General features: G+C 49.6%; 3 protein-coding genes across 16 annotated transcripts; 1 reads left to right on the top strand and 2 right to left on the bottom strand.

Annotated features, from left to right (window-relative positions):
- Positions 1-996: 996 nt before the first annotated feature.
- Positions 997-67,493, top strand: YEATS2 (YEATS domain containing 2). 9 transcript variants are annotated; one of them, XM_032975164.2, is made up of 34 exons: positions 997-1,235; positions 3,698-3,808; positions 4,724-4,821; positions 5,437-5,529; positions 8,360-8,617; positions 8,937-9,055; positions 10,251-10,412; positions 11,534-11,645; positions 13,239-13,283; positions 16,727-17,039; positions 19,785-20,054; positions 20,884-21,006; positions 22,690-22,799; positions 24,338-24,451; positions 24,545-24,730; positions 25,517-25,736; positions 27,183-27,329; positions 31,451-31,603; positions 33,208-33,353; positions 35,680-35,841; positions 37,956-38,081; positions 47,693-47,812; positions 48,802-48,916; positions 50,265-50,420; positions 52,658-52,744; positions 54,037-54,166; positions 58,039-58,115; positions 58,821-58,906; positions 62,052-62,271; positions 63,564-63,676; positions 64,170-64,337; positions 64,841-64,915; positions 65,062-65,135; positions 66,056-67,493. In XM_032975164.2, the coding sequence occupies exons 2-34, from the start codon at positions 3,709-3,711 to the stop codon at positions 66,174-66,176; spliced, it is 4,599 nt and encodes a 1,532-aa protein (XP_032831055.2). In that variant the 5' UTR covers positions 997-1,235; positions 3,698-3,708; the 3' UTR covers positions 66,177-67,493. The 9 variants fall into 9 exon arrangements, with proteins under 9 accessions (XP_032831055.2, XP_032831059.2, XP_032831058.2 ...); XM_032975168.2 differs by having other exon boundaries at positions 997-1,303; positions 24,569-24,730; XM_032975167.2 differs by having other exon boundaries at positions 997-1,303; positions 27,189-27,329.
- An 825-nt stretch (positions 67,494-68,318) lies between these two features.
- On the bottom strand, positions 68,319-77,440 carry LOC116954608 (tripartite motif-containing protein 59-like). Its single transcript, XM_032975267.2, has 4 exons — positions 73,633-77,440; positions 72,518-72,667; positions 71,150-71,347; positions 68,319-70,515 (listed from the first exon to the last, which is right to left on the bottom strand). Exons 1-4 carry the CDS (start codon positions 73,747-73,749, stop codon positions 69,514-69,516), a joined length of 1,467 nt encoding a protein of 488 aa, XP_032831158.2. The 5' UTR covers positions 73,750-77,440; the 3' UTR covers positions 68,319-69,513.
- Positions 77,441-90,400: 12,960 nt separating this feature from the next.
- Positions 90,401-114,251, bottom strand: LOC116954466 (uncharacterized). Of its 6 annotated transcripts, XM_032975001.2 has the most exons (7): positions 111,571-114,251; positions 107,155-107,331; positions 102,879-102,969; positions 101,661-102,291; positions 101,139-101,542; positions 99,241-99,566; positions 90,401-98,310 (listed from the first exon to the last, which is right to left on the bottom strand). In XM_032975001.2, exons 5-7 carry the CDS (start codon positions 101,415-101,417, stop codon positions 95,307-95,309), a joined length of 3,609 nt encoding a protein of 1,202 aa, XP_032830892.2. In that variant the 5' UTR covers positions 101,418-101,542; positions 101,661-102,291; positions 102,879-102,969; positions 107,155-107,331; positions 111,571-114,251; the 3' UTR covers positions 90,401-95,306. The 6 variants fall into 6 exon arrangements, with proteins under 6 accessions (XP_032830892.2, XP_032830891.2, XP_032830893.2 ...); XM_032975000.2 differs by lacking the exon at positions 102,879-102,969; XM_032975002.2 differs by lacking the exon at positions 102,879-102,969 and having other exon boundaries at positions 101,665-102,291.
- Between the last annotated feature and the right edge of the window lie 4,758 nt (positions 114,252-119,009).

The following is a 119,009-nucleotide window of genomic DNA, read 5'->3' as shown; positions in this document are numbered from 1 at the left end:
CTTCTCGATAACCTTTGATGTGACTCGGTATTTTGTCTCCAAGCTTTGTTTTAACAGTAAAAGTATTAAAGGTGAAAATCATTTGATAGCGAATTAATTATTGGATAATAATTCACTGATGTATCTGGTGGCCTGGTCTTGATTGGAGTGAGCGCGATGACCGCTAACTTTAGCTCATTCTTGTTATTGCATTTTAAATTTGAACCGTTGTTTAAAAAAATAGTTTAACCCGTGGGCGTCCTCATTTCTGGCTTGCGGGAGGGCTTCCCTCTGCTTGACCTCCCTTAGGGCACATCAAACTCTTGTTCATCTGGAGATCTTCGCAGATAGCTGCTAACATCCTCGCCTCGAGAGTTTTATTATTTCTTTATTTATTAATAGCCTGTTTATGGCCGACACCTGGTTTTTTGTGTGCCTGGCTTACGGGTTTTATTAATTATTTTGTTTCGTTTGTTAAAAAAAAATATGATATATATAATGGCAAATATTATTGTTAATATCAATTTTGGAAAAGGCTCATATACAACATTGTGCAAACAGAAAATCCAGGAAAAAAACATCAAAATATTCCTGAAATAGCACCGTACACCAACGCTGTGCAAAAATCCCAGTGGGAAGCAAGTCAAACAACAACAACAAGCACAAGGCAACTAAGATTAAGGCCATCAGTCTAACTCCGTACTACAATAAACAAAAACATGGCCAAACAAAAAAAACGTTTTCGAAATCACCAAAACAAAGCCATAAATGCAATGATCATAGGGACTGTGACCGAATTTTTTTTTTTACAATAAACTACATAAATAACGTGTGTTGAATAAGTTCTGTTGATCGGAAGGCGCGGGACAATATGAACGCGGATAATCGGAATTATCCTCTTATCTCCCGAATAGTAGTTCTAAGAATCATTCAGACTTATAAACACACAAAAAAATATCTATCTATCTATCTTCCTGTTATCCGCAATTGCATTGGTTGCGTTTCTCAGGCTTCAAACCCTTCAAGCCCCCACGTGGACTTAAAGGGCCGCGGCCGCGTACAAAAGGCAGTCGACGCCTATGCACATTCCGCCCTGCAGACCACTTTGTTACACATTCTTAAATATCCGTTGCTCAAGCTCCTCTGACGACGCGAACAAAAAGGCGAATTGCGCAAGTCGTTGATTCTGTCGCGGGGGGGGGGAGAGCCTGGAGTGGAAGAGAGGCCGGGAAGAGGAGATACGGAGGAGATCGCCGGTGGCTTGGGTGGGGGGGGAGGGGCGGGGTGGGGTGGTGCCTCGCCGGGCCGAGGTGCGCCGCGCCCGGTAGGGAATCTAGGAAAGTGGCGTGGTGCCTTTAATGGTAGGGCCTTGATGTGCGGCATGGAAATTTTTTTTTTGGGGGGGGGCTTTCTTTAATTTGTGGTTGTTTTAGCAGCGTCGCTGCCTTGTGCCATGGCCGTTGTGCAAGCTCGGTGGTGTCGAGGGATATTTAAAATGTTGGCACATGGGGGGGGAGTGTTGGTCGCGTTAGAGGGATGACAGTGGAGTGAGTGGTTGGGCAGGTGAGTGTGTTTTTTTGTGTTGAAATTCACGTGCGGAACGATATTGGGGGCGATTGCTCATGGGTCCAAGCAAAAGGCACCGTTTCATACAGTTGTTTTTGTTACGGTTATTGCTATGTCAGCGTTGTCGGTAGTAGGATCAGCGAGGGTTGGGTTTTGTTCTGCTCGGGAATGGTAATTAAAAATTAAAACTCAAAAGTTGTCACTTTGGTAATTCTCGTCCTGCATGTGGTTGTAATACGTTCAGGAGCTACGTGCCGAATGTTGAGGTCTGCTGGCCCACGAGATGGTCCTTTTGACATTCCTCCGTTGAAGAGGCGGAGACTGCAACGATTTGCAATGCAGTTCCGTTTTGGTTGCGTGGCCACAGTCGCACCGTGGCTTGGCTTTAATATACCTCTTGTGTATCTCGACGAGCCTCTCTATGTACGTATCTCTTTGCGTCTATGGGTTGCGAATATGGTCCATAGTTTGTGTTGCATGGCCACAATGGTACTCCTCCTGTAGGGGGCCACAGTGGCGACATTTAAACCACGTCGCCTGATATACAAGAGGAAGTGGGTTCCATCTCGATCCCGTTGTTTACAGTATTTGGAGTTTGCATGTGCTTCTTACCCGTGGTCGCGTGGATTTATCCGAGGGTCCTCAGGTTTTTGTTTCCTCCATATTTAGAATGAGCATGCGTCTGGAGCATTCGGCCGCTATACATTGCCACATGATGAAGCCAACGTTGTTGTTGAGCTATCATTCGTTTCGATTTAAAGCTTTCGTGACTGCAAGGATTCATCTTCTTTGGTTCTTTCGGTAAAGTCTCGTCCCTTCACCTGATGAAGGCCGCTTGTGTTGTGGCCGAAAGGTCGTGAGAATTTTATCGTGTTATTTTATTTTATCAATTTATTATTTTATTCTCATTCTACGTGACTTTACCGAAAGAACCAAAGAAGACCATCATTCGTTGTCAGGTTTACTTCTAAAAATTAAGAGCTACGTAGCTCAGCGTGCCTTACCTGGTAAAAATTATGAAACAGCTTTTACGGTTTTAGTTTAGTTTCAAACAATTCGGTTTGTCTCGAATTTTCCCATTCATGGAGGAGATGGTGGCTCCATTGGCCTGCTTTAATAGTCTGTGATGCATTCGCACTTCACGTGTTCCCTGCCGCACTGGCATCGTCGATATAGCAGCCGAGAGTTAATTCTAATTCTTTCATTCAAATATTGAACCGGGTTATTCCTTGGGATGGAACTGTTTTGCGAGGGCGGTGTAGGGAATGATTGATTGCACACACATTGAAAATGAGGATGTGTAAAGGAGTCGACTTGGTGGAACGTGTCGTCTTCTTAACGCACCTAGATTACAATGCGGGGCCTGTTTCCTTGATGCATTCTATCACGAAAAGTATCGCACCACTTGAAAATGTGTTCTGCACAAGTAAATACCGGTTGACAGAATGGTCACCAGTGTGCACGATTATAAGAATAGATTTACCGTAAACCAGTGTGTAGAGTAACACGATACAATAAGCACATCCTGAACTCGGTTTTACATCTTGCGCAAGTTTTTCCATTCTGGTGTCTTTTCTCGTCATTCGCAGATTGGCATTTTTCTGAACTGCTGTACTATTTAGCAACTTGGGTAAAATCTTCAAATATTTCCCAGTGAGGTTGTGTTTGCTTGTTTTTATGCTTCGTAATAATTTGAAAACACCGTCATGCAAACAGCACTTGTGTGGATACTGCTGTAAACTCGCCAGTAATGTTGTTTGCTTTGTTCAGTTATATTTGTATCTATTAATGCTAATTCGTCTTTTGGTATGTAAAGGTTCAGCCCTGCCTATACTTGTTCATGACACTGCTGGTAGAATGGGCTCCACTAGATTAGGAGCTCAATAGATCCCCTCAATTGAATATTTGGCCTCATCCTCAACGCTGGCCACATGCCTCTGAAGATATGGGGGAGTACCCACACTTTACCACACCACACATTACCTTCTGATTGGTCAACTGTGGTGTAGCCATTTACACTGCTGGGTAGATACAGTATAGGCCGCATGGATGAAATAAGTGTCTTGTTTAATCTCCTTGTCGGGAGATCAAACCGACTACCTCTGATTTGCAAGTCCATTGTGCTAACCTTTACACACCCCCTTTGCTACAGGAGAAGCTGATATGTCTGGTGTGAAGAGGTCATTTGAGGGGAAGGACCCCGACTATGAAGATGTGTCCACGGTTGTTCAGAATAAACGACAGCGTGTCATGGAGCAGTCGGGTATGATTGCCTCACGTATCCATCGTTCCATCTGCCAAACCCAGGGCTCATTTCAAATGCTGCATGTAAATACGGTGCAGTACAAACTTGCATATCTGACTCGTTGAGAACTGAGGTATAAGCAGATGTGTGAAGAGGTTGGATTTATGATCATCTGTAGGAAATTACAGTTACACCGTGCATATATACTGCACTGGGTGTGGCAGTTAATTGGTCAGGGTGGATATGTGACGGTCATTTATGTAATGTGCTGCACTGCACAATAATCATGCTATCACAAAAGTAATGTAGCTTTAAAGCAGAACCTGTGGAAGTGGTGCGAATGTGATTGGGGCCTTTCTCCAGAAAAAGAGTGCTGACGATGTTGATGACATTGGTACTGGTGAGACGCCTGACTTAAAAATGTATTGCCCACATTTCATCAGCAGACTATCGGCCCAAAACTTATATTTGGCATTGTCTATCATACATTCCACTGAATATGTTCATTGCCTCATTGGCCATGTAGCAGCAGAGTTTATGAATGCACACAAATTGAAAATTAGGAAGTTGTGCAGCATAATGAGTCAACGGAGTTCTTCTGGGTTACTAACCCATACGTTTAATTGTAGTTTTGGTTTTGCCTTGCTGTCAATGTTATGTATGTTGCACCATATGTAGCCAACCATGCCAATCGGAAGTGCGGGTGAAGGACGATGGGGGAAAGACATCGTGGGGCTGTTTTCGAGAAAGACATTTCATATTTCCTCTCGGTGCATTCGTGCATTTCTATAATGTGTTCGCATTACTTATCGCTGTCGACCCAAGTAAACAATTGTATCGTCACGTCCCACTGAGTTTCTGGAAATGTAGTCTTAATTCTGTAATGTGTGCTGGGGCTGTGTGCATGAATGGTCTTGTTCCGTGCCTCTGCAGCACGTGACGCCACTGTCCAGCGCATTGAAGCCATCATCCGCGAACAGTTTGCCCAGGAGGTGAAGAATAAGGAGCATGAGATTGAGATAATAGACTTGGTATGTGAACCTGTGACTGACAACCCATTCGATTTTATGAGCACTGCGTGTCTTTTTAGTGGTTGTGCTGTATTGGATATTTGCCAAGCCAAACCAGGACCAAACCGTGATACGCTGACCTCACAAGGCACCGGAATCTGGCTTATGACCAAACAGGGTCAGGGGCCTATGTTGCATCAGTCATTACACTTTACACTTGAACATTTGATGCTGACGTTACACGTCAATTGCGTGTGACATGAGTGGCACGACTCGCGTTCTTGCAGAAAAAAAGAACCTCGCGCCTCCTCAGCCACCCTGGGCTGGTTCGTTATTGCCCCAACGGCATCTTGGTTTTTTAGTGGGAAAGAAGTAATTGAATGGAATGAATGGACCCCCCCCCCCCCGTAAAGCTTTTGACAGACTTGCGGAAAGTGCTGTTAGCAAGCACCTATTAAGGCCGGCATGGCACATGAAGCGGTGGGTGGCCTGCACCATGCCTGGCAGCCTTAGTGGGAAATAATTAATAGATACCTTTACACACACATATATAAATAGACTTTCAGTTCCACCATAGGCTCAATGTCATTGTGCATTCTCCCACCACATCCTGCTGCCCACCCCGTGCTGATGCAGCGGCTGGCCGAAGCGCGGAGAATGATGGACAAGCTTCGCGCCTGCATCGTGGCGAGCTACTATGCGTCAGCTGCACAGCCCAGAGTTTCAGAGGTCAGAACTGTTAGTTTTTTCTATTATTTTTCTCGGTTCCTCAAAGGCGTTTGACGTTACACAGTTTCAGTTTATTTATTTTGGCATAGCCCTGTGAGCCATTCGGCTCTTGAATCGGGTGCAACCACAACATACAAAAAACAAAAACACGAACAAGAAAAACATCTTAAAGTGACTATGTGACTGTGCAAACAGAAAATCCATGAAAAAAACCAGCAAAATATTCCTGAAAAAAGCACCGTACACCAACGCTGTGTGCAAAAAATCCCAGTGGGATGCAAGTATAACAAGAACAACCACAAGAAAACTTAGATTAAGGCCATCAGTCTAACTCCGTACTACAACAAAACAAACATGTCCAAACCAAAAAAACGTTTTCCAAATCAAAAAATAACGCCATAATTGCAACGTAATAAACTAATTGCAACGTAACAAACTAAACACAAATTACTCCTAAGGTGTGGCTTAGTTACACACCGCGTTCGTTTGTGTGAGCTTTAGCGCGTGCACTCGTAGGCGCCGCATTGGTGACATTTGTAAAGGGAGGGTGATCCATTTACAGGTACGTCACTGATTTTAATTGGCTTTGGCAGGACATATTCCAAGAAGGAGATGATGACTAATGGTCAAGAATAGTGACAGAATAGCGGCCAAGGAGTAGAACGCATCCGGCACATCCATCATGCGGCGATGAAATCAGCTCCTGTGCAGGTGCTAGGTGAATTGTTACATTGCAGAAACCATAAGACATGGCGGTGGCGTGGGAACTCGTTCATTCTGCAGTGGATTAATCATTGATGATGATGATTACTGTCTGTGTGCCCAATGCACATGTCACACTGATTGGTGGCACAGCTGTTAGCGCACTGCGCTACAAACCCGGAGACTCGAGTTCGATTCCCACTCACGACCAACACGAGTGGCGATTATCTAAACCGATCCTGGGCCTCCCCTAGGTCGACTCGGCCTCACATGAGTACCTGGTGCAATATGTAAATGTCGCCACTAGGGAAACAAAAGCGGCCTGACGTGGTTCGGGCCACCCACCCCCTCGTGTGCCATGCTGGCCTTCATAGGTGCTCGCTAACAGCACTTTGCCCCAACAGTCTGTTAAGACTACAGGGGATCTTTGTCTTTCTGCTTCACCTCGAGATGTACCTGTCTTTAGATGCTACAGTGAGGGAAAAAAGTATTTGATCCCCTGCTGATTTTGTACGTTTGCCCACTGACAAAGAAATGATCAGTCTATAATTTTAATGGTAGGTTTATTTGAACAGTGAGAGACAGAATAACAACAAAAAAATCCAGAAAAACGCATGTCAAAAATGTTATAAATTAATTTGCATTTTAATGAGGGAAATAAGTTTTTGACCCCTCTGCAAAAAACGTGACTTAGTACTTGGTGGCAAAAACCTTGTTGGCAATCACAGAGGTCAGACGTTTCTGGTAGTTGGCCACCAGGTTTGCACACATCTCAGGAGGGATTTTGTCCCACTCCTCTTTGCAGATCTTCTCCAAGTCATTAAGGTTTCGAGGCTGACGTTTGGCAACTCGAACCTTCAGCTCCCTCCACAGATTTTCTATCGGATTAAGGTCTGGAGACTGGCTAGGCCACTCCAGGACCTTAATGTGCTTCTTCTTGAGCCACTTCTTTGTTGCCTTGGCCGTGTGTTTTGGATCATTGTCATGCTGGAATACCCATCCACGACCCATTTTCAATGCCCTGGCTGAATGAAGGAGGTTCTCACCCAAGATTTGATGGTACATGGCCCCGTCCATCGTCCCTTTGATGCGGTGAAGTTGTCCTGTCCCCTTAGCAGAAAAACACCCCCAAAGCATAATGTTTCCACCTCCATGTTTGATGGTGGGGATGGTGTTCTTGGGGTCATAGGCAGCATTCCTCCTCCTCCAAACACGGCGAGTTGAGTTGATGCCAAAGAGCTCCGTTTTGGTCTCATCTGACCACAACACTTTCACCCAGTTGTCTTCTGAATCATTCAGATGTTCATTGGCAAACTTCAGACAGGCATGTGTATGTGCTTTCTTGAGCAGGGGGACCTTGCGGGCGCTGCAGGATTTCAGTCCTTCACGGCGTAGTGTGTTACCAATTGTTTTCTTGGTGACTTTGGTCCCAGCTGCCTTGAGATCATTGACAAGATCCTCCCGTGTAGGTCCGGGCTGATTCCTCACCGTTCTCATGATCATTGCAACTCCACGAGGTGAGATGCATGGAGCCCCAGGCCCGAGGGAGATTGACAGTTCTTTTGTGTTTCTTCCATTTGCGAATAATCGTACCAACTGTTGTCATCTTCTCACCAAGCTGCTTGGCAATGGTCTTGTAGCCCATTCCAGCCTTTTGTGTAGGTCTACAATCTTGTCCCTGACATCCTTGGAAAGCTCTTTGGTCTTGGCCATGGTGGAGAGTTTGGAATCTGATTGATTGCTTCTGTGGACAGGTGTCTTTTATACAGGTAACAAGCTGAGATTAGGAGCACTCCCGTTAAGAGTGTGCTCCTAATCTCAGCTCGTTACTTGCATAAAAGACACCTGGGAGCCAGAAATCTTTCTGATTGAGAGGGGGTCAAATACTTATTTCCCTCATTAAAATGCCAATCAATTTATAACATTTTTGACATGCGTTTTTCTGGATTTTTTGTTATTGTTATTCTGTCTCTCACTGTTCAAATAAACCTACCATTAAAATGATGGACTGATCATTTCTTTGTCAGTGGTACAAACGTACAAAATCGGCCGGGGATCAAATGCTTTTTTCCTCACTGTATGCAAGTCCACACTGTAAATTACCGTTGTTGTATTCGGCCCTCTCCAGGGTGGCGAGCGCAAAAAGTCCGTGGAATCGACGGCGTTCAACCACCCGGCCATCCGCAAGTTCATGGACCCTCCCTCCAGGTCGTCCTCGCCTGCCAACCAGAGGTCGGACTGTTCGTCTCAGGGCCAATCGGAGACGGAGTCGATTTTCCAGCCGAGTGACGAGCGCGATGGGTGCCGGGATGAGAGGGAGCGGGCAACAGAAGAGGATCCAGACTTGGCCAGGGAGGAGAGACGCCCCTGCAGGAACACTCCCAAGGTGTCGCTTTGTTACTCGTTTTGAATGTGCTTTGTTTGTTCTTTAGGCTCACGAGGGCACACATCAACTTTGGTCAGTTGTGTAGCAAGAGAGGTCTATGATGACATGACCGAGTGGTAGCGGGAAGCAACCATCTAGCATTGTATTGATTAATGGATATAGATAATCACATGCCTCCCACCACATAAAGTTGCCTGGCTAAAATGACCATTTTACATTTTAATAGCAATGAAAAATAGCATTGAAACCTAACATTCACACCTGCTTTTCACTGTGGTTGCCTTTCGCGTTAAATTCTCGATTGTGTTCGGCTATACAGGACACGTTTGGAGTTCCAAGTGTTGCAGAGGTGGAAAAGAGAAGGACCTACCTCCAATTAGGGGATGATCCATCCCGTCTGTATTTCAAGAAAACGATCGTCGTTGGAAATGTTTCAAAGTAAGTCACTAGTTTTGCGCGTGGTCCCGTTTGCATCGCGCACTTTCAGATGCACTTTTGCCGTCGTCTGGAATGCTCTTTCTTATTAGGAAGTCACTGGAGTAATGCACTTTTTATTTATCTAGATTGAAAAGTAATTTGTTTTTAGTTTGTTGTCCTTTTCCCACACCTCCGATTAGCATGGTTAGCTACGTACGGTGGGAAAAAAGTGCAGCATACATACATATGTAGTAAATGTCACTGTGTGTTGCCGGGCTTGCGAGGCCACGGCAGATAATGTGTTGTCATGATGTGCAGCCCGGTTACTGGGCATAGCACCAGCCCTAGCGGGGCTTGGGTGAGCGCTGGTCAGCACGGAGGCACCACGTACAGTGTGCCGTGCGGGCTCCCGGTGAGGGAGCGAGAGGGGACGTCAGCCAGCCAGGGTTATGTTGGGGCATGATACGCTGGTTGACCTGCCGACACGTGACCGGATGATATTGTAGGGGGGCCACTGGTGCACGGGGGCCGCTGGGCGGTCACGTGGTATAAAGGAGCTCTCGGGAGCCTTCGGGAAAGAGCTCGAGAGAGATCTAGAAGGTGGGTGGGGCGAGGGGCAGAGCCAGCCGCACCCCAGGCCGATATAACGGGGGCCCCGTGAGGGGCTCGGGGTTCTTCGGGTTGCTGGTGAAGAAGATCCACGTCAGGTTGAAGAAGCCTCTAGCCACGCGGTCCGGGACCCAGCTCGTGGTCCGGACCGGGATAGCGAACCGTGTCTAGTTCTGCCGTAGCGTGGTTAGATGGGCGTTCATCACACAAGGTTGCGTTATGTTGGTTGAGTTGGTGAAATAAATAGTGTTGCTCCCAAGACGGCGTCTGTGACTCAGTTGGACTCACTACACATACATTATCCCAGAAAAAAACAAGGCAACAAGTACAACAATGAAGCGATTAGAAATAAGAACAAAAATCGCGAAATACAAATTAGAGCCAAAACAACCACGTAACAGAAGAAATTGAAAACGGTGCACAAACATAAATTTACATTAAATACAATAAAATAATGTTATCGTTATGTCTCCGAGTATTTTACTTTTAAAAACCATTCTGAGGAAACTAAAGTTACAGAAACCTAAAAATGGATTTCGGGTGCGTTCATTGCACTGGCGTGTCAAGAGCTGAAGGATATCTGGCAATTCCACTCTCTCCCGCGCAGGTACATCGCGCCGGAGAAGCGCGAAGAGAACGACCAGTCGACACACAAGTGGATGATTTATGTGCGTGGGTCGCGACGGGAGCCACGCATCGACCACTTCGTCAAGAAGGTCTGGTTCTTCCTGCACCCGAGCTACAAGCCCAACGACCTGGTGGAAGTCAGGTACGAAATGATTAAAAACGGCTCTCTCAATGAAACCTTGCCATCGTGCTTGAAATCAGGCATGGGGAACAGTTCCTTAACGAGGGCTGGCTTCCAAATAGCTTTGGCGGGCCGCACATTGTCACGGATCTCAGTCGCTTGTGTCGTTAACACGAAAGGCTCTTGCAGCGACAGAAGTGGCTGCGTTTGCGCAAGTAGAAACGGTGTTGACGGGTTGAAAATGTTACCCCGCCAATACATGGCGACCGCTGCTCCGATGCTTATAAGTGACGGTTTGAGGCATCGGTAAAGCTCTCACGTAGCTGCAGGCCGTATGAAATCAAGCCTGGTCATCGTCATCATCATCACGCTCCATGGGCAGATAGCCTGTAGGTGTCCACTGCACATTTTGTCATTTGTTTCCAATTTCCTCTGTCTTGTGGTAATATGCTCAAGTAGTGCTGCATCTTTCTGTCACCAATCTCTTATGTCGTCGTCAAGCCGGTCACTGTTAGATCTTCCTCCCTTTCCGGTTCTTTCCATTTTTCCAAACAACACACTTTACATTTTCCTGTTGTCTATCCTACTTATGTGTCCAAATAGTGCCAGTTTCTTCCTCATCACTGCCTACATCATCAGGTCTTCTTCCGTGCGTAGCCTTTTTCTTCTACGTTGGTCATTCTTGGGGACCAGTCTAGATGCTTCTGTAGCAATACATTTTGAATGCCAATATTTTATCTCTTGTCAGTCGTGAAGATTCTTCAACTCTGCTGAAACGATCTTACTTGTTTTGCAACTACACACAGTATTCGGCTACAGAGTACACCAGGGCCATCGTTGACATCCGTGGCACCGGAGCCCATGCTCCCCAGCACGTTTTTTGGCCCTGGAGAGGGCCGTTGGCGTGGCTTGTCTTGTTGCTCTGGAGACCAGGGAGATTGATGATCGCTGTTCGGTCGCCGCGTTGGTGGCATTCATCGTGATTTATCACCTAACAGAGTGGGCCGCATGAAGGCCGCCATCTTCCGCTCCGTTTTGTAACTTTTACGTTGCGTCACTAATCCACGATGTTTCCTCCATCGGGGTTGGTCATCGCCTGTCGCACGTTGCGCGCTTACCGACGCCGAACACTTGCGTTGCAGCGAGCCCCCGTTTCACCTGACGCGACGCGGCTGGGGCGAGTTTCCCGTGCGAGTTCAACTCCACTTCAAGGACCTGCGCAACAAGCGTGTCGACATCATCCACCAGCTGAAGGTACAGCCATGGGACCCGATGGTAAGGCGAGATATTAACTACCTCGCCCGGTATACAGCAGTTCGTGGGTTCGATCCCGACCCTGACGTCTGTATGTTTGGAGTTTGCATCTTCTCCCCCTGGTTGTGTGGATTTTTCTTCGAGTCCTCTGGTTTTTCCCGTCCACATCTAGAAACATGCCTTTTAGAGTGTTTGGCTGCTATAAATGTCCACGTGATAATCCACTTAGTTGAGATATAATTTTGTGGCCAGATCGCTTCTGAAAAATAGCTATGCAGGCAGTCCCCGGGTTACGGAAAGGTTAGGTTCCCGAGAATGATACTTAACCCGAATTTTCAGTATTTCGGAAAATGAACAATTTACCCCCAAAATCAACGATAAAATCCCATAAATAGTTGTGCCTCCTCGACCGTTTGCTCTCGGTACCGTATTGCGCTGTTCATTTTCTGTCGACACCTGCATCGTATCACTGAACATACGCTGTGCACCTTCATATCATTCTTTCATTCATCGAATATCTACTCTCACACTACCCATAATTAAACTGATGGAACATATACTGTATCCAGAAAAAAAAAACAATAATTACGTTACAAACAAAATCCATTTACCTTCATCCTAGTGAAGCTTGGGCTCAGTGAAGGCGGCGTTTTGGCGGAGCAAGGCGTAAGGTGGGGCTTACACCTCGCTCCGTGGTATTCATCCACAGACCTCACCGCGCCGCACTACAGTAAAACCTTGGATTGCGAGTAACTTGGTCTGCGAGTGTTTTGCAAGACGAGCAAAAATGTTAAATAAATATTAATTTGATAAACGAGCAAGGTCTTGCAATACGAGTAGTGTACGTATACGCTTTGTCTGCCGAGTGTCACGTGATCACAACTGATATACGAGTGCTTTGGATTACAAACACGTTTCCGGAACGAATTATGCTCGCAATCCAAGGTTTTACTGTATTTGCGCTTACGTAACAAACGCAAAGTTTCGGCATATTCAAATTATTCACGTGATTTATGGGAGCATTTCCATGAAGTCGGATTTCCGTAAGTTGCGACTTCCGCAATCCGGAGACTTATTGGATAGCTCAGTGGCCCTTAAAATAAAAAGTTTAGCATAAAATAAAAAATAGTTTAGTTAAAACGGTAGGTGATGTAACTTTAAAGATAATGGGTTAAGGTGCAGCCCTGCAACTGCTTGCTCTACACCAATGCTCCCACGAGGCCCTCCACTAGGGGGATCTCTAGAGAGTCTTTCTAGAGTGCATTTTACCAATTCTTACACACTGGCCAAGATGCCTCAAATTTCCTGAAAGAGGTGGAAGTACTCTCATTTTACCCCACCGCACACAACCTTCCAATCGCATAACTGCGAGATACCCATTTGTACCGCTGCGTGGATCGAGGCGGCGATGGGGAATTTAAGAAACGTTCCCATTGTTTTAGCTGCCTCGCCGAGAGATTCAACCGGAGACCTCTGCATTGGCGCTGTTCATCAAACCGCGGCGGCAGATTCCCAACGTTTCTTTACGTGGTTGTTTTATAACAATGGCGCGTTGCTGTGTAATTTACGTGGGTTTGTACATTGCGTTTGCAGTTGGATCGCACCTACACAGGACTGCAGACCCTCGGGGCTGAAACTGTGAGTACATAACGTTCTGTTTGCATCGCTCGTTTGTGGCAGAAGCCACGTTTCCTTTACGTAATTCTCATTGCATGTGTAATGTGAATAAAAGATACAAATTTAATATTATTCTTTTTATAACCCTTTGTCAATTTACTACTTGATGAAGGCCTACACCGTGATGGTCATGGGGGTAATTTGACCATATTCCACCACACTGTTCAGTAAAGGTTGGTGAATGGGTGACCCCGGACCGATTCATATATCGATTCATATCGCTCACCACTGACATTTTGCCATAGCCAGGAATCAAACTCAGGTTGCTGGGCTTCTAGTGTGATGTGTGAACCACTGCACCATGTCCTAAATGCTGCCACTATAACAATAATGCCCCTGCTGGATGAAAGCCTTGCCTAGCCACCGCCAGCTCTGTCCTCTAATTCAGAAATCTACCCAGCACCTGCTCACGTGCTGAATTCATTGCTCCATCGCCACGGTTGAAGTTGTTGTTACCCGCTCCTTGACTGTTACTGTCATTAATCCAACCACAAGCCATCATTCCTCCTAGCCCTGACATGTCCTGCCCAAGCCCACTTACTTTTCTGAATGGTCTCGTGGATTTATGTAATCTCCTAAATATATACGTGTTCCTCTTTCTATCCCTCCATGTAACACCAAGCATGCATTTATCCCCAAAGTTTTGCATCCTTTTCAGTTTTGTCCCACTTTCTTTTTAAATGTCCCATGCTTCTGATCCATTTCACAAAGCAAGTTTGCACGAATTTCGATTTAAAGCTTTCGTGACTGCAATGATTCATCTTCTTTGGTTCTTTCGGTAAAGTCACGTAGAATGAGAATAAAATAATAAATTGATAAAATAAAATAACACAATAATATTCTCACGACGTTTCGGCCACAACACAAGCGGCCTTCATAAGGTGAAGGGAGCGAGACTGTCTCGCTCCCTTCACCTGATGAAGGCCGCTTGTGTTGTGGCCGAAACGTCGTGAGAATATTATTGTGTTATTTTATTTTATCAATTTATTATTTTATTCTCATTCTACGTGACTTTACCGAAAGAACCAAAGAAGACAAGTTTGCACGCTTTTAAAAATAATAAAGAAATGTAATTCCGCGTAAAACACTGGACAGTGGATTGTGTTGCTCTATTTCAGTGGGAGGGCGAGTTGGTTGCATGTCAGAGGAGTGCCGTACTGCATGACACAACACATATCCATATATCCATGACCGTAGATGCTGCAGTCTTGTTATATCCACTTTGCAGCAAAGCTGTATGCCCCCCAACTGCCCTTCACGTGATAATTATTAATGCCTCACAGTGATTAAAATGGCATTTGGTAATCCTAACAATAACAGCGGACACTTAACTCTGACAGGTTTTATATAATGGGTTTGTTTTGTCTGCAGATAAATTTGCCTTGAGAGATGACAGTATTATGTGTGCTTATGCGTGATGTGCAGTGTGTGCTTTGCTAAAAATGTGACCAGACGCATTGAAGGATGGCATGTTGATTTGAAAGAACAAGCCACAGGGCAGTCTTCAGGTATCTACTTGCTGCGATCTTCAAGCAAACCGAATTAAAAACAAGTAGCAAGTCAAGTCATAGCACATCTATTAAAACACACACGGAGTCTCAAGGCATTCTAAGGATTGTCTCGCAAATTTTGATTTAAAGCTTTCGTGACTGCAGGAATTCATATTCTTGGTTCTTTCGGTAAAGTCACCACGTAGAAGGGAAATGATAAAGTAATACAACTAAAACAATAAAATTCTCACGACGTTTCGATTGCAACACAAGCAATCATCATCAGGTGTGAAAACCACAGCAAGAAAATGTTGATTATTTGTTTTTCATATTGTTATTGGGCCAATGGAATTATTTGTCATTTGATAAGGAAGCTGGAGTCCATAGGGGGAAGACCCATGAATGTGATGGGATCCTCATCAGCACTGCTGTTTGCAGGCTACCTCACAGGGGGAAGACCCATGAATGTGATGGGATCCTCATCAGCACTGCTGTTTGCCGGCTACCTCACAGGGGGAAGACTCATGAATGTGATGGGATCCTCATCAGCACTGCTGTTTGCAGGCTACCTCACAGGGGGAAGACCCATGAATGTGATGGGATCCTCATCAGCACTGCTGTTTGCAGGCTACCTCACAGGGGGAAGACCCATGAATGTGATGGGATCCTCATCAGCACTGCTGTTTGCAGGCTACCTCACACAAGCCCAGAACTATATCAACTGGAAAGTCGTAGTGGTCACCTATCCAAGTACAAAACAGACCTTATCGCTTTGAATTTGACTTTGCCATGGTAGATGTCTCTCCATGGAACCTACCATGAATCGTGAAGCACGGAGAGATGCATGCTTGGCTAACATACTCTTAGAGTAATGCATAGATTCGAGAACAATTCAAGTTCAAGACATTGTATTTTCTATATTCTTGGTTCTTTCGGTAAAGTCACGTTGAAGGGAAACAATAAAATAATAAAATATTTATAACAATAAAAAATATTTTTTTATTTAAAGCTTTCGTGACTGCAGTAATTCATATTCTTAGCTCTTTCGGTAAAGTCACGTTGAAGGGAAACAATAAAATATATATAAAACAATAAAAATTCTCACGACGTTTCGACCATAACACAAACACACCTGATGATGACCGTTTGTGTTATGGTCGAAACGTCGTGAGAATATTATTGTTTTATATATATTTTATTATATTATTGTTTCCCTTCAACGTAACTTTACCGAAAGAGCTAAGAATAATAATAATAAAATGATTGTTTCTCTTCAACGTGACTTTACCGAAAGAACCAAGAATATGAATCACTGCAGTCACGAAAGCTTTAAATCAAAATTGTATTTACTGTTAAGAAAAGTAAGTAGGCTTGGGCAAGACATGCAGTACAGTACTAAACTGGGACTGGCATGTGTTCGTTTCTGCTTAGCATTGGGAATCAGTTAACGAGTTCGCAATGCTACACACGTTCAGTTTTTGAGCTTCAGGAGTGGAATAAAAACAAAATCTTAAAATGTTTTAACTCTTTAGGTAGTCTCCCCCAAAACAACCCCATTATATGGAGGACTCAGTATGTCCTTCCGCGTTTTTTCGAGGACACGCTGTGTGTCATACACAGACAAAGAATCGAGGCTATTAAAGTCAGGTCAAGCACGGAAAACCGTGGTATGTCAGACGTCTGGGCAAAAAGAATGGTGACCGGCTGCAGAGGATGGTGATGGAGGAAACATTGGAAGGTGCTCGGGGAAGGCCACTATCTGACTGGATGTCAAACACCGAGCGGGGATGGTCGCTCTCTCGGTTGAAAGATGCAGCGACAGACAGAGAGAGAGAGAGAGACAGACACTGCAAGGCGATATCGGCGAAGGGCGTGGGTTGGCACTGAACCACGCGTGTGGCCTACGGCTAACAGGTGGTGGACGTGGAGTTGGACCGGCGCTCGCTGAGCGACGAGCCCGTTTCTGCGTCGCTGCCCCCGCCCGCGCCGGTGCTGCGGCAGCACCTCACGGCGTGCGTGTCGGCGCTCGCCTCCCCTTTCCCGTCGTCTCCGCCTCCCGCCGCCGCAACCACTGCCGCGGCCGTCGCCGGAACGGGCGGCCGAAGCTTGCCGAGCGGTGGCGCCTTCTCCTCCTCTTCCTCGTCGTCGCTAGACACGACGCCGGCGCTGTCCCCCTCGCCCAGGGCCCAGGCCACTGCCGCCACCGCCACCACCGCCGGCAGCTCGGGTGAGCCGAATTTAAAGGCGAACTTGCCGATTGTATCCCATGACGTGAAGGTAACGTTGCTTTGATGATTCGATATATGGGGGTGGAGTGGCGGTGCAGTGGTTGATACACTGCGCTATGAACTTGCCGACCTGAGTTCGATTCTCAGCAAACAGCAGTGGCAAGTGACAGCTGAACCAGTTTTGAATCCTTCCACTTCACCAACCCGCATTGACCAGCCTGGTAACAACCTCAGTGGCTTACAGGGTGTGGAGAGGCCTTTTCGTGATAACTGACAAAGGGATATGTATAACAATTAGATATTCTCCAATCTGGCCAGATGATTCTTTGGTAATTAGTGCTGTACTCATAATCTGAATAATAAATAGACAAAATAAGTACCACTTATGTAAAAAAAATGTTTAATTTCCTCCACCATTGGAGGTGAGTACCACCCCAATCTCGCTTGAACATTGAGACATTTTTTTACCTTTGAACGGGCTATACACACGATATCACTCGACTGATGTTAGCCTCGGCCGCAAATCAAACTTGGGTCACCGTGCCCATAACGCATTGCGCTAACTGCACACGCGTGATATCGCCCCATGGGTATCTCTGGTAACGAGGCGCCGTGTGTGCCGGGAGCAGAGGCGGCACCACGGGTAGCAGCGGTGACAGTGCTGATCACTCGGTGCCGCCCGCGCCGCACATGGCCAGCTCTAGCGCATCGCTCACGCCGTCCACCCCACCTCACTCGCTCTCCTCCTCCCTCGCGTCCCCGCCCGCCGTCACACCCGGGGCGCCGCCCGCACCCGACACTCCCGAAGCCGCCAGCTCAGGCACGGGGCCCCCACGCACTCACTGTTTCCGGGGCGGGTCATGGCACGCGGCAGGTGTCGGGGGGCGGGGATGCAGCCGTGGCGTGATGATCAGTGCGCTGGACTTGCCGTCCAGAAGCTTCAGCTGTATTCTCCCAGAGCGGCAGTTGAATCAATGGGGCAAGAAATCCCTCCGTTCACCCAGCAGTATTAAAATTAAGTTAAACTGCTATTTGTCAAGGTAAGGCCCACTGAGCTATGTAGCTCTTTTTCAGAAGTGACCTGGCTGTCACAAGTGATAGCTCAACGAAGTGGCTTATCACGTGGACATTTATAGCAGCCAATGCTCTCATATGCATGTTTCTAAATGTGGAGGGAAAACCAGGAGGAGCTGGAGAAAAATGCATGCGACCACGGGGAGAGGTCGACGATTTTCGGAAACCTTTTGGATCAACTATTTACCCCCCCCCCCCCCCCACTTAGGACTTTTGCAAGCCTCTTATAATTTTGTTGATGGACAAATGGACAGACAAACGGCACGCCGGGCTTTCACAATAGCTTAGTATTTGTGTATGTATAGGTGATGTTTTTAAGAGAAGTTTTGAAATAATAATTTTCCCCCGGGCAATGCCGGGTACTTCCCGCTAGTAGGAACTACATGTTAAAGGGTTCATTCGTTCTGATAGCATCGAATGTTAACTTTTTTACACGCTTTTATTTAACTCACTCTGGTGTTGTCGTATCCTCAAATCTTGTAACTAAATTTTAACCCACTTCTCAATGTCGTATCGACTGAAAACTTGGTATACGTATGTTATACTGATAACAATACTATATTATATCATTAAAAATAAAAAATATAAATATTTTTAAACAATATTTTTTATATGCTATATTTTGCCTTGGGTCTAATTGTCCACGCTCAACTAACGTTGGCTGTAAATCACCACGGCCCATTATGTTATGGCAAGCTTCAAGGCCACTTCCTGGAGTCACGTGGAGTTCTGCCATTACTCGTACGGTACATTTCATTAAAGCGTGTTTTTAAAAAAAGTATTTTTAAATGTTATTCTGCCAAAAAAAGTACTTTATAATATTTAAGCAATTGATATTAACGCAAAGTTACTGACAGCATGATAAGCACTTCATATTCAAAGGAACGTGATTAATTAATCACGTGATTAATTAATCACGTTTCATTGATTATAATCAACGCATTAATTAACATTTACTGTACTTAGAACATCCCGTCGTTAACAAGGAAATGGTCGGTAAGCGAACACTTTGGGCTCTATGGAGGACCTCCACTACTATACACTACATTATACACTACACTATACACTACACATTGGGCTCTATGGAGGCCCATCGTTAAGCGACTTATCGTTCACAAGAGTGGTTATTACGAGGTGTTCTACTCTACACCACTATACACTACACTACTACACACCACTACTATACACTACTATACACTACACTACTATACACTACACACTACACTACTATCCACTACAAATTGGGCTCTATGGAGGCCCGTCGTTAAGCGATTAGTCGATAACAGGGGTGGTCGTTAAGAGGGGTTCTATTGTTCCTTATTTCATACGGCCCATGACCGCACGGGGCCTACCACTTGGAAATGGCCTGCAAGTAATATGTATCCATCACTGCAACCATTTTAACCGTACTAATCAGATATTGTCGCTGAGTATTTTTTTTACTTAACAAAGCTGTTCCTAACTTTAGCGCACTGAGCCACTGCTGTCGCTGCAAGGGCCTCTTACAGTGTCAGAAACGCTTTAAGCCGCGCGTCGTCAATGTGTGTGGGTTGCCCACCAAACGGTATATTTGAAAGTCCTATTCAGCCCTGCAGTAAGGAAAATGTTCCTAAAGCCCCGCTTTACATCTTGGCGAAAACCACGCGATGCCGGGTTGCATCCCTGAGCAGGTGCCAAGCTCGTGGAGGTGAAGAAGGAGTGCGTGGACAGGTTCTTGACCGTCTCGGGTGGCGGGTCCCGGGTGGAGGGACCCAACGGCGAGCCGGGCACCGCGAAGGAACCCGCGGGACAGCGTCCCACCTTCAGCCCCCACTGCAACTCGGCCTTTCAGCCCATAACTGCGAGCTGCAAGATCGTGCCGCAGGGAAAGCTGTCGACGCTTGGAGAGTCGCCCGGGCGCTCCTTCCAGCCGCTCACCGTCAGCTGCAAAATCGTTTCAGGTTGTTCGTGCTCGCTCGCTCATTCGCCCGCTCGCACGTGCGTGTGTTTGCGTAGTTTTACCGGTTAGCGCTATGAACCCGGCAAGGACCTGAGTTCGATTCCCGCTCACGACCACCAACACCAGTGACGATTACACTGTGTAACAATTTTTTTTTCGTTCCTGGCTAGCAGGTGTTATTCCCTCATTGCTTATGCCTCAAAAGTACAGAAAATGGATGTTATTCCCCACAAACTTTGCTTTTGTGACCCAAGATAATTATCTTAACCAGTCCTGGGTGTGTCCCCTAGGTCGACGCCACCTCAAATGAGTACCTGGTGCGGTGTGTAGTAAACATCGCCACTTGGGAGACAAAGGCGGCCGGGCGTGGTGCTGGCCACCCACCCCCTCGTGTGCTGTGCCGGCCTTCATAGGTGCTCGCTAACAGCACTTGCCCCAACAGTCTGTTAAGGCTGTATTGGGGACCTTTGTCTTGTCTTGTGTTTACGGGAAGCGGCGCTGCATTACTTGGTGTGTTGTGCTACGAACTCAGCAACTAGAGTTTGATTCCCAGCCATGGCTGACGTCGGTGGCAAATATGTGAAATGGACCTGGGGAGTTAAACTCAGCTTTAACGGAATTACCAAGAGCCAATGTCTATGAATTGGCACTCGGTGGTCAGATGAGGCAGGTGCCGGCCACACTGGCGAGGAAAGCGGAGCTTCTAACAGATGTTTCGGACGGTGTCCACGCAGCCTTAGGCATGAGTCTGTGAAATAAAGAGCTATTCAATATGCTGGGCCGTACCATTAATGTGTTCCTTGCCACTTATCTCACCGCTTCTTCTCCAGGTTCTCCCGTGTCGACTCCGAGTGCGTCCCCGCTGTCTCGCACGTCCTCGCTCTCCCCCGTGTCTGGCAAGCAGAGCCCGGCCGTGCTGTCAGTGGGGACCCCGTACATCATTGGCAGCCCCTGTGCGTCAACCCTACTACCTCCTCCCCAACCCCAACCCCCCCCCCCCCCCCCAAACCTGCCAACACCATCGTTCAATTCCCCTATCCATTGTCATGCACAATGTTTAAGCTACTGGGGAGGAACCTACGGCCTGCCATTTCATATCATATGGGCCGCAGCCACACTAGGCTTGCCACTAGCATGAAACGGCCCGCAAAGCAACATTTATCCGTTCCTGCAAACATGTTAGCTGCACCGAGTACTAGAGGGCAATATTTTCGATCTGACGGAATTGTGCCTCTAATTTTGGCACGCCGAGTCCCCCTGTTGTCTTTCAAGCGGTTAATAACAATGCACGATCAAAGTTAAGTGTCAACTAATGTGTGGCTCGCCCAAGGATATATTGGAAAATCCTATTCGCCTCTCATTAAGGAAATGGTTCCCTGCCCCTGGCTTAAGCCAATCGTGTTATATCCTTGTGTAAGTGTGCAGTCCTACAGTTTAAGCATTTCTACTGAGTTTTATGAGTTTGTGATCTGGAATAGGTGTACAGTCATGCCTCGCTATACGGCCGCTTTGGAATACGTCGAATTTGGTACACGTCGTGTTTTGACGAGAAAAAAATGTCTTGGGATACGACGTCTTGCTTGAGATACGACTTGTTGCTTGTGATACGACTTGCTTGGGATACGTGTTGCTTGGTATACGACGTGTTGCTTGTGATACGACGTCTTGCTCGGGATACAACGTCTTGCTTGTGATACGACTTGTTGCTTGTGATACGACTTGTTGCTTGTGATACGATTTGCTTGGGATACGTCTTGCTTGGTATACGACGTCTTGCTTTGAGATACGTCGTCTTGCTTGGGATACGAGGCGTTTGCTCGAACTTGTATGGGTCGGGATGAGTCACCGCGTCCCCGCGAAGACCCCGTTCACGACTGAGACAAAGCACCGCTCCTCAGTCTGCCTGTACAGTAGATCTCGTTCAGTGCACAACCCCCTTGCTGTAACTCTCCGTGAATTTTCACGTGTTTTAATTTTAATGTATGTATGCATTTAAGTAATAAGTAGCGTCTACATTATGTTATACAACCCCCATGAATGCATAATATGCCATATAAAATATAATTTATTATACTCTGGAACAGATTATTCCCTTACCCTTGATTTCTTATGGGAAACATTCGTTTGGTATTCGTCATTGTCGCTGTAAGTCCTCCTACCTTCTGGAACGAATTAACGACGTATACCGAGGTACCGCTGTACTCGAGCACGCACATGTGTTGTCTGTCTCTGTGACAGTATTTTGTCTTTGTCTTTTTTTTATAATTGAGGAGCAGTGGCGTTGTGGTGAGCACTCAGCGCTCGCAACGAACCCGGCGACCTGAGCTTAATTCCTGCTCCTGGCCAACATCCTTGGCGATTATCTGAATCTGTTTGGGGTCTCCTTTAGGTTGACCCAGCCTTAAAAAAATACAGTACTTGGTGTGATACGAACACATCACTATTGGAAAGACAAAGGCGCGATGCTGGCCACACTCCCCCGTAGCGTGCCGTGCCTGCCTTCCCAGGTGCTCGTCTTTCAGCACTTGCCCCCCAACGGTCCCGTGTCGACTACACTGGCAATCTTTGTCCTTGTTGTCTACTGCCATTCATTTGTGCCGTGTGTGTGCTTTTTTTTTTTGCATTCGTTGGCACAGCTCCGAGCCCAGTGCCAAAGGTGGGCACGGCCGGTGGTGTGGAGGCTCGCTCGCCAGTCTCCAAACTGCACATTCATGGCGGCAGCTTCGTCAGCATGTCCGCCGTCAAGGTACAGCCCGCACAGACATGGCTGCTGCTGGGCGCCTGTGAAAAAGAGCTTTATAGCTCATCGGATTACTCCGATATAAATAAATATTCTGATTCTGTTTAAAGATGCGGTGGTGGCACAACGAATAGCGAATTACGCTTATGATACCCTGCCGATCTGAGTTGGGTTCCAAGCCAGGGCTGACATCGGTGGAAAGTGATCCGATCCTATATCCCACTCCTCCACTTCACCAATGCCTACTTCAACAGGGGTAAGACTTTATTTTCACTTGGAGAATCGGTACAGCTCCGTCGAACACAGCCCAGTTGCACTCCACCTTGGTCGTCTTCTAGCAATCTTGTCCCAGGCTCCCTCTTATATACCCTCCTAAAGGCCCTGACCTCAGTCAGTGTGCCCACGTGGACAGGCCACCTGCTCTTAATTCACTCAAAGTGTGCATTCCCGAATATTCTCCTGTACAGTTTCCCATGCCTACGCGTCCACTGTACTCAACGTGTACCCCAGACATAACTCTGATGTACAGTCCCCTACATAAATATCAGCCCTGGGGAGACGATGGCGGCTGAATGTATTGCCCGCCAAGCGAACTTAGCTTGTGTCATGCCAGGCTGAATGTGAGTGTTTACTGACATCACTTCACACAGTTATAATTGTGTTCTTGGTTCTTTCGGTAAAGTCACGTAGAAGGGAAACAATAAAATATTTTATTGTTCCCCTTCTATTATTTTATTGTTTCCCTTCTACTTGACTTTACCGAAAGAAAAAAACATTTGTATTATTTTATTGTTTCCCTTTTTACCGAAAGAACCAAGAATATCAATCCCTGGAGTCACGAAAGCTTTAAATCAACAGTTATAATTACTACTTATTTACCCAAGAAGCCATACTGTTTTTGAGGAGGGTCCTGCATTGTATGTCTGTACGTATGTTGAACGTCTTTCGCATCTTACGTCGGCAACTGTGCTAATCAGAGGTGTGGTGTGTGGCGGGGGGGGGGGGGGCGGCAGGAATCTAAACACAAAAAGCAGTTTTAAAGAAATGAGTTGTCAGTCTAGATTTTAAAATGCATAGCTCCACAGTGGTTTCCTAATATCGAAAGGACGAGCCTTCCAGATGGCTACAGAAGCGCGTCTGAAAGCGCGCGATGCAGTCACCGTCTTTGTTCGATGGTTAGCCAAATGCCGCTGCGAGGATGCATGGAGTATATCGAGGTGTTTTCGGCCAATTCATGGTTGTGTAAGCATGTGGGAGGAACCCGGAGCACATGGAGGAAACACACGCGTGTCAGGGGGTATCATTATCCCATACAGATGGAACGGATGACACTAGTCCACGCTTGTTGTGCCGCATTCTCCGGGCAAGCCAGATTATGGTACCTCAACACCCAATAGGAAGGAGCTCCGGATCATTTGCCTGATCCACCAACCGTCACCTCCGCGGTGCTGGTTCACCGGAGTGCGTCACCAGTGCCCGGCTGAATACTATTCCGTACGGCTAACCGGGAGGATATTTGGCTTTTTGTGTGCCTGGCGACTTAGGAGGAGGCTCTCTTTGCGACCATGCCACCTCTGGGCCCCATTGGCAGCCAGGCAAAGCTGCAGACCCCCAAGGCTATCCCAGCTACCATGGCTACACAGACCACCCTGCCCAAGGTACATAACGCAACGTCACCACTCTGTGCTCTATCGCATGCTTTGCCAACATTTTGACGTCACCTTACAAGTCCACTAAGAACCGCGGGACAGGTGTTATTGCACAACATCTCCCAGATGGTGATCAAGCAGGAGCCGATGGACGTCCAGCCGTCGCCCTCCGCCGGGCCTTCCCAGCAGCCCCTGCAGCAGTTTGTGACGATGAAAGGAGGCCCTGTGATCACGGTGCCCTCCCAGAAGACAGCCTCGCTCTCCACGACGACGCACACGCCCACCAAGGTGCTCACGTGTTTCTTTTTTGCTGCCCGCACGTCGCGCGATGTTGCCTGCCGTCCCGTTTGCGTCGCAATTCGAACGTGAAATGCAGGACAAGCGCTGTTGCACAAAATTCAACCTGTTGTGTTTTCTTCACGATTCAGGTCATGAGTGTGGAGGGCCAAACTGGACTTTGGAATATATCTCTCATATTTTAAATGCCTTTTGGGAGGGGCCACACATTAACGTGCATCAGAGCGTTATCCGCAATAAGTCTTGTGCATGTTATCCAATACGTTTAGTACAGAGTTGAGTTTCTATTCCCGACTAACCCTGTGGAAAACCAGTCGATTTTATGTGGGTTGCTTCACAGTTGGCGGCAAAACCTAGAGTTAAATAAATAAATAAAATCTCCAACTAAAAATACATGCTTTAAAGAAATGCATGTGCATGATTTTTCTTCCTTGTGTGTTTTTTCCCCTTTCTAAACATTTTTTGTATTTTACCAGGTAAAGCCAAGTGAGCTATGTAGCTCTTTTTCAGCAGTGACCTGGCCACAAATGACAGCTCAACGAAAGTGGCTTTTCACGTGGAAATTTATGGTTAGCAGCCAAATACTCTAAATGTATACTGATTCTAAATGTGGAGGGAAAAACCGGATCAACCGGCGCAAAATCCACATGACCACGGGGAGAACACGCAATCTCCATATATACAGCAGGCGTTGGGGTCTGGATCGGACACACGACGTCCTGCGTACCAGGCGAGGTAGTTAACATCTCGCCCGGGGGTGCTCTCCTTCCACCGCAGGTGCTGGGGATCCAGGCGGGCTGCTCCGTGTCGCCCGCCAAGCAGACCCTGACGCTATCCAGCGGTCAGATCCTGCTCGCAAAGCCGCTACCTCAGACAGCCAAGCTCCTCCCGCAGAAGGCAGCCGCTGCATCGACCTCGGGGCCGGCCGGCCAGAAGGGCATCACCGTGGTTACGACCTCGGCTGGCGGTGTTCAGAAACCCATGTTGATGGGGACAGGTAAGACCCGCCCATCGTCGTGGAGGTTACCATAGTCCATGATGTATGTATGTGGATAATAATAATAATATACATGGCATTAGCGCAAGGCTATCGTGAAGGCGCTATCACAGATGGGTATGGCTTGCTCATAGTTGGCAATATTGCCATGTGGTTGTATACAGTTGCGTAATGATGTAATATCCGGGTAATATTCAGATTATAACAACATCACAGGATCTTTCACGTCCACTGTGAAGCAGACGCTGAAGTATTTTTGGTTTATACACATGCAGTCTTAACCAGGGTGGCCGCTTGTGTTCAACCAAGAACCTCTGCAAATAAGCGGGAAATGCACTGCAGCTCGGCAATGTCCATCGTGCCTTGCAATGAACCTGGAGACCTTACATTGGTTTCCTGTCACGGCTAACATCATTGGCGAGTGGTATCAGAACTGATCCTTTTAGGGAACCAAAAAACATTTGATCCAACAATTTTTAAGTTTTCAACCATACGGAGCAATGTTAAACCATATTGCGGAATCATGATTTTGCAGCCAATATATTGTCATAAATGTATTGTTTACTCTCGATTATCCTTTGGATGGATTGTCCGGATTGCGGGTTAAACGTGCCCATCCACACATTTTGGCCTGCGCGCTGATTTAATCATCCACTGCCCGTCACAGTGATCGACTGGCTGCCCATGTGACCGCAAATATTTCGACATGTAATGGGATCGTTTTAAGAAATAATAAAAACAGGTGACGCTTTTTACATCCTCACCCACATTCTCTATAATTGAACAACAAATATGATTTCTTACCCTATATGTAGACGTTTTTGCGTTTCTCTCCGATGTGCCTTTGGGGGGGTCTACCGCGTGTCATTAAGCGTCATTTTAGACGTTTCTCTCCACATTCTCAGAGCTTCTTCAGAAATTAATCGGAGCCATACTAAACTATTAAACTAAACTTTTATTTTACCAGGTAAGGCCCATGGAGCTGCATACCCTTTTTTAGAAGTGACCTGGCCACTTTGTTGATAGCTCAACAAAGTGGCATGTCATGTGGACCTTTCTAGCAGCCAATAACTCGAAACACGTGTTTCTAAATGCGGAGGGAAAAACCGGAGAACCCGGAAAAAAATCGACGCGACCACGGGGAGAACACGCAAACTCCAAATATTACAGGCGTCAGGGTCAGGATCGAGCGCACGACCTCCTGTATACCAAGCGAGATAGTTAACATCTCACCACCGCTGCAGCCAAATCTACGCAGTCGGGTTTTTTGTTGTTTATCTGGGCAATCTGTTTTTTTTTTCTTTTATCCCGGCCATTTCCTTCACCCCATGACCCGAGATAATCGAGAGCTGATTGCGCATCTATGATTTGTACTTGGAGGGGAACGATTGTAGACGAACCGGGCTTGCACAAACCGCCGCACTAAACGTTTGCCCGGCGCGTCAGCGACAGTGGCGGCTGGCAAGGCGGTCATGGTGAGCAGCGTCGGGGCATCCATCCTCTCCCAGTCTTCGGCGACGACCGGAGGGGTCAAGCATCCCCCAGGAGTGGCCACGGCGTCGTCGGGCACGACCAAACCCACCCAGGGCCAAGGTAAGGAAGGCGTCATTGGGCGGTGCGGCTGCCGATGATGATTATTGTTGACGTATAGAGGAACGGTAACGTTTTACAGTTTGATGTTAAGTTTTTACATCGAGTCGACAGCTTTGGGAGATGCGGAGTACCGTTACAGAATGAGTAACATTGAACAGTTGGTCACGAGGTGTCCAGTTGTTTGAACATGTCCTACTGGACATCCATGAAGAAGAGCTTCGCAGTTCATCGGATTCCTCCAGTCTAAATAAGGATCCGATTCTGAAGTTTTACCCCACGCTCGCACTGCAGTGGCCTGGAGTGCATTTGTGCATATGGTATATACGCAGCGTCCATGTGATATACTCATACGAGTTGGTATTGCGCCACTGCTTCACCCCAGCTATTCTTGAGAAATGTGAGTACATTGATGTTATATCCACTTGCTTTTCCATGGTCTTATGATGATACGGATTTGCTCGAGAAAGCTTTGAAGTCTGAAACCGGAGCTTGTGCCAGAAAGAAAATATGCGACACTTTTAATACAGTTTGTATCTTTGTATATATCATCACTGAAGAACATAGGGAGATGCTAGATTATAGATATGGAGGTTATATCAAATATGGGAAGGAGCATTGTTTTACATTTGGAATAACTGTGCTTAGAAGTAAACAGATTAGAGATGGAGAGGTATTTATATCCGACTTTTTTTCTCTCGTGGCACGTACAGTTGTATTGAGCATCATTGTCTTGCATTCATGAGCATGGTTGGCTATGTACGGTGAGAAAGAAGTTCAACATACATACATGGAAGGGGAGGGGAGGGCTTCCTGAGATTCACTCTGGGACTGCTGGTGAATCCGGACCCTTTATTCGCTATTGTGCTAGATTGTGGCCAATAAATTAAAAATAAACAAACTGGAGTTTGGTTTACCACATAAACATAACATAAAGTAACAGTTCGGCCGCCTATTGGAGTTCAGAACCAATGTTGTTTTCGGTTCATTTGTTTAGGGAGAGACATTCTGGAACAGTTTTCACAGTCTCGTCAGCAGCGTCGAGCTTGTATTAAATAAATGCTACTGGGAAAACAACGGTAAAGATTTGCCCATAGGGTTGAAAGAGGTTAAGGTGCAGCCCTGCAATGGCTTGCTCACACCACTGCTGGCAGAAAGGCCTCCGCCAGAGCAGTCCTTGGAGAGGCCCCTCTCTGAAGTATTGTTGCCAGCCCTTCCACGCTGACGAGACGTCTTGGAAGCGGTGGCGGTACCCGCACTTTACCACGCCACATGTGACCAGCCGATCGAATCAAATGTAAATTTGTATTCTACTTTTACGTGTCGTGGCAGGCGAACGTGTTGGTATTCGCAAATCCACACGGAGCAGCAGTGATCCCAAACCGCATCCCAGCGGAGGTTTCAAATTATACGGAATTTTCCTCTGGCAGAACTGAAATGGGATTGTGGGAAGTGGAAGTGAGCTGCCAATGTTGACCACACGGCCTTATGTGGATGGTTGGTGAACTCTGGTGACCGTGGCACTGATAAACACGCACGTGGCCTTGGGAAGCACAGGGGGGAGAGAGGGGGGCGGGGGCAGCCAGAGTTTACGGTGTTCCTTGGGGTTTTTTTTTCCTCTCTCCCTCGCCAAATAAATAGCACGGGGGCCACGCGAAATCCACCCCACACCCCCCACCCCCCGCGATTTTCGGGTGCCAGGGAGGGGCAGCGCCTCGTTGTAAGCGCCGGCAAATGACGGCGGCGGCAGCGGCTGGCGAGAATGGTGCAGCTGCCAGAGATGGGCAGGGCCTTGCCTTGCTAGGAGTGGCTGTGTCATTTCTCATCAAGGTTTGGGAAAAACAATGGGCAAAAATGGGAAGGGAGTTCAACGCGGGGGGCCCCCCCCACAGCCCTTTGCGATTGAATACACAAGAGGTGTATGTGTGCTCTTGTGTCTGCCAAGGACAAACGGAAACTACGTTTTTATAAACAGTTTCCATTATGCCTCCCTGCCCCAAGAGTTGGGTGTACAGTGTAAAACAACACACGCCACAACCATGCGTGTATCTGTGTTTTTTAGCGCATTAAATATCGCATGCCCCAACATGTGCGGGGTGATGTATTATGCAACTTGACTTTTAACTACATTTTCTATCTGGCTGTAAACGTTTTTGTTTTACCAAAGTAACCCCCCCCCCCTCCCCCCCCCCGTGTTATATTTCCACATGTGCTTTCAATGAAATAAGTAAATACTGTGGGTAAGTAAACTAACCAGAGAGGATACAGTGGTGTTTTATTTGGGAACGAGATGTTGTCTAATGCATTGCTTTGTATCATTGAAGTATTTTTTTTACTTAGAATGTTTTGGTAAAAGACACCAAATCTGTGGGCATTCAGTGGGATATTTTAATGGTTTTGACTGTTAATATTCATAGCAACACATCTATGTCCTCTGATTAGCCCTACAGACTGCTATTGTAAGTGCTGGAAGGGAGTGATTTCTTTCAGAGGAGGATTTCTCCACAACTCTGGCTGTCGCCTAATGAGGCTCATTGTAATTACTGGCAACACGTCACAGTACTCGAATTTACTCTCCAACACACAACCGGTGTGCTTTACCCGTAACGAATTGGCACGTTTTGTTTACGTGACGAACCTTACTAATTGTCTGTGTCGGGTGGTGGTGGGTTTAACGACACAACATGTATATGTCTATGCAATCTAACCCAAAAACCTCTTATGGATAATATTGATCACGAAAGAATATGAAAGCCTACGTGTTAATACTGTTAGGGAGTGACCTACTATGGCTATTCAGTCTTGATGTAATATGGCACAGACAGGGATGGTGAGACCAGTATCATGCAAACCTGACCGCCTTTGTCTCCCCTCTGCTGATGTCTACTGCTCTGCACAAGGAGTCATCATCATCGGCGTGAATCTATCCTTTGTTGGGTGAAGGCCTATAACATTACATTTGTAACACTGGTAATAATGATTACTATGAAACATATTCTTAGCTCTTTCGGTAAAGTCACGTTGAAGGTAAACAATAAAATAATAAAATATTTATAAAACAATAACGGCCGTTGGTTTTCACACCTGATGATGACCGTTTGTGTTATGGTCGAAACGTCGTGAGAATTTGTATTGTTTTATATATATTTTATTATTTTATTGTTTCCCTTCAACGTGACTTTACCGAAAGAGCTAAGAATATGAATTACTGCAGTCACAAAAGCTTTAAATAAAAATTTACTATGAAACATATAATTCAACCATTTAGTACATTTGGTATTTACAACATTGTTATAGAGCCAGGCTCTCACGAAGATGGGTGCTACGTTTCACACAGTCTGCCGTAGTTTCATAGTAGGGGGCTATATTGCTTTGATTCCCAATAATGGCCTCATTTCAAATGACATAGGGGGATCTTTAACTGTCCACTGTGGATCAGAGTGCATTTTATGGTTAATACACCTGCAGTAATAACCAGGGTGGCCTGCCGGATGCAAACTGCGAACCAGATGCAATAAGCGGCAAATGCGCCGCTGCTGGGCCATATCATCGCATCTCGGAATGTACAAAGAGATGGACATAGACTACAACATAATGGCATGATTGATGTGATTTAAGGTTCTTTTCATACAGAGGGGAGACGGTGAGGGCTGGCAGGCTTCTTTCGTTTGGCTGATTTAGATGCAGAGCAACAGCTACAATTTCACATTCACGTGGTCAAGCCAGAAAAGTGCCTCAGGAGTGTTTGTCTGTGATATCTCCTTCGTATATTTGTGGATCGTGCATTGCGTCGTTACACACTGTGTGTGGCCTGTTCTGGGTGACCACAGTTGCACACTGGAGACTTTTACATCTTCCATTTGTTCATCAGCCGAAAGGGCATAGAGGTAAAGGGGGTGAGTTCAGTCCACATGATGCTCACCTCTGATTACCCCCCACCTCCGATTAGCAAGGTTGGCTACGTGCGGGGTGAAAGAAGTTCACACACACATATACACACATAAATGTGCGAATGAAAACGCTTCACAATCGTCGGCGCAGCACGATAAGAACGTCTCGAGCGCTTTAGCGGTAGAACCGGTGCCACGCGCGCGGGCGGTGATGTTGTGTGCGTGCCCGTGCAGTGCTGGCGACCCTGCAGCTCCCCGCCACAAATCTGGCGAACCTGGCATCATTGCCGCCCGGGACCAAGCTGTACCTGAGCACGCACGGCAAGCACGCGTCTGGCCGCGGCAAGCTGCTGCTCATCCCACAGGGAGCAGTGCTGCGCACCAGCGGTAAATGTTACCCCGTCGTGCACAACGGCCTTCGTCGGCGGCCCCATCCGGACGGGCTGGCGCGGCCCGGTCCCTTCCGCGTCCGGCTCGCGGGGGTCTCGATCATCCTCTCGAAAGCAAGCCTGTGTCCGGGCTCGTGAATGTGTCCATCGTGCGCCCACTGGAGCATGGGTGGACATGTCTGCCTTGTGTCATTCTATTATGTTTTACCCCCACAACACCTCCGAGATTTTGCCAAATGAAATCTTCACGGCTGGCTTGGCTTTTCTCTCTCACGTACTGCAACATGACTAAAGGGGGGAGGGGCTGCACTCAGCCAGACCACGTGATCTCCAAGCCACGCCCACTGCCTCTCTGGTGGGCGTGGCCAAACGCACGTATTAACAACCATTTAAATAAACCCGCAGTTTCAGTTTTAACTCGTGTCTGCCCTCAGTCAATTGTCAACCCTTAAGCCGCAGTAAATTATGGTGGAATTCGCGTGGTCTTTGTAGCGCTGGGTGGCCCAGTCGGCCTCACAGGATGTACCCTCATTGCAATGCGGGCACAGGACACTACCTGGGCCTTTGTGCTCTCAGTGTAATTTATTTTGTAATTATGACACCTTACGATTCTTATTTTACCTCCCAATTATGCTTCGGTTGCGACATCGGCATCGTGTCCTGAGACAAAGTAAATTTACCATGCAGAAACTTTTGATTTAAAGCTTTCGTGACTGCAGTAATTCATATTCTTAGCTCTTTCGGTAAAGTCACGTCGAAGGGAAACAATAAAATATATAAAAAACACAATCAATAAATAAATACCACTTGGCAATAAATAAATAAATGCGGACCGCCACTTCTTTCAAATGTTTCTTGCCGTTGCTTTTCACACCTGATGATGACCGTTTGTGTTATGGTCGAAACGTCGTGAGAATTTTTTATTGTTTTATATATATTTTATTATTTCATTGTTTCCCTTCAACGTGACTTTACCGAAAGAGCTGCGAACATGCAGAAACTGTTGCATAAAGCAATGTAAACCCGTGTTGGAGAACGGCCCTGAGAACTTGACATCGCAGAGCTGCTGCTGACATTCTCTCGGTTGCCTCTCATGCAAGCCAGCTGGTGCACAGCCTCACAAAATGCCCCTTCTGTAAACGCGTCCGTCGCACGCCAATTGAACTAAAACAGTTTTAGCAATCGGACCTGAACATTTTTTTCCCGATTTTTAAACAATGAAGACTTCGTCATAACGGCGGGGGTGATGCACATGGAGCCGGTTGTGATGTAAGTCTGACCAAGGCAGTTTGGAGTTGTATGGCCTGGTGGAGTGTTGTACCGTTACAGAACTGCTTTTTGTGTTGAGTTTTTTTGTCTTTCCCCTGCATTTCCGCTTGGCACTGTCGGCTGCGCATGGTGCGAAGGAAATTCCAACACAATAACGCCACTTGATTTCTACGCTACTTTAAACCGCGCCTATAAATCGATCAAAATCAATGGTATTCGTTGAAAAACGAACCATGCGCTTAAACGACCGAGCGCGTTGAGAGGCAGGCCGCCGTTAATGAATGCCGGTGTGCGACCCGTAGTGCGAGCGTTGACGCCGCGTGTCTCGTGCAGCTGGCCAGACACTGCAGGGCTCGGCGGGAGGTGCCGGCAGCGGCGTCACCTCCTCCTCCAGCGCCGTCCTGGGCTCCCTGCAGCAGCACGGGAAGCAGCCGCCCTCCCTGCCCTACACCTCCTACATCCTGAAGCAGACCCCGCAGGTAACCCCGCTCGCACGCTGACGCCACGGCTGCCTGCTGCGGCTGTCCTCAAGCTGCAGCGTGTTTGAAATTGTTCGGCCCGCATCGTGCCGGTTACTGCGAGGTGCCCGATTGCCGAACGAAAACATTATAAGGCCGCGCTCATTGCACACAAAGTGCTTGCCGCAAATGAACGCACAATACCTTGTTGATCTCGTCAAGGACCGTAAACCATCACGTAAACTCCGGTCATCGTCGCAGCGGATTTTGCCTAGTCATCAAACAAAGATGGGCACCATATCCCACACTTCCCCCCATGCTCTTGTGCACCCATCTGGAATGCTCTTCCCACCGATATTAGGAAGCCACTGGAACTATGCACTTTTAAATCATCCATATTCATTTCTTTAGAATTGCTTTTTAGTGTTTAGTTTGTCGTCCTTCCCTGGTACCTCCCGATTAGCACGGTTGGCTACGTACGGTGCGAAAGAAGTTAAACATACGTACTTACGTCTCAATCGAGTCAGCATTTTTTGTTATATTTACAGTCTTAGCCTCCTATTCTTAGTCACGGCTCGGCTCAGGCTTTGGCCCTGGCTCAAGCGAGCTATGGCTCACAGCAACGGTCGTGGCAGCACTGGCAACAGCAGCGAGAGAGCAACTGGGCGTCCCCGACAACCATAAACGGGGGTGACATTTTCCACGCCCCAACGCTCAGATATTTCAGCGGTCATCGGCGGCATTCGGTGATGAAACAGTTGTGACACGTTCGGGTTTTGTATTTCTTCACTTGGATCTTCCTTGAGTTGAATGTATGTTTGTTTTTACGTTTTGCATTTCTATTGTCTGACGGTGTTTTTTTTGTTTAACTGTTTCCCCGTCAAGTGTGTTACAGGAAACCAGCACACCAGATTTGACACGATAAACAAATGACTGCTGTACATACTCCCCCTCATTTCTGGTGACCCCTACTCTGCCATCCGTAGGCATGCTTTCATTACATATTTGGTTTGGTGTACAGATTAACACGAGCTCAAAATAACTTAATGGGCTAAAAAACTGAGCCAAGATACTCGTCTGAATACCAGCCAAGTGCGGTAACACGAATCATGTCGTAACATTTCATCAATTGAAATTGATCTCACGCTCGGCAGTCATGTGTTGTTTTGTACACTGTATGCAAATAAATGCACATTATATGCAAATGTTCGGATTCCACTGCGAATTGTGGGAATGCATCGAGCCGGGGTGGGGGGTGTGGGCGCATTTTCAAATGCGCTTCCTGCGGCCGTCTGGAACGCTCTTCCCCACAATATTAGGAAGCCACTGAGAGCTATGCACTTTTAAATCTAGGAACCCAATTCTTTATGACTGCTATTTGTGTGTTAGTGTGTTGTCCTGTTCCCCACACCTCAAATTAGCAGGGTTCACTACGTACGGTGCGAAAGACATTAAACATACATACATACTATTCGTGTTCCTAGGTTGCACGTGAGGTGACATGACCAAAGCAGAGTTGAAGCGATAAAGACAGATTGCAAGTTCTTATTTCATCGCTTCTACACCTTTTCCATGGGCACATCTGAGCCAAGCCACCACAGGGCCCTCACGGCGTGGGTGTTTTTTATTGGATACTTTCCATGCCGAGCTGTAACCAAACCACAATTTACTGGCCTCACAAGACATTTGAATGAGACTCGGGGGTTGGGCAAGGACAGGGGTGTTGATAATGATACATTTATTGCGTGCGATATAAATTGGTACACTGTGAGTACACGGCATCGTCCGCCTAAATCTACAAAATTGTTCAGAATCGGCATCTTCATTTCGACTGGAGGAATCTAATGAGCTATGAAGCTCTTTTTCACAGATGTCCAGTAGGTAGGACGTCTGTCCACTTCATTGCGTTTGACATCAGTCGGTACCCAATGAGGACACAGCATGACTGCTTTTATTGTCCTTCCCCCGCACCTCCGATTGTCAAAGTTTGGTTATGTGTCCACACGTTCGTTGCATAGTGACATCAGCGGCACGGTTGGGCTTCGGCGAATGCGCCGCTGCTGGGCCATTGTCACCGCATCTCAGGTTGTACAAAGAGGTGGACACAGACTATAAGGTAATAGTATAGTGAATTATATTGGTTCGGGTTTCTGCAGTGGAATAACAAGCTGGAGCCTCCTGGGCCCGTGCCGGGCTGGCTCGGCTCGGGCCCAGGCACGGCTCGGTATTACAGTGGGGGGAAAAAAAAGATTCGCCGATGGGTGTCTTGCGGCAGCCTCTCGACTGGTGTCGTGTTCAACGTGTTGACCTACGTATCGCCCCCCCCCCCGCCCCCTCTCTGCCGTAGGGAACCTTCCTTGTGGGGCAACCGGCATCGTCGTCATCGTCATCGCAGCCATCCCCAGTGAAGGCGGCCGGCTCCCCCGTGCAGCCCCACCCCCCCGGGAGCCCCTCCCCTGGCCCCGCCCGTGTGCCCACTCCAAGCCAGCAGGCGGCTGTCATCACACAGGTACCGCACATTCCTAACGGTATCGCCTGGTATGCGGGAGGCCGTGGCTTCGGTCCCAACCCTTGATGCCTGTATATTTGGAGTTTGCGTGTCTCTCTCTCTCTCTCTCTCCTCATGGTTGCGTGGATTTTTCTCCGGGCCCGCCGGTGTTTCCCTCCACATTTAGAATCGTGTGTATAGAGCATTTGGCTGCAATAAATTTGCGCGTGATAATCCACTTAGCTGGGCTATCATTTGTGGCCAGGTCGCTGCTGAAAATAGCTATAAATGTAGCTCAGTGGACCTTACCTGGAAAATAAAATTAGTTTAAAATTGTATTTTTAGTCAGTAATCTCAACCGTAATTAAAATGATGTATCATCATTTCCACTGTTGGTTTGAAGACCTCCACAAGCCGCCACCAATCCTGCGACGCAAAAATTCACCAAGTACACGAGCAGATTTCATCGCTCCCACCCCTAGGGGGAGGACACGGTCTCAGGCGCGTTCCCTCCCTCGGCTGCCACTCTGTCGAGGCGTAGAGGGTGGGCACCAACAAAATTGGAAGACTGCGCCAGAGAAGACATGGAAATGAATGTAATGGCAGTTGGAAGAATGGCAAAGGCCGAAGGCAATGTAAGCTGCTGATCGTGAACGACGCAGACTCTCCATAGGGTTACGCTAAATAAAGAACGGTATGGAATGTATGCCTGTCATGTGTGCAGTAGCAGTCCACTTCCAGACCAAGTTAGGAAGTAAGCAAAGGGAGATACTTCACTCGTACTTGTATGCCGACGGAGATAACGGGAGACGCACAAACACAGAGGCAGACCCGTACATAGTGCAGACACAAGTGCTGTTGGCGAGCACCTATTGCGGCCGGCATGGCAATCGCGGGTGATGTGACCACCACCACGCACGTGGCTACTTTTGTAATCACAGTGCTTAAACGAAACGTACCACCACTCTCCCAGCACGTGTGGAAATTTCAGTTTGTCTATGTACGTCCGTCACCGTATTATTATTATATGCGCATTCCTCCATTGTCAAAAAAGCTGGACAAATGAGTTATAACTGATTTACAGAAATCCTAATTGCTTGACAAAACTATGGCTCAGTAAATAGCCACTTGGTGATCATACTAATGTGTCCGATGTTTTACGTCTGCATCTGAAAAGTGTCTGTAATGTACGTCGAGAAATGTCGGGAATGGCCATGTATTGGCGCTGTTGCGGGCGCGCTTATTTTCTTTAAAACCCTTAGACAAGGCTGAGTGGTTATGACACATTGTTGGGGAATGGGGTGCGGGAGGAAACCTTCTGCCACGTAATTGATCTGATCTTGAATTTAGCTCGAGGCTCGGGAAGCCTTCTGCTCGGGTCTGGGCTGACTGGCAATGTCAGTGGTCCGAGGACAAAAGTAGTAATAATAATGCCTCAATATTTACCTGGGTATGCCTCACTGAGTCTCGAAGACTCATTTTCAGGAGGGTTCTGCGTGAGATAGATGGCCACTGCAATTAACCCTTTCCTGTTCCGATGACGTACGTGTACATCATCATTTTTTTTCCCGATCCCATTCTGATGACGTACACATATGAATTGTGAGTAAAAGGCCATGCGGGAGAACCTGTGGCACAGTTTGGCGCCGGCTATTGTAAGAGTGCGGTCGTGTTTTTACAGTTTTGTGCGGTGAGTACAATGTCTCTCTAAAAAAAAAAATTACGCTGAACCACTTGTGCTTTCCAAGATTCAGCAGTGAACGGGACCCACCCTGAGACTTACAGACGGCTCGGAACGGGAAAGGATTAAGCTTTAAGTCATGATTAATGAGTGTTTCATATGTGGCAAGAAACAGCATTTAGATTCCTTTCGAAACCAGATTTTCGTCGTTTGATTCTGGCTCGGCAAATAGCCAGTGGATAACCGCCCATACCACGCTGAGGTCCTCGACCTGGCTCAGCTTGGATGTACCAATGTAAAAGGGGTATACATTTCCATCCTTGCGTAGGTCGTGACAGCATGCTCGCCAGCCCGTCTGTGTGTCTAGAGCGCTCCCTTCCGTGTGCCTGTGGTGTCTTGAGTTGCTGGCTCCAGCGGTTGATTGATTGGCGGTGTCTGTGACTGCACGCCACAGATCATGCAGCCCCCGGGAAGCCCGTCGGTGCACCCCACGCCCTCCTCCAGCCCCGCGGGCCCCGAGGCAAGCCCGGCTAGGATCACCACGCCAGCTGCTCTGCCCCAGCATGTCGTGCCTGCCGCTGTGAGCATCTTGCACCTTGGCGTTTTCACCCCGCACCGCCATCTCTCCCTTCCGTGTGTCTCAAAGCGTTGCAGAGTCGACTCTTAGTTATCCATCGGTAGTGGAGAGAGTGGGTGCATTCTCGGGCGATTTGTACGCATGCACGTATGTATGTTGAACGTCGTTCGCACCGTACGTAGCCAACCCCGCTAATCGGAGGCGTGGGAGAAGGACAACAATCTAAACACAAAAAGCAGTTCTAAAAAATAAGTTTTCAATCTAGATTTAAAAGTGCATAGCTTCAGTGGCTTCCTAATATCGGAATGAAGAGCGTTCCAGACGGCCGCAGAAGCGCGTCTGAAAGTGTGCGATGCGGTGACCGTCTTTGTTCGATAGTGAGCCAAAAGTCGCTTCTGCGAGGATGCGTGAGCATGTGTTTGACTTACACCTCGTTTATAGTACAAGTGAGGCTCCTTAAATATTTATACATTATGTTGATTTATGTAAAAGCACCCCTAGTGATGTGGTGTCATGGATCTCAACTTTTTGTGTGTTTTTTTTATTTTTGCACCCAACCTAGCCGTGTATTTTTTAACCTCCAGTGTAAAGCATTTACCTTTGACCAAAAATCGCCCAGAGTGTGCCCCATCTCAACAGATCTCGGAAACCAAGTAGGGCTGAGCCTAGATATATTTTGGATGAGTTACCACTATGCACAGCAGGTTGTTATACATAATAGAGGTTTTTTTGGGTTAGATCGCGTAAATATATAAATGTGTCGTTAGACCCGCTACCACCCAACACAGATTGTAAATGTTGTGTCTTGGCTCTCCAACACACCATTGTGCTGCACTTGTGACGAATTGGCACGTTCTGTTTACGTGACGACCCTTACTAGTTGGCTGTGTTGGGTGGTGGCGGGTTTAACGACACAACATTTAAATATTTACGCGATCTAACCCCAAAAAAAACCTCTTACGTATGATATTGGTCGCGAAAGCCTACGTGTTAAACAGGTTGTTATAGGCTGCGGGGATGAATGGCGGGCAAACCGAGGGAGGTGCAGAAACATTAATTGTTGTTACTCTTATGCTCCCCATTGCCTTCACCAACCCATGCTGAGTAGCGTGGTGAAGCATTATCTAATAAACCCCCACGACGCGCACGGCAGTGGACAGACCAAAGGAGCGCTCCACGTGTACACGTGTGGCTCAGCCGGTAAAATGGTCGCGCTCGTTGCACACAAAAGTGATTGCCGCAAATTTCGATCGAAAGCTTTCGTGACCGCAGGGATTCATATTCTTGGTTCTTTTGTGTGTCTTTGCCGAAAGAAACCAAGAAAATGATTGCCGCACATTGACGACGATACCTGGCGGATCACGCGAGCTCATCCTCGCCGTGGCGGCCTTTGGCTGCTGGCCATCGAACAAAGACGGTGGTCACCGCATCGCGCGCGCTTCCAGATGCGCTTCTGCGGTCATCTGGAACGCTCTTCTTATCCGATATTAGGATGCCACTGGGGCTATGCGCTTGAAGATCTCGATTGAAAAGTAATTTCTTTACAACGGCTTTTTCTCTTTAGTTTGTTGTCCTTCGGCCTCGCCTCCGATTAGCTCTGTTGGCTACGTACGGTGCAAAAGAAGTTCACCGTACATTCGCATGCAAAAGAGCAGCAGTGTTGCCTGCCCTCCTGCCAGTCCCCGTTAAGATGCTTAACTTCCTCTGCGTTGATGAAGGGAGCAGATGGCCCTTCTTTCCTGGCCCCCGTCGGTTGAAGCGATCTCAACCGGGCCACGAGTGGTGTACACAGAGAAAGCACGTTAAAAATGCTTTCCGGCAGATAATATATATTCAGTAAACCTCCCTTTTCCTCCTAAACACGTCCAACCGCAGGGACGCAGCAACACAGTGGGCCCAGGAGCTCTGTGGGGTTGGATTTGCATGGCTAGTCGTTACATCGCAGGAACGCGAGAGGTGGCAATGGGTTTGGGGAAGTCTTCATCCAGCAGTAGATTGATCATGCCTGTTGATGATGAATGAAGACGCTGTGTTTTTGAAATTGTCTTGTACATCACATGTTCATTTGCTTCGTTTTTGTCCAGGCTGTCCTGATTTTAAAGCTCAGATTGTGGGGTTTCATCATGTCAGTGTGTTTATATTAATGTGTCTACGATACGCATAGCGCTGCTGAAATATTCATCCATGTGCTACGACTATTTTTAAGAGGACTCGGTCTACGTTTTGTTTTGGTGGTGTCAGATTTATCACCAGGCAGAGGTGAGTAATTTTGCCGCACAGCAAGCACACGATGAGCCGTCTAATGGAATTCTGATGTTTTGACGTTGCAACGATTTCCAGCCATTATCAAAGAGATTTTCTTTTTGCGTTTACATGCTTATTAAGCGGCATATTTCACAGGCCGAAGCGGATAATTGTAAATCGCAGCCGTCGAATGTCATGTGGACGGCAGTTGGCGTTTCTGAGCGACAATTGCCGGTTTTGGATGTCCACCGCCGCACGAGGGGTACATTCGCGGGATGCTGCCGTGGTATCAGGGCTAGCAGACTGGACTCGTGAACCGAAGGTCACCGGTGTCCCCGGTTCATTCTCACGGCGCGGCACTCGAAACGAGAAACAGCGAAATCCCCCGCCCCAACGCCTCTGTCCCACCCAGCAACGCAAAGGACGTTCACTACAATGAGTTGCTCGGCAGCCGAGTCGCGTAGTGCTGGGGTAAAGTGTGGGGGTACTGCCAACTCTCCGAACGTATCTGACCAGTGTGGACGTGTAGGCTACATAGCCTCTTAGACAGGGGTGGAGCCACAGGGGGAGCTGGGGGGGGGGCCCAGCCCCCCCTTGAAATTTTGGGAAAGTCGGTTATCGGGATAACCGGATATCCGGCTGCTGCAAAATGCTGCAGGCTGCCACCTCGTGCTGCTGCCCTGCAGGCTGCCACCTCGTGTGCTGCCCTGCAGGCTGCCACCTTGTGCTGCCCTGCAGGCTGTCCCCTTGTGCTGCCCTGCAGGCTGCCACCTTGTGCTGCCCTGCAGGCTGCCACCTCGTGTGCTGCCCTGCAGGCTGCCACCTTGTGCTGCTGCCCTGCAGGCTGCCACCTCGTGCTGCCCTGCAGGCTGCCACCTTGTGTGCTGCCCTGCAGGCTGCCACCTTGTGTGCTGCCCTGCAGGCTGCCACCTTGTGCTGCCCTGCAGGCTGCTTGAGCGGCAGCCTTTCGAACTTATCGAACTTATTGGCCACATCAGCGGCTCCGACCTATTAATAAACTCCGCGTTCAAATCCAATCAAATTTGTTTTATACATTTGTGGCGCCCATTGGCAAACATAAACACTGGATATCTCAGAATATTGAAGTCAGCCCCCACAAAGTCAAAATTCTGGCTCCGCCCCTGCTCTTAGAGTGGGGGGGGGGGGGTGGTGGAGGCTCTTCCGCCAGCAGTGGTGTGAGCAAGTAATTGCAAGGCTGCACCAATTATATTTCTAGGTATATTTGCCTCTGCGGCTATCCATAATCAATATCAGTTGCCTGCTAAAATACACTCTAAGGCATTCTGAGTTGGCAAACGCTCGGTAGAAATATATCCGCCTCTGAATCGCACTTTTTCCTGTCCGTTCGCTTGGCGTGCACCACGATGACCTGCAAACACGACAGTCTCACAACATGCCACCCACCGCAAAAAACACGGAACAGTAACCTCCGCGTATCCCTAACGCCACCTGTGAAAAAGAGCTTCATAGCTCGTCGGATTCCTCCAGTCTAAATAAAGAACGTGATTGCTACGATCTTCAAACGTCGCTGTCACGAAGTAGGGCAGCCAAGTTAATGAAGTGAGCCGAGTGCTCACTCTTCCAACTATGCAGCAGCAGCAGCTAATTTAACGTAGAATTTACACTTTTCACGCCCATCGAGTTGGTGTTGGCACAGTCACACGCGCACACCCCCCCCACCCACTAGTGCAGCAGCCTCGCTAATGTGACAGCGTTTTCAGTTTTTCTTTGCAGTGTCAGCTGGAAAGTGGTGGGGGGGGGGGGTGCACAACAGCACTTTTTTACGTAGCTAAGTCTTTTATAAATAGCCCCTGTGTGTGTGTGTGTTTTAAAGCAAAGTCTGGCCCCGCCTGGTCGCTTTGAGTTGGCAACTGGGGTCAGCACAACGCCACCCTGCTACTTCACACACGTGACTGTGGGTGGGGCGGGGGGGTGGTAGCGGGGCTTTCTCCATGTTCGTCAGCGGTGCGAATGCACTGGTGTTTGTGAGCCTTGCAGATACCACGACTGCTGCTGATACTAACTACTACTGCTCACCCCCGGTTGTGCTATCCGTAGTGACGTTTGAATACAAGTTGGGGGTGGCTCTGAATAATTGCACTGGTGTTTGTGAGCCTTGCAGATACCACGACTGCTGCTGATACTAACTACTACTGCTCACCCCCGGTTGTGCTATCCGTAGTGACGTTTGAACACAAGTTGGGGGTGGCTCTGAATAATTGCACTGGTGTTTGTGAGCCTTGCAGATACCACGACTGCTGCTGATACTAACTACTACTGCTCACCCCCGGTTGTGCTATCCGTAGTGACGTTTGAATACAAGTTGGGGGTGGCTCTGAATAATTGCACTGGTGTTTGTGAGCCTTGCAGATACCACGACTGCTGCTGATACTAACTACTACTGCTCACCCCCGGTTGTGCTATCCGTAGTGACGTTTTAATATAAGTTGGGGGGTGGCTCTGAATAATTGCACTGGTGTTTGTGAGCCTTGCAGATACCACGACTGCTGCTGATACTAACTACTACTGCTCACCCCCGGTTGTGCTATCCGTAGTGACGTTTGAATACAAGTTGGGGGTGGCTCTGAATAATTGCACTGGTGTTTGTGAGCCTTGCAGATACCACGACTGCTGCTGATACTAACTACTACTGCTCACCCCCGGTTGTGCTATCCGTAGTGACGTTTTAATACAAGTTGGGGGTGGCTCTGAATAATTGCACTGGTGTTTGTGAGCCTTGCAGATACCACGACTGCTGCTGATACTAACTACTACTGCTCACCCCCGGTTGTGCTATCCGTAGTGACGTTTGAATACAAGTTGGGGGTTGGCTCTGAATAATTGCACTGGTGTTTGTGAGCCTTGCAGATACCACGACTGCTGCTGATACTAACTACTACTGCTCACCCCCGGTTGTGCTATCCGTAGTGACGTTTTAATACAAGTTGGGGGTGGCTCTGAATAATTGCACTGGTGTTTGTGAGCCTTGCAGATACCACGACTGCTGCTGATACTAACTACTACTGCTCACCCCCGGTTGTGCTATCCGTAGTGACGTTTGAATACAAGTTGGGGGTTGGCTCTGAATAATTGCACTGGTGTTTGTGAGCCTTGCAGATACCACGACTGCTGCTGATACTAACTACTACTGCTCACCCCCGTTGTGCTATCCGTAGTGACGTTTGAATACAAGTTGGGGGTGGCTCTGAATAATTGCACTGGTGTTTGTGAGCCTTGCAGATACCACGACTGCTGCTGATACTAACTACTACTGCTCACCCCCGGTTGTGCTATCCGTAGTAACGTTTGAATACAAGTTGGGGGTGGCTCTGAATAATTGCACTGGTGTTTGTGAGCCTTGCAGATACCACGACTGCTGCTGATACTAACTACTACTGCTCACCCCCGGTTGTGCTATCCGTAGTGACGTTTGAATACAAGTTGGGGGTGGCTCTGAATAATTGCACTGGTGTTTGTGAGCCTTGCAGATACCACGACTGCTGCTGATACTAACTACTACTGCTCACCCCCGGTTGTGCTATCCGTAGTGACGTTTGAATACAAGTTGGGGGTGGCTCTGAATAATTGCACTGGTGTTTGTGAGCCTTGCAGATACCACGACTGCTGCTGATACTAACTACTACTGCTCACCCCCGGTTGTGCTATCCGTAGTGACGTTTGAATACAAGTTGGGGGTGGCTCTGAATAATTGGGTCAGCACCCTCGATTGTCCAGTGTTATGGAAGGGAGTGATGGCGAGGGTAAAACAAAAAACCTAAATAATTCCGACACCTATCTCAACTGGGAAATAATAACATTTGTACTGCATCGCTGCATGGAGCGAAGGTGAAGGTGAAAGATTGTGTCGTTCGTTTTTTTTTAACGTTTACCAAAGTATGCGGACCAGAGTTTGGAGCAGATAATAATAGAAGCAGTCGTGTCTAAAAGAAACACATCAGCAAATAAAGCAAAACGTGCATTAGACTTTTTTAAACTGCCCGTTGGCGAGATGTTGATCACCTCGCCCCGATTTCCAGGAAGTCGTGGGTTCGATTCAACCCCTAACGCCTGTATATTTGGAGTTTGCTTGTTCTCCCCGTGGGTCGCGTGGATTTTTCTCCGGGTCCTCCGGCTTTCTCTCCACATTTAGAATCAAAATGCATTCGGAGTATTTGACTGCTGTAAAAAGTCCCACTCGATAAACCGCTTTGTTGAGCTCTCAATTGTAGCCAGGTCCCTTCTGAAAGAGAGCTAAATAAGCTCAGTGGGCCTTACCTGGTAAAATAAAAAAAATAGTTTCGTTTTAGTTTGATATGATTTGCTTTAAAATCAACCTGCAGTAAAAGGATTTAAATATTGGCAGCCTACCGCTTGGGTTTGTGGGCTCCGCAAGTAGGATTGTGATGTGCCTTGCTTGTAATTAGGGGCGCCTCCAGATGGCAATACTCCAGCGCAGTCTTCGAGACAGTCTGGTCCCTTCACCTGATGAAGGCCGCTCGTGTTGTGGCCGAAACGTCGTGATTTTTGTTGTTTTATTTTTTACCTACGTGACTTTACCGAATATGCACAAAGAGTATGGATCCTTGCAGTCACGAAAGCTTCAAATCTAGAATACTACAGTACTGTACATTTTATAAGAGTCACGATAATCATATCGTCGATTTTGCTAAATATCATTGTCACATTGAACGTTTGAACTGAATTATTTTTTTTACAAACATTTATTTTCTGACAAAATATTTTTTGAAACAAACACAACCATTAAATTAGCACTTTGCAAGAAAAATGTTTTGGAATGGCGGCATGGTTGTTAAATTGCGTCATTGTTGCCGTGTATTTCATTGCTTGATCATTTACAGTCGTGTGCGTTACAAGCGTTACGGTTTGTAACGTTGCATCGATCGGTGAATTGCAGATGATGAACGATTTAGTAATCCTCATTCCAACTGGAGGTACGCAAGGGCACACGAACGATACCATCGAAAAAAAATGCGTGTAATCGCAAAGGTACGGGTAACGATTTTTTTGCGATAATCATCACATCTAGGGATTGCATACCGTATCTTATTGTGGGAAACCATTTTGCGACAGCACTTACCGACCACACATCGATTGTAGTCATCGCTATTACGGCCGAAGCGCGGGTAGCGTTCGGGTGAAGCAATTGGGGTGTTTTCTTTCCTCCGCGGCAGATTGTGGCCAGACAGGTCGAGCACAGACCCAAGATTGTGCCCGGGTAAACGCGCGTGTAAAGCCCAGTCTTTCCTAGAAAGGGCTTGGGTTTCTATAATAAGCCGTGCCAACATCTGTTACCTAACCTCCTGTCCGTGTTACGCTGCCTTCTGCCTTGACCAATGTGCTGTTTACGGTTTTACGTAATCTTTTTAGGTATGTTCTGCCGTGTGTGTGTGCGTGTGTGTGATGTACGTAAATCTTTCACATTTGAGAACAATTGAGAGTCTGGTGGGGACACGTTTCAGTTCCACTGTATGTGTTGAATTGAGAGGGATTGGCAACGCGTGTGTTTGATGTTGAATTGACGTCCCTGTTGCTGGTGTTCGCTGAACCAAACGGCTCGCTCAGCTGCGAGTTATTTTTGATCGAGTTACGAAAATAAACGAAATGAAGTCGACATGGACATATGAGTAAATAAGTTTACGTGTAACCTGGATAGATGGCTGTGATCATGTAAGGCTCTTTGTCATTCCGATGCTAGATGAAGGCCTGCTCTACGCTGTGTCGGTCATGAGGGCTGTGTACCCATTCTGCACCACGCTGGTCAGTGCGCGTCGGTGAAGGTGGGATGCCCGAGGACTGATTCCGATATCACTTGCCACTGATGTTAGCCATGGTCGGGAATTGAACTTAGGTTGCCGGGTTCGTAGCGCAGTGTGCTAACCTCTGTGCCACCGCTCCACCCATTCTACCAATTCAATGACCTACCTTTTCTTTTGGCAGGATATCAAAACAATGATCACTCGTACAAAAAATGTACACTATTTAAAAACAATATATATTACGTAAACAAATCCAGGAAATACTCGGAAAGCTTCAAACGGGCAAACAGAAGCGAACCAATCTGGAGACCTCCATATCCTCTAGAAACAATCACGACAGCTCACCCTCTCACCACAGTGGGGGGTTATGACGCTAGCCCCCCCCCCCAACCTTCCTCCCTGCCGCCATGTCAGCCGGGCAAGCCGTGTGCGCCGTCTACGGCACAGCCGCCGTCGCCCCAGGCCCCCGATCCCAGCTGTCGTTACAGCGGTAGCCTGGCAGATGCTGCCACCCAGTGGCTGTGAGGCTGCAGAGGAACGTTGTGTCCTATAAATTCTAATGCGCCCTTCACACGAGAGCACTTTCTGACGTGACTTGAGGTTATTGGCTATTTGCCATGACCTGGGCTTTGTGACCAGGTTACAGCTAGGAGGCTCATCATGTGGGCTATGGGGCCGGCCATAAATGACGTCATGCACCTGGGGGGGGTGGGGGGGGGGGGCGTGGGGGTCAGACATTTGTGATGATGTGTGACGATGGGGGGCGGGGGGTTGATAAATGTGACGTCACACCAAAATGCACAACTTTAAATAAAAATAGACAACACGTTCTACTTCATAAACTTTTTAATAAATGTTTTCTCCGACAACATCAGAGTGCATCGCCACATTAAATACGCGCTACTATGACAATAGTTTAAAGCGATTTGAAGCATGTTTTTTTTGGGGGGGGGGGCAGAGCTTTGTGACGTCATTTTAAGGAGGGGTCTGACTTATTGTGACGTCGTGTGACGAAGTGGGGGGCGGGGGGGGTCAAAAATCGTCCAAAATCGCGTGACGTCATTTCTGGACGGCCCCTATACAGTCGGGTTACAGATATGAGTCTCATCATGTGGGCTATGTCGTGGGTGGCTGGACACCTCCACATGTTTTTAGACATGCCTAGGAGACACCCGCAACAAATAAAGGTGCCATGAAGGCCGATGATGCCGCTAACTTAACGCGTAAATACACATGATTGTACGTAGAACTTCTTTCGCGTCGTACTTGGCCAACCTTGCTAAATCGGAGGTGCGGTGGAAGGACAACAAACGAAACAAACTAGACAGTAGCACACACAGCTGTAGCCTCGGTACCGAGTCAGCAGTTGAGTCCATTTAACGTAACGAGAGAGCGGTGTAACTCCTATTTTTCTCCGACGACGGAGTGTGTTGGCGAACTTTGCGAGCGCCACCTACCATCTCGCCGATAACCACGGGGGCAACGGCCCTCGCTCGCAGGGACAATCCCCCCCCAACCCCCCACACCCCCGCAGCTTCCAAACACACGTGGCTGTGTGCGCGTGCCCCTCAGGGCGCGACGATGTCGGGTCTGACGCTGTCCCTCAGCAGGCCGCCCTCGGCACACATCCTCCTCTCCCCTGGGCAGCAGCTCGTGGCCACGCCAGAGAGCGGCAGCTCCCCAGCGCATCAGGTAAGAGGGCAAAGAAGAGTTTAACACCTTATTCTTAGCTCTTTCGGTAAAGTCACGTTGAAGGGAAACAATAAAATAATAAAATATGGATTACTGCAGTCACGAAAGCTTTAAATCAAAAAGCTTAACACCTTCTTTGGTTCATCTTCTTTGGTTCTTTCGATGAAGTCTCGTCCCTTCACCTGATGAAGGCCGCTTGTGTTGTGGCCGAAACGTCGTGAGAATATTATTGTGTTATTTTATTTAATCAATTTATTATTTTATTCTCATTCTACGTGACTTTACCGAAAGAACCAAAGAAGATGAATCATTGCAGTCACGAAAGCTTTAAATCGAAACCTTCTTTGGTTCTTTGGGTAAAGTCACGTGGAATGAGAATAAAATAATAAAAGTAAGACGATAAAATTCTCACGACGTTTCGGCCACAACGCAAGTGGCCTTCTTCAGGTGAAGAGACAGACCTGTCTTGTGTTGTGGCCGAAATGTCGTGCGAATTTTATGGTCTTATTTTATTTTATTATTTTATTCTCATTCTACGTGACTTTACCGAAAGAACCAAAGAAGATGAATCCTTGCAGTCACGAAAGCTTTAAATCGAAATTTAAGAGTTTAACGCATTCGTAGGCTTTCGCGACCAAATATTATCCATAATCAAGAGGTTTTTTTTTGGGATTCGATCGCGTAAAACCCGCGACCACCCGACACAGACAATTAGTATGGTTTGTGACGTTAAGAAAATGTGCCAATTGCTTCAGCGCACCGGTGTGTTGGAGATTAAACCCTAAACGTCGTACTCGCATTGTGAATGCTGTGAGTTTACTTTCCAACACTCCGGTGTGCTGCAGTAGTAACTAACTGGCACGTTTTCTCGTGGGACCTTTGAAATACTGTAGGTGCATGCCAAACCGAATTCTTCCACAAAACTGAAATTCAGTTGTCAGCACAAAAATGGAAAATGGGCCCGCAGAACGATTGCCCGCTGCCCCCAGGTCGTCCTCCCCACCGGCGTCTCCCTCGGCAACAAGCCGGTGTCCACGACAGCGGCTGGGATGGCCGCGCTCCACGCGGCTGGATTCCCCGGAAAGGCTGTCGCCACCAAGTCCGGTAGCAGCCCTTCCACGTGGCTTTGGACGGCCTTGCCGCCGCGCCCGGAGCCTCCTCCACGCGCCTTGCACTCACGCGCGTGTACACAAGAAGTGTGCCAGCGGGACAGGGCAGCTCGTGGTTTGTTTACCAGAGCAATGCATACTTATCATCTCCGTTTATTCATTCGGCGAGAGCGTAATTGCCGAAGGCGTGCGATAGTGTCCTCGGTGACCATGCGCAGCTCTCGTAGCGCTCCGCCGCACTTGGCGGGCAGTCATCGGCAACGCGCGACGTGGTGGTTTTGTACGGTGCCACAGCCACAGTTGTGGGTTTTCATGAAGGGGGACCCCCCCCCCCCCCCCAACGGTGGAGGTTGGCTTCACAGAGACCTTGCCCTCTACAGAACCTCTTCAGCAAGGCCCACTGATGGATGTATATTTAAGCAATCAATAATCAATCATGGTCCTGCAATATATAAATCTGCCTAGCACAGGCAACCAAAATTACCAAGAAGAGGCATTTTTTTCGAATTCGGTAAATACGAAATATTTCAAGGTCCACGATGGATGTGAATTCGAGATGGTGGTGGCCCTTAATAAATAACGTCACGCAGCAGTCCTCCGAGAGCCGCGTGCGGCTCTGGAGCCACAGGTTGCCGACCCCGTACACAGGAGCTGATGCCGTTGCTCGATGGGCGCTTCTCGCGTGCATTCCATTCCCTGGCTGCCACTCCATCGTGAGCCTTGACCAACCTGCCGCCAATCCTTCCAGCGACGTGACCTGCTGCAGTCCGCTTAAACACTCGACCTGGAACAATCTACCGTGTCCACCCGCCGTTGGACGATTTTTTTTCCACGATTGGGTGGCGCGACTCGATACACGCAGGAGGGCTGCTGGAGTTGCAGACCGTGGGGCCAGGCAGAGTAGAGTGAGCAACGTCGCACTGAGCCAAGGGTGACTGGGGTCTTCATCGGAGCGTGTGGAGAGAGGAGCAGAGTGAGATGAGAGGGGAGAGGCGCGCAGGGGCGACTTCGTGGAAGATCTTGTCGACGATGAGCGCAGTCGTGAAATTAAATTCGAGATTCAAATTGGGGAGCCAGCTGAGCAAACGGAGGGTTGCGCTGACGTGGTCTCATTTGCAGATGCGGGCGAGGACTCTGGCAGCCACGTTTTGTAAACTAATCGACAGCCACCCAGCACGGTTTGATGCCCATATGGTGAACGTGCCTCCGGTTAGCACGGTTGGCTGCATACGTTTGCAAAACAAATTCTAAACGCGTACGTACATAATCGCTGAGTCGCCGCGCGTTCGCACGCCTGACGCGCACGCTCCCCTCGCGGCCCCTCCCCTCGCGGCCTGCGCCAGCAGGCGGCACCCTGAAGCTCCAGTCGAGCGGCTCCCCGGCGGGGCCTCAGCAGGCGGTGCTCGCCATCCCCGCCAGCCAGCTCAAGCAGCCGGCCGTCCCCAGCGCCAGCTCTGGGGTTCACACCGCGCTGCTGCCGCTGCAGCCGCTTGCCAAAGGTGCCAGGCTACACGGGGGGCGTGTGCGCGAGCGTGTGCATGGGAGCGGCGGTGCAGCGGTTCGCGCGCTGCGCTCCGAACCCGGGCCCACCAGAGTTTCGATTCCCGCTCAAGGCCCACGTCGGTGACGGTTATCTGAACCAGTGCCGGGCTTCCCCTAGGTCAACTCAGCCTCACGTGAATACCTGGTGCGGTTAGTAGTAAACATCGTCGCTGGGGAGACAAAGGCAGGTCGGGCGTGGTGCTGGCCGCCCACCCCCTCTTGTGCCGTCCCGGCCTTTCATAGCTGCTCACTAACCGCACCTGCCCCAACAGTATGTGAAGGCTATACAGGAGAGCTTTGTCTTTGTATGTATATACGTTGCACTTCTTTTGCACAAAAAGTAGCCAACTGTACTAATCGGAGGTACGGGGGAAGGACAACCAACTTCACGCAAAAAATAAAACGAGCGTGAGAGCGTGAGTGCGTTGTGCATGCGTCCGGTCAGTTCTGTTCGTTCAGGTGTAATCGGCGTTTGTGTGGCCATTGCGTTGGCTCGCACCTTAACCGAGCTTCAGGTTAAACGTGAAGGGGTCATGTCTCAGAGGGCTCCAGTGGATGGCGTGAGTGAGCCATATCCCACTCGTTCTACCCACCGCACGGCTCCACCTTTTGAGTTTATTGTTTCTTTTTTTGGGTTTTCAACCGAGCGCTGCACTCCCTTTGCGATAACACCCTGAACCACATGCACGCTGCCTCCCGTTGCTGAACATTTTCCTGCAAAATTACCCAGTTGGGATTAAGCAGAGCAGCAACATCGCTCCCTGCTACTGCGAACACTTGGGCAGGACCCGCCTGAAAAGAAGAGTCATGAGGCTTTTCTGGATAAACAAGCGTCAACAAGAATTATAATAATTTGTTCACAATGGATCTTGGCCCCCTACCCCTTCATCGACCTACTTACACTGTCGTAGTGAAATATGGTCAACAAACCCCCACGGCTGACACGGCTTGGGGAGGCTTTTTCCAACGGTGGATTGACAACGGCCTGTAAACTATTGTAATTACAGTACAACAACAACCGCCATTCGCCACTTAAGTGGCGGTGACGTCACCACGGCGCTTGTGCCAGGCCATGTGCACGTTAAGGCCACGTGAAAGTGTCGAACGCCCGCTGGCAGGAGGTCACGGGACAGACCCAGGTGCCATGGGTCGACTGTCTGAGATGACTGGCCGATGCACCACTTGTGCCCCTTACTGTGCCAACATAATTACAGTATAGGCATTCCTTGATGTATGTGATAGATGCGCTCCTGGAAAAGCGCGCGTATCTCAAAATCGCGTTACGTCAAAAGCAATTTTCCCATAAGAAATAATGGTAAAGGAGGGGGTTATGGGATTTCATTCACATTCGCAGACATAATCGCCCATATTATCCTAACCTATATCAGTACAATACATCCATAATACAAGATCATGCAATATCATACTTTCAATTAATAAGAAAATCAAATCAACTCTTAATTTACTTCCTATAAAATAAAATCATAAAAATAAACACAGCATCACTCACCTGTAACCACGCCGGAGTTGCGTAGTGGAGACAGGGTGGATGGAGACGGTGTTCACAAGCGAAGATGCTGTACGGCGTAGCACGCTCGTCATCCTGCCGCCCTGGCTGCTGGCAACGCCATTGGGTCACGGTGCCGGGCTAGGGTGGCGCATGTCGCATTGCAGACGACGTTATTCCGGAAATGGCCTCGCGTGGGTCGATTTGAAGGTCTAAATACAAGGCGCGCGTTATTCCAAAATGGTGTACCGCAAATGCACGTAAACCGAGGATCGCCTGCCTTATTATCATGACAGTCGACGATGCATTAAAGCACTCGGCTACCCAGAGGAGTGCGTAAATGTATCGTACGTGTCGAGACCCTGTTTGTTCGTTGGCTGCTGAATGAGGGCCTCTTCGCACGCCTTGCGGGTCGGTGAAGGAAGCAGAGTGCAGAACAACAATTTTAATAAAAAAAACATACCTTCGTTGTTGAAATAAATAACTCGGCTGAGTCTGTATGCCATGGACGCCATTTTAGAAGCTTTACGTTTCTGATATTACATTGCGTTTTTTTTTCCTTTTTGTTTTAATTTCCAAAAGTGATTTATTTATTATCATTTTCTGTTCACGTTTTTTTATAATTTCACCACGCGTGCTTGTGCTGTCCGTTATTCATTTCCCGTGTGTGTCTGTTGCGTCCGGTAGCTCAGGCCCAGTCTAGTTCGGGGCCTGTCATGAGCCCCAGCACCGAGGCTCTGCCTCCCAACTCCCCCGGCCCCACTTCTCTGCAAGGTAAATGTCCTCATCCTGCCCACCACGTGGGTTGCACAGCCTCAGTCGTCCGGAGCTGGGCCCTCCGGCTGTTCAAGTCATTTCTTGCTCTGCCGATTATCGGCTTCAATCTCAGAGACCTGCTGAAACCGTATGCCCCTGTCCGGCAACTTCGATCCGCCAATTCCCGGAACTTTGAGTGTACCAAGGACAAATCGGGAGTTCGATGGGGGATCGAACTTTCCAGTAGTCAGGCACCTCGTTTGTGGAACGTCTTGCCCCCAGACCGTTGGGAACTTTCCGTGAGTCGAGGTTTTTAGGTCTCGTCTGAAAAGACGTTTAATTTCTCTCGCGTATCCGTCCGTCTGTGAGAGGTTGTTTTTCTCTCGGTTTTAATGTGCGGGGTTTTTACTGGGATTGTGTTTGTAAAGCGCTGCGGAGGCCTTGCGTGAAAGGCACTATAATAAAACTCTTACTTGATTTACTAATTTACATGACACCCGTCGGGTAACACAGAAATATATGGGGGTGGAGGGAAAAGTAGCGCGTCCGTTCTCATGTGGTGCTGCTGTACGGGCGGTGGTGGGCACGGCTTGGTGATGCAATCGGCATCGGCATCAGCCGCGTCACACTGGGCGTGGCAGAGGTTTCCTGCCTTCGGGGGAGGCAGATGTTGGGGCGGCTGCCGTTTTTAAGGGCGGCCCGAGTATTGATAGAATCAAATTTTTTGTCAATTGATCGACTAAGTTGACTCATCATCTCAGCTCTGCTTTAGCCTTGGGAGTCTCAAGACATGATCTTCATACCGCTATCGGTTCTATAAATGCATACTCCAGCAGGTTATCTTTTCTTACCACGATAGATCCTGTATGCGCCGAAAAGTATCAGCAAGGAATAGATATGTATGTTGAACTTCTTTCGCACCATACTTTAGCCAACCATGCTAATCGGAAGTTTAGGAGAAAGGACAGCAAACTAAATACAAAAAGCAGTTTTAAAGAAATGAGTTTTCAATCGAAGAATTCAAAGTGCATAGCTCCAGTAGCTTCCTAATATCAGAAGGAAGAGCGTTCCAGATAGCTGCAGAAGCGCATGTGAAAGCGCGCAATTGCAATGACCGTCTTTGATGGCTAGCGAAAAGCCACTGCGAGGATGGCCGGAGTTTGCCTCCAAATCATATCGTGACCCAGAATCTTGCCATTTAATTAAATCGTGGATGGGATGAATGTGGTTGCCTTCCGCATTATGCACCTTTTGTATTGGTACGTGTGCATGCCGTATGTGTGTGTGCGAATGCGTGAACGCACGTGCAGTGAAAACGGAGCCTGGCACTGCCCCTCTGCCCGTGGAGCTGCCCGGAGCCTCGGGGCCTCTGCTCGAGGTCAAGTCGGAGCTGCCCTCCCCCGGCGTGCAGGATAGCACCTCCGCGAACGTCCTCGTTGAGTGAGCCTCTCTCGCACCGCCAGACAGCGCCGCCGCCTTTGATGACGACCGTGCCTTGGCCATCAGCCGTGGTCTGTATACAACGAGATGCTGGGGTGGGGAATTTAAGGCTCCACGGACCAGATACGACCCCACGACTTAAATTTGTATACGGCACACAACCCCGTTATATAGAGCCCACAACTTCATTTCACACGGCGCTACCACTTCAAAACGAGCCACAGAATACATTTATCCGTCGCTGCAAGCATCTCAGACCCGCTAAGCGGGTACTCAAGGGGGAATATTTTTGACTTTGTAACACTGTCATTTTAGCGCTGTGTGTGGTGATGTGTGACTGGCCAGAGGTATTTTACAGTGCTACTCGGCCCTCGGTAAAGAAAAGCTTCCCCACCTCTGTGGTTGCCCAGTTAATTATAAAAAGGATTCGATCGACATTTTTATTACAGTGCATCAACCCCTTGCATCAAACCAAGCTTACGAGATATTTTTTGTAGTTTTCGCAGTTACACTCCGAGTCTGTGTACGTTCACATGGGCACGTGCACCACTTTGTCAGAATTCGCTGTTCCATCACTCATGTTTGAGGAGGGCCTCTTAACTGAGATTATCACAGAGCTACTGCTCAGCCTCCCACATTTGCGTCTTCTCCGCACTTGGAAGTGCTGCGCTTTCCCATTTGCTTTGCTATAGGTATACTTGTCCTATGGCAGTCATATTGAAATGTACCTATGTATGTACAGTGAGGGAAAAAAAGTATTTGATCCCCTGCTGATGTTGTACATTTGTCCTCTGACAAAAAAATGATCGGTCTGTATTTTTAATGGTAGGTTTATTTGAACAGTGAGATACAGAATAACAACAGAAAAATCCAGAAAAACGCATGTCAAAAATGTTATGAATTGATTTGCATTTTAATGAGGGGAATAAGTATTTGACCCCTCTGCAAAACATGACTCAGTACTTGGTGGCAAAACCCTTGTTGGCAATCACAGAGGTCAGACGTTTCTTGTAGTTGGCCACCAGGTTTGCACACCTCAGGAGGGATTTTGTCCCACTCCTCTTTGCAGATCTTCTCTAAGTCATGAAGGTTTCGAGGCTGACGTTTGTCAACTCGAACCTTCAGCTCCCTCCACATATTTTCTATGGGATTAAGGTCTTTAGACTGGCTAGGCCACTACAGGACCTTAATGTGCTTCTTCTTGAGCCACTCCTTTGTTGCCTTGGCCGTGTGTTTTGGGTCATTGTCATGCTGGAATACCCATCCACGACCCATTTTCAATGCCCTGGCTGAGGGAATGAGGTTCCCACCCAAGATTTGACGGTACATGGCCCCGTACATCGTCCCTTTGATGCGGTGAAGTTGTCCTGTCCCCTTAGCAGAAAAACACCCCCAAAGCATAATGTTTCCACCTCCATGTTTGACGGTGGGGATGGTGTTCTTGAGGTCATAGGCAGCATTCCTCCTCCTCCAAACACGGCGAGTTGAGTTGATGCCAAAGAGCTCCATTTTGGTCTCATCTGACCACAACACTTTCACCCAGTTGTCCTCTGAATCATTCAGATGTTCATTGGCAAACTTCAGACGGGCATGTATATGTGCTTTCTTGAGCAGGGGGACCTTGCGGGCGCTGCAGGATTTCAGTCCTTCACGGCGTAGTGTGTTACCAATTGTTTTCTTGGTGACTATGGTCCCAGCTGCCTTGAGATCATTGACAAGATCCTCACGTGTAGTTCTGGGCTGATTCCTCACCATTCTCATGATCATTGCAACTCCACGAGGTGAGATCTTGCATGGAGCCCCAGGCCGAGGGAGATTGACAGTTCTTTTGTGTTTCTTCCATTTGCGAATAATCGCACCAACTGTTGTCACCTTCTCACCAAGCTGCTTGGCAATGGTCTTTTAGCCCATTCCAGCCTTGTGTAGGTCTACATTCTTGTCCCTGACATCCTTGGAGAGCTCTTTGGTCTTGGCCATGGTGGAGAGTTTGGAACCTGATTGATTGATTGCTTCTGTGGACAGGTACCTTTTATACAGGTAACAAGCTGAGATTACGAGCACTTCCTTTAGGAGTGTGCTCCTAATCTCAGCTCGTTACCTGTATAAAAGACACTTGGGAGCCATAAATCTTTCTGATTGAGAGGGGGTCAAAAACTTATTTCCCTCATTAAAATGCAAATCAATTTATAACATTTTTGACATGCGTTTTTCAGGCTTTTGTTGTTGTTATTCTGTCTCTCACTGTTCAAATAAACCTACCATTAAAATTACAGACCGACCATTTCTTTGTCAGTGGGCAAACGTACAAAATCAGCAGGGGATAAAATACTAGTTTCCCTCACTGTATGTTGAACTTTTTTCGCACCGTACATAGCCAACCGTACTAATCGGAGGTGCGGGAAATGTTTAATTCTCAGAGCTGGTATTTGCCAAATTAAGTGAACAAAAAAAACATTTTAAATAGCAACACGTGGGAATCCTTTAAATCGCTGTTGGTTGCGAGGATTCACACCCAGGGTCACCGCGGAGGTGCCGGCCAATTGCTGCGACCTCTTGGGCCGACGTGCCACCTCCTTTGCAACCTTTTTACACGCTATCTTTTAACTCACTCTGTCTGTTGTTGTCGTTGTTGTGGTTGTTGTATCCTCAAATCTTGTAACTCAATGTTAACCCACTTCCCCATGTGGTATCGACTGCAAACTTGGTATACTTATGTCATACTGATGACAATACGATATTCTGTCATAAAAAAATAAAAATAAACACATTTGAAAACATTCTTTTACACGCTTTTTATAAACTCACTCTGTCTGTTGTTGTATCCTCAAATCTTGTAACTCAATTTTAACCCACTTCCCAATGTCGTATCGACTAAAATCTTGGTATACGTATGTCATACTGATGACAATACTATATTCTATCATTATAAATATAAAATATATATTTTTAAACGTTCTTTTTTATATGTTATGTTTCGGCTTGGGTCTAATTGTCCACGCTCAACTGACGTTGGCTGTAATTGGCCGCGGTCCCTTACGTTGTGGCAAGCTTCGGGGTCACTTCCTGGAGTCGTGGAGTTCTGCCATTACTAGTACATTTAATAAAAGCGTGTTTAAAAAAAAAGTTTATTTACATATTACTTATGATTTAGTTGTCAATCATTAGTCCACAGTTCCCCTTTGGCCTGGTTGTGAAAACGTCGACTCAGCGGTGCGTCAGTGTACACAGAGACCCTTGACCTTTGAGCAAGCTGCTCTGCTCTGTGATTTTGCTCCCAGCGTTCATTCTACGCTCCGTTGTTATTTCAATTATATGTTGATTGTAAACCTCTTTTGACCTTTCCAGTTCCATCACATCCAAGTCTGCAACGTTTAAATCATTTTCCAATGCTGTCAACATTTTTTTTTTCCGAGCGATCTTCCAGTGAATGATTTTCATTTCATTGGAGCGCCGTGGTGGCGAAACGTTAACTACCTCGCCCGGTATGCAGGAAGTCGTGGGTTCGATGCAGATCCTGACGCCTGCTGATATATTTAGAGTTTGCGTGTCTCTCTCACTGTGGCCACGTGGATTTTTCTCTGGGCCCTCCGGTTTTTCCCTCCACAGTTAGAATCAACGTCACTCGTTTAGAGTGATTGTCTGCTGTAAATTTACCCACGATAAGCCACCTCGTGGAGCTATAATTTCGTGATGGCCAGGTCACAAGTTTATTTTAGCTTTTATATTTCATGATCATTTATTTAGGAATAGTGTGGCCGACATCGTCACTCCGTTCACCAGACGTGCTCAGGTCTCCTGGCATTTTTAGCCGAAGCGATGCAGGATACTGCAGACACAACAACAACTGCTGTTATTGTTTCTGTTTCTCTCAGTGTTGATCACATTGAGAACATAGATCAGCTTCTGACCGCCATCGTGAAGAAGGTCCCACTGCTGGTGAGCGAGAGAGGTACGTAACACCGTCCGTGTATGGGGTTTCCCACCCCACCTTCGCTTGAATGTTCCTGGATTAACAAAGTCAACAAATTGGATTAAAAGACATTCCCAAAAGCGCATGCAAGCAAAAGTGCGTACATGCATGTGCACTAACACGTATGCCAATCCACTGCTGGATGAAGGCCTTCCCATGCCATGCGAGTCATGGAGAGATATTTGACCGTATTTCGCGCTGGTCAGGGTGGGTTAGATGTAGGGTAGAGAACATAGATGTAGGAGCATCGAAGTATAGACGCAACACTAGCTTTTGCCGCACTGCCCTCTGCTTCCCACCACGTAGCCGCACAATCTGCCTGTTACAATCTGTTGCAAAGTAACTTTATAGCTCATCAGATTCGTCCAGTATTCGTAAAGGTGCTGATTCTGATTTAATGGGGGTCACTTATCCAACATAACAACTTAAGGTTGTCTGTGATGTTTCTCCGAGTTGTACCGCGTGTCGTTGTGAAAGACTTCGGACGCTTCTCTCCATGTACGTGGGACACTCTTCCAAAACAATTCCTGAACAACCCGCAAAGAACGCTGCAACGTGAAAATGCATCGGAGGGCCGTGCCAAAAACTTACACGATGTGACTCACCGTCGCCTTCGATTATGATGGCGATTTTTAAAGAGCAATTGGGGATAGCCAGCTAATTGTGTGTGTGTGTGGGTGTCAGCAGGAGAATCGACGACGCACCCGTTCTGCGCTACGTCGCTGGAGCAGTTCTACAGCTGGAATATCGGCAAACGGAGAGCCGCAGAGGTACAGCTTCCCCACTGATACCCAACAAAACCTGTGGCCTCGTCTCGGCTTTGTCAAAGTAAAAACTTAAACTTTTAACTTTTATTTTATTCAAAAACAATGGTGCAGCCGAGCAAAATTGCTCATTCACGCCACTGCTGGCAGAAGGATCTCCACCCCCCCACCACCACCAGAGGGAGCTCTAGAGGGGGGAGAGACCCTCTTGATCAGGGATCGGAAAGCGTGCTAATCGGAGGTGAGGGGGAAAGACAACAAACTAAACACAAAAAGCAGTTTTAAAGAAATTAGTTGAGTAAAATTAAATGAGTCGTCGTCGTCAGCCAACCTGTGGATCCGGAGCCGCATCCGGCTCTTGAAACATCAAGGGTTTTTTATTTTTTTACCAAATTCGAAAAAAATATGGCTCTTGTTATTTTGGTTGCCAACCCATATCTATGGGAGTCCAGTTGACCATGGAAGTTCAGTTCACCCTGGAAATCCAGTTGATGATGGAAGTCCAGTTGACCATGGAAATCCAGTTGACCATGGGAGTCCAGTTGACCATGGGAGTCAAGTTTACCATGGAAGTCCAGTTGACCATGGAAGTCCAGTTGACCATGGGAGTTCAGTTTACCATAGGAGTGCAGTTTACCATGGGAGTGCAGTTTACCATGGAAGTGCAGTTGACCATGGGAGTCCAGTTGACCATGGGAGTTCAGTTTACCATGGGAGTTCAGTTTACCGTGGGAGTCCAGTTTGCCATGGGAGTCCAGTTTACCATGGGAGTCAAATTTACCGTGGGAGTCCAGTTTACCGTGGGAGTCCAGTTTACCGTGGGAGTCCAGTTTACCGTGGGAGTCCAGTTTACCGTGGGAGTCCAGTTTACCGTGGGAGTCAAGTTTACCGTGGGAGTCCAGTTTACCGTGGGAGTCAAGTTTACCGTGGGAGTCCAGTTTACCGTGGGAGTCCAGTTTACCGTGGGAGTCAAGTTTACCGTGGGAGTCCAGTTTACCGTGGGAGTCCAGTTTACCGTGGGAGTCCAGTTTACCGTGGGCAGGAGTTGGCAACCTGTGGCTCCGGAGCCGCATGCAGCTCTTTGAGGACTGCAGCTTCACGACCGTTATTGACTAAGTACCGTCTCCTATTCTTTTAGGACTGGCTCACGACCGTTATTGACTAAGGACAGTCTCCTATTCTTTGAGGACTGCCTCACGACCGTTATTGACTAAGGACCGTCTCCTATTCTTTGAGGACTGCCTCACGACCGTTATTGACTAAGGACAGTCTCCTATTCTTTGAGGACTGCCTCACGACCGTTATTGACTAAGGACCGTCTCCTATTCTTTGAGGACTGCCTCACGACCGTTATTGACTAAGGACAGTCTCCTATTCTTTGAGGACTACCTCACGACCGTTATTGACTAAGGACAGTCTTCTATTCTTTGAGGACTGCTGCTTCATGACCGTTACTTACTAAGGACTGTTTCCTATTCTTTGAGGACTGCCTCACGACCGTTATTGACTAAGGACAGTCTCCTATTCTTTGAGGACTGCTGCTTCATGACCGTTACTTACTAAGGACTGTTTCCTATTCTTTGAGGACTGCCTCACGACCGTTATTGACTAAGGACAGTCTCCTATTCTTTGAGGACTGCTGCTTCATGACCGTTACTTACTAAGGACTGTTTCCTATTCTTTGAGGACTGCCTCACGACCATTATTGACTAAGGACCGTCTCCTATTCTTTGAGGACTGCCTCACGACCGTTATTTACTAAGTACCGTCTCCTATTCTTTGAGGACTGCCTCACGACCGTTATTGACTAAGGACCGTCTCCTATTCTTTGAGGACTGCCTCACGACCGTTATTGACTAAGGACCGTCTCCTATTCTTTGAGGACTGCCTCACGACCGTTATTGACTAAGGACCGTCTCCTATTCTTTGAGGACTGCCTCACGACCGTTATTGACTAAGGACCGTCTCCTATTCTTTGAGGACTGCCTCACGACCGTTATTGACTAAGGACCGTCTCCTATTCTTTGAGGACTGCTTCACGACCGTTATTTACTAAGGAGCATCTCCTGTTCACGTGCATTGCGGCTCTGGAAATATTGTGAGTTTTGATTTTACCGAATTCGAGGTGGGACCGCCCACACTTTACCCCACCACGTGCAACCTTCCCATCGACTGTGCAGTGCCCATTCGTACCTCTGGTTGGGTGGACAGGGGCGGAGGATATTCAAGAGACTTTCCTCACTGTTGCCACAGGTTTTGCAATCCATTGTGCTGACCGTTGGACCACCGTGGCAGCATCGCTGTTTAAATAAATGGGATATAACGGGGCACCCCGTCAGCTTAGGGGCGCCACGGTGGCGATATGTTAATGACCTCGCTTAGTAAACAGGGAGTTGTGAATTCCTGAATTCCTGACCCAGCCACTTGTGCATTTTGAGTTTGCATGTTTTCCCCGTGGTCGCGTGGATTTTTCTCCGAGTCCTCCGGTTTTTCCCTCCACATTTATAAACATGCATTTAGAGTATTTGGCTGCTATAAATTTCCACATGATAAGCCACTTCATTGAGCTATCATTTGTGGCCAGGTTGCTTCTGACCTTTCCAAGTAACATAAAAAATGGTTTTAGTTAAGTATTTTGAGAAGACACTAAAATGTTGTACTGAACCTGCAGTCAGTGTTGATGGAGGTTGTGTGTCTATTGAGCGGTAGTGTAGCGGTTAGTACGCTGCGCTACAAACCCGGTGACCCGAGTTCAATTCCCCTTCACGGCCAACACCAGTGACGATTATCTGAACCGGTCATGGGTCGATTCAGCCTCAAATGAGTACCCAGTCTGGTGTGTTAACATTGCCACTGGGGTGGGGCACACCAACCGTCGTAGGTGCTCGCTTAACAGTGTGCACTTGCCCCTACAGCTGTCTGTTAAAGGCTATACAGGGGATCATTGTGTGTGTGCGTGCGTGCCCGTGTGTAAACATCGCCACTATGGAGTCAAAGGCGGTCGGGCTTGGTGCTGGCCACCCGCCCCCTCATGTGCCGGGCCGTGCCGGCCTTCACAGGTGTTACTCGCTAACAGCACTTGCCCCCCAAACAGCCTTCGTGTTTGTGTGTTGCGCCACGCTTGCGCCGGGGCGTCTGGCGGACCGCGCAGTGGCAGCGCGCAGCGTGCGTGCGCAGGCTGGCGTCCGAGATCCTGGACGGCTGCCACCCACGACTCGCAGCGCCGACCCACCCCGCGGAGCCACTCGGCACGCGGCGCGTCATGGCGTGGTGCCGCCAACGCGGTTACACGCCGCCCGACCCGGCCACGGCCGGGGAGAGCCAGGAGAGCCTGCTCGAGGAGATCCTCACCCAGATAGACTCCGAGCCAGGTTGGTGCCGTCGCATCGTCAACCGTCGTCGCCGTGTACGTGCGTGGTGAACTTCTGCCCCGTACGTACGTGGCCAACCGCGCTAACCGGACGTGCGGGGGAAGGACAACAAACTAAAACGCAAAAGGCAGTTTTAAAGAAATTAGTTGGGAGTGAAATTGGATGAGTCGTCGTCGTCAGCCATGATCAGCGGTCGGCAAATCTGCGGTTCCGGAGCCGCATGCGGCTCTTTGAGGACTGCATTGCGGCTCTTGAAATATTGAGGAGTTTTTTTTTATACGAATTCGACAAAAATGGCTCGTTGCTTTGGTTGCCGACGCTCTAACCACGGGAGTCCAGTTTAACACTGCACCTGAAATGAGTTAAATGATGACGTCACCCTGCTGCTCTATTTAAGACCGGGAGCAAGCGAGGGCTTTACCATTCTGGCGAATTGCCCGATGATGCTGGATGTAATTACCAGCGAAACGTCGTACTCAAACTGTAAATGTTGTGGATTCACTCTTCAACACACCGGTGGGCTAAAGTAGTGAACTATTTGTCTTTTGTCAACGTGACACTTTATTTTGCTGATTGGCCATGTCGGGTGGTGGAGGGTTATGACACATTTATAAATAACGCGATCTAACCCAAAAACCTTTTTTATGAACATGAGAGTCCAGTTGACCAACGAAGTCCATTTTACCATGGGAGTCCAGTTTACCATGGGCAGGAGTCAGAAACCTGTGGCTTTGTAAGGACTGCTTCTTGACGTTATTTATTAAGGACCATTGAGGCTTTTTTTTTTAATACAGAATTTGAAAAAAAATTCCTCTTATTATGTTGGTTGCCGACCCGTGGCCATAATCGATCCACTGCTGGTTGAAGGCGTCTCCTCCCAAGTCGTTGTCATCTCTCACGGTGCTGCGATGCAGCCAATTGACCCGAGCACCCACACGCCAGCTGATTTCATCGCTCCGTCTCCCCGGCGGACGTCGCCCTTCTAGACCACCGGCTATCGTCGTTTCCCGCCATGACGAAGCCCACTTGTATATTTTGAATCGAATCTTGAATCTTTTCAAACCTACGCGTTCCCTGTCATGCAGGTTAATTTCGTGGTTTCGTTTTAGAAAACGCATAACGTGATTCTCGAGGGAGTCGACAGTATGGATGGCTGGGAGTTACGGCATGCTCCGCCGAGATGAGAATCCCTCCCCAGGGTCGCCGATGGAACCTAACCCCCCCCCCCGTATATCGTTTGTAATCTCGCTGCCGCTGCATTTGTCTTTCCGCCGTCAATTGACCTCGCTCAGAGGTACCGAGCTCCCTGTCGTGCGCCTCGGACCTGCACCGCCGCCTGGAGGAGCTGGAGGCTCGGCTAAGCGGCGCAGAGGCACTGGCGGAAGATGACGAGGAAGACGCAGAGGTGTGCAGAGTTCGTCACGGGTGAAAGCGCAACGCGTCCGTGCGTGCCAGGGGCCCAACGCTCTCTCCGCCATACAGAAGGGACAGATAAACTATTAAACTAAAACATATTTTTTTCGTTTGAACAGGTAAGGCCCACTGAGCTACATAGCTCCTTTTTCAGAGGCGACCTGGCCACAAACGATAGCTCAACGCAGTCGCTTATCGTGCGGGAAGCTATCGCAGCCGAGTACTCTAAACGCACGTGTCTGAAACGTGGAGGGAAAAACCGGAGGACCCGGAGATTAATCCACACGGCCACGGGAGGAGAGAGACACGCAAACTCTAAATATACGGCAGGGGTCTGCATCGAACCCACGACCTCCTGCATACCAGGCGAGGTCGTTAACATTTCGCCACCGCGGTGGCGCCAGCATTATCCGTCCTCATGTTTGCTGTTACCGCCTTTTGACGAAACGCTCTCCCGCGCCGGGCCGGCGGCGGCGTGTGGTCAGGTGGACGTGGTGGAGGTGACGGGAGACGAGTCGCGGGCGGAGGTGCGGGTCAAGCGAGAGGTGAAGCAGGAACCGGGGGCGCGCGCCGGCCACCCTCACGAGGGTGACGCGAGGCTCTTTCTGGGCTCCGGGCCGGCCGAGGAGTTTGTCCGGGAGAGCGCGCGAGAGGTGAGCGTGGGCACTCCTCCACCCCTAAGCCCATCTGGGGCTCCTCCTCCTCGCTTCATCCGACGCGGCTTTTAGAGTAGCCAATCGTTGCTTGGCCCTGGCGATGTGTAATTGTTGGCGCGCTGGGCTCTGATGCACTGGCAATGGACTGTGAAATCAAGAGTTCGCCAGTGTTGATCTCCCGGCGTTGCAGCTGAAACAATGGGTAGATTTTTTTTTTTTAATATTCCCTCGCCTTTGTCCACCCAGCGATTGGCGGGTCGTGTGCTGTGGGCTAAAGTGTGGGTAGCTCTTCCAAGACGTCTCCCCAGCACGGAATAGGACAAAATATTCCCGAAAGGGGCTTTCTAGGCCTTCCTACAGTGGAGGCCCTTCCAGCCGTGTCATGGGCGAGACATCGCAGGGCTGTGCGCAATCACCCTGACCCTCGACCCATTTGACAGATGTACATCCTGTTCACGTGGGCGATGCTCGCGATCCACGTTACCCCGTGTGATTTGCAGATCGGGATCAACTTGGCTCCAACGGAGGTGGACAAAAACGTGTTCGCCCCTCTGGTGGAGACGATGATCATGAAGGTGCGGTGCCAACACGCCGCCCGCGGCATTTGCCGTGGGCGCGCTTCACCCACCACCGCCGCTAACGATCACACGCGCACACACCGTCGCGCACCGTGCGCGTGTGTGCTTGGCTCGTCGCTAACCGGCCCCCGTGTCTTCGCTAGGCTACGGAGCAGTTCATGAGTGACGTCATGAGAGAAGCTCTGCGCTGCGCGTACGACAGCTCTCCTCGCAACAGGTAAAAACAAAGACAACGATCCCCCCGTATAGCCTTTACAGACCGTTGGGGCAAGTGCTGTTAGCGAGCACCTGTGAACGCCGGAGCGGCATACAAAGGGGGTGGATGTCCAATACCACGTCCGGCCGCCTTTGTTTTACCCCCCGTTGGCGAGGTTTACGACGCACCGCACCAGGTACTCGTTTAAGCCCGAGTCGACCTAGGGGAGGCCCCAGGACCAGTTCAGATAATCGTCACTGGTGTTGAGCGTGAGTGGGAATTGAACTCGGGCCGCTGGGTTCGTGGCGCAGCGCGCTAAACCGCTCCCAACAAACACGCACACGCGTGCCCTCTTTCATATGGGTTCGTTACAGGGCGGTTATATTTATGCGTTTACAATACATAGGAACGATAGCACAGTGGTTTGTGCATTGCCGTGTAAATTGGGTGACCTAAGTTTGATTCCCGGCCTCGGCAACGTCGGTGGCGAGTGATAGCTGAGCTTTGCTTAACGTCAACGCTAGAAAGACAAAGGTGGCCGGGCATGGTGCTGACCCCTTCCACCCGCTCGAGTGCCATACCAACCTTCTTAGGTGCTCGCTAATGGTGCACTTACTCCCTACAGCTGCCCGTTAAAGGTTATACGGGGGATCCTTGTTGCGTGTGTGTACGTGTGCGTGCGTGCCCGTGTGTAAACGGTGTCTAAACATCGTCACTAGGGAGACAAAGGTGGTCGCGCGTCGTGCTAGCCACCAAAACCCCTCGTTTTTCCGTGCCGGCCTTGACCTGACCCTACTGTAATTGTGTGAAAAAGAGCTTGATAGCTCATCGGATTCCCCGCAGTGTGAATAAATATTCTGATTCTGATAGACGCTCGCTAACGGCACTCGTTCCTACGGGGGACCTCCGTCTTTGTTGTGCCCGTGTGTGTGTGTGTGCAGGCCTCCGAGAGAGCTGTGTGTTCAGCACCTGCAGCAAGCACTCTGCTCGCTCCCCACTTGCGACTTCGTCACCAACAAGAACCTGGGCGTCATGCTGCAGCCCAAGCAGCAGGAGCCGTAGTACAAGCGGTCGGCACCGGCGTGAGGAGGCCTTCATCCAGCAGCGGATTTATCTTAACTGGTGACGGTGATGAGCAGTCTCCATACGTCTCCATGTATCTGTGTACGTTGAACTTCACTCGCACCGTACGTGAGCCAACCGCGCTAATTGGAGGTGCGGGTGTAATCGGCGGTGCATCGCCAAGTCCCCCTCCTTTAATTTGTAAAAGAAAATAATTAGCATTACCCATGTACGTATGTCGATTGAAGGACGTGGACCGCGCAGCCGTGTCCACCAACCACTACCGACAACCAGACCATAGTCGCGGATAAACACGATGTGAAATTTCTGAAGCATTTCAAAATTCGCACCCTTGGCAGCAAACGCTCGGCCCGGTCAGTCAAGCCGTGGCCGGGCATGTAATTTCAGGGCCAGTTGACCTCAGCCAGGGCCGGCAAAAAGGATTGCAACAACACCAGTGCAGTCGAATACCAGTGAGCTTCCTGCCCATCTCTGCGCAACGTCGTCAGGTTTGGGGAAAGCTACGATATCAAGAGGTCGGTGCCAGAACGGTGTGGCACGACTGGAGCACATTGGCACAAGACAGGAAAGCGGGAAACAAAACAACGAAATGTGCAGTGTGACACCTACGTGGATCGTGACGATGACGTGTCTGCGATGCTCGGCGAGATGATGGTTTCCATACAGTGAGGGCGTTAACAGCCCCGCCCCCTCACCACCCGGCGTACTTCGGAAGTATTCCAGAGTCGCCATCCTCCGTTGTCACCTTTGGGACGACCGCCGCAGAAACGCAGCATTCCCAAGGATGCCGACGATAACGACGCCGGGCGTGTTGTACGACGCGACCATCGCGAGTTTTTTTCTTTTCTTGTTTGTAGCGGATGTGTTTCACAGTTCGTTGAAAGTAAGGTTGAGAAAGTACGTTCTAAGTCTGTTTGACACGTCGGCTTTCGCGACCAATATCATCCATAATACAGGTTTTTTGGAGAAATTCCAAATGAAACCGATCTAACCCAAAGAAACCTGTATGATGGACGTTATACGTCGTCGTGGTCACCGCCACCATGGCGAAAGCGTCGGTTGAAGTGCCCACCCCTCTTCGATGACGTTTGGTGACCCCCCCCCTGTCCCCCAGCTACCATTTGATGTAGCCCCTTGGAGCACACGTGCTGACGTTCGCGATTTCAGTTGAGAGGAACGCCATGCCACCCTCCGGGGTCAGTGGTGAGTTGTGCTGGTTAGGCTTTCCCATAGCCGTCTTGGTAACCTCACATTTTTGTATAATTTTGTATGAAAATAAAGTTATTCGGAAGCAAACGTTCATGATCATGAGTTAATGTGTTGCTGGTATAATGCTTTTTTTGTTTGTTGCATTCAAACGTTTAGCTTTTTATTTAAAAAAAACTCGAGAGTTCAGTTTTTATGGGGAACGGCGGTGTAGGGGTTAGCGTGTTGCGCTACGAACCCGGCGACCCGAGTTCGATTCCCGCTCACGGCCAACACGGGTGACGTATCCCTACTGGTTCTGGGCCTCCCCTAGGTCGAATCGGCCTCAATTGAGTACCTACTGCGATGTGGAAAAACATTGCCGTGAGGGAGACAAAGGCGGCCGGGCGTGGTGCTGACCACCCACCCCCTCGTGTGCCATGCCGGCCTTCATAGATGCTCGCTAACAGCACTTGCCCCAACAGTCTGTGAAGGTTCTGCTGGGGAGGCCTTTGTGTGTGTGTGTGTGTGGAGCGGTAGTGTGCAGTGGTTAACGGTATGCGCTATGAACCCGGCCACCCGAAGTCGATTCCTGCTCACGGTCAACACCAGTGACGATTATGTGAACCGGTCATGGGCCTCCTCTAGGTCGATTCGGCCTCAAATGAGTACCTCGTCCGGTGTGTTCACATTGGCACCGAGGAGTACCATACCAACCTAAATCAATTGCGCACGTGGTTTCGTGCAGTTTTTTTTCATCTCGTCAAATTGACGTGAACACATTTGTCACAATGACACTGCGGCCTTAAAAGTAAAAAAAATACACAACGAGGCGACGCTTCTGGCAATGGCCACTCTCAACACCGCAGCAACAGCTGCAGCATCCCCGAATGATGATGTTTCATGAGACACATTAGACGCACCAAAAGTCCCGTGTTATGATTTATATATTTGTTTTTATTCTCGTTAAAATGCCGCTAATGTGTACACTTCGAAACAATGCAGGCACGGTCTATGCAGAAACGCCGCGCCTCAACGATTCCCAAGCGCTTGAGGCATCGTTGGGCTTTGCGATTGATTCCTGGAGCGCAGCAACGTCAAATGTACCCATCGAGCCCAGCGTTCTGCTTTGAAATGCCACCGCGGGGCCGCTGGGGGAGGGAGGGGGGGCGCCTGGGAGGCCTTTAACGCGGCCCCCCGACAATACACAATGAGTGAAACCCCCCCCCCCCCACCCCCATCATCATCATCGTGCTGCTGTCAAACCCACGGTGGTTTCAAATCTTTGGTGGCGGCGCATTTACTTCGCTGTTTCTTTGAAAATTAGTAAAGAACACAGAAACTACTTCTCACCTGCATCGGCAGTTGCCAGGCACTCTTTGGCATTTCGATTCATTTCCAAGCGCACCACGTTACTCGGCTCTCGCCAAATCACCCGGGGGTGTGCGCCCGGTTATCGCCAGGATCTCGCAAGCTCAGCAGGGGGGTGGTTGAGCCTGGCTAGCGCTCGGGGGACTGCTGGTCGACACGCGCCGACCGGTTGGCAAGAGTGCAGCCGCGGGGGGGGGCTACGGGGCGAGCAGCCGTTGTTGTATGCTACCTCTATGCTCCCGCGTCTATGCACAATACCAGCGAGGCGACGTGTGGCCACACGATCGTCACAGCCCCGTTGATCAGCAGTGGACGAACGAAGGAGATTATTCTGGAAAGGGGTTTGGGGGATGTTTGGGAAAGAGGCCAAGAATGAGCCGTGAAACCTTCCGCTTGACAACTTAAACATCAAGGCGGTGGGGTGGTGGGGGCGGGAGTGGGGGGGGGGGTGTCGGAGAGGTGGTGGTGGGCGGCGGGGGGGGGGCGCACGAATGCAATAAAGAAGAAAGCTGAAGCTCGAACACGGCTGCTCGCGAGCTCGAGCGTGGCCGCACTGCCATTGTGCCGAGGAGGACCAAAACGGAGGTGGCGAGAGACGGGGCCGACATCGGCGAAACATTCCCCATACTGCCACACCCCCCCCTCCCCACCGCTCTCAATTCCCCACCAGCTCTCAAATCCCCACCAGCTCTCAAATCCCCACTGCTCTCAATTCCCCACCGCTCTCAATTCCCCACCGCTCTCAAATCCCCACCAGCTCTCAAATCCCCACCAGCTCTCTGAGAGCCGCGAGGGCACGGGCGGAGAGGGCGCCGAGCCGCTCCGCCACGGCGCCCAGGAGCGCGCCGACCGCGGCACAGCCTCCGCCGAGGGGCAGCCACTTCCCCGCGAGCTCCCGCAGGTGACAGATAGAGGCGCTCGCCTCCTCCCACAGGTAGAGGCGAGCGCCGTTCAGCGGCTCGCAGACGCAGCGGCGGGCGCGCGCCAGCGCCGACGCCGACGCCGGAGGGTCGCGAGCGCAGCCGCACAGGAGCACCGAGGCGGCGAGCGCCAGCAGCAGCAGCAGCAGCGGCGGCGGCGGCGGCGGCGGAGGGGCGAAGGAGGACGGCCGGAGGGCCGGCCGTGGCCGCTCGGCGGCGCGCCAGATTTTCTGGATTCCGCCGGGGAGGTCGAGCGCCAAATCCCTCGTCGCGTTGCCGGCGCCGGCCAGGGCCGCCCCGCAGCGCGAAACGACGGCGGCGGCGGCGGCGGCGAATCCCGCGGGGCGGCTCGGGGGCGCTTCCTCCGGCGCCGCCGGCAGCCGCGGCACGGGGGCGTCCGCGAGGCCGCGCAGGGCCACGTCGGCCCAGTCCCTGAGCAGGTAGTCCTGGGCCCTGGGCAGCTCGGGAAGGTTCAGCGTCGCCGACGGGAGGGCCTCGCCCTGCAGGGAGGCCACCTTCTCGCGTAAGCTGCCCATCTGCTGGACGAACGTCAGCGGGTCCGTCACCTCCGCGAGGGCCGCCGCCAGAGCCAGGGCCTCCTGGCGGTCCTGGATCATCTGCCGGAGGCGGCGGATCCGCGGCGCCGTCTCGTGGTCCAGCGACGTGCCGAGCTCCCCGAGGTAGTCGAGCACGGAGAGCCGCTTCTCGCTCAGCGTCCGCTGCAGGCCCTCGAAGTAGGAGGACACGAGGAGCGCGTCGCGCGCGATGGCATCCTGCACCGCGGCCTGCACCTTCTCCAGCCTCTCGAGGCGAGAGCGAGCCAGCTGCCACCGGTCCTCCTCCTGCACGGGCGGCAAGGACACGCGGACATCGCGTCGACGTCGTTACCCCCCTCCCCCCCCCCCCATATACCCGATCGCTGTCCAGGCTCCAAACTGCTTGGCTTGCTAAAATCGGGCACATCCCTGGGCCGGTCTGTCGTAGGCACGCGTCTGGATTGCTCCTCGTTGTTTGGCCGGGCAGCGCTCGTCATGGTTCGAAAGATCTCACGCAGAGATCCTGCGTTTTCAGCAGTCGGTAGGGCCACGTGGGTCGTGCCGCAAACACTGCGTAACTGCAGACTGCGGAATTCCTCGCGCGAATCCGTGCGTGCCCTTCCTTGGCGTGTGCTTGGAAGGGAGTGGAGGGGGCTGGTTTGGGGGGGACGGGGGCTGCGAGGATGGCAAATTGTGTCTCGCCGCGGCTCTGCAATTGAACCCCAACCGCCCGAGTTCAATTCCCCGCCGTGGCTAACATCAGCGGCGAGCGACGTGGTCGTGCCGTGCGCGGGAGGAGGGGCCGCCGGCTCGGCCCCACGCGTCCCGGTGCGAGGCTCCACAGAAGCACGCCGAGGCTCACCCTCAAAGACGTTTGCGACGAGCGACCTCTGCCCCCCCTCTCCCACCTGCCCCCCCCCCCATCTGCCCCCCCCCCCACCTGCAGTGCAAGCTGCAGGGTGTGCAGCAGCGCCCGCTGGCGCTCGGCCTCCGAGTCGAGGGCGTCGATGCGGTGGCCGCGGTGGGAGCCCAGCGTGAGGCAGCGGCCGCACGCGAGGGTGCAGCAGTCGACGCACAGCACGTTGAGCGGCTCGCTCGCGTGCTCCGGGCACGGCGGCGCGGCGCCATCTCGCTCCGTCTGGCCAGCGCACGGGGGCAGCCGGGGGAGGGGGGGGAGAAGAAGGGGGGGGGCATAACTTATTTATTTGGGTGGGGGGGGGGGCAGCGCTTTGTCCCTCACATTAGGAATCGTGGGTGCTTATAATTAATTTATTTTGAAGCTTCGTTGTAAACTACTGAAAATAAATGTATAAAGGTGTCCAGTTTGGGTGGGGCGTTGCCCCCCACCCCCCCACCCCCCTGTCCGCCCATGGGGGGGTCCCCTGTTGTCCCCCCCCCCCCCGAGTTCCTAAACAACGCTGGGACTCCGCGGACGGCACTGGCTCGCGAACGTGGCACGGGGGCGACGTCGCCCGCGGGAAAGGTGAAAGCCGGCCCGGATCAATATTGATTTTTGAATCTTCATTTGAAGGCCGGATCGTCGCCATTCTGGAACCCGCGAATTCTGCTCGCCGCTAAATGAGCCGCGGATGCCGCGCTCCTCGCCTCGTCGAGGACCGCGAGCTATCGGGCGAGCTTCGGTCATCCTCGCAGCGGCGGCTTGTGGCCGGCCGTCGAACGAAGACGGTCACCGCATCGCGCGGCGCTTCCAGACGCGCTTTCGCGGCCCTCTGGAACGCTCTTCCTTCCGATATCAGGAAGCCACTCGCGCTGTGCACTTTTAAATTATATCGATTTGAAACTCATTAGTTCAGAAGTTATTTTTGTCTTTAGTTGGTGGTCCTTCCTCCGCACCGAGGATTAGCACGGTTGGCTACGTACGGCGCGAAAACAGTTTAACACATGCACAGATATACATGGCAAATCGCCTGACGAAACTGGTTGTAATCACCAGCGGAACGTCGTACTCAAATTGTAAATGTTGTGGGTTTGCTCTCCAATACACCGGTGTGCTGAAAGCGGTCGCTAATCGGCACGTTTTGTTTACGTGACAAACCTTTTACTCATTGCCCTCTGTCCCGTGGTGGCGGGTTACTCGATCTTACCGCCCACCTAACAAACAAAAAACCCTAAACGTTTTATTCAGAGTACATGTGACGCGCGTGCGGCCACGTCTCTCACGGAGCCCGCCCGCTCGCTCGCTCGCCCGCTCGCTCGCTCCGAGTGTGTCATCGGGGGAGACCGGCGGTCTGTCTACGAACGGATCTCTCCGGCGATCGTCGCGAGCGGCGTCGTGCTCGGGGCACACCGAGGTGCGGTACTTGTCGACGATGTTGCGCAGGGAGAAGTTGACGGGCAGCGAGGTGAAGCCCGTCAGGGGCAGCTCGCACACGTGACGGCACGACGGGCACTTGAAGGGGGTCCGCAGTGGACGCCACGGGGAGAGGTGCAAGGACCCCTGCCAAGGTGTTAAATATTCCAGTGAGCGGTGACAATTATGACTCAACCTAAACGATGAAAAACGATTTTTTCCTTAAACTATTTTTATTTTATTTTACCAGGTAAGGTCCACTGAGCTACATGGTGAACAGCAAATTCAATTGTTGTGCTGCACTTCTATGCTCCCACGTCTAAGCTCCTCGATCTCAGCAACGCGGTGAAATATTTTACTCTTACAATTTTTGTTTTACTAGGTAAGGGCCACTGAGCTACATGGTGAACAGCAAATTAAATTGTTGTGCTGCACTTCTATGCTCCCACGTCTAAGCTCCCCGCACTGAGCAACGCGGTGAAACATTTCACTCTTACAATTTTTATTTGACCAGGTAAGGGCCACTGGGCTCTGCAGCTCTTGTTCAGAAACAGCCTGGCCAGAAGTGAATTTATCGCGGCCAAATACATCTAAATATCCCAGACGCGTGTTTCTAAATGTGAAAGGTCAGCCCCTGGGAGGCGGTGAGTAGGGGGAGGGAGTCAGGCAGCAAGCTTAGTTCCATTTAGTTCCATTTATTTGGTATAGCCCTGTGAGCCATTCGGCTCTTGAATCGGGTGCAACCGCAACAAACAAAAAACATGAACAAGGAAACATCTTAAAAGTGATTATGTGACTGTGCAAACAGAAAATACAGGAAAAATATCAAAATATTCCTGAAATAGCACGGTACACCAACGCTGTGTGCAAAAATCCCAGTGGGATGCAAGTCAAACAACAACAACCACAAGACAACTCAGATTAAGGCCATCAGTCTAACTCCGCACTACAATCAACAAAAAACATGGCCAAGCCAAAAAAAAACGTTTTAGAAATCACCAAAATAAAGCCATAAATGCAATGTAACAGTGATCGTAGAGGGACTGTGACCGAATTGTTTTAACGATAAACTACATAAGCGGCTCCTTGAATCGCCAATCGGATTCCAGCACCTGCAGGATGTCCTCCAGGCAGCCGCGGCAGAACGTGTGCGAACATGGCAGCACCCGCGGGTCCTCGAACAGCGAGTAGCACACAGGGCACGTCAGCTCCTCCTCCAAGAAGTTCATGTCCCTCTGCCGCAGGGCGTGGTGGGGTCGAGCAAAGGTCGAGCGAGCACGCCTGCTGAGGACCAACCCACACGAAGACAAGCGACACGGCGGGGTGAACCCCCTCCTTCGTACGGCCTTCACAAGAGCGGCGTTGTAGTAGGGGGCTAAGGTAGCGGTGTTGTCCGTGGCACCGCAGCACGCACGGGGGACCGGGAGTTTAAGGGTCAAAGGCGTCGCCGACGAGTGTCGCCATCCACGCTCACACTGGAGGTATCGCTGAACATCCGTACAGCATCTCCTGCCGCCTTGGATTGGTTGAAGGGCCTTAACATTCAACTATGACATCATCTATACAATCCGTGCAGCATCTCCTGCCGCCTTGGATTGGTTGAAGGGCCTTAACATTCAACTATGACATCATCTATACAATCCGTGCAGCATCTCCTGCCGCCTTGGATTGGTTGAAGGGCCTTAACATTCAACTATGACATCATCGATACAATCCATACAGCATCTACTGCCGCCTTGGATTGGTGGAAGGGCCTTAACATTCAACTATGACATCATCAATACAATCCATACAGCATCTACTGCCGCCTTGGATTGGTTGAAGGGCCTTAACATTCAACTATGACATCATCGATACAATCCATACAGCGTCTACTGCTGCCTTGGATTGGTTGAAGGGCCTTAACATTCAACTATGACATCATCGATACAATCCATACAGCATCTACTGCTGCCTTGGACTGGTTGAAGGGCCTTAACATTCAACTATGACATCATCAATACAATTCTAGATTTGAAGCTTTCGTGACTGCAAGGATCCATTACCTTTGGTTCTATTCGGTAAAGTCACGTAGGTAAAAATAAAGGACGCGACCTGGGCTTGGCTGTCTTCACTCTAACGCTGTCCTCTGGACAGTCCGGTCCCTTCACCTGATGAAGGCCACTTGTGTTGTGGCCGAAACGTCGTGATTTTTTTATTTTTTTTGTTATTTTATTTTTACCTACGTGACTTTACCGAATAGAACCAAAGAGTATCATCTATACAATCCATGCAGCAACTACTGCCGCCTTGGATTGGTTGAAGGGCCTTAACATTCAACTATGACATCATCTATACAATCCGTGCAGCATCTCCTGCCGCCTTGGATTGGTTCAAGGGCCTTAACATTCAACTATGACATCATCTATACAATCCATGCAGCATCTACTGCTGCCTTGGATTGGTTGAAGGGCCTTAACATTCAACTATGACATCATCTATACAATCCACACACAGCGTCTCCTGCTGCCTTGGATTGGTTGAAGGACCTTAACATTCAACTATGACATCATCTATACAATCCATGCAGCATCTACTGCTGCCTTGGATTGGTTGAAGGACCTTGACATTCAACTATGACATCATCGATACAATCCGTACAGCATCTACTGCCGCCTTGGATTGGTTGAAGGGCATTAACATTCAACTATGACATCATCGATACAAACTGTTGCTTACATGCCATACAAAAGAATTAGAAGACGACTACAATCGACGGATGATGCCGATGGCGTCACGAAGCCCGGCCCATCACCTCCCGTCCAGCGGCACACTTTCCCCTATTCATACGATCAGTCGCGTAATCCAACCGATAAATTAATAAATTGAGCTATGTAACTTTTTTTTAATAAGCGATCTGGCCATTACAAACGAGAGGGGAGGGGGTTCACAGTGGGGGTGGCGACATCCAAGTCACGTGATTTACGGAATACTTTAGCTGATTTAGATTATGTTTAGAGCAGTGGTTCTTAACATTTACTGCAGCATGCACCCACCCTTTTGGTTTTTGATCATATTTTTTGTTTGTTACAATGTTAACACATAGGGTTTGATGAAACTATGCAGTGCCCGTGCTTATGTTTCCTTTTCGATTATTTACCTCCTAAGAAGAGTTTGCATGTCTCGCACCCACAGAAAGGGCGTCGCGCACCCCCAGGTTAAGAGCCACTCGTCTCGAGAGACATCGGTGAGAGGGATTCAGAGTTGGGGGTGGACACACAGAAGTCACGTGTTGTACTGGAGGCTTGCCCAGATGTGACAGGAAGTTACGCTAACGTGTTCCTGTTGGCAGCATTGAAATGCACGTACGCTGGGACTTCTTTCGCACCGTGCGTAGCCAACCGTGCTGACCGGAGGTGCGATTAGCACTGTAGCTTCACACTAAACTCTGCTCCCAAAGTCACCGTCACCATCATCGTCACCTTCAGATCGCAGCACTTGCTGTTCCTCAAGAGTGCAGCAGCTGCAGTGATGATGAAGATGCGTGTGTGTTGAACTTCTTTCGCACCGTACGTAGCCAACCGTGCTCATCGGAGGTGCTGGGGGAAGGACAACAAACTAAACACAAAAAAGCAGTTCTAGAGAAATGCGTGTTCAACCTATAGATTATTTAAGAGTGCAGAGCTCCCAGTGACTTCCTAACATCGGAAGGAAGAGCGTTCCAGACGGCTGCAGAAGCGCGTCTGAAAGCGCGCGATGCGGTGACCGCCGTTGTTCGATGGCCAAACCAAAAGCCGCTGCGACGGTGACCGAAGTTCGCGTGATGGTTTCTACTCCTGGACGAGATCATCAATGCATTGTGCTTCATTTGTGGCAAGCACTTCGTTTACAATGAGCGCGACCTCATAACGCCGCACTCGTTCGGCAACCGGGAGCCAAACCGAGTGGAGCGAGAAAGCAGAATCGGACGGAGCCTGTGGCCGCTGAACCTGGGCACGCATTCAATCGCTCCACCGCCCGGTAAAGCCAGATAGACACCACTGCCAGCCAGCACAGCAGCGCCTTGCGTCCCACCAAGACACCACCGAGACGGATTCACTGTGGGCCGCATTCTGTCTCTCTCTCTCCCTCTGATGTTGGGAAGCCACTGGGAGCTAAGCGCTTTGAAATCTAGATGGAAAACCCATTCCTTTAGAGCTGCTTTTTTGTGTGTTTAGATTGTTGTCCTTCCCCCGCACCCCCGATTAGCGCGGTTGGCTACGTACGGCGCGAAAGAAGTTCAACGTGCATCAGCTCTCTGATCTGTTTGCTGGCTGCACCGCGTGTCGTTCGGAATTATGTCCGACGTTTCGCTCCGCGGAGTGTAAGCTTGTTCAGCAATGGGACGTGGAAGCTCATAAGCACAAATTGTAACGTTACCATGATCTGGGGCTCTTACAGTATTATTTGATGAATCGGGTTCCTGACGATGGCTCCCACACAGCACGTGCAGCGAAACGTCGGACACAACGTCGAAGCACACGCGGTAGCAACCCTAGAGAGATAACACGTCGGTCGGTGGACCTATACAGAATCGGAATATTTATTTGTACTCGAGGAACCCGATGAGCTATAAAGCTCTTTTTTCACAGATGTCCAGGAGGGGCAGGTCTTAACGCTTCAACAACAAACGACACGAACACACGACAGGATTTCAAAGTATGGGAAAGGTAATTAATATCACGGACCAAAAATATACAAATATAAAACTAAGCGCCTTTTGGCGTCCTCTGGTCTAACACCGTTTTGAGACGAGGCTCAAAAGAAAGCTGTCTCTGGTGTGGACCAATCAGTTTCAAAGACAATGCATAAATTATCAGAGTATGTTTTTTGTTTGCATTCTGACCACAAGTATTGTGGTTAATGCAGACATGATTCCTTGTAAAAGGTTTCAGTTTGGTGTTTTAACATCTTAACACGTGTTTTGTTGCCAGAAAAAAAGGGGAAAACCTATTCTCAAAACTAAGCGATTTATTTTTTTTTACTTATCAGGTAAAGTCCACTTGAGCTATTTGCTTATTTTTCAGAAGCGTTCCTGCCCACAAACGACAGCTCAACAAAGGTGGCTGATCATCATCACGCGGACATTTATAGCGGACAAAACAACAACAATCCAAACGCGCAACCCCGCGATTCGCGAGCCGACGCGGCCAAAAACAAAACAAAAAGCTGACGATTGTTTAATTCTTTACGCCTGAAATTCGGTGACAAATTTGTATTCTCACACCATCACAGCCCGCACGGCAAATCACCACCCCCAGAGGGGGGCCAGGTTAGGGCATCTCGGCAAGACCACAGGCCCTCCGAAACCACTGTCGCTCTGCGCCGCTGTAATCCAAGTCACCGTCCGTGCAGGCCCCATCACTGAACTTACCCTGCCGATGTGTCCGCCTCTTTGTCAAGTGGCAACAGAGCAGCCGGCCTGGGGACTGCGAGACGGAGAATGCAATCGACGCAGCTGTCTCGTGAATCTCATAACAGACAGCGCGCACAAAAGGCAAAGATGCCCCGTATAGCCTTGAACAGACTGTTGGGGCAAGTGCTGTTAGCGAGCGCCTATGAAGGCCGGTACGTGGCACACTAGGGGGTGGGTGGCCAGGACCGCGCGCACGCACACGCACGCGTGCGTGAGTTCGTCCAGCGAAGAATTAGAGGGGGTGGCTCCTAGCCCGGACCGCGGCACGTCGGTGGGACATGTCACAGCAAGCGACGCTTTCGCGACAAGCTATAAATTATCGGCACTCGCGGTATTTTATTAAGTGTTTAGCACTCGCGGCGCGCTGCGAGAAGCACGTGGATTTGCCTCGGCCAACCGTTCCCCTTTGACTGACACACGGCGACGGGAGATCGTGGAGGCTCTTGCGCGTTCGCGCGCGCACTACCGACAAAGACAAAGATTCCCCGTGTAGCCTTAAACAGACTGTTGGGGCAAGTGCTGTCAGCGAGCAACCATGAAGGCCGGCACGGCGCACACACGAGGCGGTGGGTGGCCAGCACCGCGCCCGGCCGCCTTTGTCTCCCCAGTGGCGATGTTCACACGCCACACCGGGTACTCATTTGAGTCTGAGTTGACCTAGATTGAGGCCCAGGACCGCTTCAGATAATCGTCACCGGTTTTGGCCGTGAGCGGGAATCGAACCCGGGTCGCCGGGTTCGTCGCGCGGCGTGCTCGCCATTCGTCGACGACACCGCGGGCCCTAAGAGGAACAGTCGCGTAAATATTGGGGGACGGTTCGGGCAACGGTCCCGCTGCACATCAGCTTGATCGAGGGAGGCCGCGTTCTATCCAGGGCACCGCCCGCTTGGCACGACGAGCCGCACAGCGTGGCGATGCCTCCATCCAGCAGTGGACTGGGCACGTGCGATGCTCGGAGTTACACGCGTGTAGTGACATCGCGGGATGTCAACGTGCAGGGCTGGCCCCTACAGGACAGGGCGTGGGAGTGCCGGCAGAAGGATGAGGCTACTCGAGGCCGTGGCACTCTGGTTGACCCGAGAGGGCACGTGACCAGTTAACTCTAGAAAGGGGCCCCAAGTGGGGGCTAGGAGTGGTCACGTGGTTGGGATCGAGATCCTCGCCGAGGACTTTGGAAGGTGGGCGTGGCCAAGGGCGGAGCCAGCCACGCCGCAGAGAATATAAGCTGGGTCCCCAGTGGGACCGGCGTTGTTCATCCTGAAGAAACCTTCGTCTGCGTTCTACGTTCATCGAGTCTCCAACACGTGGACCTAGACCCGAGCTGTTGGCCCCGGTCCGTAGTAGCAGTTACGTTGTAACTCGTGTAGTTAGCCTGGTGGTCACCACCATAGGTTGTTATTCTGTTAAGGGGAAAGTTTACCCCGTGTGTTGGAGTTGAATAAATTTGTTGCCTCCAAGGCTACGTCTGCGACTCAGTTGAACTCACTACACGTGTGTTGGTAAAGTTCACCTTCTCGGCGGCACGGCAAATCGGGGAGGACTGCCCCGTTCCCCGCGCTTTGGGGGGGGGGGGGTGCCCGGGGGATTTGCCCAGGGTCCTGCACCCCCCCCCCCCCCTATGTATGGCCCTGCCTCTAAGTCACATTGCCGACGCAAAGAAGGCCCCCGCTTTACTCCTATGCACCTACTCATGTCGATGCACACTGTGGGCCATGCTGCTATTATTGACACATTCGGTGGTAGCGGGGCGGTGTGGCTATCGAGTGTGCAGGCGGTGCAACTGCGCTAGGGCCCACGGGCCAGAGGGACCCAGGTGCCGGCCTACGAAGATTTTGTGCAGAGGGTGCGGGGGAGGGGATTTGGACAGGGGGGTGGGGGAGAGGGGGATTTCTCTCCTTGCACCAGGGCCCATGCCAACCAGGCTGCACCTCTCTGACTTCGGAGTGTGTTGGTCCCATGTCCAATTGTAGGCATGTCTGTATGTTGAACTTCTTTCGCACCGTACGTAGCCGACCGTGCTCATCAGAGGTGCGGGGGGAAGGACATCACAAACTAAACACAAAACAAGCAGTACTAAAGAAATGAGTTTTCAATCGAGATTATTTAAAAGTGCGTAAGCTCCCAGTGGCTTCCTAATATCGGAAGGAAGAGCGTTCCAGACGGCCGCAGAAGCGCCTCTGGAAGCGCCGCGCGATACCGGTGAGGAATTGCGACGGCAGAAGGATTGGCACCAGGATAAAAAAAATGGATATGCAGGCGGGTGGTGAAACTTTCGCCAGACTGATTTATACTGCGCCTGCAGAACGTTTGATTGATGCAGGCACAACAAGAGGCAAATATTCTCCCACCCCCCAGTTATAGCCTGAACAAATTGTTGGGGCGAGTGCCGTTAGCGAGTAGCACCGATGAAGGCCGGCACGGCACACGAAGGGGTGGGTGGGGCCAGCACCACGCCCGGCCGCCTTTGTCTCCCCGGTGGCGATGTTTGCACACCGCACCAGGTGCTCATTCGAGGCTGAGTCGACCTAGGGGAGGCCCAGGACCGGTTCAAATAATCTGTCACTGGCGTTGGCAGTGAGCGGGAATCCAACTCGGGTTCACAGCGCCGCTCACTGCTACGTGACCACTCCCAACATGCACACACACAAAGACGCAAAGCACACGTGTACGTTATTCACGAAGTTCATGGACAACAGAAAATTCGCGTGTTTCGAGGCCAATCAACCACGATAGCAAGCTGGATTCAGGCAGTGTTTCTCTCCCATCGACCACACTACACTCTGCTCTCTACCGCCCGTTGTTCGGCGCGATGTCCGACGTTCCGCTCCGCGTGCCGGGAGCTTCTTCAGGAACCGATTACAACCCGTAAACACGCCGTTTAAGAGAGCTAGACCACATACAGACCATCACATATATATAATTACATTGTTGCGTATGGCAGCAGTATGGTTCAGGAGCTGAATGCCAATGTTGAGATCTGCTCGCCAAGGCGAGAGGACTTCAGCAGAGAGAGCGCGAGTTGGTGTCGCTGCTGCTGTTCACCCTGCGCTGAAGGAGCGCAGACTCCCTTGGGTTTACGATGCGGGTCCACAGTTTGTATTGCATGCCCACAACCGCAACTGAACATCGTGCATTATGCCGTGAATGACGCGTTCTCAATAACAGGTGTAGAGCGCATAATGCTGCGTCCTATATATTTGAGTGCAAGCAAGGAGACGTTACAGACCCACGAATCTCTAAGAGGCGTCCACAAACGGTTCACAGACATCGCAGACAACCGAACAACGGCCAACTTAGAGGCGTATTTACGCATGTTGTATGTGTGTACGTTGAACTTCTTTCGCACCGTATGTAGCCAATCATGCTAATCGGAGGTGCGGGGCGGAGGGGGGGGGGTAAGAGACAACAAACTAACACAAGAAGCAGTTCTAAAGAAAGCGAGTTTTTAAAAAAAAATCTGCATTTAAAAGTGGGAGCTCCAAGTGGCTTCCGAATATCGGAAGGAAGAGCGTTCCAGACGACCGCAGAAACGCGTCTGAACGCGCGCGATGCGGTGACCACCTCCTTTGCTCAATGGTGATCCACAACCCGCCGCTGCTGCTGTGAGGATGAGCGTAGTTCCTCGTGATGGTTTCTGCTCCTTGACGAGATCAGCGAGGTGTTGCGGTTCAATGGTGGCAAGCGCTTTTTTTGCCTACTCTTTGGCTCTTTCGGTATAAAGTCACGTGGTGGGTATAAAATAAAATGAATCACGACGTTTCGGGCGCAACACAAGCGTCCGTCATCAGGTGGGAAAGCCTCGGTCCTGCTGCTGAAGACAGACTGTTTTAAAAGGTTTGAAATTTGTTTAGCTCAAGGGTCCATGAAGAAGTGGCCGGGGCTAGTGATGTGTAACGATTTCGACCTTACAATGGGAGGCAAATCAACCACCCAGATTTAGAAGATGCTCACATACCATCGGACCACACCAACAACAACACACGCATGCATGCCAATCCATCAGATTATATTCGACACAAACGAATACAATGCACCCTACGATATAATAACAACAACAATGCATTATGCCCTATAAGTAACGTTTCATATAGATGAACACAATGCACATGTAATACTGAGAACAATCGCGTCTGTTGCCGGGTGCGAACCACCACAGATCTTACCACGTCCACGGTGCCCCTCGGGTAATTGGTCGCCTGCTCGAGTACAGTGTCGGAATTCAGCACCGACCATACGCATGCCAGAGCTAAATATACATTCGAGCAAAGCAAGGCAGCTGTCAAGCTTGTGGATAGTCTCCGTGGCCGGACGCGTGTTAAACGTTTCGGGGAGTTCAGCGTTCACGCGAGCTTCTCGGCAGACTTCACGGTGCCTTCCTGCGTCCCATCGGACTCAGGCATACGAGTGTTGCGCACGGAGTTACGTTCAAGGAGCTACAGTGAGGGAAAAAAATATTTGATCCCCTGCTGATTTTGTACGTTTACCCACTGACAAAGAAATGATCAGTCTATAATTTTAATCGTAGGTTTATTTGAACAGTGAGAGACAGAATAACAACAAAAATACAGAAAAAAGCATGTCCAAAATGTTATAAATTGATTTGCATTTTAATGAGGGAAATAAGTATTTGACCCCTCTGCAAAACATGACTTAGTACTTGGTGGCAAAACCCTTGTTGGCAATCACAGAGGTCAGACGTTTCTTGTAGTTGGCCACCAGGTTTGCACACATCTCAGGAGGGATTTTGTCCCACTCCTCTTTGCAGATCTTCTCCAAGTCATTAAGGTTTCGAGGCTGACGTTTGGCAACTCGAACCTTCAGCTCTCTCCACAGATTTTCTATGGGATTAAGGTCTGGAGACTGGCTAGGCCCCTCCAGGACCTTAATGTGCTTCTTCTTGAACCACTCCTTTGTTGCCTTGGCCGTGTGTTTTGGGTCATTGTCATGCTGGAATGCTCATCCACGACTCATTTTCAATGCCCTGGCTGAGGAAAGGAGGTTCTCACCCAAGATTTGACTGTACATGGCCCCGTCCATCGTCCCTTTGATGCGGCGAAGTTGTCCTGTCCCCTTAGCAGAAAAACACCCCCAAAGCATAATGTTTCCACTCCATGTTTGACGGTGGAGATGGTGTTCTTGGGGTCATAGGCAGCATCCCTCCTCCTCCAAACACGGCGAGTTGAGTTGATGCCAAAGAGCTCCATTTTGGTCTCATCTGACCACAACACTTTCACCCAGTTGTCCTCTGAATCATTCAGATGTTCATTGGCAAACTTCAGACGGGCATGTATATGTGCTTTCTTGAGCAGGGGGACCTTGCGGGCACTGCAGGATTTCAGTCCTTCACAGCATAGTGTGTTACCAATTGTTTTCTTGGTGACTATGGTCCCAGCTGCCTTGAGATCATTGACAAGATCATCCCCGTGTAGTTCTGGGCTGATTCCTCACCGTTCTCATGATCATTGCAACTCCACGAGGGAGATATTCTTTTGTGTTTCTTCTATTTGTGAATAATCACACCAACTGTTGTCACCTTCTCACCAAGCTACTTGGCAATGGTCTTGTACCCCATTTCAGCCTTGTGTAGGTCTACAATCTTGTCCCTGACATCCTTGGAGAGCTCTTTGGTCTTGGCCATGGTGGAGAGTTTGGAATCTGATTAATTGATTGCGTCTGTGGACAGGTGCCTTTTATATGGGTAACAAGCTGAGATTAGGAGCACTCCCTTTAAGAGTGTGATCCTAATCTCAGCTCGTTACCTGTATAAAAGACACCTGGGAGCCAGAAATCTTTCTGATTGAAAGGGGGTCAAATACTTATTTCCCTAATTAAAACGCAAATAAATTTATAACATTTTTGACATGCGTTTTTCTGGATTTTGTTGTTGTTATTCTGTCTCTCACTGTTCAAATAAACCTACCATTAAAATTATAGACTGATCATTTCTTTCTCAATGGGCAAACGTACAAAATCAGCAGGGGATCAAATACTTTTTTTCCCTCACGATGTTAACACAATTTTTGTTCCTGGGTAGTAAGTGTTATTTCGTAATTGCCTATGCCTAAAAAGTATAGAAAATGGCTATTATTCTCCACAAACTTTGCTTTTGTGACCAGGATAGTGATATTTTGAAATTGACCTATTTTCAGTGAAAAACGGGCGAATTTGCGTCTTTTCGTTCACATAAAGTCAGAAAATAACGCATGCATCAAAATTAACATGTATTTATACTAAAGTAATGCAAAAATGACTACAAAATATTTAGAAGTGAGCAGTTTTTCGAGATTTACGATTATACTGTAAATAATTTTCACGAATCAGCCCCCAAATGTAGTCTCCCATCATGTTCTCGTTATACTGTCCTTGGTAGCGGCGTTCAAAGTCTAGTATATCCTGGTGGAAGTGCTCGCCTTGCTCCTCCGAGTACGCTCCCATGTTCTCCTTGAATTTATCAAGATGAGTATCAAGGATACGGACGTTGAGGGACATCCTACAGCCCATTGTGCCGTAGTTCTTCACCAGTCTCAACCAGTTCCACGTAGTTTTCGACCTTGTGATTGCCCTGGAAGCCACGAACCACTGCGACAAAGCTGTTCCAAGCCGCTTTCTCCTTACTAGTGAGCTTCTTGGAGAATTCATTGCACTCCAGGATCTTCTTTATCTGTCGTCCGACAAAGACACCGGCATTAACCTTTGCCTCAGACAGCTCAGGGAAGAAGTCTTGAAGGTACCTGAAGGCTGCCGACCCCTTATCTACAGGTCTGACCAATTGTTCCATAAGGCCCAATTCGATGTGCAGTGGTGGCATCAGCACCTTCTGGGGGTCCACCAGTGGCTCCCACTTGACGTTGTTCCTCCCAACAGAGAACTCGGTCCACTGTGGCCAGTCCCGCCTGTGGTAGTGCGCCTTGGTGTCTAAATAATTTTTAGTCATTTTTGTATGACTTAAGTATAAATACATGTCAATTTTGACTCATATTGTTTTTTTCTGACTTTATGTGAACAAAATGACACATTGAAAACAGGTACATTTAAAAATATCACTGTCCTGGTCACAAAAGCAAAGTTTGCGGGGAATAATAGCCATTTTCTATACTTTCTAGGCATGTGCCAATTACGAAATAACACTTACTACCCAGGAACAAAAAAAAGTGTTACACAATCTGAAACTCGGCTCAGCACGGGAGACGTGGGTAACGAGCCACCGTTGCGCTGCATGGGATACAGCATCGCCGATAGACAACTTTGGGGAGGGGAAATGGTGATTTACGTGTACGGATTGCGCAATTGCAGTTTTGAGAAGTGGTTCATCTTCAAGAGCATTTAATCCTCTGCGGTGGGGAGATGTCAGCTACCTCGTCTGGTACACAGAAGGTCGTGGGCTCGATCCCGACCCTTTTACGCCTGCTGTATATGCGGAGTTTGCGTGTCTCTCTCTCTCTCCCCCTGGACGCGTTGAGTATTTGCCTGCTGCAGGGTGGGGGGGGGGGTGTTGGGATAGGGGGATGCTGTTCCCGCACCACGGATGGGGGAGTGGGATGGGAGACAAATTTTACACGTCCCCCCCCCCAATCCGTGGTGCAGGAACAGCATCCCCCGATCCCAACACCCCTCCCCCCACCCTGCATCCGTCCTCCCTGGCTCCTCCCCCCCACCCTGCATCCGTCCTCCCTGGCTCCTCCCACCCACCCTGCATCCGTCCTCCCTGGCTCCTCCCACCCACCCTGCATCCGTGCTCCCTGGCTCCTCCCCCACACCCTGCATCCGTCCTCCCTGGCTCCTCCCCCCCACCCTGCATCCGTCTTCCCTGGCTCCTCCCCCACACCCTGCATCCGTCCTCCCTGGCTCCTCCCCCCCAACCCTGCATCCGTCCTCCCTGGCTCCTCCCCCCACCCCTCCTCTTACCCTATACAGTATAATAATCTATTATTACAAAATAGCGCTCTTTACAGTAATTTTGCTGTGCTAGTTACACCTGATGACGGAAGCTGGTGTTGCCTCCGAAACGAACGTGATTTGATTAACTTTATTTTATTTTTACCTACGTGACTTCACCGAAAGAACCAAAGAGCATGGATCATTGCAGCCACGAAAACTGCAAATCTTGAATTATTTGCCTGTTGCTATGTCTACATGATAAGCCACTTCGTTGAGCTATCATTTGCGTTAGCCAGGTCGCTTTTGAAAAATAACTACACAGCTCAGTGGGCCTTACGTGTATAATATAAAAATCATTAGCTTAATTGTCAGTACATAAGGTCAAAAAGGGTTTGCATTCGTGCAAAAAGTGATATAAGCTCTGGTTTAACGCCATGCTTTGGGAGAGGCTTTGGCCGGTGTTCAAGGGTCTAAGTGGCGAACAGCAACACGCAACTCTACGCACTAAATTTGCGTTCTATATTTGATCATCTTTTAGGGAGCTGCAGTTGCACCCCCCCCCACTCTCAGTGGCATGGGCCACGTGTCTGCCAGCGTGTGCCAGCGTGTGCCTGTGCCTGTGTGTGCGTTCTCAAAAGCTTCAGAAAATAGTATCATCTACCAATGGCAAAAAAACATTTGCTGTACGGTTACACTTTCTAAGCAGCACTGCTCATAATAACACCGTGCAGTATACAATACAACGTATGCCATGTCGCTGGCCTGGGGGAGACCTGCACTGTGCTATGAACCCAGCTAGCCGAGCTGACTTGCTCGGCCACGGCTAACATCAGTGACGGATGAAGCTCGTGCGGGTCCTGTAGCATGATGTTATAAAGGGGTCCTAAATACAAAAAAAAAACCCCATTAAAACACATACATTTTTGACTTGCATAGTAAAGTCATTGTATTTTTTCATTTGCTATACAGCCAGATAATACGACAAATCGCTAACCTTAAACACCCAGTCGTTCATAAAAGTCGAAGGCGGTATAGTACTATAGTAATAGAGCAAGTGCAGAATCACTGAACCGGAGTTTATAGCTTGAAAGCGTTTAGCGCGGGGCCATTGAAAGTGCGGGGCCCGTAGCGTATGTAGTAGCTACTTTTGTTTTTAGGATAATCTGGCACTGGCTAACATTAGTGGCAAGTGAATCGGTGCTGGGCAGAGCAGGGCAGGCCCCCCCCTTCACCTCCCTGCCACCCATTTCAAGCCGCACTGGTGAGATAGGGTCAAGCCCATCCCACGACCCATATGCTGGTGTGGAGGGGGAGTCCATTTATCAGTTGACTGGTAGGAGCAGTAAGTTGGTGAACCACGAGATCCTACAATCAACGAATGATGCCGATGGCATCACCAAGCCCGGCCCATCACCAGCGGCACACGTGGGAACAGAGGCGAGACTTTCCCCTGATATATACTATCGGTCGCGTAATCAAACCGATAAGCGAAGTAATCAATTACATAACTGTATGGCGCAGTTGTGGCCAGAAACTCTTTAGTGTATTTCAGCAGGTAAGGCCCACTAGGATATATAGCCCTTTTTGTAGAAGCGACCTGATTATTACAAATAATAGCGCAACACAACGCCGTAGCCATGTAGTCAACATTGGGGGGGACCAAAATCTTCCAGATGGTCTGGGGGTCCCCCCACCCAGAAAAAAAAATCTAAATTTGAAAACTAATTTCCTGCCTAAAATAATCAAAAAATCACTAACACATGGGATGGACTTTTTATTTATTTTTAACAATGTCTAATAGTGTATTGTATTACATTGTTCTGTTTTTACTTTGTTACCTTTTCTTGTTTCATTGTATGTGTATTAACACACGCATACAGGGGGGATGGTAAAGACGCGCGAGTTATGGACAGTGGGGTTACGTCGGGCCGCTGCCGGCCAGGTGTGGCGGCGGGAAACTGTGAAGTAATGACGGGCCAATTAAGCCGGGGAGCGATGTACGGCTGTGATTGGCCGGGGTTTTTGTCAAGGGCGGAGTGGCGCCGGAATGTCTGGGAATAGAGGGTGGCAGTAACAGGTGCGGGGGGACGCGGTGCGTCGGTGGCACGCGGCCTAATTAATTGGTTGGTAATGAAAACGGGGATATATTCGGGAGACGGGAAGGAGTTGAGTTGTCGCTGGGACTGGAACGAAGCAGGTCGGGGAGAACCGGACCAGAGACAAGCAGAGACATCGAGCAACGGAGAGAGACGGGGACGAGACGACACAGAGCGACGGAGAGATACGGGGACGAGACGACACAGAGCGACGGAGAGAGACGGGGACGAGACGACACAGAGCGACGGAGACGGGGACGACACAGAGCAACGGGGAGAGACAGGGACGAGATGACACAGAGCGACGGAGAGAGACGGGAACGACACAGAGCGACGGAGAGAGACGGGGACGAGACGACACAGCGATGGAGACGGGGACGACACAGAGCGACGGGGAGAGACGGGGACGAGACGACACAGAGCGACGGGGACGAGACGACAGAGCGACGGGGAGAGACGGGGACGACACAGAGCGACGGAGAGACGGGGACGACACAAAGCGACGGGGAGAGACGGGGACGACACAGAGCGACGGAGAGACAGGGACGACACAGAGCGACGGGGAGAGATGGGGACGACACAGAGCGACGGAGAGACAGGGACGACAGAGCGACGGAGAGCGAGACGGGGATGACACAGAGAGACGGGGACGACACAGAGGGACGATGAGAGACGGGGATGACACAGAGGGACGGGGAGAGACGGGGACGACACAGAGGGACGATGAGAGACGGGGACGACACAGAGGGACGGTGAGAGACAGGGACGACACAGAGAGACGGGGACGACACAGAGCGACGGGGAGAGACGGGGACGACACAGAGAGACGGTGAGAGACGGGGATGACACACAGGGACGGGGAGAGACGGGGACGACACAGAGGGACGGTGAGAGACGGGTACGACACAGAGCGACGGGGAGAGACGGGGACGACACAGAGAGACGGTGAGAGACGGAGATGACACAGATGGACGGTGAGAGACGGGGACGACACGGAGAGACGGTGAGAGACGGGGACGACACAGAGCGACGGTGAGATGGGCGGAGCGCGGCGAGTGAGCTGCGGCTAAGCGGAATGACGGAGTCACCGACGTAATGTGAAGAGTTGTAATAAAAGTGGTGTCGGAGAAAACAAGAAAGTTGTCCGCGTCAAGTCGACCACTGCATATGTAATGGCAGAGATTAGGGATTAATAAAGTACAACCACAATCATATAAACAGAAATCTATGCATTGTTATATGAAGACAAGTCCAGATATTGTGGCCAAGGTTTAGCAAATTGTTGTTTTTATATACATAGCATCGCAATTATTCTTCTTTGGTTCTTTCGGTAAAGTCACGTAGAATGAGAATAAAATAATAAATTGATAAAATAAAATAATATTCTCACGACGTTTCGGCCACAACACAAGCGGCCTTCATCAGGTGAAGGGACGAGACTGTCTGGTAGGACAGCGCTGGAGTGAAAGAGCCACGTTCAGATCACGGCCTTTAAGCCTCAACTTTAGCACCACGGATAGCTACGGGCCCCGTTCAGACGGACGAGTTCGTCCATGGTCGGAACAGAGGAGGGGGAGAGAGACAGCTGCGAGGCGCTATTCATACTCCATGTTGTAAAACCATACCATTAACCGTGGTGTGAGAGGTATTAAGAGTCAATGCTGGCGAAGGAGCTGCGGTCTGAAGGTCATCGTAAAAATACAATTAATTAAGAACAGAAATGATTTAAAACATCTTTCCAGTGGTTACTAAGCCAGAATCCATCTTCTCGGTTGAAATTGTCTCTGTGCTTGTATATGTGAATGGCCTCATGAACGAATCTCTCATGGTAGCCGGTTGGGTTGCAAAGAACCTCCGTCTTGGAGAAGTCAATGTCATGTGAGCCCACTGAATTATAACAGTGATCTGCCACGGCAGAGGAGTTCGTCCTACCGTGTTTCAAGTCTGCTTTATGTTCGCGGATGCGGTCCGAGATATGTCTTTTGGTTTCTCCAATGTAGCTACTACCACAGAGGCACTTTAGTTTGTAAACGCCCGGGTACTGTATGTCTGGAACAGCATCTTTTACAGATGGAACTAAATCAGACATACAGCAACACAAGCAATCGTCATCAGGAGAAAAAATATCGGGAAAGCTGCTGAGGCAGGATGTTTTAAAGGTTTTTCAAACCTTTTTCTCCTGATGACGATTGCTTGTGTTGCGATCAAAACGTCCAAGTTTTTTTTGTAATTTTTTTTATTTTCTTTGAACCTATCCACGTGACTTTTCTGAAAGACCCAGGAATACTCAATAATGCTCTCTTAACTGCAAAGGAAAGACTTGGCAAGGACCTTTCGTCAAAACGGTCTCGAGACTCATGTGACGCTTTCCTGGGTAGATAAGCGTATAAAAAAACGCACAAACGGACGTCCTAACTCTACCGTTGTGAATGCTTGGGGAGAGCGGGCGGGAAGCAAACACAGACGGGCGTGTAAACCTCAAGTGCACCTTTATTGAAAACAACAAAACGCGGCACACTTCGGCACACGACGAACACGGCCGCTGCCCATGTATGTCGCCGTAAATCGAACGTTGCACAGCACAAAATACGGGGGCGGGGGGTGACACACACATGAGGCCCCCTTCTGAAAAAAACAATCACCCTTAACACCACGTGCAGAGCTCCTGCCAAAGCACAGCAGCCAAAACACAGCACTGGAAATCCGCTGCTACGTCGTACAACGGAGCTACGGGACGACACGATTTCGACTAGTTTAGAAAAGCGAGCCGGCCCGGGCAGGCCGACGTCGTCCTCGCGAAATGGGGACGGTGGCCGGCGGTCGACAACGAACCGCGGAGCGGCAGCTGAAGAGGGCACATCCGTCGCGGAGATGGAGCGGTGAAAACGGCCGGGTGGATCGTTACATCGTGGAAGAGCGAAGGGAGGGCGACGGCCTGGGCAGGCCTCCACCCACAAGTGGATTGAGCACGGCCGATGTTCAGAATTTGCACTCATAAAGACGCTCGCACGCCTCGGAAACTTCAATGTCCCTTGCAGCTCAGCCGTTCCTATGCCCTGCTGCAGTCTCGCCAAGGGGACCCCTCCACCTTCCACCGACAGTGGCAGCTGTCCCTGTGCGGCACAAGGAGTACGCAGCAGCAGCAGCCTGCAGATGAGCATTCGTGTGCCAGTTGGGGAGCGACGAGAATGATGACGACGACGAGGACGATTGAAGTGGTCCGGCACCGCTTCCTGTCGTTGCCGACACACTGTTTATACGCACAAATGTGTAGATGCACAACCGTCCGTATAAACCGCACAGCGCAGCGGCGATTCACAAATACGGACGCCACCGGCGTTCTTCTGTTACGCAACGACGCAGGCAGGTGGGCTCTTCCAGCGGCCGCGCTTTTCAAGTCAATTCCGCGCGAGGATCCCACCGCACGAGCCGCATATAATTTCACGCGGAAAAATCCTCAAATTGTTTTGTCCTACTTCACTCGGCCACTGCATTGGCTACGCACTTTAACAGTATACGCTGCCGTGTAAGGCACTTGTAACTTGGGCGACAATTAAAACGTTTCAACGAAGGGGCCCCACCCCTGGCGCCAACGTTTGTTGTCGTTGCTGAGAAATTCAAATACGGTAAGAAATTTCCGAAAAAAATGTATTCGACGGTCGCGTACGAGAATATAATAAGTAGAAGACGGCTCGGAAGAAAACGCTGGGAACGGCTACTGTCGCTCGAGCCAGCGCTACACACGTTGCGGGCAAGATGCCTTTGTACAACCTTCAAACACTTTAAATACAAACACAAGTCACTTTAACTATAGACACGCAAATCAAGATCAATAACTGAGTGCACCATGCTCACACAGCTGGGTATTCACACGTTTAGAGCAAACAAATGTTGCGTTGTAAAAAAAAAACAGCATTCATTGTATCTCTCGCAGAGGAATTATGAAACCACGGCCCACAGAAGCAGATATCACAGAGCTACTTCCGAAATTCCTTTGTCACCTCTGGTCCACAGAGTAGGAGGGGGGAGGTGGGGGGCAGCACTTTCACACCCGCTATACGTATGAGAGCAATGTTCGTCGGGTGCCAGTCGAGCAGATATTTTACATTCTCAGCGCTAGAAATTAGCCAGGTTAAGTGCACAAATTTGATTCGATCAGATTTTTTTTGTATGGTCATTGGTGATCGGTCCAACGACCTCGAAACTCACGACACTCGAGAACTCGGTTTGATCACATGGCGCAGCGGTTCGCAACTGTGATTTGAACCCAAGATCTCAGTGGTTGCACCCCTAGCACGTGCGCCAGGAGGCCGTTTCTCTCATCAGGCGGTTAACATTTCTGAAAAGTGCAATTTCTTAATTAAAACCCCATCTCCACGTAAGGGAATGGGGACAACGCGAGGGCGCGTGTCTAAATCTCCCCGTAAAGGCGTTTGGCCAAATGTTTTCGGTGTTGATCATTCGCAGGGGACTCGACGTGGAAAAATATAGCCAAACTACCCATGGACGATCCTGTATTGTGCAACGTCAGCAATTATTTGATCGTTGTGAAATGTTTTACGTCAAAAAGTTAACCGTTTAGGCATTGCACATGAACACAACAACAATAACAACCGTCCTTCGCCATTAAGTGGCGGTGACGTCACCACAGCACTTGTGCCAGGCTATGTGCGCGTTGGCCTCAACATGAACACACACGCAGAGGTACAGAGCAATAGATAGGTTAAATACGAAGTAAACAATTCCGCTGACCACGTTATAACACTGGACATCTGACAACAGACTGTAAACACATTACGGGCAGTTGGACTCGAAGCCCCCCCGCCAAAAAAACCCCACCACAAACACAAGTGTCTTTGCACAACGCGTCAAGACAAATGTTTCAAGAGCACACGTCGCACGTCCCTTTCCAGTCGACGAACGCATGTTCGGCTGCGACCATGTGCCCGCACAGATTCGCAATAAGGAATGTGCAGTCTGCAATGCAGTGTTTGGGACACTAATGTGTGCCCGACCAACTAAACGAGAAACTAAACTATTTTTGACTTTAACAGGTAAGGCCCCACTGAGCTATACAGCTCTTTTTTCAGAAGCGACCTGGCCATCGCAAATGATAGCTCAACGAAGTGGCTTATCGCGTGGAAATTTACAGCAGCCAAATACTTTAAATACATGTTTCTAACTGTGGAGGGGAAAAACCGGACCACAGGGAGAGAGACATGCAAACTCCAAACATACTGCATGCGCCAGGGTCAGGATCGAAACCACGATCTCCTGTATACCAGGCGAGGTAGATAACATCTCCTAGCCACCGTGGCACCCAGTTGATAATTTAAAGCCGCACCTGTGAAGCAGACCTAGTGGATCGTCTGACCCTGATAAGTACCGAACTTAAAATATTAATATTTGGTCTACAACTCCTGGAATGGACACAGGACTGAGGGATAGATATCAGTGTCTCCTAATCACTAGAACCATGAGACACATTTTAGTCTTGGGTCACGCAGTGAGGCATCGATTATAATTTAACGTAATGATACTCCTGGAATGCATGTATGTTGAACTTCTTTCGCATCGTATGTAGCCAACCGCGCGAATTGGAGGTGCAGGGTAAGGACAACAAACTAAACACATAAAGCAGTCCTAAACAACGTCCTTGACTACTCTGCTATTATCTGTGCCTCAGTCAAGGCCTTGAATAGGCCTGATGTGACTGTTCATTCTTCTTAATTTTATCTTAGATGCAAGTTACGTCACTCCACGAAGCACCTCTTCAAATGAAACAGCAGACAGAAGGAAAAGAGACTGCATCCTGTCCATACACGAGATTTCACACAATCCCCATTTTGTCATCTTAAGGGAAAGTTTACCTATCGTCCGCACCCAGATATATGGCGTTCAACCACTGCATTCAATTCACATTTTACTATCAGCAACGTTCGAACTTTGCTTTAAGAAGCTTCGTTGGATACTAGAAGAGTGTCCCGGACATCATGAGAATCACTTTTTTACTGTAATTCTTCTGAACGCTATATTTGTGTTTTTGTACTTGTGCGTTCTTACTTAAATGTAATTGTTATTTAAGTGAAACACCTCGGCTGTGATCTCCGGTTGCTTGGGTGAAGAGCGGGCACGTCTTTGCTCAATCCTGGCCAGATGGGTCAATACTCGGGGCACTACGGTGGCTAGGAGATGTTGACTATCTTCCCTTGATATACAGGTCGTGCGTTCGATCCCAACCGTGACGCCTGCTGTATATTTGGAGTTTGCGCATCTCCGAGTCCTCCGGTTTTTCCCTCCACATTTAGAATCGCCATGCGTTTAGAGGAGTATTTGGCTGCCATAAATTTCCATATAAGCCACTTCATTGAGCTATTACTTGTGGCCAGGCCCAGTGGGCTGTACCTGGTAAAATAGTTTAGTTTAGATAAACATATATATAAATAGTTGTAACAACATGCCCTGCTCAGTGAAGGCCCTCATCCAGCAGTAGATCAACAAAAGAGCTGTACACGTACAATTCAAACACAACTTCACTAAATATCCCCATCATTTATACTGCACTGCAATTGAGCCATACAAATTTCATGGAGTGCTAGAAATGTGCTGGACTCCCTGCACACACTGAAATCGCCGTCTTCAGCAAATGCAGCAGCAATCGCTGATCAGCAATCGCTGCTGCATTTGCTGATCAGAAACCCGCGTCACGTGCCGTGCCCTTGCCTTCACTTCCTGCCATGTGACTAGGGGGCGCTTGAGAGACCGCGGCCCGTAGTCAAGGCTCCGTCTGGCTGCAATAAACTTCGTCGACCTATCATTCGTGGCCAGGTGGCTTCTATAACAGAAGCTAATAGCTCAGTGGGCTTTACCTGATGAAATATTAAAAAATGTCTTTCTAGTGATTAGCTTACTTTTACTATTCTTTGAACTCTTATCATACTTCAGGAGTGTTTGTTGTAGTAACTTTCTGACCCGCCCCCTACTGGACACCTGTGAAAAAGAGGTTTATTGCTCATGGCATTCCTCCGGTATAAATCAAGATTCCGACTGGTGAGCCACCATCGCGTCACAGACGGCGCACGGACGTTTATTCCGGTTCCGATAAGAATGACGGTGTGCGACCGCGCCAACGGACTGTGCAGCTACAAAAGACAAGCGCTGCACGATTTTCACCGCGGTCCATTCAAACCCCCACGTCAAATCCTAGCCCCGGTGGTGCTGGCAAATTCCGCCATCAACAAGATCTGTGCCGGCGCGGCTGTCGAGCGCGCGCGGGTTTTGGCGGTGACCGCATCGGGGCGCCGCGGGTCGGAGGGGGCCAGGTGCCCGGGATGACGGCAGAGCGCACCAGGGGAGGCGCCTCCCCACCCCCCCCCCATCACTGCTCACCGTGCTGAGTGGGCGCGCGGGCGCCGTACGGCCCGTCGTGAAACCCATACGGCCCGTCCTGCAGCCCGTACGGCGGCGGGGCCAGCTCGCCGCCACCGCCGCCCCCGACTCCGTGCCGCTGCTGCCGCTGCTGTTTCTGCTGCAGCTGCGGCGGCAGCAGATGATGCAGCAGCGGGAGGTGCGGGCGGTACAGCTCCTGGAAGGGGTACAGCCCCAACGCCGGGTAGCCGTGCTGCTGCTGCGGGCTGGCCGTGTGCCGAGCAAGGTGCCCAGAGCCCACCGGCTGCCTGGCCAGACTCTCGATGGGGCCCGGAAGTTGGTGCGGGTGCTGGCTCGGCAGCGCTGACAAGGGAGGACAGAGACGAGGAAACCCGCGAGCGGGCTCACGGCCCTGCGGCGGCTCGACGTGGCACCCGCGCGCCGCTCTCTCGGCGTCGCACCCCGCGCGGAGAGGCGAGGCACGAGGTGGGAACTCGTACGGCGGGATCGGCAGGCACTCTCGCCCAGCGCTCTGCGCGGATGCTCGGGGGCGGGGCCCCTCCGTGGTCGCACCGTACTGCCGGCTCGGGACTTCTCGAGCGTCCCCGTCGCCGGCCGGCGCCGGCGCCCGCTCGCGGGCGGCGTACTTGGAGCTCAGAGCCTCGTCGACGCCGGCAGCCCGGCCCGACTCTGGCACGGTGGCTACGGCCTGCGGGGCGGCCTGGACGCGAGTGAACAGGGAGCACGGCACTCCTCGCAGCGTGTCGACGGGCGGACCTCGTGGCAAGCCGCCCGGCGCCTCGCGCGCGGTCGCGACAGAAGCGTCAAATGCGCGCGCGTCGCCGTGAAGATTCCCGGTCAAAACCTCTCGGGCGTACGCCTGCACTGGCTCCTGCTTAAAATCCTGATCCCGAGCAGGAACACCTTCACGCGCCCGAGCGAGGTGCTTGGCTTCACCCTGGCCGCTCTCCGTCGTCACTGGCACCTGCGCCTCCTCCCCCGACCGATCTCCCTCCTTGCCGTCAACGGCCGGGGCCTCCCTCCCGGTCGTGCGATCGCGATCGGACGTTCGAAACTCGGCGTCGCCCGCCGGTGTCTCAGCGTCGCCCCGACCGCTCCGGGCTGGGTCTTCGGTAAATCCCTCCGGAGCGCAACAATCGCTTCTCGTGCCTCTTCCCTCCGCGCCTGCCCCCAAGTCGGGGAGCTTACGGGAGTCGGTACCGTTGTCAGGCGACGTGCGTCGCCCTCCCTCTGCCCCCTCTTCCTGGCGCTGCCGCCCGGCACGGCTGCCGCCGGCGGCATCGCCCCCGGGCGAATCCCTCGCGGGCTCCGCCGGCTCGCGCGCGGAGCGGCAGGCCGAGTCGTCGACGTCTGCGGGAGCGAGCGTTAGTCCGGGGGAGCCACGATCCGCGCCCACCGAGGCGCCGTCGCCTCCGCCAGCGGATCCCAAGCGCTCCTCCTCATCCTCCTTCTCGGACACCTGCGTGCACTGGTCGACTTCTTCCACAAACTCGTCCTCCAAGTCGTCCTCCGGTTCACTCTCCAGTTTCACCCGCTTGGGCAAATACTCGTCCACCACGACGCAATCCGACTCGTCCCCGGGGCTCTCCTCCACCGCGACGGCTCGCGCGCCACTCCGCCGCGGACGACGACGAGGAGGAGGAGGGCGACGCCGAAGAGGAGGAGGAGGCGGAGGAGGAGCCGGCCCCCGCGTAGATTTGGAAGCGGCCTTCCCGCCCGGCTTCTTGGCGGCCTTGCTACGGGCCGAGCCCCGGGCGGCGGTGCCTCTCCGCGGCTTTCTCGCCGCCTCCGGCGCGGGGCAGTGGACGATCTGAACGGCGGGGTCCACCACGAAGTCGGTGGGCAGGTGCGCCATCTCGTGGTACTGCAGGAAGCAGCCGACGCGGCACAGGTGCACGTTGCAGATGACGCAGCCGTAGCTGCTCTGCACGCCGCGCCCCTTCGCCGTGCGGCACCCGCGGCGGCTGCACAGCACGCACACGCGCTTGCGCCCCGTGAACTTGACGCACACGTGCCTGCTCAGGTGCTCGGTCGAGATCACCTTCTCGATGTCGCGCTTGCGCCGCGGCCGCTTCGCCGCGCGCCCCTCGGCGTAGCCGGCCACCAGCTGCTTGGCGAGCAGCAGGCGGAACTGCAGGTGGCTCGCCGGCAGCTTGGGGGGCGGCACGTTGCTCAGCCGGTGTACGGTGTAGGCGTTCGCCACGGCCGTGTTGACGAGCACGAAGATGAGGTGGCGCCACCACTTCTTGCCCTCGCGGCCCAGCGAGTAGCAGGTGCGTAGGTGCACGGCGGCGTCGGCGCCGTCCTTGGACGCGTTGAAGTTGCCGACGGGCTGCGGCCGCTCAGGGCACCCGCCGTCGGAGCAAAAGCCCGGCCTCTTCTGCGCCGGCTCCATGATCGGCCGGGAGTTGGTGGAGAGCGTGGTGACGCGCTTCTTCTCGCCCCACGCGCACGCCACCAGCTGCCCGCTCTGGCGGAAGTGCACGTCGCCCTTCCGGAGGCGCGCGTCGCGCAGGTCCAGCGGGAAGCCGCGGTGGTACGCGCGCACGGGGCCGCACGCGTAGACCCCCCGGCGGAGCAGGTCGCGCAGCAGGCGGGCGCTCGTGAAGAACCTGCCGAAGTAGACGTGGTGGCGGTGGCCGCGGAGGCGGCGCGTCAGCTGCATCATCGTGTAGTGGCCCATGCCGTGCCGCATGATGTACTCGTCGGCGCCCGTGTGCACGAAGAAGGAGTGCACGTAGCCCGACGCGGCGCAGGCCGACATGAACACCTTGATGCCGTACTTGGTGGGCTTCGCCTCGGCGTACGGCGAGAACTCCATGGTGCCCTTGAAGCGGCACGTCGCCTCGTCCACGGTGATGTCGCGGAACGGGACGAAGTGCCGGTGGAACGCCGAGAGGAGGTGGTCGATCAAGGGCCGCACGCGGTACAGGGGGTCGTAGCCGGCCTCGCCCTTCTTGGGCATCTTCTCGTCGTCGGTGAGGCGGAGGTACCTGCGCCCATCACGCAACAATCGGAATTTTTATTTATCCTGGAGGAGTCCGATGAGCTACAAAGCTCTTTGCAAAGCGCGCCAAAGAATCGCAACGCAATTTTCCCTTTTGTATACTGTTATTCAAAACTCACAGAAGGCTGTTGGCCCTATTGGCTGTGTAAATAAAAAATTTACGTAGAGACGGATATATGAAGGAGATGTAGTGTCCGATTATTTTGTCACGTACATTCTCCAAAAACGGCACCGATGATTATTGTGCTATCCCCTGCGCTGGTGTCACAGTCTGGTAAGGCCCACAGAAGCGACCTGGCCATCACGAAATGATAGCTCCACGAGGTGGCTTATCATTGTGTGGAAATTTACAGCAGACAATCACTCTAAACGCGTGACGTTGATTCTAACTGTGGAGTAAAAACCGGAGGGCCCGGAGAAAAATCCACGTGGACACAGGGAGAGAGACACGCAAACTCTAAATATATCAGCAGGCGTCAGGATCGGGATCGAACCCACGACTTCCTGCATACCGGGCGAGGTAGTTAACGTTTCGCCACCACGGCACCCCAATGAAATGAAAAGCATTCATTGGAAGATCCCTTTGAATTTTTGTTTTTTTACAGCGTTGGAAAATGATTTAAGCGTTGCAGACTTGGATTGATCGCATGTATATTTAAAGCACCCAAATATTCTAAACGCATTTTTCTAAATGTGAAGAGGAAAAACAGGAGGACCCGGAGAAAAATCCACACGACCGCGGGGAGAACATACAAACTCCAAACATACAGCAGGTGTCAGGGCCGGGATTGAACCCACGACCTGCTGTATACCGGGCGAGGTAGTTAACATCTCTCCACCTTGGTGAGATGTTAACGCACCCCCTTCCCCGCCGCCACCCCCCCCCCCCACCCCGGAACTTCGTCGACGAACGCACCGCATGAGGTTCTTGAAGCGGTTGCGGGACATGGCGCGCTGTATGAACTGGTTTCCCAGGCAGTCGTCGGTGGCCCAGTACTGGTTGAGCTCGGGCAGGACGTTTATGCCCATGACGAGCAGGACGCCCAGGAAGGTGGACACGGTGGCGCGGGTCGCCGGCTTCCAGCCGACGGCGTGGCTCTGCGCGGCGCAGTGATTGGTCTCGGCGGCGATGCGCTCCATGAACGCATCGTCCAGAAAGAGCTTCAGGAACTCCAGGGGCTCCGCGCCGGGCTTGAGCGAGTGCACGGGCCCGGAGCTTCGAGTGAACGCCTCCACCTTCACCTGCACGGCGGCGGTAGTCACGTTAAACAAAAGAAGGATTAACTATTTTTTTTTTATTTTATCACTTAAGGCTTACTGACCTGTGTAGAGTAACCCCTTGCCAACCGGGAATTTACCAAGCGCGAGATTCGAGTATCTGCGGATTTACGTCTGTATACCTGTTTACCGTGAGATTTTAGTATAAGCAGATTGACTCCTGTACACCCATCCTTTGGGTCTTTCGGTAAAGTCACGTAGATAGAAAAAATAATAGATTACGACGTTTCGATCGCAACACAATCGTTTTCACTGAAGACGATTGCCTGTGTTGTGATCGAAACGTTGTGACCTTCACTGAAGACGATTGCCTGTATTGTGATCGAAACGTTGTGACCTTCACTGAAGACAATTGCCTGTGTTGTGATCGAAACGTCGCGATGTATTATTCTTTCTATCTACGTGACTTTACCGAAAGACCCAAAGAGTATGAATTCCTGCAGTCACGAAACCTTTAAATCCCGTACACCTGTTTACCAACCGCGATGATCTCGGTTTGAGTGCGACGCGAAACGCGAGCCGTCGCGCCGAGTCGTCAAATCAAAATCGCCGCTCCCGCCCCACCCCCCCTTGCTGGACATCCACATCCCCTCCTCGAAGCTCCCGACTGAACGTGACGGTGGGGCCCCCGTAACCTATGGGCTATCCCCCCCCCGCCTGTCGGACGGCACAGCTGCCATTGGGAGTATCCCGCGCAAACGTCTATGACGGGTCGTACGAGCTTCGGAATGCGCCGTCAAGGGGCCTGGTGTTTTGTTAAAACCGAAAACAAAAAATTGCCGCTGCCGCCAAGCGCCCCCCGCGTTGCCTCGCAGGCTCCCGCGAGAGGCGAGAAGGCTCCTCCCTCACCCGTCACCCCATCATCACCACCATAATCATCAAAGGTAAATGCAATTTAATTTACCACACTTTCACTCATTAAGCACGTCTTAAACGTCACTAAAAATACCTTTAGTTGGCTGTGTTCGCCGATTGATTTTAGTGAACGACAAACAATATTTGTACGGGATATCATAGGTTCACCCGCGAGCTCGGTCACCCTCACCCTATTTTCCCCTTAAGGTCTCGCGTTTACCTACCCGCGAATAAATTGTTCTAACTGTTCTCATGAATGTACACACCTACAAGCTTTTTATTTCTTGGGATGTTTGAAAAATGAACGTCCGCAGCCTTTCCTCATACGTGTGAACTTCATTCGCACCGTACGTAGCCAACCGTGCTAATAGGTGGGGGGAAGGACAATAAACTAAACACTAAGCAGATCTAAAGAAACTAGTTTTCAATCAAGGTTACTTTAAAGTGTATAGCTTCAGTGGCTTCTTAATATCAGAAGAGCGTTCCAGACGGCCGCAGAAGCACATCTGAAAGTGTGCGATGCGGTGATCGTCTTTGTTCGACGGTCAGCCAGAAGCTGCTGCTTGCTGTGAGGATGACTGGCGTTATGCTCCTTGATGAGGTGAGCAAGGTATTGTGGTTCATTTGTGGCAAGCACTTTGTGCGCAATGAGTGCGACCCTCCACCACCGTAGGTCGCTACCTCGTCCACGCTGAGCTCCTGCGTCCAGCGAACTTGCGAGCCGCCCTCTTCCGCCGCCGGCTTCCCCGCTGTCGCGTTGTCGGCCGCTTCCACGACGACCAACGAAACGTCATCATCTTCCTCCTCCTCCTCCTCCGAGGAGGACCCTAGCACCTCGTCCAAGACCTCCACGCAGTCGTCGTCGCCGCTGTCGGACGCCTCCAGCTTGAGGTCGGACGCGTTCCGGATGGCGGTCGTCGTGCAGAGGTCCACAAAGTGCTCCACCTCAGATTCTGCCATGGCTTCCTGGCGCGCCACTGCCGCCACGGTACGGTCGCCTCACCGCGGCCGTAAAACCACGGACAGTGGAGACACCGTGACCCCCGCCCTTCCTTCCTTCCGTGCCGACGGCCTAAGTCGCTGATCTACGAGCAAAATGCACAGCAGCAGTCAGAGGCTGTCACGTAGCAACAAGGCGGTCGAGACGGATGTGAAAACCGCCACAATATTTATACTTATTAACCACTGGCGCGCTGGACTTACTTACAACCCAGAGGTCGCCGGTTGGAACTCCCAGCGTGGCAGTTGAAGCGGTGCAAAGTTCTTAAATTCCTCCAGCCTGTCCACTCAGTAGTATTAACTGGTCTAACAGAAGGTTGGGTATGGTGGAGGTAAAAGGTGGGCACTCTCACCTCTTTTCAAAAGGTCTAACCAGCATGGAAGAGTGGCTCAAATTCACCCACCAAACGGGGCTCCCTCCGGCGTTGCACCTTGCCGTTCTTAACCACCGGCAAAACAACCAAGCCCTCTTCAAGACTTACTGCCGTCTGTTCACGTGGCCAAGGTTTGAATGAGCCGACGTGCGTTCCATTCCCTGAGCGAGCAATTCATTTTTTCGATCAAGCGATCGCTTATACGGCTGAGATTGTAACGGCGACCTTTGGCACGGCTAGTTGTCGTCTGGCCGGATGTGACGCGAGCTCGTATTGAAATTGAGACACCGTGCGCGTCTCTTGAGACGTTGCCGCGCTTGTGACGTGCCCACATTGGTCTTGACAACTTGACCGGTATACTGGTACTCCGCTGAGCCATGAGGAGAGTTGCGAAGCCCTTTATCCAGCAGTGTATTGATCATGGTTGATGATGATGAAGGAAGTCCTTGCAAGTCTGTATCCTGCATTTTAAGATACACCGCAGAACGAAAAATAATGAGTATTAATCAGAGCAATAAACATAACAATGGAAGACTTTAACGAAATATTATACGTCATGCAGTGTAAACAGAATCAGTGATGATGGCTACTCTACTAGCCTTTTGCCCGTCCTAGGACAGAAGCTGTAATATTTACGAAATAATTGAGCAGAGTATAATTGTATCTTGTGTAAATGTGATCAAACACGACACCCCATTTCACTGTAGTACTGTATTGATGGCAGTGATGCTTGCACAAAAGTTGTCATAAAACACTTCACTTCATGTCACTGTAGCACTGCATTTAACTCGCCTTCAATTAGCCTTTTGCCCGTCCTAGGATGGAAGCTGTAATATTAACGATGGACATTCACGTTTTCTTGTGCGATTGTATTTTTTTAAGGAATTGTTGCACATAAATACATTTTTATGCACTTAAAAATGAAACCTCGGTATACGATATTTTGTGTCAATCTCTTGCACTGTATTAATGGCAGTGATTCTTGCACAAAACTGCATCATAAAACACCTCAGTTCATCATGTCACTGTAGCACTGCGTTTAACTCACCTTCAATAAGTTCTAAATCACTGCTCTGATACTTTACTTTCTTCTGCTTTCGCTCGCTGGGGTTGTAATCAATTTGAATTCGATACAATGTCTGGAAAATCACGGAGAACTTTATATATTTTATCATAATTTAGAAGTAAAATGTTTACTTACCTTTTGTTTCAAGTGCTGAAGAAATAAAGACACCAAATACACTTTGTTGCTGCGTAGAAATATTCATTTGATTAACTTTCAATAAAGAAACGTCAAATTTAAAGCGAATTTGCGTACAAAAATGTCTTTCCGCTCGACCTGCGGGAGTTTGAAAATCCACCCGCTCATGATTATTAATGAGGGGGGGGGAGGGGCCTCTTTTTCTCTTTTTCAGTGACGTCACGCATGGATGTAGCACTGTGCTGCATAGATTTATTTTTTACCGTCACTTTGTGTAAAGAAACGTCTGCGTAGAGTTATTTCTTTGAGTAACTTTTAACAAATTAACGTCAAATTTAAAGCAAATTTGCATAATTTTTTTATTGCTTATGATAGTAATGACGGGGGGGGGGGCTCTTTTGCAGTGACGTCACGTACGGATGTAGCACTCTGCTGCGTATATTATTTTTGACCGTCACTTTCTGTAAAGAAACGTCATATTTGAAGCGACTTTGCAAAAAAAAAATACCTTTCCACTCCACCTTCTTCCGCGTGAGTGTAAAAATTAACCCGCCCATGATTATTTAATTATTAATGACGGGGGGGGGGTGCGGCATGTGGAGTGACGTCACGCGCGTTACACACATTTCTGGGCTATTATAGTAGTAATTGATACGCATAGGGAGTGGCAGTGTCGTGGTGAGCGCACGCTAAGAACTCAGTGGCCCAAGTTCGATTTGCATTCACGACTAATAACAGTGGCGAATATTTGAACCGGTCCTGGGCCTTCCCTAGGTGGATTCAGACTTAAATGAGTACCCGGTGTGCTGCGTAAACATCGCCACTGGGGCATGGTTCTGGCCACCCATCCCCATCGCGTGCCGTGCCGACCTTCATAGGTGCTCGTGAACAGCACTCGCCCCCAGTGTGTTAAGGCTATATGGGGGATTTGTCTCACTGATATGTCAAAACACTGTGTGGACATCTCTAAACACAAACCACAGGACATTTGGTCCCGAACATGACTTAAACTCATACGCTCTAATGTTGCCCTGCAATCAGTGAATGGCGCAACTCACAGGCATGTTGATTGTGTGTCCATGTACGCACTTTGATTTGCTTTCAGTGAAAAGTCTAACATTTACTAAAACTTCCTTTCAATAAATAAATCGCACTTAAAACATCCATTGTAACACTTCCACATTAACAACATGAACTGATCGTGCGTGGAAAGAAAAAAAAGGTTCACATTACATACGTATGCACATTGAACTTCTTTCGCACCGTACAGGGCCAAAGAAGTTCAACATGCATACATACGTACAGGGATTCATCGACTTACGAACATTCGACTTATGAACTTTTAGAGATACGAACAAACCTGTCCGTATGTAAAGTTGCCTGTTCAGAATCAACAGTCGTAAGTGCAACCGCCACGCAACAGATGGCGGTGGTGGTGGCATCTAGTTCTGCATGTGAAGAACCAAAGCCATTCATCGTGTTTAGTGCACACACCGTACAACATGTTTGGAATCTACAGGAGTAAAATTGGACTTACGAGCAAATCGACTTACGAACAGACCTCTGGAACCTAACTCGTTCATAAGTAGAGGAGTCCATGACATTAACTATTACGTGGAGATGGCTTTGATGTGGTCACGCTGAAAAATAAAGGCAACATTCCCACCACCAGCTCAGGTGCATTTAGTTTGCTGTCCTTCCCCCGCACCTCCGATCAGTACGGTTGGCTACGTACGGTGCGAAAGAAGTTCAACATGCATACACACACTCAAGAGACGATGGGACAGCCTCATTTGCAAGAGCGAACCGGGTCACTAGAACCGAGCAGTGCGGGATTTCGGACTGAGAGCGCGCCGCGTTGGATCAGCTCACAGGACGGCGGAGGTTCAGCCGGTGCACCAGAGGGTCAGCCGGTGCAACCGAGATGCCACCGCCCTGGTGGAGAGTCCAGTGGGAGAACACAAAACGGGGCAACTCGGGCGGGCGGGCGTGCGTGTGTTTTAATCACGAGCCGGTCGCGCGGACTGGCTTCAGATGCACTCGGTCGTCTGCAGACCACCCTCCCCATTGGAGAGAGGGCTCTGTCAGACCCGCTTTGAGAAGCTGCCCCCACCTCACCCCAACACGTTAATCAACTACAGCACAAAAAACCACGAGCACACTCACACACTGCTGTACGAATGTGTAAAAGGGACTATGTGTATTGTTACTCGTGTGTGTGTGTGAAATTACATGGAGTGTATATTACACAAGGCAAGCATAACCAGGCAGTATACTTTTTAAATCAGTGGCCAATTAAACTGGCCTCTTTGCTCCTCGAAGGTCATCATTCGGTTACGTCAGACCCGGTTAATTTTGCCATGTGGTGGTGGTGGTGTACTTCAAACATTGACACACACGCACGCGCGCGCACGCACACACACACACAACAAAACACTCCCACTACTCTCCGTTTCATCATTTCCAACGAAAGCCGCTCTCAAGTCTCCTGTGAATACAAATCTGCCGCCAATTTGCATGCACCGCACTGTTCAAAGCAAATCCGTTTAATTGGTTCTCTGCATATTTAAAAAAAGAAAACAATTGTGAAATCGCGAGAAGCGCGCTCCGGCAAATGTTCCCAAAGCTCCTTGTGCCCGGTGGAAAATCTCGCTTACACATTGGTTCCCCCGAAGAGCTCCGCAGAATTAATAAGTAATTTTTTTAAAACACTTTAAAAAAAAATACACGCTTTAATGAAAAGTACCGTACTCGTAATGGCAGAACTCCACGACTCCAGGAAGTGGCCCCCGAAGCTTTCCATAACGTAAGGGGACCGTGGGCCAATTACAGCCAACGTCAGTTGAGCGTGGACAATTAGACCCAAGCCGAAACATAACGTAAAAAAAGAATGTTTAAAAATGTTTTTTTTAAATGATATAATCTAGTATTGTCATCAGTATGACATAAGTATACCAAGTTTGCAGTCGATACCACATTGGGAAGTGGGTTAAAATTGTAGTTACAAGATTTGAGGATACGACAACAACAGACAGAAGTGAATTAATAGAAAGCGTGCAATAAAAACTTAGAGTGTATAAAACGTCACGACGGCCGACTTGTTTCCTTTGGGTTGCAAGCTTGCAGTGTTGTGTGCGCACCGTATGTGTGTGTGGTGTGTAAGAATACCTGCTTGTGCATTCCCATTCCTATTGCTATTACGAACACCAACATTTTAGAAAACGGAGAGCTTAAAAGCACACCGTCTCAAACTGTGATCTTTAAATTGACTTGGGACGCTCCTTTTGCCAATCCACTGCTGTATGAGGGTCTTGCCCATGCCGTGCAGCTTGTGGGGGTCTATTTTACCCATACTTCACCACGCCGGTCAGAGTCAGTGAGTGAAGGCCTGGAGCATATGCGCGAGAAAATAGGGGACGGTAGTATATATAAAAAAATAAATTACCAAGTAAGGCTCCAGTGAGCTATGTAGCTCTTTTTCAGAAGCGACCTGGCCACAAATGACAGACCAACAAAGTGGCTGATCACGTGGACATTTATAGCAGCCAAATACTCCTCTCAACGCATGTCGATTCTAAATGTGGAGGGGAAAACCGAAGGACGCGGAGAAAAATCCACGCGACCAGGGGGAGACTCGCAAACTCCAAATCTGTGGCCGTCAGGGTTGGGATCAAACCCACGACCTCCCGTATACCAGGCGAGGTAGCTAACATCTCGTCACAATGGCGTAGGGTACAACAATGGAATTTCCTAAATCGTCCCTCTGCTGACCACCCCACGTAGCAACCGCGGCCGCTAAGACAACCTGGACCGCCCATCCAAACTCAAACCTGCTTGACTTTTTGTATTTAGTTTGTTGTCCTTCCCACGCACCTTCGATTAGCACAGTTGGCTAGATGCGGTGCGAAAGAAGTTCAACATACATACACACAACCCTCCAATATCTGATGGGATCGGTGAAAATCTGGCCGATTTGGTCATCGGCAAAAGTGTATTCCTATTTGTTGATTAAAGTGACGTTCTCTGCATGGCTTTGCCCATTCGAATTGGCTGCGTTGCTGTGCATGTACATAAACCCGGGTCTCCTTTGAACAAAAGATTTCTGATCTCGTTAAGCTCTCACCTGGTTACAAAGGCCATCTGTGACATTTCAATCTCGACGTTGTGTAAAGCCAAACCGATGTGGTTATCGCACCAGATCGCGATTCTCTTCGCATCACAGGCCTTTTCAACGTGTCCAGCGTGCTCCCGTCTTGCTGTCCCAACGATCCCCCGGCATCAGGGCTCTGGTTGTTTTGCCCTAGACAAAGGAGACGGAAGATGACCGCTCTCACATTGAGGGAAAACGAAATGCATCGCGCAATACTGCACCATTTACGTGACAAACCTTACTAATTGGCTGTGTCGGGTGGTGGCGGGTTTAACAACACATTTATCTTTACGAGATATAACTCGAAAAACACCTCTATAATGGATTTAAAATCAAAGTGGGCTTAGGGAGGACACACTCATGGCAATAAGGGATGTGGGTTACTGGCACGGTTGGCTACGTACGGTGCGAAATAAGTTCAACATACATACAGCATACATACAACATACGTACAACATGCATGCACCAGTGGCGGAGTAGCAGCCAAGGAGCGGAACTCAAGAGAGAAAACCACCACGGAGGGAGACGGAGCAATGGAGTCAGCCTCGGCGAGGAGGGAGCGATCAAATCCGTGCAGGTCCCTAGGTGTGAACGGTGACATCGCACGCGATGGCTGGTGACTTGTGGGGGTGGTGGAAGAATTCATATCCAGCAGTGGATCGACCATGGCTGACGACGGTTACTGTGAGCAAAACATTTGCAGCAGTAATTTTTATTTAAAAAAAATACAGTGAGGGAAAAAAGCATTTTATCCCCTGCTGATTTTGTACGTTTGCCCAGTGACAATAAAATTATCAGTCTATAATTTAATGGTAGGTTTATTTGAACAGTGAGAGACAGAATAACAACAAAATCCAGAAAAACGCACGTCAAAAATGTTATAAATTGATTTGCATTTTAATGAGGGAAGTATTTGACCCCCTCTCAATCAGAAAGATTTATGGCTCCCAGGTGTTTTATACAGGTAATGGGCTGAGATTAGGAGCACACTCTTAAAGGGAGTGCTCCTAATCTCAGCTTGTTACCTGTATAAAAGACACCTGTCCACAGAAGCAATAAATCAGATTCCAAAGTTTCCACCATGGCCAAGACCAAAGAGCTCTCCAAGGATGTCAGGGACAAGATTGTAGACCTACACAAGGCTGGAATGGGCTACAAGACCATTGCCAAGCAGCTTGGTGAGAAAGTGACAAGAGTTGGTGCGATTATTCACAAATGGAAGAAACACAAAAGAACTGTCAATCTCCCTCGGCCTGGGGCTCCATGCAAGATCTCACCTCGTGGAGTTGCAATGATCATGAGAACGGTGAGGAATCAGCCCAGAACTACATGGGAGGATCTTGTCAATGATCTCAAGGCAGCTGGGACCATAGTCACCAAGAAAACAATTGGTAACACACTACGCCGTGAAAGCCTGAAATCCTGCAGCGCCCGAAAGGTCCCCCTGCTCAAGAAAGCACATACATGCACGTCTGAAGTTTGCCAATGAACATCCTAATGATTCAGAGGACAACTGGGTGAAAGTGTTGTGGTCAGATGAGACCAAAATGGAGCTCTTTGAATGCTGCCTATGACCCCAAGAACACCATCCCCACCGTCAAACATGGAGGTGGAAACATTATGCTTTGGGGGTGTTTTTCTACAAAGGGGACAGGACAACTTCACCGCATCAAAGGGACGATGGACGGGGCCATGTACCGCCAAATCTTGGGTGAGAACCTCCTTCCCTCAGCCAGGGCATTGAAAATGGGTCGTGGATGAGTATTCCAGCATGACAATGACCCAAAACACACAGCCAAGGCAACAAAGGAGTGGCTCAAGAAGAAGCACATTAAGGTCCTGGAGTGGCCTAGCCAGTCTCCAGACATTAATCCCATAGAACAGGGGCCACCAAACTACGGCCCACGGGCCGGATGCGGCCCGCGACGTCAGTCCATCAGGCCCGCCGACGGTACTTGAATTTGGTTGATAAAACGTATGGAACACGAGACGTTGTGATACAATTTAAATATGTTTAGAATACTAGGAGATCTTCACGCGTGCCGAGACCTCCTGACTGCTATGTTCCTTAAATTTACTATTTTAAATTTTAAATTACTGTATCTAGATGTTCTTGTTTATGGTAATGTTTGCTTATTTCGCGCCATCCCAAGTACTTCCCCGGCTCGTGGTAGCTCCGCCTACGCTGACGTTACCATGGTTTCCATGGCAACATCATGGCAACGCCTTACCATGGTTTCCATGGCAACACACACAAACACGCATCTTTCCCGCCCCCAGATTTTCCAGCTGTCAACACAGGTCCGACGCTCCAGAAATATTTGTTTATTATGCGGCCCACGCTCGTCATTCTTTCAGTTATCCGGCCCACTGTGAAAAAAGTTTGGTGACCCCTGCCGTAGAATATCCGTGGAGGGAGCTGAAGGTTCGAGTTGCCAAACGTCAGCCTCGAAACCTTAATTACTTGGAGAAGATCTGCAAAGAGGAGTGGGACAAAATCCCTCCTGAGATGTGGGCAAACCTGGTGGCCAACTACAAGAAACGTCTGACCTCTGTGATTGCCAACAAGGGTTTTGCCACCAAGTACTAAGTCATGTTTTGCAGAGGGGTCAAATACTTATTTCCCTCATTAAAATGCAAATCAATTTATAACATTTTTGACATGCGTGTTTTTGGATTGTGTTGTTGTTATTCTGTCTCTCACTGTTCAAATAAACCTACCATTACAATTATAGACTGATCATTTCTTTGTCAGTGGACAAACGTACAAAATCAGCAGGGGATCAAATACTTTTTTCCCTCACTGTATATTCTTTCCAAAAACCAACAAATCTTCAATGGATCTTCGCCTGGTTCACCGAGGAACAATACGCCACTTGAAATAAGAGAATGTTTTATTATTTCATAAAGATTATTTCACGGCGACAGGCCCTGACCTGGGTGAGCCACAAACGCAATGGGACTTCGGCAACGATAACACAAAAACGAAATATTGTTTCAATACCAACGCAAACCCTTTAACAGGCGGAACATTATGACCAGGCACGTGGGCCATCAATGAGGCTCGGTTGATGGGTTAAGCCAAGCAAGGGTTTGAGCCTGGGACGGCAGATCATCATCTTCATCCGAGTGCAGCAACGGCGGAAGCAAGTTCACGTTACGGTAAGCAACAATAAACTTGTGCGCTGTACTCAGCAGCCCCGACACCTACGCAGTAGTCCCCACGCCGCACCACGCACTGACGACCAGCCCGGTGAAGTATGGTCAAAGGTATCCCTCGCCCTGCCCGTACGACGGCGTGGCGCGCGGTTAGCTCGGCTGGGCCGCGTACGGTGCGAAAGAAGTTCAGCGCCCAGTGCACATCCAGCGGAGTGAGCGACACAAGGTGGGGGGTGAGGGGTGGGGTACGGAGAGACGGGAACGAGGAAGACTAAAACACTTGGGGGGCGGAGGAGTGGGGGCGGAGGAGTGGGGGGGGGGCGGAGGAGTGGGGGGGGGGCGGAGGAGTGGGGGGGGGGCAGAGGAGTGGGGGGGGGGCAGAGGAGTGGGGGGGGCAGAGGAGTGGGGGGGCAGAGGAGTGGGGGGGCAGAGGAGTGGGGGGGGCAGAGGAGTGGGGGGGGCAGAGGAGTGGGGGGGCAGAGGAGTGGGGGGGCAGAGGAGTGGGGGGGGGCAGAGGAGTGGGGGGGGGCAGAGGAGTGGGGGGGCGGAGGAGGGGGGGGGCAGAGGAGTGGGGGGGGCAGAGGAGTGGGGGGGTCAGAGGAGTGGGGGGGGCGGAGGAGGGGGGGGCAGAGGAGTGGGGGGGGGCGGATGAGTGGGGGGGCGGAGGAGGGGGGGGCAGAGGAGTGGGGGGGGGGCAGAGGAGTGGGGGGGTCTCGGTTCCAATGGTTCAATGGGGCTCCCACCCCAAATGCAGGCAAGGGTCTCGGCTCACGGCGTGGAACACTCAGCCGCCTGTCCGTCTGTGTGTGTCTCTCTGTGTCCGTCTCTGTGTGTCTCTCTGTGTGTCTCTCTCTGTGTCCGTCTCTGTGTGTGTCTCTCTGTGTGTCTCTGTGTCTCTCTCTGTGTCCGTCTCTGTGTGTGTATCTGTGTCTCTCTGTATGTCCGTCTTTCTGTGTCCGTCTCTGTGTGTCTCTCTCGGTGTCTCCGTGTGTGCGCGTCTCTGTGTGTGCGCGCGTCTCTGTGTCTCTTTGTGTGTCTCTGTGTGTCTCCGTGTGTGCGCGTCTCTGTGTCTCTTTGTGTGTCTGTGTCTCTCTCTGTCTCCGTGTGTGCGCGTCTCTGTGTGTGTCTCTGTGTCTCTCTGTGTCTGTGTGCGCGTCTCTGTGTCTCTCTCTCTCTGTGTCTCCGTGTGTGCGCGCGTCTCTGCTACTACCGTGCGCGTGTGTTTTTCACCTGCAGCATTGCACCCGAATGGTCCCACGCGGCAGGAGCGAGAACGCAGGAGGGGGAGACCCGAGACGAGGACGACGACGACGAGAAGGAGGAGGAAGAATGAGGATGGGGAGACCGCATGGCGGACGAGCTCCTACGTAGGGTCCGCGGCGATTTGACGACTTCTTCGCGCGCGTTGCTGCCGAACGGAGAGCGTTCACCGCGGTCCCTTACCCCCGCGGTAGAAAAAGGGCCGTTTCCCGAAACGTTTCAGTTCAGTTTATTTTGGTATAGCCCTGTGAGCCATTCGGATCTTGAATCGGGTGCAACCACAACAAACAAAAAAACCAAAAACACGAACAAGAAAAACATCTTAAAGTGACTATGTGACTGTGCAAACAGAAAATCCATGGGAAAAAAAAACATCAAAATATTCCTGAAAAAAGCACCGTACACCACCAACGCTGTGTGCAACAAATCCCAGTGGGATGCAAGTCAAATAACAACAACCACAAGAAAACTTAGATTAAGGCCATCAGTCTAACTCCGTACTACAACAAAACAAACATGTCCAAACCAAAAAAACGATTTCCAAATCACCAAAAAATAAAGCCATAATTGCAACGTAACAGTGATCACAAGGACTGTGACCCAATTTTTACAATAAACTACATAAATAACATGTAACACCAAATCCTAGAGCCACAGCTGGTTGCATGAGTTACTCCACAACAACAGAAGCATCGGTCGGAGTATCCAATTTGTCAATGCACCTTTAAGATCAGCACGCTAAATCAAAATACAGATAATACTTTGCAGCGTCATCCGGAGCGAAACATTTTATTTTATTTTACGCCAATGAATAGCAGTGGCAGCTAGGGGTGTACAACTCCTCTAGAGCAGTTTTGAGAGAAGATCTCATTGGTAGCGATTCAAGTTGCAGTTTATTGGCAATAGCATTCCAGACTCTGGGGGCATCAATAGCAAAGGCCCTTCCTCCAGTTTTTGTACGGCAATAGGCAATGTGAAGCTGGTAAATGAGCGAAGACCTGAGGTCAAATTTGTTCTTTGAAACAGAGAGGAGATCCAGTAGGTAGTCTGCGGATTTTTTTGTAAGTACATCGTGAATAAATAAGATCTGGTGTACAAGCTGTCGAGCATTACGAGATGTTAAGTTTGACCCAATGTAGAGATCACAGTGGTGAGTCCTATATGGGCAGTTCAATATAAATCTTAAGGCCGAGTGATAGATGTAATCAAGCTTCTTCAGTACAGTACTTGGGGCTGATTTATACACGATGTCACAGTAGTCAAGTAGAGGCAGTATGGTAGCTTGTATACAATCCAAACGGAACATTGGGGGGAAGCAGTGCTTGTGTCGATACAGAAAACCAATTTTTATGTTTGTCTTTTTACCAATATAATCAATGTGATCTTCAAAATTCAGTTTTGAATCCAGGATGACCCCAAGATACTTATAAATCTTGACTTGCTCTATTTGATAATTATTTAAGGAATGTAATTGGGGAAAAATAACTTCCTGCTTTAGTCCTGGTGAGAAGCATAGCACCTTGGTTTTTGAGGTATTCAGGACTAGTTTAAGAGCAACTAGCTGATGTTGTAGTTTGTTGAAATCACCCTGTAGCTTAGCAATCACGTCATCCGGAGAGCGGCTAGCAGTAATCAGTATCGTGTCATCTGCAAAAAGATTTACCCTGGAATGATCCAGGTCAGTGCCCAAGTCATTGACATAAAGAGAGAACAAAAGGGGGCCCAGGATGGAACCCTGTGGAACCCCTTTTGTTATCTTAACACTGTTTGACCTCCAACCATCTGAATACAGTTTGGGTGCGAGAAAAGAGGTAATTTTGTAACCATTTTACTGCGTTTTCGGAAAAACCGAGGCAACTTAGGTTACTAAGCAGTGTGTTGTGGTCTACTGTATCAAAAGCTTTGGACAGGTCTAGAAAAAGACAGGCACAGTACTGCTTATTACCAAGGCTACTGTAAATGTATTTCAGAGAGTCTAATGCAGCAGATGTGGTGCTGTATTTTTTTCGGAACCCAGATTGTTTTAGATGTAGTAGATTGTTGGTGGACAGGAAACTGCTAATTTGGTAGGTCAATAATTTTTCAAAAATGTTCATCAACGGGGACAAAATTGAGATCGGTCAGTAGTTATTTGGATCATCTTTAGGGCCCCCTTTGTGAAGTGGACGGACATAGGAATGTTTCCATTCGAGAGGAACTGATGCTTCTTTGATTGACAGGTTGAAAATATGGGCTATAGGTTTGTATATTAGGTGACCAACAGTTAGTAGAGCAAAGACGGGAATACTATCTGCTCTGGTAGAGGAGGACCCTTTGAGGTAGGACAGTTGTTTCAGAACATTACTTTCGTGGATTGGCTGGAAACTAAATTCATTTAATGTTTGGACAAGGGTGTAGGAATTTGCATGAGCAGGGGTGACTCCCAATACATTATCAAAAAGATTACCAGCTTCAGAAAAATGAAGGTTAAAATTGTCAACTATTTTTTGGGGATCTGAAAAATATTCCCCATTTTGGTTAAGCTCAACGGGCAGATTGTCTGTTTTGGATGCCTTTTCGATACATTTGATTGTTTTCCAGAAAATCCTGGCATTTCCATGTGATTCCAGGAGAGTGGAGGAAAAGTAGGCATTTTTTGCATGCCGTATTTTTTTGACACATATATTCCTTAAAATCCTGTATTCTAGCCAGTCATTGACCAAATTACTTTTCTGAGCACATGCCCAAGCCTTGTCCCTAGTTTTCATGAGCTTTGTAATCAAATGATCAAACCATGGTGGGCGGTTGCCTTTAGTTTTAAATCTAACCAACGGAGCATGTTTGTTAAGAATTTGGAGAAACGTGTACCTGAAGGTCTCCCAAGCCGTAGTCAGGTTGGGGATATCACAGACCTTGTCAATATCCGAGTGAAGCACATCATTAGTAAATGCCTGAGTGCTGAAGTGTCTCAAAGAGTGCTTCTCAACCAATTTAGGGGGGGCTTTGGGTCTGGCTGATGATCTCACACCAAAAATGAAGGAGTGATCACTAAGGTTATTACCCAGAACACCAGTCAGTGTGAAATTGTGAGGGGCATTTGTCAATAGGACGTCAAGCAGAGATGACTGTCCCAGATTTTTTAGGTTGGGTCTTGTGGGGACATTTATTAATTGAAACAGGTTAAATTCATATGTAAAATTTGTGGCTACGGTCGGCGGGTTTAGCCAATTCCAATTTAGATCACCCACTAAAACTATTTCACCTTTAGGGAGGCCCCCCAAAAGCTCTCTCAGTGCAGATTCAGCTTCAACATCCTTCCCACTAGGCGGTCTATAGCAGCACACTACCAATATCTGTTGATTTTTTTGGAAGAGTTATTCTGAGAGCCAAACATTCAAAGCAACATTTTTAAAACAAGGAGTGAGCTGGTGAACATTCAATAGTATTACGAACATAGATGGCAATTCCACCTCCTTTAGATCCTCGGTCAAGCCGAAAAAGGTTGTAGTTGTCAATCGTAATCTGCAAGTCATTGAGGGCAGGAGTGAGAAATGTTTCTGTTAGGCAAAAAATGTCCGGATCAAGATTTGCCACTTCTAGTTTTAGTTGACTTAATTTAATCACAAGCCCTCTGATGTTGACATGTAGAACACCAACACCTTTCCTGCCAGAAAAATCTACATAATTATACGAGTTCTTTATATTTGGGCCAGGATGAAGCTCAATACCACCCAGAAATAAGAAAAGTAGAATTAATAGTTTGCACAAGTATTTTCTGTGAAAGGATGAAGAGCGGTGAACCTTGGACGAATAGCAGCAGCTCACAGATGGTGCTATTTTTAAGAGCAGAATGAAGTTTGTAAGGAGTGCTGGTGAAGTAATGGGACAAAGATAGGGTTTAAAAGGATACAATGATGGAGTGTAGAAGTGTCTATGAGCTGTTTCATTTGCAGGTGTAGGAGAAAATCGAGCAACAAGTATGGACGCAAAGTAACGAGGGTAGCCGTTTGTAGAGTTGAGTGTGGCACTAGATATGGCCGGGAACGAAAGTAGTATGATACACAGCAGGAGAATTGCCATCTTTAAGATAACAAAGATCCACAACAGTTAAACACACAAGTGAAAAACGTACAGGTAGGCCGAGCGCAAGTAATGTCTTGCCACACTCGTTGCACATGTACGGCTTCTCGCCCGTGTGCTTGAGTTTGTGGTGGCGGTCAGCTCCAGGTCACGAAGTTGACTAGCCGTTCAAGTTTCTTGCTGTTTGTCAGCACACCTTGGTGCGTTGCTATTTCTCTACGCTAGCGTGCATGTGACCTAACACGTCACTTTTTTTTTCAAGGAGCATCTTCACGAACAGGGCAATAACCTGATCAAGCAGGTGAAGGGTAAAAACCTCAAGGAGCAGGTTTAGACGGTCGAGGACTTCCTGCAGAAGCTTCGGCTCCTTGATAACGGAGAGCGTTTCTGAGCAAACCAGGCAGCAGCAGATTAAGGCAGACCCAAGGAGCAGCAGCTCAGGCAGGCCCAGGGAGTAGCAGCTCAGGCAGGCCCAGGGAGCAGCTCAGGTAGACCCAGGGAGCAGCTCAGGTAGACACAGGGAGCAGCAGCTCAGGCAGGCCCAGGGAGCAGCAGCTCAGGTAGACCCGGGGGAGCAGCTCAGGTAGACCCAGGGAGCAGCTAAGGTAGACCCGGGGAGCAGCAGCTCAGGTAGACCCGGGGAGCAGCAGCTCAAACATCGCCTGTTGTCCACTGCCTCGAAGTTGTCATTGGCGGGCGTGTTGAGTGCTTCGATGAGCCATTTGATTCTAGAATGGAGTTTTGGCTTATTTGCACAATGCTGGATTGTGTACAGTCGATATTGTATCTACTGCCTAAAGTGTACTGTCTCTACTGCCTAAAGTGTACTGTGTCTGTACTGCCTAATGTGTACTGTGTCTCTACTGCCTAAAGTGTACTGTGTCTGTACTGTCTAATGTGTACTTTGTCTGTACTGCCTAATGTGTACTGTCTGTACTGCCTAATGTGTACTGTGTCTGTACTGCCTAATGTGTACTGTATCTGTACTGCCTAATGTGTACTGTGTCTGTACTGCCTAATGTGTACTGTGTTTGTACTGCCTAATGCGTACTGTGTCTATACTGCCTAAAGTGTACTGTGTCTGTACTGCCTAATGTGTACTGTGTCTGCACTGCCTAATGTGTACTGTGTCTCTACTGCCTAATGTGTACTGTGTCTGTACTGTCTAATGTGTACTGTGTCTCTACTGCCTAAAGTGTACTGTGTCTATACTGCCTAATGTGTACTGTCTGTACTGTCTAATGTGTACTGTGTCTGTACTGCCTAAAGTGTACTGTGTCTGTACTGCCTAATGTGTACTGTCTGTACTGCCTAATGTGTACTGTGTCTCTACTGCCTAAAGTGTACTGTGTCTCTACTGCCTAATGTGTACTGTGTTTGTTCTGCCTAAAGTGTACTGTGTCTGTACTGCCTAGTGTGTACTGTGTCTGTACTGCCTAATGTGTACTGTGTCTATACTGCCTAAAGTGTACTGTGTCTGTACTGCCTAATGTGTACTGTGTCTGTACTGCCTAATGTGTACTGTGTCTCTACTGCCTAAAGTGTACTGTGTCTGTACTGCCTAATGTGTACTGTGTCTGTACTGCCTAATGTGTACTGTGTCTATACTGCCTAAAGTATACTGTGTCTGTACTGCCTAATGTATACTGTGCCTATACTGCCTAATGTGTACTGTGTCTGTACTGCCTAATGTGTACTGTCTGTACTGCCTAATGTGTACTGTGTCTCTACTGCCTAATGTGTACTGTGTCTGTACTGCCTAATGTGTACTGTGTCTGTACTGCCTAATGTGTACTGTGTCTCTACTGCCTAAAGTGTACTGTGTCTATGCTGCCCAATGTGTACTGTGTCTGTACTGCCTAATGTGTACTGTGTCTGTACTGCCTAATGTGTACTGTGTCTGTACTGCCTAAAGTGTACTGTGTCTGTACTGCCTAATGTGTACTGTCTGTACTGCCTAATGTGTACTGTGTCTGTACTGCCTAATGTGTACTGTTTCTATACTGCCTAATGTGTACTGTGTCTATACCGCCTAATGTGTACTGTGTCCGTACTGCCCAATGTGTACTGTGTCTCTACTGTCTAATGTGTACTGTGTCTATGCTGCCTAATGTGTACTGTGTCTATACTGTCTAATGTGTACTGTGTCTCTACTGCCTAATGTGTACTGTGTCTATACTGCCTAATGTGTACTGTGTCTATACTGTCTAATCTGTACTGTGTCTGTACTGCCTAATGTGTACTGTGTCTCTACACCCTAATGTGTACTGTGTCTATGCTGCCTAATGTGTACTGTGTCTGTACTGCCTCATGTGTACTGTGTCTATGAACCAAGGTGGCGGCTGGGATTAAGAGACCATGAAGCTCTACAAGAAGAGGCAGGCGAACACGTTACCGCAGGGCCGCGCCACCACCACAACCGAATCGTCCGGGATCCACCGAGTCTCGCGACATCTCTCGGAAGCTAGGCAAGATTTTTGAGCCTTTGGAGAGTCTATGAATGGGTGACCATTATGCACAACACAGGCCGCGGTGGGAGTTTCAACAGTGCCGGATTATCCGAGTAACATATGTAGTAGCTACGGTCCCGCACTTTCAAGGGCCCCGTGCTAAATGGTTTAAAGCTATCAATTCCGGTTCAGTGATTCTGCACTTGCTCTATTACTATAGTGCTATACTGCCTTAAACTTTTATGAACGACTGGGTGTTTAAGGTTAGCGATTTGTCGTATTTTCTGGCTGTATAGCAAATGAAAAAATACAATTACTTTACTATGCAAGGTAAAAATGCATGTGTTTTAATATTTACGTTTTTTAAACTTTAGGGCCCCTTTATAACATACTAGCGGGAAGTACCCGGCATTGCCCGGGCGAAAAAGACACACACATCGACTTAGACACACATACAGACATCGACCCACACACACACAAACACATCGACTTACACACACACACAGATATGGACTCACACACAGACATCCACTTTAGATACACACACATGGAGTTACACAAATCGACGTACACACATACATTGATTCACACACACACATACGTAGACTTTCACACACATCGACCTAAGCACACACATGGACTTACACACACATCGAGAAAGAGACACACACATGGACTCACACACACATACATAGACTCACACACACATTGGCCTACACACACATACATATGGACTCACACACACAGACATGGACTTCAGATACACACACTTGGAGTTACACACACATATTGACTCACACACACACATTGACTTACACACACATATGGACTAACACACACATATGGACTAACACATACACATCAAAGTACACACACACATCAACTGACACACATAGACAC

The sequence above is a fragment of the Petromyzon marinus genome, chromosome 55 (assembly GCF_048934315.1).
Source record: "Petromyzon marinus isolate PM22_M1 ecotype Great Lakes invasive population chromosome 55, UKy_Petmar_22M1.pri1.0, whole genome shotgun sequence".
Classification (NCBI taxonomy): domain Eukaryota; kingdom Metazoa; phylum Chordata; class Hyperoartia; order Petromyzontiformes; family Petromyzontidae; genus Petromyzon; species Petromyzon marinus.
This window is presented reverse-complemented; position numbering and strand designations above follow the sequence as displayed.

Bases quoted from the DNA above. Each gene is read 5' to 3' on its own strand.
- YEATS2 (XM_032975164.2), top strand. From the start codon at position 3,709: ATGTCTGGTGTGAAGAGGTCATTTGAGGGGAAGGACCCCGACTATGAA. The intron at 4,822-5,436 runs GTATGTGAACCT...GTGCTGATGCAG, and splicing joins AGATTGAGATAATAGACTTG to CGGCTGGCCGAAGCGCGGAG. The intron at 20,055-20,883 runs GTTGTTCGTGCT...CTTCTTCTCCAG, and splicing joins CAGCTGCAAAATCGTTTCAG to GTTCTCCCGTGTCGACTCCG.
- LOC116954608 (XM_032975267.2), bottom strand. From the start codon at position 73,749: ATGAACTTCTTGGAGGAGGAGCTGACGTGCCCTGTGTGCTACTCGCTG. The intron at 72,668-73,632 runs GTGCTGGAATCC...ACACCTTGGCAG, and splicing joins GCCTGGAGGACATCCTGCAG to GGGTCCTTGCACCTCTCCCC. The intron at 71,348-72,517 runs GTGTGCCCCGAG...TGCGCTGGCCAG, and splicing joins TCGACAAGTACCGCACCTCG to ACGGAGCGAGATGGCGCCGC.
- LOC116954466 (XM_032975001.2), bottom strand. From the start codon at position 101,417: ATGGCAGAATCTGAGGTGGAGCACTTTGTGGACCTCTGCACGACGACC. The intron at 99,567-101,138 runs GTAGCGACCTAC...GCCGCCGTGCAG, and splicing joins AGGAGCTCAGCGTGGACGAG to GTGAAGGTGGAGGCGTTCAC. The intron at 98,311-99,240 runs GTGCGTTCGTCG...TGATGGGCGCAG, and splicing joins CGCTTCAAGAACCTCATGCG to GTACCTCCGCCTCACCGACG.